The sequence below is a fragment of the Aquila chrysaetos genome, chromosome 9, assembly GCF_900496995.4.
Source record: "Aquila chrysaetos chrysaetos chromosome 9, bAquChr1.4, whole genome shotgun sequence".
Lineage (NCBI taxonomy): Eukaryota > Metazoa > Chordata > Aves > Accipitriformes > Accipitridae > Aquila > Aquila chrysaetos.
This window is the reverse complement of record NC_044012.1, coordinates 4,105,330-4,244,076: the sequence shown is the minus strand read 5'-3', so window position 1 is coordinate 4,244,076 and position 138,747 is coordinate 4,105,330. Positions and strand designations below refer to the sequence as shown.

Sequence of the window (138,747 nt, the reverse complement as noted above, 5' to 3'; positions counted from 1 at the left end):
GCTGAGCACTCTCTTTTCCAGATCTGCAGTGCTCTTCCAACAGCCAGGAACTTTTTCCATTCTTCTTTACAAATGATGGGAAATCAAACATACTCCTTTTCTCACTTGTCTCATACATGGCTGTGGTGGGGGTGAGCTTGCTGTAATGCTTGTGGATTCTGTACTGCCAGCAGGTCTTGGACTGCCTCAGTCTAAAATTGGGATGACATGGATTTGACCCCTATTCTGCTTGCTTGGCCTCAGTCAGAGGGTTCAAGAAACCTACGATCAGATCCTATTGACAAGTACCCTCTGTGGTACTCCCAAATGCAGCAAGAAATGCCTTAGCTTATGTTCATACCCAGTGTGGCTGAAAGCACTGAACCTGAATCCTATTACTAGAGAGGTATGTGAATCTGTAGGATTTACATGTCCCACTGTGAGTACGAAGGTCACGTGGAGAAGCGTTTATGAGCTTGGATCACAGAGCTGCTTTTCTGCCATTTGCGCGTGGGTACAAGGTGCAGGTGGTACCCTTTGCTTGCACTGTGCTACGTACCCATGTAAGGGTCCCTCGTGGGACTTGTGCACCGCTGAGCTGACGCACCTCGGAAGCTGATGCTGCAGCTGTTTATCAGTGGTGAGCAATGCTATGACACAGCCTAGGATGGGAAGCTTTGCTAATTGGACTTTTTGGCACATCTCTCTTGGCCCACGTGGTGCCCAGAAGATTAACTTCTTATCAGACTTCACCACTGGGGTTTTCACTCAAGTTCTAATTATGCCATGCACAGAGAAAGACCAGACAGATGCCTGAAGGCAACCGAGTTCTGGGAGCATAGCTCAAAATCACTTAAATCCTACCACCTTTGTGCAAGATGCAGTTTGCTCTGCCTATCAGTCTTTCTTATGGATTATTTTTGCAAAGAAAAAGCAAACCTGTTCTAATTAACTTTGGATGGATTGTTTCACAAAAGGATAAAACCAATTAGCATTTCCTACTTACCTTGTGAAGCCCTTGTGTGGTGTTGCTAAAGGTTATATTTCTGAAACCAGCTGGCAGGAAGATGAGTAAATCCAAAACAATGAGTAAATATTGTACATAATTAAGTACTTTGAGTGTTACACTTATTTATCAAGAAATACATATATTTTAACATTTAAGACTTCACCTCCAGTACGAGGCACCCTAGTATTTGCTTTTTGGGGATCTGTAGCAGTGTCTGTAGCTAGATCAGGACCTCGTTGCCAGCTAGAACCTTACAAGTATCTGTCAGTCAGTCCTTAAGAGTCATCTGTCTTCATAAATGAAACAGAGTAAGGATAGAAATATTTTTATCTCCATTTTATTAACAGGATATGAAGGTACAGAAAAGAGAACTACTTTATTTGGTGTCTGAGAAAGCCAGGCCCTGAAGCCAGCTCTGCAGATCTTAAATGTGTAACTTACCCCCAAAGCTGTCCTTCCACTTTGGCCAGGCTCTGCCTTCTGTTCTTCTGGACCCTACTACCATGTCTGTATGAGATCCTCCTTAGTAGTGGAGTATCTAGAACTATTAATGCTGACACCACAAATTGAAATCTCTCCCCAGGTGGGAAAGGCATGTTTCCTGGCTCAAGTCGAACCTCTGCTGACATGGTTTTTTTCACTTTTTTTTTTGTTTTTCATAACTACTGCTCTAGTCTTCCTGTTAAATTCCCTTTGGATTTGCCCTATTCAGTAGGAAGTTCATAATCTTTATTCTCTTTTCTTGTTCTCTATTTCCCTTACAGTTCCTGGTATTGCACTCTCCTTGCTCCTTAGCCATCTGGTCACATCGACTTCTTTTACATGCCCTTTATGCCTTAAATGCAGTTTCCATATGCTTCGTTTATTTATTGACATGAATGACATTCCTGTCTCCTCCCTATTGTTTCCTCCCTTTTGTTGTTTTGCCATTCTACTGTAATTTGTTTTAGACTTGCCTCTCACATCCCCTTTGTACAAGGGCAACGTGCTACTGCTGAGAAGAAAGCTGAGCAGAAGAGGTAGTTCTCACTCAGATGGCTCCAGGGACAAAGCAATTACACACTGTGGTACAGCGCTCTCAGCCGGACTAAGCCTAGCCGTATGTAAACTAAGGTTAAAGCCTCAATCATCTAGGCTGTATGGTAATTGATGGTGTAACTCTTACTGAACTCAAACTCAAATGCACACAGCGGAGATCTACTAGGCTGGCTTGAAACCTTGTGGGTATGATGGTGCAGTTATCATGTACCTGTGACGTGCAGAGGAGAATCTGGTAAGAGACATCCATTACAGTGAGCAGATTTTTCTTAGACAGTTCAATAATGAAATCATTTGCAGGGCTAGTATTAAGGTATTGATAATAGTTAAATGCTGTAGAAAATGGGAAAGCCAGTGAATGTCACTGGCTTTAATAGCTTGCTTACCTGTGATTTCATCTGTATTTTGTTCTCTGCAACTATGCCAGAATCCTGTATCAAGCAGCAGATATATACAGAACATAGATATACAGAAGCAGCAAGCACTTTTTTCACCAAGCACATAATAAAACTGCAGAACTTATTGGCACATGATGTTGTGGTGGCCAAAAGTGTAAGGTATTTGGAAAAGGAGTGAGCAAATTTATGCAAGGAAGGTCCACCAGGCAGATCCAACGTCTGGCACAGAAATTCAGTAACCCACTTATTGCTGGGCAGCAGGGAGATATTTTCGTGGAAATACCACAACGTATATGCTTGCCCTGTTCTGGTTTTTCCTAGATTTTTGATAGATGATGTACATGGGGGCTGCACAGACCCTGACCCTATGGAGATGTTCTTATGCTGAGAAGCCCAAGGAGGGTGGCTTGGGCTCTACTAGGTTGGTCCTGCATTTCTGGGTTGATCATGCACTACTTACCTGGCAGTATTTCTCTGTCAGAACAGCAAAAAAAAGCTGAAGACAAAACTCTGATTATATATGTATGTGTATGTATATACATTCAAGACTAATGATGTCTGTATATAATGGGCAATCTCACAAAGGGGTAGACTGTACACTCAAATTGTATGTGCTTGCAAGTCTTCCAATCATTCTGCAGGGAGCAGGCATGTAATTTAATAAAGGCACCGTTGTCAATCTTCCTTCCTTCCCAACTGGGCTTTTTGTAATGCTTAAATATAATACAAAGGTAATTACTTTGCCTGGCATCTGTAACAGAAGACGCATTTCAGGCTTTTAAAGTCAGAGAGAAAACAAAAGTGTAAATCAAAATAATTATTTAAGGAAATATGAATGCACTGAAAAAGAGGAGAAAAATAAGAATGAAAAATTAATTTTAAAAACCTGTACTGTCTTCATTCATTGGCTTAGAAATTAGCCCAGTGCTGAATCTTCAGTTGGTGCAATTTCATCACAAAATTATTGGATGCTGTTTCTTTATCAATTTAATATACAGCCTTTGTCTGTGAGGGCTAATTCTTTTCTAAGCCTCAGCCAATGTATAGTCCTGGCGTCTCCCACGTTCTTTATGTTTGTGCCATGTGAACTCTTACGATAAATAATTTTTCATTTGTTTGCAAAATAATTAACATGGGATTGAAAAGAGCATTTTAACACTCAAAAATTAGTTTAAATGCTTCCATTGTGTTCACAGGTGGTTAACACTTCTGGAGGTAATTGGATTTAGATAGTCTTGTTACATGGAAACTCCACATCTTTTCAGATCCTTATATTACTCATTGGGCATAAAGAATAGCTTAGCCTTCTTTTCTTAGTTTAATTATGACGTTATATATTGCAAGGTAAACTTTCAGGATTTATGCCAACATTTTATTCAGTCCAACAACATTAGCTTCATGTTCCTGTTTATTTCCTCATAATTTGTCTTTATGGAGCAATAGAAATACCCTTTCTTGCCAAATGCCTAGTTTGTATGGATAATTAAATTGACAGTAAAGGCCTAGATTCACCTCTTCATTATTCAAGTCTTACCGAGTTGCAGCATTATTGATTCCAGTAGAATAAAGCTGCAATTGCCCAGGAATATGTGGTAAATCAGGCAATAGGTACCCTTGATTTGTTAAGCACTTTTATAATACATTGCTAGTTCATCCCAGCCCTTAGAAACCCCAGTTATGATCCATGCTCCCGATGTGCCACAAACTGTCTTAGAAGACTGAGTCACATATTGTTGGCAGTGTTTTATTCCTTATTTCCATTCCTGTCTTTGTAAAAGTTGTTTCTTTTTTCTCTGTTGAGTTTGATGAAAGCCAAACAGGGCCACTTCTCAGTAGGCAAAATGCCACTAAAGCAAATGGACTATTCAGAGCATTTCTTTGCTATGTAAATGTAAAATAAGGTTCATGATATGTAACGCACAAATTTCTGTGTCCTTTCACTCTTCTCCATGCAGGAAGACTGAATCTAGGAATTAACTTCAGATAAGTTTCCCCAATTTTTCTGTTCTCATTTCCTCTGGACTTTCTAGAAGATTATACCTGTTAATGGACAGTACCCAAGGAAACTAATTTCAAATGGATAAACATTTTTATATCAATCCAAATGAATTTTGCATAAGGGCTGAATCACTTAGGTTTCAAAGGGTTTAGGGGATTAAAATGTTGTGTGTCATGGGCAGAGGAAACAGAGAGCTTGAATGCCACGGCTTAGAGCTGAGTGCTATTATCTCTCCACAGAGCAAGAGACTGATTAAATGAGATATGCCCAGGTAATGTGAGAGTCATGCTTTAGTGGAAGACAATCTCAAGTCTTTCATAACCTGATCTGTAGAATAATTTTCTCCTGATTGCAGTTCTGGTGATCAGTCTCACTCTGAGCACCACACACAACTTAAGCATTTCAGGAAGAAGTCTTTCTACCAGCTCTGAGCACTGGTCCATTGGGAGGTGCCAAAACTTTTTAGGGGAAACACATGCAACCTTCCTTTCCTGGAGTCCAAACCAAAGGGGACATCTGTCTAACTGCATGCACATCAGAAAAAAATTTGGTCTGCATTTTTGACCTCACTGAGAGCCTAGCAACTGAGGGAATTAAAACAGAGTCCCTGGTGATAATCAGCATGACGCTGTTGCTGGTAAATAGAAGTTTCCTTCAAGAGTGCAAACTTCCATTTTCTCTTCTACTCTGCAGGCAGAGTTGGACTGTGCATTTTGATGTTTCTATCAAAGTTGAAACCATCTCGACAATGTAAAACCTTTGGTGAGATAAAAATTGGAAACGATACAAATATTTTTCTTACCAAGTGCTTTTCATTTCAAAAGTCCAAAGCATTTATGAATCACACCATTTTCATGACTGATATTAAAAGAGTCATTTCAGTGATCCACCTCAGAATCACTGAAATACCACAAATACCCAATATATAGCATTGGGTACATCTATACAGATATAACTTCTACTATTTCCGAAGACCCTCTAAAACCTGATATTTGACTGCCATTTGAGTGCCAAGGTTGGGGTTTTTTTACCATTTTCATGCATTTCTACAGTTGGTAACAAGAGACACGATGAAGAAAGAGAAAGCTTTGCTTCAAAGAGAAGCTATCTGAAGGGTATCTGCACAGTGATAGGTAACAGGGAAATTGTATCTGTGCCACCATGCGTTAGGGAAAAACAACACCCATTGCAGAATTTGAAGAGGGAAATGGGCAGAAGAAGGTGTTGCGAATTTGCTAGGAAGAAAAACTGAAGAAACACTTAACCAGATGTTTCAAGTAGCATGAAAACTGTTGTTGCGTGCTGAGGAGAATGCGTACTTGGGGTATACATATGTCTGTAAGTACCATTGATTATGGAGATCACAGGGTAGTGAGTATCTCTCTGTATACATAGAGACACACCTGACTTACTGTGCACGCTAAAATGTCTGCCACCAGGTGAAGCAAAACTGAAAGAGAAAAGGTAACATTGTGGTTACAATCCGGAAGTTCTTTGTTTATCTCTCACCGTTGTAAAAATCTTTGTCATCCCAGGCATATCACTTAATATCTCTGTGCCTTGGTTTCCTAGTCATAAATCAAATAACTATAACTACCGTGGTCTTGTAAGGAGAATGCTGCTTATACTAAGCTATGACAGCAAGCTCCCATTTGGGGAGAAGGACAGGAGGTATTAAAAAGTTGATCTTCAACTAACTATGCTGGAGAAGACTGTTTTAATAGGTGGATAAGTTACTAGTAAGACTGATTATCTAAAGTTACATAGCTCAAGAATAAAATACAGCAATGCTTTCAGTTTTCAAATAGAAACAGTGTTAAAATTACATTAGCTACTGTGACGAACTGCCAGATTAAAATGTGAATTGCTAAGCAGGTGAGGTGGGTTTGAATACTGAATGTTGTTGATTTTTTTCCCTCTCCTGTTAGGAATTATTTCTCGAATCGTTTAAAACTAGTGAAGGAAGGTCTGAGAATTTTTCTATAGTTGTTACTGCTGAGATTGATTACTTCACCTTGTTTTTTCTAATACCATATAGTTCAAACAAATTACCATACAAATCCAGTTCTCCATTTGTGATGCATTAAATATCAAAATAAAAGAATCATTCCAATTATAATTCTTCCCAAGTCTTGAGACCTTGTGTTAAAAAGCAATATACATAAAAGACGTTGTTGTGCATATAGTCCCACCCAGTTGTTAAAAAGTACCTTTAACTCTTCTTAATAACTTAGCTAGTTCCTCATTGAGATTTGTATCTATTTTAATCAATGAAATGTTAGCCTCATTCAGGCTAAAACACAAAGGTACTATGATTTGATCATACTAGTATGAAACTAGTAGACTATCTGCTTGCATCACAGTCTCTGCAAACCCGTGGGAAGATCCACATCCACTGGGCTCAGAATAGCTGTTTCACTTTTCCCTTTGAGAGGAAAGGAGAGAATTTTTCCGCCTCGTGCTTGTTCTGGGAGTTCCACATCCGCTTTGGGGACAACTTTATTAGGCAGACACTGAACACTTTTTAAAAGCTCACCATCAGGTGAGAAACCAAGCTCTTCCCTCAAACTCCCTCATCAGACCCATCTTTCAGTCCATCTGACAACACTTACTCTTCAGGTTCATATTTCAAAAATTAATTCAGAGCTGCAGAGCCGTTTTCAAAAGTAAGCCCTTGGTTTGCACTTTCCTCCCTACAAACTTTTCCCCCGTTTGTTTGGAAATTCACATTAGCAGCCCAGGGAGAGACCCCTTTCAGCATACAGGGCTGCAAGGCTTCAGCAGTGAAAAGCTTCAGTACTGCAAAACCTATAGGATTGCTCAAGTTCCTGTCCTGCTGTCAATAGGTAAGTATTTTCCACTTTTCTCTGATCTCTGGCTGCTTCATCAGCCCTTCATGTAGAGGAACTTTGGGATTGCTTTAAGGTACACTAGAGAGCTGGCTTGGCATGCAATGGCCAAGGATTAGGAAGGCGTAAGTGCCCCTCGTGAGCTTCCCGGCCTGAAGCTGACATTCTGGGCCGTTACCTTTTGCAAACTGAATCACTCTGTTCTCAATCTGTATTCCCTACCTCCTCCTATCCTACAAAGTCAGGAGGACTTATCTGCTGTGAGTGCTGAAAGACTGGAGGGGAAAAATAATCAGAAAGTGTTTCATTCACTATAATTTTAAAATTATCAGCATACTGATTCGGAAAAGGTATGACTCTCGGTGGCTGGGCAACAAATGGATGTGTGAATCACATTTATAACCCAGCTTTTGTTGTAAACACTACAAAGATGCATTAATTAATGATAAAATCAAGGGAAATGTCTGGCAGGATAGATAGACAGAGACGGAGCTAGAGAGATTAGAGAAAATGGTAGGCATTAATAAAATTAGGCTGAACCTGAGGAAAAACAGACTAATATGTCCACTACGGGGGACTAATCGAAAGCAAAACAGCCTTGAAGTAGGAAGAGAGTTGAATGCAATGAAAAGCAAGTGTCTGGAAAGCAGAAATGCTGTTTAGTTTTATAATATGATTGGGTAGCAAAAAGCAAAACATATAATTACTCCATTCATGTATTCCATCCACCAAACTAATCAAAAGATGCTTGTAGAGATATTTAAAAAGATGATGCTATGGATCATGGATTAAATGGAAGTAGTGTTAAGTTTTCAGTTCCTGTGGCTTTGGATTTCATTGTTTGAAGAAGATTTGCAGATTTGAAAGGAGTGGGGTTGGCAAAGTCATTTAAAGACAAGAAAGTTTTGTCTTATGAAAGAAAGGGAAAAAAAAAAGAACTTAAAATACTATCAGTGACATGACAACCATCCACAGTTGTTGAATGGGTGTTAACATGAAGCGAAAGGAAATACTGCTTTGAATGATTTAGGTTAAGACACAAAATTTCAGTCTGAATGCTTGGGCTAGACAATAGAAAATGTCTTAAATAAAAAGGTCACTTAGGCTCCTGAAGGAAGGGGAGCTTTTCCAGCGAAGCTGCTTGTCTGCCCAGAAGTTTTGTCCTGCCAGGTGTTAGCAGCCAGCAGCTGGTCTGGATGTGTGCAAGCCCTTGATGTAAGCAGGAGAGAATGTTGTTTGAGAGAATGATTTTTACCCTTGGGTCAAGTAAGGGCAAGATGCACTGCTGTAAGCTGTAAAAGTAATGGTCCTGAAGGGCCGGTCAGACAGAGAGGAGGTGTTGGAAAATACCAGTATCCCCCAGTCCTTCACTGAGATGCCTCCTGAAGCTGTGATGAGAGGAGGTAGCCGTGTAGAAGCCGGCTGCACATGTTGGGTACTGTTGGGGATTCCCCCAGTATTGGACCTCCCCGTGCTGTGGAGAGGTAAGTTGTGTGGGAACTCAAACACCCCCTACTCTCTATTAAGCAGTACAAATACCAGTCGAAGCATTTTCACATTCACTGCTCTCATTTGTGCTTTAAAACCTCTTACATGGAGCTTAAATGACAGATACTCCTGTTTCTGCAGTGCTTTCTTCCTAGTCCCTTTCAATAATTCATATTCAAGTACACCTCATTCCTGTGCTCCTTTTCATTGCTCCTTTGATAATTAAACAGGACATGGAAGGTATGTGAGATGCTGAGATATTACTGTGGCTCAAAATACACCTGACGTTTGAGTGAGGTAACTTAATTACCACTTGGTCTCTTACTGCTTGCTTGGGAAATAACCAGGCAGTTGTGTTACACGTAAATGTATGGCAGCAAGCGAGACAGAAAAGAGAATTGAAGGCTCGTTGTGGCTGTAATATTTCTTCATGTATTGAAGTCAGAATTCCTGTAGTTCATTTTAGCCATTTCATGTGAAAAAACACAACAAACATGTCTCCTTGCACCCTTCTTCTTGTGGTAAGCAGAAATTGTCATCATATTTAGTTGAAGTGGTTTACCCTCAGTAAAAATTCCTTGGATTAGACGTGGGCTGCAGAAACTTTAAGTCCCTGGTAATTTTACATTAGTGCATACATTTTCTTCACAAACTGTGCCCAGGATGAATTCTGTCTCCAAGATGTCGCTGTTCAGAACTTCCCTTTTTAACAGCGTTGTAGAAGGACTTAAGTAAGCGGCAGCACTTGGCATAGATCCATCTCACTTACAAAGGAGACTAATTTGAAATGTATTCATTCCAGACTATTTATTTGGATAGCAGAAAACAAGAAACTTAGAGGGTCATAGAGATCTCAGAAAGGCTGACTCTCTCCTGTTGCTTGTCCTTCTCTATTGGGTACATAGCTGGCCGAAACGGACTGTCTTTCAACTGTAATGACCTCAAATAGATAACTAAACTCAATGGATGAGTCCAGGCTTTGTGCGTGGGTGATGATTTTCCTTCTAGCAATATTTAATCTGCTGAAGGGATTAGAAATAGGAAAAGATTTTGATTAGAATGAAACAACCCAAATTGTCATAAGCTCATAAAGTAATAGAGTCAGCAGAAGTATCAGTAAGCTTTCCCTCATATCATTCTTGAGAGGCTCCTTCAACTCCCTGGTTCCTAATCATATACCTAATGAGTTTTCATAACCTTCCACACTCTGATTGCTGCTGGGGTTTGTTCATGCTGCCATTTTGTACTACTACTGCAGTAATTGTCCTTTTCAGAGGAACTTTCACCAGCCTGTTTTCCTCTCAGGAGTCATCTCAGTGTATCAGTCCATGTTGATGGATCCAGGCAGTATAGCGCATCTTTATTCATCAGGTGACAGTGTAGTGTATTATTGCTTGTATTCTCCTCTGAGCCCTGCTGATCACATGCTACTGCAAAAGATTGTAAAATCAATGCAGATGCTTACTTCTTTCATCTGTAAACGCATCAGCAGATAAGGACAGGGAGAGTACTTGAGGTGATGTGACCTAAACACAAGTTTAGCGGAGGGCATCAGTTGAAAGCACAGTCTACTCTGTACAATGACTAAGGAAAAAATTGTGCTGCTTTACTCAGCACCTCCGATTCCCTACTTGAACTCAGAGGCAGAACTGCTGCTGGTACTGACGATGCTGCTCTTCTCCAGCTTTGGGGAAGCAACCCTGCTAGCAGAAAAGCAGCTAAATCATCTCCCTTTTTGTGCATTGCCAACAGAATTGGTCACTAAGTTCAGGCAGAGTTTGGTGATGAATGAGAGCTAAAAGGGACCCAAGGGCACGGAGGTCATAGCTGGGACTGCAAGTTCTTCGTTACCAGTGATATGAGAAGGAAAAAACTAAAGCTGACTGGAAAAAACAAAAGTGGTATAATGTTCTCCTGGTTTTAGGATGACATCTTAATTTTAAGAAACAGCTTTGTGAAGCTTCGTATTCCAACATATTTTGGCTGGCTGCAGGGCTTTGGAAGGACTAGTAGATTCCAGATTCACATTCTGGTAGGGTTGATAATTATTTTACTGGTACAGAAGTGTTGTTATTTTCACATAAACTGATATTATCTCATAATATATATTCCAACTCAAAGCAAGAATTGTTTCAGGGTATTGGAATACAATGATCTCTGCAACGCGTCCACCTTGCCATGTACTTTCTCTGATGTTTTTGCTATATTATGGCTCTGATTTCCAGCAAACCCCAATGTTTTGTTACATGGATATTTTCTGGAAATCAATGCTGGCTCTCTGGTATCTGAGACAAGATTGTTTCTGCTATTACTTGGTCATTAGTGGTGTTGCAGCAGAGCTTAAGAATCCAAGAAAAAGACTTGAACACCCTCTTGTTTGGTAAAAACACAGGACAAACAGATGGTTGTTGTCTCAGAAAGCTCACCCTTGAAATAGATGCAACAGACTAAGCCAGGCACTGCGGGTTTGTTTGGACTTCGGTATCATATGAAAACATTTACCATTTTCAAGGGAAAATTAGGTCTCTGGTTTCACTGACTCTTGAGTGAATTCCCATAATTGTCATTAACTGGCCAGTTGCCTGATACATATAATTTAAGGGCCAAATCCTGTTCGCCTCTGTCCCAGGATTATTCTGTTCATTTCAGTCATACTGGGTGTTGTCCTGTTAATTGTGAGTAGAGAATGTTCATATGGACGTGACAAGAAAAATCTGTCAGCGCTTGTTTGAGAAAAAGATGGACCATATGTTTTCAGGCCAAGGCCAACACTGAATATTTTAGACTACAAAAAGTAATGCTGAGCTGTAGATCATATGCGGAAAAGTCTGTAGAGAAGAAGTGTTAGTATCATTCATATCTTTATTTTAAATTCACTTGAGACAGTAGAAGAGTCTTTGGCTGATATTAGCAGATGTTAAGCTAATGAGTCCTTTGAATTGTAGTCCCTTCCAGAATCTATTTACAATGGACTTAATTGGCTAATGGTTATATGTTTGAACGTCATCTTTTAATAATAAATTGCACTGATAATTCTTTGCTTTTCTGAAGTTTTTCCCTGTTAGATTCACACCATGTATCTCTCCTAGGGTGTCTTTGTAGTAAGAGCAGATTGCAGTTATGTAGTCAGAAGCTACACACCTTCATAAAAGATTGAGTAGTCTTCAAAATACCTTGCTTTAAAAAGATTTTAATTTTATTACATTTACAACTCTAATACAAAATTATGTGCAACACTTAGTGTTTGTTCGATAAATGTTTTGATTTTATGTTCCCAGTGTATGGAAGCTGGAGTGAAGTTGTTATAAGGGGCAAACTCTTCTGGTTGGAGGAGCAATACGCAGATAAAAGCATTCCCATTTCCTTGTATTCCCATTAAATTCAAGTTTTTGAAATCAGTTTTTAATTAGTGATCCAAGCATGCCCAGAATACAGAATGCTGGTTTACTAATGGCCTGTTTAGTGTTGTTAGCATAGCAAAGTGCTTGTGACCATCTCACCCAGCCCCACTGCCCTGCATGTTCCTGAATTCAAGACTGTCTTTATCATGCCCTTGATAGGACGAGGCTCTGGGGGACATGTCACAATATCAGCAAATGTTTTCCTTCTTTTCTCTAGATGTACTTGGCTACAGTTAAGTTTATTTAGGCTGACTTAAAGATGAAAATAAAACCTATCCATCCTTTTGATTTTACTAAGAGTTATATCATCTTTTAGTATGAATATAGGCTCTTCAAAAATACAGTCTCACGACTAACTCATTTTCATTCATGAGAAAGCCCCCAAAAGCGCCAGTTGGCTTATTATTAATATTTTCATGACATTACTCAAAAAAATTTCCAAAGCAAGTTTTTTTTTTATTACATTCGATCATTTTTATGCAGAAAACGTAACCTCCTCAGTTAGTTGCCTTGCAGTTCAATACATAATTGACAGGAAGGTGATTTTATTGCTGTTCCTTGTAGCATTTGTTTCAAATAAAGACAAGAGGAAAAAAAGCTGGATTCATTTGTGGGTAGATTAGCTTTGAGAGTACATGAAGCTATTGCCCTAGTTTCATCTTCTTAAAGCAGTTACCTGCTATGCTGTTTATTTGTCCTATTGGGTGGGTTCAGGGAAACCTAATTTTAATCCTTCAGTGCTTAATCTATGCCATATCTTTCCTTTGTTACCTGCGGATATCAAATAACATGTTTGGGCTTAACCTCATTTTTGCTTCCTGAGGCTGCTGCTCCCCCAGGCGTGCACTTACATGAAGATCGGACCCTTTGTGCTTTGGTAGACTGATGATGTTTCTTCTCTCCGTAGAGCTAAAGCCTTTGGGAGATATCTATCTCTCAGTATGTGTCTGCACAAGACCTAGTACATAAGGGGCTACTTCTACTAGGAAACTCTAGGAGCTCCTCAACAAAGAATTAATAAGAAAATAAGTTTTGGAGGAAACTCTGTAATATTTATGAGAAGAGGGAGACTCAGTACCTCTGAACTTGTCCAAGACAGCAGTACAATAAACCAATTAATGCAATATACAGGGAGTTTGATCCAAACAACCTAAAGCAATCAGGTATTAGGGAAGTTTGCTTTTGATATATATAGAAAAATGCATGATAAAATTTGGTGCAGCAGCACTCATCCTGCAGTCCAACATTATGTTATTGTGTAAGTTGCACTTTGCTTCTCCCACTTCAAACTCTCTCCATAGTGGAGCAGGAGATACTGGGTTTACGCTTGTGACACCAGTATTTGTTTTTTACACTAGTGTTCACTGCTGAATTTTTCCCTTCTTTATGCTGGTAGGTAGTGTGCTCATTTTAAGGAATTCATGCTGCATGAATAAATGAACTGCAGTCTGATCAGAGATTGAACTCTCATGCAAACTAGCTACAGAATGATACATTCTTCATTTAAGAAAGCCAGTTTCACAGATCTTGTAAAAGGCAAGATCTTGTAAAACTTCTATTTCATATTGTTCTGCCAGATCAATGTTTGTGTTGTAATCATGCTGGGTATGGAAATGGTGGGGATTAAAAATATTTTATTTTTTCTCAGCCTGCTTCAGTGAATAAACTTGCAGTGCCTTTAATACCCTGGCATTTAGAATTTAGTTTTTTAAGGGACATCAATGCTTTACTACCTGTATGAATAAGGAATAAGTCCAGTCGTGTATTTGAAATTGCAGAGTCTGGCCCATGCTGTAAGTAAAAAGAAGGCACATATTGAAGAATAGTGAACCATGACTTTTTGCTTGGATATTTCTGGATTTTGAATATTAATTTCTTGGTCACTTCTATCTGGGAGTATTTCAGATGGTGTTGTCTATAGCTGATTAACATGACCTTTAATTTTTCCATATTCATTTGTCTTCTTACCTAGACAGAAATGTAGACACATGATTTTTGCCAGTTTCTGACTTTGTCTGACACCTTGCACAGGGGAGCAAGTTATGTTGTGACTTTTTGGAATAATTTCCAGTTGTAACTTCATTTCTGCATCTGATTTTATCCCCTCAAGAACAAAGCTATTGTATTCCATGGGATTACACTAGCTAAGAGAGATATAAGAGAGTAGAAAATCAGGCCAGGGATGTTGAAATGTATTTATTGTATTGACACATTTTGATTAAATTGTATATTTAATGTTCTTTTAAAAATTGTTAACTTGTGCAAAATAATGTTATTGCAAAACAAATGGAATCATCACATTTGTGACTGAACCTTTATTGTCTGTGTCTCTGCCTTTAATGCTGTCATTGATAGCATCTAAAGAGGATGCTACTGTCAATCTTTTTCATTGCTTCATCCTTTTGCAGTTTGGTTCCACTGTTGCTAATCTTACTGTTTTAAGGAAAAGCTGTTTCTTACTTACCTGTTATTAAAGTTATTCTGGGTCATCTGACCCATAACAGACACCCTACTCTTTCAGCGGGGGAAAGTTGGGCTCCTCAAATAACCTAATCCAGTGATTTACCCAGCAGGAACCAAGTGGGAATATTTCCAAAGCGTTTGGGAGGCAATCAGCCACTGAGCCGCAGCAGCTATCCACACTTGGGTTATGCCAGCTGTGGGTAGGTACCTTCTCTGGCAAGAGTTAGCTCTTGTCTCTGGCAGACAACAAGAGGAGAGAAGGCCAGAAATTTGGGGTCACCTCAGACACCTGTTAAAACGTTCTATGCTGTAAATTTGTCATTTTTGTTTGGAATCAGTAGAGTTTTGTGACAGAAGATTAGCTTTCTTCATTGGCAAGTCTTGGTTTTGCTCGGTTTCTGGAACTGTTCTCTGACATTTTGTGAAGGAAAATACCTCTCTTCCCAAAGGCTGTTTATCCTCCTTTTAATATACAGTCCTGCTGCTCTCAAATATCTTATTAATGGTTTAATCAAACAGCAGTGGTTTGATTAAGGTCTTCTCTTGGGTCATGAGCAGTGAGAGATCATCATTCAAAGTGGTGACTCAGTCATGGAAAGAATCATTCCAGGAGAGGAGGTTTAGAAGTCTGTCGTCAAAGAGCCCATCTCTTCAGTGGTATCATGTTTGTTTTGAAATCGGCCTGTTTGGTGTTGTTTGCCTAGCAGATGATCTTGCTCTTCTGCCTTGCCCTTGCATCCCTCCTGCCTGCCTTTGTGCCCCCCAACAGCGCTGCAACCTGAGGCTGGCTCTTCCTTCACCCCCTGTCAGTGCAACAGCACCGCGAGGTGTCGGGTCACGGCCGCTTGGTTTGCAGGAGAGTAGCACTGGGTTTTGGTAGCAGTCACAAAATATATCCAAAGAAAACGTATAAGGAAGCATATTGTTAGGAATGAAAGTATTTTTCCTGCATTGGCAACGATCAGTTATTTACTGAGAGAGGAATATGACAAATAGTCATATTTATGTCATTTCAAAAGCATTTTATTTTCACGCAGTGTATATGCAGAAGATGATGTATAAAGAACATTTCCTCACAGCCATTTTTGTATGGATCACTTTCATGCATGTTTTATAAGAATTGTTGTTTACTTCTACTGTGTAATGCTGCATACTTTATTTTCTTAATTCTTATTACTTGTGTTGAACATATTTATGTGTGTAAATAAATATATATATGCATACCCACTGTAGGATATAGACATGTCACAAATTATGAATGACAAATCATACCTGATTTTGAGAAATGTAGGAGGCAAAATCATTTCTCTGGCTCCTTTAAGAAATCTTTGGGCTCTCACTAGACAGGAATGGGGAGTTTTTTCTTTAACATTTCTGCAGGACTGATTTGCAAAACACAGAAATCATTTTCTGCATAACATTTCAGTGTTATAATTTCCTGTAAAGAGATTTAACATACTCCACAACACTTTCTATTTCAATACAATTATTTTGAGAGAATTAATGCTCTTTTATTAGCTGGAGAAATCAGGGGGAAGTTATTTAAATGGCTGATGGATTATTCACACCAGCTTCTCTGGTGCTAACAATCAAAAGGGCTGTACTGACTGTGGACTCGGAGCTCACAAGCAGCAGATTTCAGGCTCAGTGCTAATTTTGTCCTTTCAACTTCCATGTTCAATGAAGAGTTCAAAAATTATGTCTGAACTTGACTAGTTTAGATGCGCTAGCAAAACACCAGCCACTGCAATTGGTGAGGCTATGGCTTATGGCTAATATTAATGTCTCATTCAGTAATTATCTTATGAAACAGGCAGATTAAGCAATCATATGGCCACACAGATGCAGAGCACTGTCATGTGGGTGACATTGGCAGATTGTACTCATATTAAGCATTTTGTCTAATGAAAGGTGAGGAAAGAGAGTTGTGTAACATGGCTCCTCACCCCTTGCGTTTTCCTGTGTTAAGTATCTCTGGGGCAGAGCGTGGAGAGGTTTTGAAAATTGCGGAGAAAGTCCTAGTGAACAAACTGACTGTAAAAGCTAAAGCTTGTCTTTGATAGAAAAGGAAGTAAAGAGAGATTGCTGTCTAGAAATGAAATTCTTCCAGTCTAAGTATGGGTCTGTTATCACAGGATCTGAGTATCTCGCCAGCTTTAATGCAAGTACCTTTGCAATCTCAGGAGGAGTAAGGAACTCTTATTCCCATTTTTTCCGTAGAGGATAGAGGTGCAGTGATTGCACCTTTCCTTGCCTACTGGAGTGATCTATGGTGCACTCCAGGATCCTCATCCCCTCACTGTCCAGACCACAAACCCTGTGTAGAACATGTTGTACCTCCTGCCCATGCAGGTTTCCTTCCTCAGGAGCCATGGCACGAGGAGCAGTCCCCCACATTGCAATATCTTGCTGCAGTGTGGGATCACAGTGCAGCCACAGGGAATACCTGGATCAAGGAATGTGGAAGTGCTCCTGCAGTCTGTGCAATAGGCAGAGCCAGAGTAAGAAAGGATGATACTGATACTGAAAATGAGACTGGGGCGGGTGGATGGTAGATAATGGAATTACAATCCTAAAAATCCACAGTCAGTTTCCATTCCCGTTTGGAGGTAGCTGCCCTCTGTAGCTACTTAAGTTCTTAAGTCTCCTGAGGAGCCCAGTGCTTTGCTTCTGCTTCTTCACCCCGTGCCCAAGTCCAATGGGGGACCCAGAAATGAGATGCGCCTTTCACATGCCTCTCTGCAGAGCATTTCTGGCTTCAAAACATGCACATGACCCATCCAGTCCAAACCCATCACAAAGTGTAAGGGTGGGAATCACTTTTTTTTAATGCAAAGGGTGAGAATCACTTCTTCCCCCTCTGTTTTTTTTTTGTGTTGTTGTTTATGCTAATTAGCTGTGTTGAGAAACAAAGCCACGTCCAGTGGTTCAGGTTCCTGCCATCATGTTTCAGTAGGGTCAGAGCTGAACGTGCGGCCGCTTGCCACAATCAGAGTTGCTTTTCAGGATACTACTTATCCCATCAGCTTTTTCAAAGATCAGTCTGTTGTTTGGCAAAAGCTGATTTCCTGCCTACGCCGTACTGGTCAGAGCAAAATCAATTCCAGCAGACCTAATTAAGCAAAAGAACAAAAAGCTTCATGTAGGCATGAATAGTGTTCACTCTGGTACAAAGGTCAGTGTTCCCTCCTTGCCACAGCTCTTTGCTCACACTGAGAGCATGGGTGCTCTGATGCAATATGGGTGCAAATGTGAAGCACATGGCACCACAGGGCTGTGCAGAAGAAAAAAAATCACCATATTCAAAGTTACTGTGTCAATATGCATATTTTATACATTTTATAATGTTGTATAAATTTTGTACTCTAAACATTTCATAAAATACATGAGTTTTAAAATTGCTGAATATTTAGATTTAAAAGCTTGTAATAAAAATACCAAGAACCATATAAAATCTTAAAAATGAAATGATCTCTGAAATTTCATAACTCGGGGCAATGTGATCCCAGTGAGTTCAAATTCTAAGAACTATATTTCTAAACCATTCTGGAAAATGGTTTACTCTTGATTAATTCTTCCCTATGAGCTCTGAATTCTTGTTGCTGATGGCAGCATAATGAGTAATAGTACAAATTTTTGGTATGGCAATAAAATGACCTGGTGCTGTGGTTGCAGCTGTATCAAGGTGAATAAAACCTTGAAGATCTAAAGCATTAAAGTACCTCATATACCCCAGGATTATAGAAAAGAGAATGGGAGAAAGAAATAAGGAATAAAAAATTGTATTCAAAAGCCTAATGTTGGAGCAAAGACTTTCAAATGCGACCTATATATTAATTCAGCATCAGCCACGTGACTGGAAATGAAAGAAATGCTCCATTTGTTTTGACTGCTTTGGGTTTGCATTTGAAAGTAAAATTGCCAAGGTTAAACTAGCCTTCTCTTTGCTTGGCTTTTTTGTGTCTTTGTGTTTTCAGAGCTGGATAAACTTTACTACTTTAGTTTTAATAACATATCTGGAAGATGTTTGCTCATGTGTTTTCTATATTCAGCATACCGACATCAACATCTTTTCATGGATTTGTCGATAATTCTGGCTCACGTGTTTCTGGAAAACATAAAGGTTGACCAGTAAAAACCAAGTGTGAGAGGCAATCTGGATGTCTCAGTTAATAAGTATCTAAAGAGAAGAGGTGATTTTGGACTCAAACTGGTGGTTCTTAAAACATATCTCATAAAGTAAGTGTTCCCTGTTAAAACGTCACCCATCAAGACTTGAGAATATCCTTCTTGGTTGAGAGAGGGCCAGTTCCCTTCATAAGCAAGTAATCCCCGGTCTGAAACCCTGCGAGTTATCTGAAGCCTGGTTTGAAGCCTGCTCCTGGGACACGGCAGTCACCAGTGTCTGGCTTGGAAATTCCCATCAAGGAGGGCTTTCTATATCTGGGTTCTCCAGTAGTATCTGTTTTTAATGCTTTGTCTCACATCTCTCTTTCCCCTCTACTTTGTGTGAATAAGTTGTTAAAAAAAAAGGGAAACTATCTCACCTTAGGATCTGTAGCTTTATATTTTCAATAGGTCTGCCCTCTAGTCAAACCCAAATGTGACTGGCCCGTTGCCTGTTTGTGAGTTTAACTAATGCCTTCCGTCCCCACATTTGGATATTCCAAGAAAGAAAAGTATGTGTTGTTAATAAAATACAGCAAGCCTCTGGCATGTGACTATATGACGCTGAAGTTTGAAGAGCTCTAGAATCAAATCTGGGTCTAAATTTTAAATCTAACCCTTAAGGTCTGTAAAATGACCTGACCCTGACCCTTGGTTCTCTGTGTGCCACTGAACAGTGAGAAAGGTAATTTCTTCTTGTCATGCCTTTGCAATATATTCATCTCTATTTCACAGGGAATGCTTTATCACCATTCGACTAAGCCGTTATTTCTCAAATACTCGCCTCTGTTTGCTGAACACACATTTTTTTCTGTTTAGCTTTTTATATATGTTTTTTGTATATGTTAGAACTCTCTTTTTGTTCTCTCTTTTTTTGGTGAATGTAGAAGTATCCAGGCCAGCAGGGTGGAAGAATTTAAATATTTAGTATCATGAATATTTTAATATCTTCAGGATTATATTTGAGTCTGAAAAGAATGAAAAGGAACATGTACTTCTGCCCATCTCAGACTGTCACGAGCCTGGGTCCAGCAGCTACAGACTTGCTTAGCAAAATAATCACAACATTTTAGAGATTATACTACTAGGTGATGTTTGTTTAACTGTAAGGAGTTTTAGTCATGCAAGCCTTAGTGTGTAAGATTATGTGACAATGTACATGTCATGTATGTGAATGCGTTACAAATATGTGTATTTTTTAAAGCATAAGTCCAGTAAAGCCAACAGAAAACTTTTATTGACTTCAGGACCACTGAGAAACTGGAGGTGACTTTGTGGTGCTTCTTGGATGGGTTTTCTTGACCAGAGCATGGTCTCACTTTGTACTTGTGTTCCTGCCATTTCCCACCCTGCTGCCCACAATGTATGGAAGAAGATGTTTCACCTTCCAGACCTCCTTCCCACCACAGTTAGCAGTAGCCTAGGGCTTCACTAGTTTGAAGAGACACTTTTTGGTGTGCTCCTCTTGCCCCATCCCTACCAGGGACCTCTGTGGAGATGCTCTGAGCATGTTGTGATCACTGCAGGTGTGAGCCAGCACCTCCAGGACCTGGCGCTGTGCCCACGTTATCCAGCACTGTTCAAAACAAAAAACATTTTCAGGAATTTTAGAACATTTCCAGTGGTTTTTATTGTGTAGCTTTTGTAGCTGTCTGTCTTTAAGACTCAGGACAAATTGGTCAGAGGTTTTAAATTTTAAAACAAATTCAATAACTTCTTTAATAAAAAAAGTGTCATCTGGTATATTATCATTTTGAGGGCTAGAAGCAAGTTAATTGCTGTGTGGTCCACTAGAAAATTTTATAATCTCTGCTCATCTAAAGCTGTTGTTCAATCCAAGAAGGACTGCAATAATAAGATACTTCAGAGAGAGGTTGTTATTCCAAGTGTGGCTATTAGTCAAGCTGCCATCCTCTTAAGTGGGGTTTTCTAAGTGTTCGGAGAAGTAAACTTTACTGGTGCTTTTATTATGATTTCTATTGCTCAGAGATTTCTAATGATGCTAGTAGTCTCAGGAACAGCAGAATAGTGAGCAAGGCAGAAGTTAATTAATTAAATTACTCTGTTTGACAAGTTCATCAAACTGCTACAACTGTCATATCTCTTTTACAGTAAGTGAAATAATGAAACCTAGTTTCTGGTCTGAATTCAGAGTTCTGAGCAGCACTGCAGTCCATTTACATGGTAGCTTTAATACTCAGCCTTTCCAATAACTTAAGAATATGTTTTATTTCTTAGTGCTAATTTTTGTTTGAAATCAGGGGAAGGGTTTACATTTTTAACCCTTATTGTCCACTTAAGATAAGATCTGTAAAGGAAAAAAGAAAAGCAGATGTACAAGCAAACTCTAGCTGTGTAAGCAGGGAACAAGACAACCTGTGACTGCACTGTTAAGTACTAAAACTGCTCAGTTACAGCCTGTCTTTACAGGGCAGTGAGCCATCTTCAGGTTACTTGTTAACTTCTGCTGACCCATATTGTCTGTGGAGCTGATCTCTAGATCGGTTTTCTGTATACCTGACACTGGCAACAGAGTGCTCATTAAGCAAAAAGAAACAAACCCTTACCTTTCTCTGTGTCTGACATGTTCTTCTGACAGTTCTCTGCCATAATTAAATATAAAAGCATTTGTTTCAATGACGAGGAATTATAAGGGTGCCCAGGCATTCATTTGCAGTTCAGTATATCCACAGGCAACACTTACTGTAGTTTTTGAATGAAGGATTCATGTGACTACAGCTTACTCTGAGGTGTATAATTACATCTGTTACCTGATTATGCCACCCTCTTACCTGTCAACAGGCTTCTGCAGAGCATGATTCAGCCAACACTTTCCCTCTCAAATACATGGTATTCTTGCAGCATACTAGAATGTAAGTACTTACAATACAGAGTAATTGACTGTGTCTCAGCATTAGTACTATTTCAAGCGTCCAAACTGCTCTGTGCTTAATAAGTCTATTCTGAAGGACCAGCTGAGAAACTTCAGCTTGCTCCATTAACAGAACTGTGAACTACCTGACTCTATACCTCTGTGTGTACATGAATACCAGGGAGAGTTTTATAACCAAAGGGGTCTGTAGCATCTACTCTGATCTGTGTAACAGGGTCACAAAACTGATTCCATTGGTCTTGTGTCAATCCCACTAGCCTGTGGCCACCTGAACCATTCATTCCTCTCGCTGCACGTTTGCTCAGTGGTTAGTTTTCTCACTGCTATAAATCTCCCATTGGATTTTGTTGTGTCTATTCATGCATTATATCAAGAGTAAATACTGAAATTGTAAAACAGAAGGGATGAAGCAGGTAGATCCAGAGTACATTGTCTGCTCCAGTGATGTGCTCCAAATAAAAAAAATAATTGTTTCTTTTTTTTTTCCTCTCCTTCTTTGGACATCTTTCTAAAATAAGTGACATAATAGAGCAAAACAAAATACCTGGATTATAATTTCAGCCTAACGTGAGTACCTCAGAGGGAGAGAACAAGAGGAATGTGATAAATTTTGAAACACCAGCAGTCTGGCAAGTATGCGGATCATAAACTACACACTGGCAAAAAATACACATGCTGGGGAAAAATGTGCAGGTACTGTAGTTGTTTTCATTAGGATGGAGGACAGTGTGACTGTGGAGGTTTATAAACATCAGGTTTATTTGTGGATTGGAATAAGTAGGAGGTAAGTCTTATGGTAAAGCATTTTCAGTTCAGACTGTCCCACAGACCTCTGAGTACCTAACAGTTTGCTTTTACCACAACCATTTTTGTTACGAAACCGAGGGAGGAGGTACTTAATGCTGCATTTTACATTAATTATTTCCTTGAGGAACACAGGAATAGTTAACATAACCTGTATGTCCACTGTTGCTGGGTGAGACTGTCCTTGGGAGAAATACTGTTGCCTTTGAGCAGTTGCAGAATCATCTATGCCTAGAGGGACTGCAGAAATCTTCCATCTATACTTAACACAGAGTAATAAAAAGTAGGGAGGGAAGGAATTTCTAGAGGCCACATAAGCCTGATCCTAAAGCAGGCTTAAACCATTTCTATCCCATTTCTAACAGATACTTGCCTAAGTTGATGCCCTGCTGTCCATTCCCCCTCTCTTGCCATAATGGCAAATTGAGAACATCCCGTGTTGATACATTCCTGTGCTGCCGGTGCTGAACTCTCTCTAACAGCAGACAGATAGTTGGGCTTTTTCTAGTTTTCAAACCCCCTTCTGCAATTCAAGCCCACTCTTTCTTGCCCATTGCCAGTGGATATGGAGAACTGCAAAAAGAGCAGTCAACAAAATCATCTTGGGCAGCTTAAGGCTACCGTCTCATGAGGTGGCTCAACTTTGCAAGGCAGGACTGTGTTTGTTGTTGATGCTCCTTATTGCTGTCTTTCACCTTGAGATGTTATAACTTCTTCTAGTGTCTGGACTAAACATTCCCAGTTCCACTCTTTTCTCCTAAGTGATGTTTTCCAGCTCTCCCATCAGCTTTATTGCTCTCCCCTTTATTTCAGGAGACATGCTATAATATTCTTTACACCCCTGGGCTACAGATACCAAAACAGTTCAGATTGTAAAGATGGGAACTTGTGGTGTTGTGCAGCAGCTTGCATAGCACGCTGACCGGGGGTCCACAACCACAAAACTAGAGCTTTATCCTGCACGTTCAGAAATAATGGAAATTTTGGTACCAACTTAGGAAAGGATCAAACCCTTGAGGGGTTTGCATAGTGTTTGCAATGCTTCAGGCAACCCAGTAATATGCTGAGTCTGCAAAGCAGGGATTGGCTTGCATAATATATTATTGCGGTTAGGAATAGATGTAGTAATTTTTGAACACAGAATAGCTGGCAGGAAAATGCCTGGACTGTAAATGGTCTTTATAAAATTAACTGACCCCGGTCCTATTGCGAATGTATGTTGTGACTGTATCTGGAAGCATTCTCAGGGGTACTCTTACTTCTCACTTTCCCAGCCTTGAAAACATTAACCTGCATATTGTTGCCAAGCATCGTATATGGAAGACAACATAAAGCATCATTCATTCATTTCATATATCAACACAACTTTAATGTGAGCACTGGGGCAAGATTTAGAGTCATCCTTTCTGGAAATAGAGCAGAGGAATTTAACTTCTAAAGCTTTTCATTTAAAGTGTACAATTTTTAGAGTGAATATGAGTTAAAACCAGCAGAAGACTTCAAAAATTAGAAACCAGAGTTTCATGCAAATAACTTGTGTAGATGTCACTCTGCCTCAAGATGACTTAACACATATTTTAGTCCCGTTATATTATTAAAGGAAATGGGACTAACATGCCAGATAGGAATGTTAATATGGAGTTACTGTTACTATGTCACTCTGCTGCAGTACTTTATATTATCAATGCAACATTTTTTGAGGAATAAGATAAATATCACAATACCTTTGTTATTTTCAGAAAAAAAATATTATTCTTTCCACATATAAACATTGCACTGCCTCCAGCAGTACATGGTATGACCAGTTCACATGTAGAATATGACATGGTTTCCCAGAGAAAGCAAATACTTCAGTGAGCTGAAGATATAAGTTAAATGCAAGGTGAAAGGCAGCAATAAGGAGGATCAATAACAAACACAGACCTGCCTTGCAAAGTTGAGCCACCTCATGAGATGGGCGCTTTTACTTATCTAGCTCAGCATCTTTGCAAAGATCCCAAGTGAGCCCTGCTATGTGGACAGAAAGATACAAATATCATGGCAGTAACTTTTTATCTGATTCTTGTTAAGTTTAGGATATGAAAATTATCCAAATGTGTGTGCTTCTAGTAATACATCAGAGAATAGGTTATTCTTGTAATATAACTAAGTTGGAAATAGAGACATATTTACTGAATCATGGAATAAACCAGTGCAGCCACAATTTTAGGTTTTCTTTCTGCAGAGATGTTGAAAGGTTTTGTGAATCACCTGTTACTGATCAGAGATGCTAAATCACAAAGCCAAGGCAGGGCTGAATTTATTTTCCTGTCATTTTCATTTCAATAATATGAAAGTTAGGAGAAAATTTGGCTCTAGGCCTGTATTTAATGAGAGGTACCAAGGCACTAAAACCTTGACAAATGATTGCCTGTCTAGATACTATTTCTTTATATGTATACCTATCTACAGCTTTTCATCTAGACATTTAGATGGAAGAAGCCCATAATATCTCTTTATATATTTACTATCATTTGTTGCTACTTGTATAATACCACTTCTTTGTATAGAGCCAATTGGTTATTTTGTCATGGAGCAGAATGTGTCCACTCGTTGCCAATGCTGATAGAAATGTCCTTCAATATTAAATTAAAAATATGTGATTCTGTCGTAATCTGTCTAGATCAGTGACTTTCATCCTTCTGTTGTCTGCTGCATCATGACAGTTTTCACATCTTTCCACAATTTCATCTCCATTTTAGGTATGAGCAGCAGCACACATGGCAACCAGAAATAGCCTGACTGTCTTCCAGCAAAATGTCAGTCACCCGATAAAGCTAATAAAAAGCCCAATACCTCACTTTTCCTGCACTGCAGTTTCCATCTCAAACGTCAGGAGAATGTACGTCCAAGGCTGTAGGACTGGCCATCTGTTTTGCTTACACAGTGCTAGTACTTGGGAGTACTGAATTACTCAGATGCTCTAATTTTTATAGACATCTGGAACTGGTGGCCATCTATTAAAAAAAATGCAACAGCATAGAAAAAATTAAATTGTGCTGAGTGCCCTTCCCATGGGATCACGAGAAATTGCAGGACCAGCATTTCCTGGTATCATCTATCTGCCTGGTGATATAAACATGCAGCATAGTCACTGTGGTATTTTTTTATAACAAAGACAATTTTTGTCCCATAGTCTGCCTCAAGGCATCTTCTCAACATTTCAAAGAAATTAAACACTATATTTAATTCTAGGGAAATTAAATATAAAGCCAGAGGGGATGACATCAAAGTTAGTAGGTCTTACCAGTTTGTTTTCTTAATGACACCATAAAACACATGATGAAGTAGCAGAAAACAATCAAGATACTGATAAGTGCAGAAAGTTAGTAAAATAAAACTGAATGACCTGAGTTATATACAGACAAACGGGTCAGGTTGTTAAAGCCTTTATAATGAAAGTACTATAAATATATTTTAGCATTATAGTATTAATTGGTACAAAGGAACTCCAAAGATGTTCTGACACCTAAGACAGTTCTGTGTTTCATGTGGATTTATCAGTGAGCCAAGGGGACTTTGGCCCATCCCAGTAGTCAAAGGAAGATTTCATGTGTTGCATGACATGGTAATTCAGCTGCCAGCCTTCCTCTGCACAAGTCTGCTGGGATCAGCTGTCCCTGGGCTCGAACAGAAATGGATGTTTGCAAATATGGAAGTCTTTGCTCGCAGAAACTAGAAGCAGATCTTCTTTGGTGAGGAGTGAAGGAGCAGGCAACTGGTGTGGACTTGCCATGAAACACATTCCTCAACAGTCATCAAGTCAGTGCTTCATTTGGGAATACAGCAGAAAGAGGGCCCTCAGAATAAGGTGCTATTTAATGCAAGTGCAAAGTCAGGACGACAGAAGTGGGTACAGCAGCAAGATGACTAATAACTCTTCATTAATTGCACCTTCAGTAGACACAGTGTGTTGCGGGAGCACACATGGACACTCAGGCAATGAGCAATCAGCATGGTCCCTTGTCCCATCTCACTTGATATCACAGTTTCCTGGGGAATTGAGCATCTGCCATGGGCACTTACTGGACAAAATTGTTATCCCCTTGCATGTCTGTGCAATGTCATCTTTGCACTCTCACAAGGCAGTTCAGCTAGACCACACTCAATTTTAAAAGTAGAAGGAACACATTAACAATATAAAGAACATTTTTTCACTATTGGAACTATTGGAAGTTGTTTGCAATTCCCTCTTCAGTGCTTGAAACAATGATCAAAATCATCTACAATTGCTTTTCTTTCTAATACAGAATTTGTTTCAATTTGACTGTGTAGGCAAGCAGAGCAGGGAATTTTGTTGGAGAAGTTTGGAGATCAATTAACTTAAAATTCAGTCTTGTTGGGAAGTTTCCTGCCAGCAGCTCTTGTTTAGGAACATAGTTGTTCATGTACTTAAATTTAAGTGAGCAAGTCAAATGAGCCAACAGGATTTCATATGGATGGAGCAGGTGCTTAACAGTATTGCCAACACCTGCTGTTAAATCACAAATTAAGCTTCCTAAATTATACTGGTTTATAAAAAATAAAGATATTCTCTTTACTGGTTTATAAAAAATAAAGATCTTCTCTTACTTGTACCTCCTGTTTGGTTCTGAAAGGCATATGTAGGCTACATTTTTAATCTTTTCATTACAACCATGAAGTCTCAGTGTTTTTTGGGGTTTTTTTTCATTTTTTATTTAATATGGGCTAAAACTCTCAGAACTACCAACTTGCTGGGCCTGAAACTTAAAGAAAGAGGGGAAAGCACGAAAGAGTGGAAAATAAAATTGAAAATACGGCTACATGGCTTAATCTTGTGTATTGCTGCTGTGAGACCTTAAAGCATATATTCTATACAATGATGCTGCAATAAAAATGTTACTTGCAGCTTGGGCAGGTAGTTTACACCTGTGGAGCTGGCGATTTCTGGGTTTTTCCTTTATTTAGCAGCAATGACTTTAGCTGAAACATTTTCACACAAAGTTACCTCCCATGGAGAGAACTTGAACACCTGGGTAGTAACCTGTGGGATTTTAGGTTTCAGAACTGACATTTCTTCAACTACATTGCTGTGCAGTGCAAATGTTTACACGGGAGTTTGTGAACCACAGAAACATGAAATTACCCTTTACGAGAAACATCGCTTGTGTGGTCTGCTAAGATACTCATATTAAAAGTTCATGTCCAATCTTTTCCCTGAATTACCATAATTTTATTGCTTCAGGTTTAAATATTAACTATTGTAAAGTAATACAGGCTATCTGTATCTACTGCAGGATATTATTTCTAATAGTGCAAATTTGAAGTGACTCATCGCTTGCTTTACTTAAGGAGGTGGTTGTTCACATATACATTAAATGTTCATATATATTAAACGTTCAGTTGAATTATCTGGCTTTATTGTAGCAAAGTAGTTAGTACAGACTTAATGTTCATTATGTGCGTCGTTTCTTGGTCTTCGTTGCTACTACATGTGTCTAAAACTAACCACTCACTCACATGCTTTGCTGGATCCGGGCTAAGGCGCTCGGTGCCTTTGAAGACTGAACCCTCAGTGAGCAAGCCACAGATGGCAATTTGTGCCAGAATACATGAGTTTATTATTTAACATCTCAGATGGCTATTTAATTTGTTACCACTTTTGGCTGGAAAACTAGCTGTTAATGTAATCAAACGCCTGCTTTCTGTCAGGCCCGAGGCATTTATTTTCATTACTGCAGTCGCCTCAAACAAACTAGAGGAGGGGTATTGGAATTAATATCTTTGGAGATCTCTGTGTCCATCTGGTGTGTCAGTTTGGAATAAGTCATTTCTTCATTGTGGAAACAGGCCCTGATGCGTCCTTCAGGAGGTGTGTGAGCAGGATACTTAATAACAGTCAGCGGGAAAGTTGCCTGTCTGAGGACCACAAGATTTAACTCAATTTGAAGGGATCTTAAAGGAGTGAGGAGTCCAGAAGGCACTGAAATTAAATGGAAGTTTTCACCCTCAGCCCCCTCAGTTTCTCTGGTTATAATTTTTAGCTACATTTTCAAATTATGTTCACACTGTGTTCATTTCTCAAGGCTGTTGTCCGTCACAGTCCTCGGTCAGATTGCCCACCTCTGGCTCCTGGCTTCTCTCTTGCTTCCCAGCACATGACTGCAGGACTCTCATCCCTCCTGCTTTTTTCCTGGCTGCAGCTGCAGGGATTTGAAAAACAAAAGCAGCTGGAAGGACTGGGGGTATTACAGGGCACCTGTAGCTCAAGACAAAGGAGAAAGGTAAAGAAGACAGAAAATCAAAGGGAACAAAGTAAAATGAGAAAAAGAGGAGGAAAAAAAATCACATGGGTTGGAGAAAAATGAGGGCAAAAAAAAAAAAGAACATTGAAAGTGTCTGAGGAATGCAGTAACCTTTCTGCAACATCCTTTCCATAAGGCACTGAGCAAGGCAGTGCTGATCAGGGAATGAAAAACAAGCCAAGGGAGACAAAATCTGTTAAAATATTTGTTATTTCGTAGCTGAAAAGGTAGTTCTGTGACATTATGCTAAATAACCCAGTTAAAAAGTATTAAAAAATTAGTTTGGGTAGAAACAAGGGCGAGATCTACTAATGTTTGCCTAAGGCTGCAAAAGCTTACAGCCATCCAGGCTCAACACAGCAACATTGCAAAATAAAAGCCAAAAAGCAGACAGGACATGGGGAGGAAGGTAGATGTTAACACAAAGTCAGGGGTGGCCAGAAGAAAACATTTTCAGTTTGTTTCTTTAGGGAACAGTGTCTATCAGGTGCCAAGTATCTGCTGCACAGCCACTGACTTCCCTCTCATCTCCCGGAGGACAGCTGCAGCCCGTGATTTGTCACAAGACATTAAGGATCACACCTGTATCAGCATGTCCCAAACCCTTGGACCAAAGATTGGTTGCCTTTTTTTTTTTTCTTTTTTTGACCCCTTTCCATCCATCCATCCAAACACGCTGGAGTCTTTGGACTAGATGAACGTGCTTTTCTCACTTAGAGCAGTGACTGTAAGGCAGGGGCGGACAACATGACGAATGCCAGTTTGTTTGTAAATGTGAACAGCAGAAGTATCTGCTCATCTGTTATTTCACACGCTTATCTAGAAGAGGAGGAAAGTTACCTAGGTAAGTCCAGTCTGTTAGCTGTAATGGCTAAATGTTTTATTCGTGGGAAACTGTCTCTTGTTTACAAGTATCATGGACAAGGGTTATAGCCCTAGACTTGGAAAACAGTGAACTGGGATGAGAATTGGCTTCATTAAGCTCTTGAGAGCTTTGTTACCTATTTCAGCAAAGTCGAGACTTCAGGGTCTTGGGCTGAAATGTTCATCACGGATCGGTCTGCTAAGATCAGCTTCAATTCTGTTCTTGTATGTATGATCGGGAAGAGAGGCAGCTTCTCTGGGGGTGGCCCCCTGGGGAGAAGGAGGTTGAATTGCACAACATTACCATTCCTGTATTTAATCTTCTACACAAGACAGATGTCTTCCACAGCGTTTGGGGAGCCTGTGCTAACTAACACAGGAAGGATTTCTGTAAGGTGACATTTGAAACATATAAACATTGTGGTCTGGGTTTCACTGTAATTAAGAGAAAGTATATAGCAGGGAGCAGAGTCCCATCTCCGTGACTTCCTCAATGGGAAGGGAGAGGGAGTTTGGTATCAAGATGCTGCAGCAGCCTTTCCCGGCACGGAGCTGCTGGCCTTGCCTGTGCTATGGATGTGCTAACTTGTGTGCCACAGGTCAGAGAGCTGGAACTTATGTAAACAGATCTTATTTTAGAAACAATCAGCCTCTGAAAAACTAGAAGGAAAAATGTCTTCCTTCCACGACTGATCCCACTTAACTACCAAAGAAATATACAATGAGACATGAAATAGAGATGAAACACATGTCTGTTCCCCCCCAAAATCTTTCTGCAACTCTTGTGCCAAATTTGCATTTTCTTTTTCTCTGACCACAAAGATGAAAGATTAGACCCGAGCTGGACAAGCCACACACTGTGTTAGAACAGGGATCAAGCTGTTCTGTGCCATAGTTCACTACATTATTGCTATTTGTTGACATGTTCTGTGTAATTCAAGAAACCGACTGGTTTATCGGCAGTAAAGTCATATGGGTGTCTGGGATTTTCTGTCCTGTACTTGATTATTTCTTCTGTCTACACAGTAAGAGTCCAATCTGTCACTGGATTACATAAATTTACTTAGCAGAGAGATTTTAAGACTGAAACAACTGTGTGAGAGCTGTCTGCTGAAATCCTAAGGCCCTTAGGTCCGTGAAAGTGAAATGTTGGGGGGGTTCAATAATATATTCTGCGCAACACAGCCAATACACAAGAAGCCAAACAGTGAAGGTGACTCATTCCTTTCTCTCTTTTTTATATCATGCATGTGTTTTATTTTTAATTCAGTGTATAGGTAACGGGGTTTTTTAGAAGACAATTTGCTGAGGAGTTTCTCTGGGTTGTTTTTCTTTTTACAATGTAACGCCCCTGATTACTTTTTGAGGTCTATCGTTGGCAAAAGTTGCTGGAAAATGAAAACACTGGGATCCAGAATGAATGTTTGAGGCTGAACTAAAATGCTGGGGAAAATCTGTGGCCAGTCAGAGCAAAGGGTCTTCCATAACACCGAAAGGGGTCTATATTGCTACTTGCTGCTCTCACCCATGAGTTTCACTGGAGTTGGAGCCTGACTGGGAAGGTCAGGAAATACTATGCATTCTCCAGATCCATGATATTTATAACAGCATAGCTGGAAGCAGCCAGAAAAAGCTGCTGATGGATCTCTTAAAGTTTATGTTCTTTCACAGAAGAAAAATAAGCAAGAAGATTATATGAGCATACCAATATATACAGCAACTGGGGTTGCTTTTATTCCGATTTCATAGTATGGATTCACAGTCAGTCTTCTCTCATCCCCCTCTTAGCTCAGGAAAGTCAATTAGCTTCCTCCAAATATGACCCACATTGCCATGATCCTTCGGAGGAGGAAGTGTAGCAAATAGCACAGATGTTTGTGGGATGACTCCACAGCCAGAGCTTCTCCAAGTACACTCATGGATTTATGCGGGAGTATGTGGGTAGCTGTGAGTGACTGCATGGATGTTTTGACCTACCATGCAATGTGACATCTTCCACTGAGCTCTGGTCTCGGTCCTGCTCTACTTCCGAGTCATTCTATGGGTTTTCTTGTTCTTAGAGGTTGTTAATAGAGGCACAGAAGATGGAAAGGGCAAGACCTCAGCAACAGATGGTGGCTTCTTCATTGCGATACACCCAGTTTAGTAAAGCCAAACTGGACGGTGATGCAGCAGATGTTTATGGCTATTTCTCATTTTAAATCAGATTACAGTGATGTAGTGATTCAGTCCACTGGGGATTGTCCTAAAGTAACAAAGGATATTGTATGTGATAGCTCGTTCAGACAGCACTGTAACAACAAGAGTCGTGGCGTCTGCTTCCAGCTCTTCCCAAGCCAGACTTGCTAAGCAGGCACTGATTGCACACCCATAATCTCTTCCTGCATCTCATAATTGTTTGTTCAGCCTTTGTTCAAATGACATTAAATGCAAAGCATGGGAAAACGTTTTACTTGACCTTTCAAAATTAACCAAATATTTTTTAAAATGCACGAGTTGAGTTAAAAAAATCTCCAGCTCTGTAATATAGAGACAATCAAGGACAAAGCACAGAGAGCAATCTCATTGCATTTAGGTGGACGACTGATTTGTGGTAGCTGGTACGTACATGCCATAGGTTTGAAATCCCTTGCAGTCCTTGCATTGAAACATGATAATGACAAAGCCTGACCCTTCAAACAGAACCACAGAATTTATGAAAAAAAAAAAATCTTAAATTAATCATCTAAAGAAAGGTTGAAGCACTGGTCTAGAAGGTCAGGAGATCAAAGGTCAGTCTCCAGTGCTGCCAGCAACCTTTGTCGTATCTTTGCCCAAGTCCTATGAACGATCCGTGACGTAGTTTTAAAAATGTGGATAAAAGTAAAATGAGGCGGGGGTTCTACCTAAAGAGTCAAAATTAAAAAAAAAAACAAACCTCATTGAAACCAAATTAAATCTAGAGGAAGTAGTTAAATCACTGAATGAACTGTTTTCATCAAGCAATATTGCATTTTCAGGATTTTCTCGTTTCCTAGGAAACACATTTTTGCGATCACCCATTCTGTCTGTGTCCCCCGGCTGGCTGGCTGAACCCACCGATTGAGTTAGGAAGCTTTCACAGCGACTCTGGATGGGCAGGGCATGTGTCAAACTTCCGCAGGCTCTTTTCTGTGCCTGGCATCAGCGATGTGCGGGTCACGGCAGAAGTACTTGGCAGGACAGAATGGGAAGGAATGTGTGAAGGAAAGACAGAGTATAGGTGTAGTCGAGTAATCACCGAAATGCTTTCTGTTTTCAATTACAAAAGTCAAACCCAGAAACATATATTTCATTAATGCTTTTGTTTGTGAGATCCCTTGGTTCTTACACTTCTGACTATCTATTGAGTGGGTGTTTTAAAAAAATAGTTTCTTTTAGAAAGGTTGTAAAGAAAAGATCCCACCTTTTTAGATTGAGATTTTAGAGAGTAACAGGAAAAGCCAAAAATATTACAGTCAAAAAGGGGACAGCTTTTGTCTCTGTAAACTTCCAGTTTCCATAAAATAAAATCATCTAGCAGTAGTTTCCTTAATTAAACCATGAGGAATATTTCATTTTTGTAAGATTCCTGGGTAGAAACATATGTCTACTTCATTAAAGAGATAACACAGCCAGCTGTCGTCCACTGTTCCCTGTTTTCCACTGGACTTTACACTGGTAATACAATGCATATACAATACAAGGTATAGCAGTTCTCTCTGCCTCTTACCCAAGTTGACTATCTTAATTCGGACACTATCATACAGGTAACTGAGTCCACAGTCTGAGAAGTTCTTACCTGGAAATTAATAGAATTTTTCCTTTGGTATGGTAAATGACAAATTTTTAAAGGAATTTCTTGGCTTAATTTTTAATGATTTTTAAAATAATTTTCAAAATAAGGAAACTGGTGTTTTTCTAGAAGGCATTAATTTTTCATTTCAATATTTTAGGTAATATCTCAAGCTCAAAAATGTAAATGCTTTAAATAGGAACAAAATGTTTTCAAATTACAGGAATGAAACTTTTCGACTGCACAGAACCGATGACAGGAAATCTGATTTCTGTTCCTTGAAGATTTTCAAAGTGTTGATAGATTGTCCTGATGCACAACATGAAACATTTCCAAAATCTTACAGTTCTTCAGGGAACAGGAAAAATCTTCCCACTCAGTTCTTGTTGCAACGGAGGTATTTCATATTGAACTTTAAAAACATTGACAGATTTCTTCCTTCAGTCAAAGGAAGGCAGTGTGAGTTTATATGTTTCAAAGAAAATTGATATTCTGGCAGACAACATTAATGTCTATGTGTGTATCTTTCAAAATGCAGTTGTCATCCGATGCAATTGTACTATGAATCATATCCTGAAGAGTTACATAAGGTTTGGGCTATGATTAAAATTTGGGGTTTTTTCCAGGGAAAATTTGAATCTAGTGAAAGGTTAAATATATTATTATTTGAGATTTAAGTGCGACAATTACTGAAAAGCTGAAAGCCCTAAAATTAAGAGCCTAGTTATCCGAGTTCGGTATATTGTATTTATAAATGGATAAATACCAGTGTACAGTGGGTGAGTTTAGAGAACAGCTTTTCTGGCCTGAATTTAGAAAACACTTGATTCTGACGATAAATAAGAAAGGTCCCCTTGGTTATGTAAGAAGAAGAGGGGAAGCATCTCACTGAATAATCCCGACGGATTATACGGTCCCAGTGAAAGTCCAGTATTAGCCACCAGCCAATAGCTTCACATCTGGAACCAGGAGCCGAAAGTCAGATAGTGGGTGGCACTCATTAAAAATAGATCTGCTGAACAGTTAAGACGATTATTGGTCCTGATTTGCAGGATTAGACACAGGGAGCAGTCTGTCAGGCTATTTCTTCACCTGGGTACACAAAAAGCTTCTCCAGGCCTCGGACAAAAATCGATTATATGGCCAGGGAGGGGAGAGGGCAGTGTTTGGGAGGAGGAGAGGAAAGACACCTTTCCTCTGCTCGTCTGACTTGATGCTCCCTTGCATAGCAATGTTTGAAGGCAGAGCTGAGCACATAATCAGTCCTGCAGAGATTTATAAGGCTTAAACACTGTAGATGTAAATTATTAACATGATCTCCCTGCCTGATGCTGTGAAATCTTTGCAGCTGGATTTATATTGAGTTTATTGAAATTGCAGGGTAACAGGAAATTTGCAGGTTCATTTCTTTGACAATGAGGATGACTGAGGGGAAGAACGATCTGGATACATGAGATAGACTGAGAGTAGTGGATGCAATTCACAGTTTGAAATGAAACATGTCAGCAGGACTACCCAGCGTAGTGGCTAGCTGAACAGAAATAAAAGTATGCAATAATCTGACTGGGAAACCCTTGTTTTGCTTGTTACTCTTTCTTCTTTATGCTTTCTTGCAAAACTGCTCTGGTTTACAAGAAAACAGCAAATATTGCAGGGGAAGAATAGATTTCTATTCAGGAACAGAAGAATATGCACTTTTTGTGACTAAACATACAGATTGAATAACCACAGGTACTTATTTCCTAACAATCCATTTCCCTTCATTTGCTGAGACAATGATAGAACAAACAATTTAAAATAATAAGCACATTCAGAGAAATTACAACGTGTGGTCTCTGCCAAGGAGGAAAAGTTTCATTCATCAGATAAATTATTACAGGTAGTTTGCCCAGGTCTTGGTAATTCCAATAGGTACAAGGAATTTCTCATCTAACTCCTGTTGTATGTGTTTACTGATGGCAAATGAATATTCTGTTGAATCATTTGAGCACTGAGCTTTCAACTGGCCGTTAATTTAACTGCCGAACAAACAGACCTGTACCTCAGAAATGCAGATTCAGGAGGTTTATTTGGTAATTGTTTCATCAACAGTTCCTGCTGAATTGCTACATTAATTTTGTTTTGCTTTCCCTGTAAATAATAATAAGATACAATGGATCTGTGGGAATTAAGTTCTTAGGAGGTGGTGATGTCATCTCCGCAGATTCAGGGCACTATTCACTTGCTTTTGGGAAACATTTTATAGTTATATAATATTCCTCAATCCATGTTCTGGATCAGCTTTGTTCCATCAGGCTTTTCCCATTACTCTAATAACTCCTATACCCAGCTTCACAAGTTTATTTGAAATATGCAAATGGATTTTTAAAAAAAAGAAAAAAAAAGCCAGGGAAGCCGGCATCTTCTAAACCATGATCGTTGCTCACATGGATTGGATATAAATAATAGGGGCTGTTTAACTCAGGGCAGCTTATTTCTTATCTGCAGAAATATTAATGCCCTCGCTGTTATCTAATTCAGCATAATGTAAGGGGATTTAGTGGAGATTAAGAGAGAAAGTGGGAGAAGGATTTATATTCTTTTGGGCCGTGCTTGTGCTCCCAGGAGTTTTGGCATTACTTCCATTAGAAGAGGTGATTGCTCTCTCCGAGGAGTTAAAAAGAATTGGAAAGAGAGGCATGCTCTTACACTGGAGTGAAAAAGGCCTGTAGAAAAAAGAAGCAATTGTTCAAGTTTCAGACCCGCTGCCCTGCGGCTGGAGGGAAACATCTTTGTTCTCAGACCTGGATCCTGAAAAAAGGCTGGTACACCGACAGCACTTAATTTTTAACAGCTCTGTTCCTCTGCTTGGAACAGAAATAGGCTCCGCAGAGATTCACTACCTCTGGATCACACAGCCTGGCCAGACAGTGACAGAATACATTTCTATAATATAATATTATCAAATCAGTAAAATTATATATACAGCTCCTTGGGGTGTTCCAGGTTCTGGGAAAGAGAAAGGCTGTAATACATACAGGCTATATATTCAACATTACCCGAGTGAATGGTTTAAGGTTTATGAATATGTATCAGTTTTATACAGGAAGAAACTTTATATATATATATATATATATATATATATGGGGGAGCTTTCTCAGAAGTATGTTTCTATTTGTCCTGAACAGTTTGATGTGATTTGTGGTGTATCTAAGGATCAAGTCCCCAGATTTACCACTGCAGTCAAGAATTCAAGGAAGTCTGCGTACCAGAGTGCCTCTTTCTAGTAACAACATGAAATATTAGAATAACATTTGCTTAGCTGCTCATCAGTCTCAAAGCATAAAGTATCACTTTGATTTCTGAAGGTTGCATATTTCCAGAAGTATTTTGGAGAATTGAGATGAGTCTTTTTCGTTGCAAACTTACTCTTGATAAGTACTTCCTAAGCAGAAAAAGGCTTATGCAAGGTCAACCACTATTCTGTGGTTTTAGTGAGATTTCAGCTGATGCCAATAACAGACTGATGTACATTGTTTGGAAGCCTGATTGTGGTAAATAGCCTACACAGTGACAGAAATTTTCTTTAGCATCACTGACAGCATCTCAGATTGTGTGTAAAATGCAAAGTCGACTTTTTTCCCCGTGGATGTGACATTGGTGGATATGCACAATTATACCTTGGTGAGGATGAAAACGTGATACCTTCAGGGCAGGATTAAGGCACCGGGCTATTTATGACATTTGATCTTATGGTTATGCTGAATGTCATTGCTCATTTTGGTTTTAACTGAGCAAAAGCAGGTTAGAAACTCAATACTTCTTGTTCTAGGCTGTATAGTGAAACAAATACCACCTTTCCACACCCCCACAGATATAGCAAAGGATGTTTGAAGGGCAGAAACAACCTTAATGTGAATTTTCGCTGAGGAAGACTACCTATACAGTCGTCCTTCTGCATCCTGTCAGTATGGAAGTCCGTGGGTGTCTGTCCTTCCCAGGACGGCAGCAGACTTCTGGCCATGGTTTGTTATCGCTGTCATTTGTGACCAGGGATCATGAACATTAGCTGTTTTGAAGCAGGTTGGGGGTAAATCCATCCATATAGCTGGGGTTTACAGCCTACTCATTTTTACTGCTTATTATTCTAAGCAAAAGTAGTAATCCTGTGAGAAGTGAAAGAAAAAATAGTCCTGGATAAAATAATATAGCTGTAACTATATGTAATGAGCTGTTCACTCGTTTGCATTCACAAATGGAAACTATTGTATTTTGTGAAAGTGAAGGTTGTAGCCATTCTCTGGTCAGCTTAATCCAGACAGTGATCCCATAATCCATGTTACATTTACTGGCTTCCCCTTCTAATCGGTTTGGAGTTGGCATGATTTCTTCCAAGTGTTAATGAAAACCAGGGAGCACTTACTCAGGAAAGCAAATGGAAATAAAATCCACATTTCCAGACATTATTACAGCTAGTGTCTGACTTTGTTTTTATGTCCCAGTATTATGTCGAGCTCAGCTTCCAGTTTTTGTTCTTCTCTGACCTGGAATATTAGAGGAGTTTGACGTGACCAAGAAAATTCTTGCTTAGGAAATCAAAGAAACAGCTTCCTATGGAATCCTCAAATATAAACAAACTTGTTTTGTTTGTATTTTCTTTCCAAGAAACATGAAAATTACGTGCCAGATTTCTGAACTTCCTCTGTTTATCACCCTTTTCCCTCTTCTTTGAATGCGTGCAACCTTCTTGTTGGGTTTATCCCATGAGCATCTTTCGTACTAGCCATGCCACCCCACTCTACTGTTATTTATTCCTTCCCCAGTGCATGGACATCCCTGCATGGACCTGCGAAGCCACTAGGTGGGTTCTCACCAGAATCCCTTTTCTGGAACAACCACTGCTGTAATTCCAATGCAAATTCTACTTGTGGGTGTGTGTTTTTACATTTTTATTGCAGCTCGGTGTCAGAAAATAAGTGAGATGCTGTCCTTTATTCGGTTTCTAATACCTGGAGGTCTTCAGAGGAGAGGTCTGGCAGACTCAGTAAATCAAATGGGAATTCAATGTTGTGATAAATGAATATAGGGCTGAACTAGCCTCGCTGTTAGGGCTAAGCCAGTCCGTGATTTGGACTGAGCAGGCAGTGGCGTGCCACGGCATTGCAGAGTGTGTGTCACCACTTTGGCTTCTGTGGGTCCTGTCTTGAGACCAGAGACACGTTTCTGGTGTACTCACAGCTGAGATTTTCTGAGGGGTGCTCATTTCCCAGGAGTACAACCTCATTTGTTTCAGCTGAGGACACTGTTGGCAAGAAAAATGGTCTGTGTTGGTTAACCTGATGGAAGAAAAGAGGTGTTTACATTTTGACTAATTTCCTCTTGATTTATTTTCCATCTGAAGGCATGTTCTTGGATGAGTTGTGGTTAATTTGTAATCTTCTGTAAAGTACCATATGTGAAGTAATCTGACTTTCATCAAATCTGAAATGGGAACCCTAAATCAGGCCTCCATTTCAATAGTCCGCAGCAGGTTTCTTCAACACCACCTTGCTTTAGTCATTCCTGACTGAATTATGTGTGGAGATGCTGAGTTTAATTGTGTTATTCCTGGCAAAGAAGGGTAAAAAAAGCAGAGGAAAACTAGTTCTAACAATCCAATTTGTGAATTATAACTGTACACTCTAATCTAATCATGCTTCTCTTTCCCCAGATGTGGAGAATTTTAAGAGTGCCTCATTACCGACCACTAATTAAATCTAATGTTAAAGAAATGTTGGATGAAATCCTGCCAGTGTTGAAGTCTCTGGCAAAGCTCCCGTTGACTTCAGTGGAACTCAAATTTTGCTTTTTGGGTTTTGGACTCTTCTGAAGATGATAATTATAATTATTTCTTATCTGGTAGGATCTGAGATCTCCAGTTAAAGCTCAGGCCTCATGGCACTGGGCAGGTAAAGTGGCTATTTGTCTTTTAGATCATTACACTCAATGTGACAAGCAGAAGAAGCCGTTGAATGAAACAGCTAGGCAAGGTGAAAAGAGGTGGGGAGAGGGAGCTGACCTTGAGACTAACGAAGTTTGTCATAACAGTGAATAGTTTACTAGAAAACATAGCATAGTGCTTTCACCATGGGTAAAATGTTCAGAAGTGCCTGCTTATAACCAAATGATTTATTCCTGGGGCCAGCCAGCCCTCTTTGAAGACAGAGTCTTTTAAGAATGTGTGTTCAGGTCTAATGAGAAGAATTATCAGTCCCAAATGAGAAGGGCTCAGTGGTTCATGTAAAAGCCAGACATCCTGGGCAATCCTGGCTGGAGTTACATGTGTAGGTGTTATCCACACATACAGATGTTATGACAGGACTGGGGGCTCACGCAAGAGGGATCTGTAATGACATCTGTAACGTATGAGAAAGGAGTAAAGAACGTGGGGTCTGGCTCGAGGAGGGTGAGCTGCACAGGCATCTGTAGGAGCTGTTGCAAGCAATATATGTGAAAATCCATTATATTGTTGTACTCAGATCTGTGATATTTATAACTGCGTCCTGGCTTGATTGCAACTTTCCTAATTCCTTCCTAAAACTCATTTAAATTCCTTACTGGTTTGTTTTTCTCTTCCCTGTAGCACTCCTTGATCTATGTAATTCAATTAAAAGGCAGCATGAGGGCAGTATCTACAAGAAGTTGTTTATTTCTGCACTTTGTTGCGAACAGAAGTTCTCTAAATGCTCAGCTTCTAAAGCAACATATTTTCCACTTCCTTCTTTTTATGTCTCTGTCCCCTAAGCTGCTAAAACTTTGCTTTAAAACTGCAGTGTGGGCTAACAAATGTGTGGCCAAATGCCTGCCTATTGGTATAAACTGAATTTTCCATTAGTGACAGCTCACATGATGTGTCAGGCTAGTAGGGCAGATACAGAGAATATCAAATTTGGTTTCTTGATTTTCCACTTTGCTCATGGTAGTACTGCAAAGAAGGATATTTTTCTAGCTGTGTTTTACCTTCCTCTTTCATCAGCACTTTTGGACTAGATACCTTCTTGTTTCATCTGTAAGGTTAATTGCAGATGAAAAAGGATATAATTAGTTCTCTTTCATGGCAGCACAGCACGTTTGCCACCTTTGTTGGTTTTTTGCATGCAGGTTTCAATGTGTCCCTACCAGCTGCTTCCATGTTGTACTCAGAGATGAAGTTCTCAGGCAGAGTTTCCTTGCTGGCTACATAGGGCGATGAGGGAACCTGGGAGAAGCAGAGGAGCATTAGTTTGAAGAGCAGATAAGTTAGGCTAGGACTAACTTTAAGAATATTCTTGGTAAGTCCCCACCAGCTCCAAGAAGCTTGTAAGAGGGTATTTCCTTGGTGATGCTGGAAGTCAGACATCTCCCACAAGTAGGTTTCTTCAAGAGTTAGTAAATATTTTGTTTCTTACAAGCTCTTTCTGAAGTGCTTTTCCTGTACGCAGCGTACATCATGATTTTTTTCAGATTATGCTTTAAATATAATTGAGTGCTTGTTTACATCATCAGTTGAAGGAATATGTGTGCCCTTAACCTGTTGTGCTTAGTCTGGCTAATTACAAACCTGTTCAGTAATTCCCCTTCATTTGTGCCAACCGTTTATATGTCTGAAGAAAGATTGCTTAACATGACCATGTCCGCAACACTCAGCTGTGGAACATCACTGCGTGATCATCGGAAGAACAGTCCTTTCATTTCAGCTGTAGTGTGACTGCTTCATGAGGAGGGGTAAAGGCTGTTGTAGAAATTTATCCTAAGTAATTTTTTATGATATTGTGTTAATGCAGCAGCTTTAACTGCTGTGTGTGTACTGCTTCTGTCTATCATTGAAATGTTGATAGATTTTTTCTTTTAATGTAGGGGAGGCCATGTGAGCTTCTGGGAGAAGTCCTTTGTTTTAAGCAGTTCAGATATCCAGCTGATGTTAAGAGGTCTCGTAATGTCTGTGTAGTGTCTTCTATTCTCAGATGGATATTCAGTATTAAAAATGGCAGTACATCAATATCAGGTTATGCATTTAGAAGAATCAGTATGTGACAAAAATAAAAAATCCCATTGCCTTTCATCTGTCCCATTTTCTTCTGTAGAACATGCACTTTATGTCTGTGGAAACAAATCTGAATCAGAGGTTGTCAATGGGATGTGAAAGTCAGTGCAAAGCTTTTAGCTGACATTAATCAATGCTGTAAAAGGCAGAAAAATAGATGGTGTCCCAGGTACCTCATAGTGTCTACGCGAGCAAGTAGGGCAGCAAAACAGGAACCGATCTGGAGAGCTGAGTTGTGGCTAAGGACCCAGATGTTGCTGAGGACCTAGTCTCACACCATGGGGCTTTATGTATCAATTGCCATTTGGAAGCAGGGGTTTTCAGATAGCTCCTTAATCTCAGCTTGCATATCAAGATGTTTTCACAAGTCATTACGTGGGCAACTGTATTCAAGCAGCAAAGACTGTACATCTTCCTCCTGTTACGAAAGCATCATACGCATGAACATTGCAATATCTTCGTTTAGAAAACCTCTTTATTTTGATTGGGACAGTTGCATTCTTAAAAATTGACTAAGACACTCTTAAATATCTCGGCAAAGACATCTCTCAGTCTAATTCGAAAGGGGGTCTGACCCCCCAGGCCAGTCCCAGTTTGCAGTGCCATGCCATGCTTTCAGAAGGTGGAGGGTCTTTGTATTTTGGAGCAAGGCTGTTTCTATTGTGACATTTTCTGCACTATAAAAACACTCATCCTTTCAAGTTAAATCAACAGTTGTAGCGAAATGGCTAACAGAATTGCAGTCAGATCCTCAATTGCTTTTAAGAGAAAATGCTATGACATTTGAGGATGACACTAACAGCATCACTAAAATAAATTAAATGAATGTTATCTATTTTTCTGAGTGGCTTTTAGAGTCTTTAGAATGCTTTTTGGATTGTTACTGCTGAGTAGTATTAACAAAGTACCAAACATCTATTTCTACATCATTCATCTTTTGCAATATTTGATAGTCCTGAAGTAATGGAAGACTCAATTGTAACTGGAAGTGGAAGAAATGAAGCATCAGAAAAGATAGGATGCTATCAAATAAGAAAGCAAACAAGTTTCTGAAATTAGAAAATGTGAGTTTGCAGCTTCCAGTCCCTTACTCAAACAGGTGTGATTGATAGTGCTGTGTGGGGTTACAAGAGATTTAACCATAGCTGTTAAGCTGCAAAGAGCTTGTGTAAATAGTTTTAATTTCCAGACAAAATCAGACCTCACTCAAAATGAACACTTCCCTCTACATTCATCCCCAAATGCCAAATTTCTCAAGGAAGTTTGAGCCCTGACTTCTAGGCCCTCACTGCAGAAGCTTACAGTTTATACTTGCAAAAAAGCAAGTCTGGTTTGGAGTTTAAAGCTAGAATCTGAGAGCAGGTGGATTTCAGGAATTTAAGGATTTATTCTGAACTTTGTCTAACAATCTAGGGTACTCTGGAAAAAAAGAGAAAAATATGTGTTTTGACTTATGAAAAAGATTAAAAGCTAGAGATGACATAAATCGTGGGTAATTGCTTTGAGGAAGAGTTTGATTCTCCAGATGTGCTGTTCTCAATCTGCAGTAGCAGAGAGTTAAAGAATTTCAGTGATCACCTTTGACTAAAAAGATACACAAGCCCTTGTGCTTGTTCATTTGTCAGACCATGACACCATGGAGGTACTACAGCATCCACCATCCCTGGGATGGTGTAGGCCACATTTGTGTCTGTCTGGATGTACCTTTTGTGTGTCCAGCAGCAATACGATCGGGAGGTCAAGCAAACAGAGTCCGATGCTAAGATCCTGTCTCAGCTCACTAATCCAAACTGCAATGGTAGTTCTTGCCCCATTTTATATAAGATGGGGCAAGTATAATGCAACACTTTTCAGCTTTTGATGAGGTCTCAGAAGTCCCTGAACAGTGTCGCAGTGAAGGACCAATTCCAGCCCTTACAATCAAGGCACAAGAGTCCCCGAAAACAGCCTGTTTGTGGAATTGCTACGTTACAATTAGCTCAGCACAATCCTTCCATGAGAAATTATAGGACCTTATTTGCAACAGCTGTCGAAATAATTGCACCTCAGTGATTTTTATCCCTCTATTCCTTGTTTTAAGTATATTCATTAATTGAATGGATCAGCTTATTTCAACATGGCCCTGAACTGAACTGAGCAGTACATCATACTCATTATCCTCTGAGCAAATTGCTTTGAACTCGCACAAATTAAAAGGCTTTCTCTCTGCTCATCCTCTTTCTTCATGCCTTTTCTATTCTTTGCATGCTCTTGTTATGGAGACGATACTGTAAGTTGAAAGGCTGAATGTTACCTGTTGGGTTGTAGGTGACAGGAAAGCACCAGCACTCCAGAGGGCCAGAACTGCAGGGGTGTGGGCACGCAAGGTGTCCAGAGGATTGGCGTTTTGGAAATAGGTGCGATTTTCCCTCTGGAGGCAGAGGAATGGTACAGACTGGGGCAAGTTGGGGAACTACCTAGGACTGGGGAACTGAGATACTGAATGGAGGTCTCAGGCTAGGAGGCAAGAAGGGATGGAGGGAGCATGGAGTGACAGTCCTTGTTGGAAGGGGTGATATGGGGAGGACCAGGACGGGAAGGGCTCCCAGTCCAGGGAGATGTGGGCACGCACGGCAGGACAGCCCGACCTGCAAACGGCAATTCTCTGGTGCAGGAGTTCACCCTGTGCTGCTCCTCAAACATCTCTGCTGAAACCACTCAACAGGAAACAGCAGATGAACCAAATTGAAATCATCTGCAAAGAAGCAGTAATTGAGGGATATTTTAATGCGGTAGTTTTAATGGCTTCCCATTTCCTCCTAGGGAAATGTGTAACTAATTAAGTCTATGACATTCGTTTAACTCAAACAATAAAAAGTGCTTCATGTCATCAGAGGTATTTACTAAACATACATTTTCCTGATGGGGGGAGGGAAGAGTTTGTAAATGAAACATGAAAATACCTGTTTATCATCTTTCTCAATTCCAGGTAAAGCTGTTGTTGACACTGATAAGGACTAGTGGCATTGATTAGTATTAGTGTCTGCAGTAGCAGGACTTCTTTGAGACTAGGAAATAATACTTATTTTAAGGTGAAGACTCATGTTTAAAACTGGTCAGAGGAATAAGTCTTGTACCTCCAATACCAGTTGTTGGATAAGTGTGTGCTTACTTGCTCTGTTGCTCACTTGCGCCATGAGAAGAGACGTCAAGGTACAGGTCTGCAGGACTGAGTGGGAGGATAGCTGGGATTGCCCAGTGCTAAAAGGCAAGTAATCCGTTACTTATTCCTACAGTGACATTTCACATGAGGGCTGAATACAACATTACAGAAAAAAAAACCCCAACCTGTAGCATGAAGTCCTGGAAGTCTCAGAATAGGCAGTCTCAACTGGTAATCTGAAAATTACAGCAGAGTCTAGGATTAAGCAGGGATTGTCCCATTAAACACTCGGAACAAAAAGGTGCTGCACAGCTCTGTAAACCAGCCTCAATTTTGGATGCTTCATCCCTCCCTACATGCAGTAAGCACTGCTTTGAAGCCCCTGTGCAGCCAGAATAACTCACAGTATCATTTCTGAGCAGAGGAGCTATGGACTCTCAGATCTTGTTTTGCTTTGAACAAGCAGGTGCTTCTGTGCCCCGTCTTGCTCTAGTACTGATAATGCGAGTCTCTCACCAATGCAAGGAAATTGTTGTGACTTTGCAGAAGGAGGCAGCTCTTTTCCACGGAGCCAGCAGAAAGCTGGGCGCTGCTGGTGTTTGCCCTTAAGTCAGTCCCTGCCTTTGTACAAAGCTGAGGTATTTGCTTAGTGTCTCCTCGCATTGCGAGGCAAGTGTGCCAAGAATTTGACACCTACACTTCACTGCTGGCCCACATCACATACCTCCCAGCAAATCTCATCATGTCTAGTCATGCAGAGTGGCAGGGGACCCTTGAGCATATGTTTTGCTTAGTCTGCCCATTTAGCTTCAGTGCTCAGCACTACCTGATTTATGTCTGGTTTCCCAGCAGAATCTGTTGTGTCTAATTGGAGATTATTCCAAGTGTCACAATAGAGACCAAATCTGACAGTTCAGCTGAGCACTGAAGTAATGAGTTAAATAATGCACCTTGGAAAAGTTAATCCTTAAAAATCCGTTAGACATATCTTGTTTTCCAGGTCAAAGCAGAACTGTATTTAACCTTTTAGAGGAATCCAAGAATTTGGGGATAGGGGACAAACAGAGGACAGAGCAGTTATTCTGCAGACTGTACAAACTCATCTCATGGTGCAAAACAGACTTGCTCCTACTGTGGAAGGCTCAACAAAAATTGGATTTTGTTTCACTTCTCTCAGATCTTGTCCCAGCAGATGACAGCCAGACACAGAAATAAAATGAAATACCATATCGAAGGGATATTAAATCCTGCTGCCAACAATTGGCTTCATTTTTCTAGTTATTGATTGCTATCAAGGTCCTGTCTGGGGAAGGATAGAGAATCTTGGTTTATGACAGCTCACAGAAACACCGCATCTTCACATTCTTGCTCTGAGCACTTTTCTATTTTGCCACTTAAGTTCTCCCACAAACACTGTTACTTTATTCCCTAGATTAAGTGGTCCAGGTAGGCACAAAGTTACACCCTATCTCCTCTGGGACAAGAAGAGAGGGTGATGGAAACATCCCGCTGGTCGGGCCATGTCATCTGAAGTTATGCTACTGAGAGCGTGTGTCTGTGACTCCTTTATGCAAGGAGCAATGCAGCATGTCATATGCCTACAGCAGAGACGCTCCAAATGGATGAGAGGCTTTAAAGCCAGCTTTTTTATTTACTCTTTGATTTCAACAGCAACCTCAGAGAGCCACACAACTTGTCACCTAATTCCCTAAGCCCTTTGGATTGTCCTATGCCATATATGCCATGCAGATGTTGTGAATACAAAAGCCATCCTATCCTCTCCCATCTGGAATCACTTCTGCCTAACTATTTCTCCCAGGAGGCTAAACGAACCCATTTTCTCAAAGGAGGTGAAAGAAGTTGGCAGCAAACTACTCAGGCTGGTAGTTGTAGCAGTTTGGGGGGGGTTGTCTGAAGCAGTCACAGGACAGCAACAAAACTCCTGCATTCCCCAGTCCTCACAACTAGCCAACAGGCAGAGTCTCTTTACCAAATGTAGAGCATCTTTCATAGATTGAAACCCCATTCATTGTTTTCTTACATTTGTTCCATTTTTCTCCCTTTATTTCCCACGTGGAGACACATGCTAGCCCAGTGCACAACTCTTTCTTTGATCTGTGCACCAGAAAATCTGTATCAAATCAGCTGCACATTTCTAAGGAGATGAAATTTGCCCTTGTGGTTCATCTGAAGCCTGGCAGATCTCCTTTGTGTGCTTTGTGGTCCAAGATCCCAAACCAGCAAAACCCAACCACCCATCTGTAAATTTAAGCATACGAGACCTCCTTCTATGGGACTTACTCATTTAAGGTTAAGCATATGCTTAAAGCCTTGTGCAAACAAAATGGTCTGCTTTGATACACTTACAAGTGACCTTCACCTGAAGATTACTGAAATGCTCTGGGCTTGTAATTTGTTTTTTTGCAGGGAGAGTGCTTTAGAAAAGAGAAAAAAGCCTACAGTCTTCACATGAAGAGGTGGAGGCCCTTTGGCGTTTAGTGTGTGATGGAGACATAAGGACCTAAGGTAGGACATTAGTTCAAAAGGCAAGACAAGGACATAGCTAAGAGGTTTTGAGAACGTTGTAAGAAATTGTGTGTGGCAGAGTATCTCCTCTTTGGCTCCATGAGATTACAGGTTCATTTTCTCTTTCCATGGCTCAGCCTAAGTTCAAAGGAAGATATATAGCCAAGAGAGGGACCTGAGGTGCAGGAAAGCGCAAGGACTTGATGGAGGATGTTACCAAGAGCTGAAGTGACCCAGGACTTGTGGTTGCAAGCAAAACAGACTGCTTTTCCCAACAGTAATTGGGGAAGGTCCGTTTTGGGGATCTAACATCTACCCCCAGGTTCCAGGAAGCAGCTTTACCACAAAAACAACTTTTGACAGAGGTAAAGGCTCTGAACCAACTCTAGGTCTACTAGGCTCAGCTCCCTCCCATAATTAGCAACAGAAATGCAGTGTTCTCTTCCAGATCTGAGCTATTTGCCCACATGGCAAGGACAAGAACTAGAGAGACCATGTAATGTTACCATCCAGTGGTCAACATCATAAGAATGTGTTTGTCAGCTAATTTGTCCAGACTTTTTCTTGATTGCAAAACAAAGCTGAAAGGCTGTCATGCCTGGTGAAATGGATGTCTTGGTACATTTTCATAAAAATGCCTTTTTTGTTTTGGGTTGCTATATTTAGCCAAGCATATCCTGCCAGCTATATCCGAGTGTCATTCACAGTGGAAAATAGTCTTCTGAGGTCAGTAGCCAAACACAGAAAGGAACCACCCTCAAAGGTATTTTTCTGGACTGTGCACATCCTCTCTCATCAATGGGAATATTCCAATTTTGGTGCAAATCATTTATCTGGTAAATGATAAATGTCAAGGTAAAATATTATGAAAGGAGTGGGAGCAAGAGGAAACTGTGCCTAGTTTTCCTCTCCTTTTGCACTGTTTTGTAGCCTTTTTGAAAGCTGAAAGTTTTTCCAAAATGTGTTTCCTCTGAATAAACTGCATGTGTATTTATGGTTTCTGATGAGAATCTAAGCCACTGATAGCTTTGATTTGCATATTTATTTGTTTTTTTTGCAAGAAAAATAGAGAACGGTTGTTTTTGTGAATCTGAAATCTATTACAAGCACCCCAATTCTTGACTAGGGGTTGTTCAGTGAAATACTTTATCTGAAAAATGAATTGCTCCGTTTAATCTTTTCAACCCGCCAGGAAAAAAAAAAACAAGAAGAAGAAAAAAAAGCAAAATTAAATGAAAAACAACAACCCCCTTTTTGATTCAAATGGGACTGAGGGAAATCTAAACTGATGGGGGAAAAATCCTGGCTGGTGTTATTTGTGGGATCTGCAACCTGGGAAAGCTGAGGGAGATAATCTTAAGGGGATGTCTTTGATTTAGGTCCTAGGGCTGAGGGGATAAAGGGATCTCTCTGCTAACATAAAGTTAGGAGTGAGCAGGGATTTTATATCATTTTGATCATACTGATAAAGCCATTTTGACTTCTTGTGCCAGTGACTTTAATTGCTGGAGCGAGACAGCCCAGAGGGCTATGCTAACGCAGTGCCTTCAACATCGATCCAACCCTGATGCTTCAAAACCCAGGTCTAAACTCATCATCTCTTCTGTCTGCACTGCCATATTAATTCACTGCACAGAAGTAAATGACACTGTAGCTCTGAGGAATCAGGAGATTTGTGCTTGCTGCCATCAAGACTATATTTGGTATTTAATCTTCAGCCCATAAAAGTTGCAACCCATACTTCTGAAATACACTCACAGAAGCTGAACTGATTGAGCCATTGCTGCTGCACACAGCTAGAAAGGAAGAGAGGCAAGTTGCCATGTTTCTTCAATCCTTCCTCATAAATAGCCTTTGCTTTGATGTTTCAGATGGCCTTAACATCGATCAACAGTTACAGCCCTCAATAGCTTATTCAGTTAGCTGATGTTTGTAAATAAAGTGGAGATTTTAATCCACCGTAGCAAAAGGTCAGTTTGAAAGGAGGAATGATTTACACATGGATCCCATCTCTGCTTTCACAGAAGGTCTGGGCAGCCCCTCAGGCTCTAAAAGTCACAAACATTTTTGGTTTGTTTTTTTTTTTTTTTTTTTTTCACAAAATCAGAAAAAATTGAATTTAATTAGATTGTGACATATTGCTATGATATCAAGGAAGCAATGGTGGGGAGGAATTTCTGGAAATTTGAGTTCTCTTTTTAGTCAAGCATCTTTTGTAAACCACTCCCACAGTCTTTATTCACAAACCCTTCAAATTCTGGGACCCCTCCTCATCCCCAAACATCTCTGCTGTTGCTCTCATTGACCTCCACGTGGGAGCTAGCTCGTGCACTGAAATACCATTCTTCCTCAATGATTCCCTGCCAGAGGTGGAGGTCATGGCAGGGGCCCCGCAGGGAGAGGTGCTCCCAGCAGCTGCCTTTTCTTTCCCTGAGCCACAAGCTCTTTGCTGACAGTTTTCTAGCTTTTGTGATCTCTGGAATTCATCACTTTCAGCAAAAAAACAGCATCTGTGCAGGAAACACGTCCTTGGTAGCTCAGCATCGAAGGGCTGCGTACACATAAACCACGGATAACTGCAGTAAGCAACCCAGAGCTTTCCTCCTCATCTAGCACTGATGACGGGAAAGGGAAATCTCTCATAAATTACAGTTGTGCTTTTAAAAGTTTGTAAGCAAACAGCCATGAAGCTCCTTTGTTCTTCACAAGGGCCTGCTTGTGCAGTGTGCCGGATAGCTGCTGTGTGGGGAGAGCAGCCCTTGAGCAAGGGAGGATGCCCGCATTCAAGGTCTTCCATGGGTGTCACAGCTATGGGTCAAACAGGCGTCTCCTCAAAAATAAATATTGTGAGGAAAAGGGAAACGGCAAACTTGCTTAAACCAGATCGTTTAAGAAAGAAGCCTGGAGTTTGCAAGAAGCTGGTTTGCGAGGATGAGCGGTGAGGCTGGGGTTTTGCTGGCAAATGCAGAAAGATTTGCATTGGTTTGTAAAGCAGCACGGGCCAGCTGAAGGAGCACAGGGCTCCCTGCATGCCAGTGGCATCTGCCGGTACATCTGGCCTCACTACCAAATGTTTTATTCTGGTTATGTGTCCTCCAACACTGAACGGCCATAAAGTCCTCAAAGCCCATGCAACTGCTGATGCAATGGGTACCCAACACAGCCCTGTTGTTTCTTTCTTCTTGTACGTATGTCATCAACCGTTTCACTGCTAGTTGTGAACAGCACGGAGCTGTCTTACTCCCACAGACCCCTGCAAACATGATTTAGCCACCTCTGAAGCATGGGAACTGAAGGGACAGATCCATACCACACTGCCCGCATGGATGTTACAACACATGCCGGTAGCTCTCTTCACGGTCAAAGAGGAAAATGCTCTAGCGCTGGCTGCCAAGCCCATTTAAAAAAAAAAATCATTATTTTAAGCAGTGGTTATTTCATTACTGTGGTAAAAGAGATTGTGGCCATTTAAAGGACCATGATAGAGTCTGTAATATAATTAGATGATCCTGAGAAAGCAATACTGGAATTCAATCACTCTGAGCAATCCACATGCGCTTCCTGAAGGTAATCAATCCGTGTGTCAAAGGAAGCCTATTGTTCTCTGTCCCCCAGGGTCTCCTTCTCCTACAACGTACAAAGGGCTTTTTTGTCAAGACCAACAAATCTACTGCCCCAGCTTAGCTAAAGATAAGAAAACAATGTCTGGACTATCCAAACAATTTGTCTTTCTTTAGGCACTTTGCTTTTCTCTTTCTAGGTTTCACTGTTTCCCTGTTTTGGAGATTGCTGATGTACAAGTGATAATATTTTCCCTGGGGTAAGGCTCTGCTGATCTTTACACCAGTGTAAAACTGAAAATCAGTGAAAATCATTCTGTGTTTGGAACAGGGTACTGAAGGACAATATTCACATCCCTAACTCCATGGATTATATAGAATTGGTAAAAAGTTATTAAAAATATAAGCCAGCTTCCAAGCTCCTTCTTTGGTGGCCCTAATTTGCAATTAGGCTTTTTATTGTCCTTTCCCACCTGTGTACTGTGAGATTTGATTTGTAAACACTGGCCCAGGACTCGGCATTCATTCATTAATTCTACCAAGAATGTTCTGGTTTGTAACCAGAAAATTGAATTACTCTTCTACTTAATTGTAGTACTTTCCACCTTTTAGCTAGGAAATGGAATTATCCTGGTTGGTTTTCTTTTTCCACTGTGTAATAATACACAACTCTTCTGTGTTAAAATATATATGATGTCCTTCCAACAGGTAAAATTCCACCTAATTCTTACCTGTCTGAGCTTGTTGAGGCTAATAGGAGTTACGCTAGTGCAACTGAAGCCAGAATTGAGTCAGTATCTACCTTCTGTGGAAGGCCTCCAGGGCTCAGACAACCTGGGAGAAGTAAAATGAAGTGTCTGACTCAATGAAGCTACCATTAGCTAATAGTTCTCGATTGCAATTGATGCAATTTTTCTAAAGGGAAAACTTTCCTTAAGAATCACATCTCCCCGGCAGCAGTGAGAACCCCAGTAGGCACCCTCCATAAACATGCACTGCCGCAGCAGTCAGAAGAGATTAACGGCATTTCCCCAAGGCTTCCCAGTGGAATCAATGCTTGCTAATCTTTAGAAAATTACACTAACAAGCTCCAGGCATGAACTGCAGGAGTTCGGTGCACCAGTCTCTGAAATCACGCACAGGCCATTAATGTATCAAAGTTTTAATGAACCAGAAAATCTCTACTAAGCAGAGGCCAGAAGGATGCTTTAAGGTTCCCACCTCTCCTAAGCTGGTCTTATGACAGACAGTCAACTCTGAAAGCAAAAATGCTACTTTTGGGACTCATCCAGTCTGGGGAGCAGCCCAGCTCCTTAGGGTACTCCTTAGGGTACAGCTACTTAGGGTTTGAAGTCCATGCAAGTGATGATCAGCAGCTCTTGAAAAATCCTGAAGTCCAAAATCCTTGAATGGAAAGTTCAGGAAAGACTGCTGCTTGTTGTGCTATAGATGCTGCGTCTGGTTTCAGGAAAAAACCTTTTTTCTCCTCTTTCAAACCACCAGGCAGAACTAGAAGGTGTAGCTGGCCAAAATACAATTGCTAGAGAGGCTGGCAACTTGAAAATGAATGAAATATATAGCCTGCTATAGCCTGCATTAAAAAAATAAAGCTTTTTTTTCTACCAGTCATAAAATCTACTTATTTCCTGAGCAATGTTCTAATTTGCTTGATGCTTGTGAGATATATTGCCTGTTTTCTACTGTTTCCTATTGGGCAGCCTGCAAGGTTGCCTAATCTCTAAAAGAAATAAGCATCTGTTTCCTTCATGGTCTATGTCTGATTTAAGGTAATTATATTCTTATTATACTCCTACGCAACATATCCTAGAGAAAATAAGAACAGCCTATGTTTTTTTTTCTCAAAAGATATTTTAACTTGCAATCCAAAAGGAATACACATTGGATCATTCTTTACAAGAAACAGCCTGCAAACTTTTGTCCCCTATCTGGGTAAGAGTTTGGTGCACCAGCTCCATATCACTGCCATGAAGCAGATGCTGATGTCTTTGCAGAATCAGCACCCAAGAGGCTCCTGCCTTTAAAGTTCTCACGAGTGGCACATCCTCGTCCGTCCTGATGCACCAGCAATTCGAGCAGCCCAGGGCTGTGAAGGTAGAAATAAGAAAACTGGTTTTTCAAGGGAAGGGAAGAAAGACTAACAAAAAAGCAGAAGGAAAAAGCAAAATGTTGGGAAGAGGACAGAGTGCAGGAGGCAAAGTCTTGGAGCTAATCCCATCACCCTATGGATGCACACAAGGTATTTTCTCTCACTCCTCCGTGTTGTGAAACACTTTGACTACAGTTCCCTGCATGTGTTGGCACTGACAATGAATGGCCCATTGGAGGTGTTTGCAGAGCATCAGTAGGCAGACGACCATGTCTCCTCATCAAGAAAGCCAGGTGAATCTGCATCTTTATGAGTGGTCCTTCTATTTGAAGTAATTAAAAAAAATAACATAGCATTTTTATGGTTGTTCTTTGGGGTCAAGTATTTGACTTTCGAATCCCTAGGGGTCAGTTCCTCCAAAACAAAAGGCAGTCGGTATCTCTGCTGCCCTGAGGTGGAGTCTCAGTTCCATTTTTGTTCTCAGATGTGGGGCTTTTCTTCATCTCTATCAGCAGCCATTGTTTCCATTCTGCAAACCCTGCCACTTAAAAGGCTCAAACAAAGCAACTTTCCCATTCAGACAAAAACAACCAGACATGCATCTTAAGGATTTCTGATTTCCAGAGCTCCTTAACCCTGTGACCTCACTTCTCAGATTTTAATAAGAAATCTTTTGTCATTTTTTTTCCATATAGCTGATTCTGACATGGGGAAAGGCTAAGTATTAACTTAAATTTGGCTCCAAATTAAAAATGTTGCAGAACCAGCATTTTTTTTAACGCAGCCTTTGAACAATTGGAATGTTTCCTTGCATAAAATCCTCAATGAAAACTGCATCTGAAGCCAATATTTGCCCCCCTGCAGAGTGTGAAACCCACAGATTTCAGCACAGATGCTGGAATCCCTGTGCTATGAGAATCAATACCAATTTCACTTGCAATGGGAACAGGATTTTGTCCTAAAATACAATGGTCCCAGAGCAGTTTACCCCAGCTGAGTATCTGCTACTAAGTGGGAAATTTAAAGCAGGAGGGACATAACTTGAAACCTCGCCACTTGAAAAAATGAATTAGAAGTAGTTTCAGGTTCTCTCCCTGTTGTCAGTTTTCTGACTTTACACTCCCCACATTCCTACTTTATAGGGTCGGGGTTTTTTCTTTTCTCTGTTGTTTTCTGCAACATACACCCAAACAGCAGGGACAGTCAGTCATAAGTAAGAATCAATCCCAAAATATTCCCCATGTACGAAGAGGGAGGCCGAGCATAGACGGATGAATGTAGAGCCCTCTGATGAAGTTTGGTTTCTATAAACTAGAATTTCACTCATACTCTGCTGTAAACCCTTACTCCCTATCCCGGATGGGATGGGGTGGGATTGTATTACATTTCAGAGTGCCCTGACCCAGAAAAGCCCTCAGAGCCTGTAAACACAACCCCTGCTCATCCCTGCCTCTTGGAAACACTCATCTGCTGTCAACACTGGTCTGCTGTCAACCATCACTGCTCTTCTAGCCTTTCACTGTTCCCTTTCTACTGGTCCATGACCCCAGCAAGAGTCAAAACTTGCAGACTGGGGAACACAGGATAATTGTAATTCCAAGTGTTAATTGTGCTTTGGGGTGGGGACCATCACTGTGTTCGTTTTGGACAGTAGCTGGAACAACAAACCCTTGCTCTGCAATGAGACCTCCCCAGTATTACACTCATACTTGCAATGTCAGGAGATAAAACATTTTCACAGGAACATATTTTGGGGTGTACCTTGGCACTGCCATGCATTAATTCTCAAAGTCGAGGCTGACTGAAACGTAAAGACCATCTGCTTTGATTTGAACTGTTCACATCAGTGTTTTTCCTTGCCTCATTCCAGACCTAGTCGTAAAACCCTCTCTCAGTTTTTCTCCTTTCCTTAAATAGGATTTTCGTCCCCTCTGAGGAATAGCTGCAGATTCCAGGATTTGCCCTTGTCTCCCGATCTTTGCCTCCCACTGCCTCCCGGCGCGGTGGGAAGGAGGCAGCGTGCGCTGTACAAGGACAAACAGCGGCAGCAATGGGGCCGATCCCCCCCCCACTTTGTTCGATGGAAAGGCTCCAGCTGGCTCCAGTGGGAGCTGGATCAGTCCCATACCAGGAATGGTAACGATCTAGCCATCTAGCCTGGCATTTGTTAGAGCAGAGCAGCAGCAGAAGTGCAGACATTACTCATGTACCAAGATATGCAAGGCTAAGGCCAAGATTTCTTGTGGATCTGCAGGCTCAGTGGGGCTCCTTGGGGCCCTTTCCATGTCTCAGTGGTTTTGCCAGTAACCCCTCGCCTTCTGGGCAGCGCATCAGGGCACTCGCTAATCTCTGATCAGCAAGCCCCTCTTTTCGTGATGGCCCCAAACCTCTGATTTGGGAGGAGCAAGTTTACAAAGCCCTCAACCAAAAATATGCTGCTCATGTTTCAGAGAAACCAGAAATTATTCTCTACATCTGTTCTCCACTGAGAATGGAAATCTAAACCACTTTGAGCTAGTATATAATAAGGAGAAGGTGAAACGGGCTGAAATGTCTCTTGATGAAACTGGTCATTACACACTCAGCCTTTCTGTTTGAAATTCCCATTCCAGGCAAATAGAGTTGAAGTCCATACAATTTTTTTTCTGAAAATTTGGAGCCTGATGAAATTTGAGGTTGTGGTATACCTGGCAAAAAGATTTTTATTAAGAGTGACTATTACTACCTAAAGTACACATTTAGGTGGTCACTTTATAAGTAGTGACAACTTACAATAATTACTCCCCTTTTGAGGGGAAAAGCCATTAGTTTTTCCTGTGTTGAACATGTTTTTTCCATGTTTCCAGAAGCTTTTTTGTTTAATGAATCACTGCTCCAGTGGATGTATTGTGTCTAATGCATTTGCTTATGCATTCCTGAGACTTTGCATTTGTCTCAGCAGCCGCTTGGGAATTGCTGATTGCGACTCTCACTAACGGACTGATCTTGCAAATATCCACTTGAAGGAAGTTGCTTATATTCTCAGTTATTATCTGTTCTAATCTCTTAGCAAACTATTACTTGCAAAGCAGTCAGGATGATACCGTGTTACATGTAATTATAAATATAAATTGGTGTAGAGGAGGGAGAGCAGCATGTTTTCTTCCTAAGAGAGAGAGGAAGACTGTAGGAGCTTGGCTGCTGTGCCAGGTCATGTGTGACCTGTGAGTAAATTATGGAATTTCTGACCCTAATTCCAATGTTTTCTCATGGATATAATGGTGCCTTTCAATAGCATAGACTGCAGGAGTGGTTTATTAGTCTTCATTCTCCCTTAATTTGAGTAACTGCCTTCTATTGATTCAGACACTGTTTAAATCTGTTTTCCTTGATAGTTCTTTGAGGATGAGGAATTGCTTTGTAATAATTGACATTTATTGTATATAAGGTGATTAATGAGATGTTTAAATATGCCAGTTTAGGTTAATAACAGCAGTGTGAAAAACTGCCTGTATGGCAATTCAAGACCACAGCTCCAAACAAGACCTCTCCCCGAGGCGACTCAGCAATGTATCCTAAGCTATTAGTTGGGAAGAACCTACTTCAGCCAAGTTTTGCAGCTTGCTTTGTCAACACTGACACAGAGCTTACTATGGAGAACGAATAGTCCTCTGCTCAAGGAATTGTTGGGAAGATGTTTGAAGGAGGTAGGGAGCTGCCTTGAAGTTTCTAGAAGCAGGACTATCCAGCTATCCAGCTGATAATCATCCAAAAAATAGCTACGCAGAGGGTGCTAATTGTTACTCACCCTTTAGAGGCTTATGTTCAAATTAAATGATAGCTTGATTTGCAAAGGCTGCCTTGGACTTAGTGCTGGCAACAAGCTCCCAAAAGAAGGAGCTAGAGGAGTGGGAACGTAGATGGAGCTAGATAGGTTTTCTACAAAGCTAGTGTGGGAGAAGTGTTATTTCACCCCTTGAGACAAAGACAGGGGGCCTCACATCTGAGGGACATGCATCCAGAGATGAAGAGACACAGCTAACACTTCCGCTATTACATTTCAGTTAAGAGTCTGGCAAAACTCAACTGTAAATGCCATAACTTTTCAGTCACAGTCTGAAACAGCTGTTTAAGTCTGCACAGAAAAGTAAATCTGCCGTGCTGCAAACAGCATGTCCCGGGTTTCTTTGGCAGAAGTGTTGAGTTAATTGAGACAGAAAATTTGTAATAACTGCAGGTTCTGCTGAAATGAAGCCCCAGATGAAAGGGGTTTTACAGCATTTGTCTCCATTACCTTGTCATGAGAAGGGTTTTCCCTCTATATATGCATACATGCTCAGCAAAATATGAATTTGCGGCTTGCAAACCTCAGTGCCCCCAAAACCTCAAGCAGATGCATTGCTCCAACACTGACTTTTGACATTGCAATGCATCCTTCTTACAAGGACCCTGCCCGTGTCTACAGCTGCTCTAAGGAGTCGTGGGAGGTGTCCTTCAGCCGTCAGCTGAATTAGCCTTGCTGGTTTGTGTCTGAAGGACTTGATGGAATAAAAAATGCTTTGAATCCTCTGCTCCAGCTACTGAGTCTCCACTTACTCCCAACTCGTGGACTTTAGTCTGCATCACTCCTTTGACATAAAGTCTGAAGGGAAAAAATGTACAGTGGAAGAGGCTTTCATTCTGGGTCGAAGAGATGAAGTTCAGAGCACCCAAATGCATGTGGACAATAAAAGAGTTGGTATTTAACCACACAAGAGGCTATGATTAAATTAATCCACCATTCTCCTTTTTGCAGCTCTTTGGGGGAATTAGATCAAGAAAGTAACAAAGGAATGCCACAGTCTGCCAATAATGTAATTAAGGAGTCAAGCCTCATCTGAGCTTTCTCTTGCCAAAGAGCATGCTGGATGTAAGTTGGAAAAAAAATCAAATTCAAGACTTTAAAGAGAAGATGGAGAGATATTGTGAAAAAGTATTTGAATATTCAGCTATTCACTTCCTCCAGATCCCTTAACACTCTCAGAATGCAGAAAACATGAATGATGAAATAATGCAGCTACTTTGGGAAGCCTAGGCAGAAAAAAGAGATTTGTTAGGGCTGGTTACACTCAAGAATACGTTAATGGCTTTGAAAAACAGGTAGACTTGGAAAAGGATCTGGAACTCATGCCAAATCAACTGCAAATGTTTGTCCTATACTATGAAAATGTGCTAAAAGAATGGTCCAAACAACCCAGATGTTCTAGTTTGGCCTGGACACTTCTGGAGCGTCCTAATAATAATTTGGAGGGTCTTGGTTTTTCCCTCTGTTTTGCCTAGGATACAGCATTTTCCCTTACTCCCCATTTTGAGGCACAACAGTGGGAACTTCAGCAAACAAGGAGGAAGGAGAGACTTTGGCCTGTTTGATGCCTGAATGAACAGTGGGGTTTGAGTGTTACTCATCATATGACTCCTGTGTAGACATGTCTCATAGCCTGATGCAGGGGGCCTGCCCCTCACCTCGATGCTTGCGTCAGTCCCTTTCCTTGTAGACCTGAAAAACATTTATGATTCCACTGAAAAAAACCAGCACAATGTCCACCAAACCCTAATTGGCCCATGGGACTAGTGTGTTCAGTGGTCTCTACGATACTTTGAGAATGTTCTCTTGCTCCTACTAATTAGATATCTATTCACAGAGGACTTAGGTTGCCACGTTTCAGGCTGGACAAAATATATAACTGCTTGCTCTGTAGAAAAGATTTGCATTGGAACATGTCCAGAATTGCTGGGCACTGGAAATCTCAGATAAATGAACCCTGAAGTAGCCAAAAAGTTGCCAAGTGGGGCAAAACTTAAGTGTAAATCTGAACTCAAACTCTGGCAAGCCCTGTACCCACTCTGCAGGTATTAAGCAGCCTGTATTAGGAAGAGCTATAAAGTACCAAGCAGAGAGGTTTGATGATGTTGCTCCATTACTTTTGGGGGGGCATCAGCAAACAAGAAACGTGCTGGAGATTGAAGCTTAAGTATATGTAAACTTAATAATTATATAGAAATATATATAGAATTTATCTTTATATAATACATGTAGTTATATAATATATAATATTTAACTAGAAAATTGAATCAAAACTGAAATAAACATTTTCTGGCATATAAAATTCACATGGTGAATGGCAAAAGCAGCTGTGTCATGCAGAGCTGGGAGTGTACTCTCATGAGAATTAGAGATGTGACCATCTTCCGTAGCCACATTCAGCGCTAAGTAATGACAGAAGCCAGGTCTGTAATACAGTCTGTTTTTTAGCACTGCTTTTAATCTCTGCCTGGTGCTAACAGGGTGTTTAGAGAGTTTTTGCTTTGTGCTTAGCTAACAACGTCCAGATTGTTTTGCTGCAGAAGTAGGGACACCCGTTGCTGAAGTCTCCGTGCAATATTCAAAACATTGACTTTGTAATAGAGATGTCACCATTTCTCACGCTGTTGTTCTCCCATAACGTAAACATCCTTCTCTGTTCTCCTTTCTCTGCCTTGCCCAAATGGTTTACTGCAGCTGCACGAGAGCGGAGCGTGGAAGCAAACTGAACGTGGCAGTGAATGCAAAGCGTCAATTGACTGCGGCTGAGGCACCGTGCGTCCAAAGTACCTTCATGTTTCCCCTTTATGTCAGGAATGGGAAACGTTGTAATAGGCAACATCTGTGGCAAAATGCAAGTTACTGTCATCCTAAAAATGAGTGGCTCACTGGAGGACAATAACTTTCCCATTAAAGAGACTCTATTCAGATGGAAAGTTTTGTGCTGAGATAAAAGGTGGAAACTCTCTGTGTGTCTCTCCCAGCCTGCTGAACGATTCAGAAGGAATTCAGCTGGAATACTAAACCTTGCTGTTCAGGACCTCACACGGAGACACAAGGGGAGGAAACCCCTTCTATTATACTTCTTTCAGCACCTTCAAAAAATTAAGCTATGTCTGGCTGCTAAAAGAAGTCCCTTGCTGAGCTGAGGAATGAAATTGGCCAAGCTATAAGCTATGAGATGCATCCTTTTAATTAGGGATACATACATCAAAAAAGGACACTACCTGAGGTCTCTTGTGTTTTCCTGCCACAGCGAAGCTTGCGAAAGCTGTCTGTCTGCCCAGAGGCCTCTTGGAGAGGGCTTATCCTCGGGTGTTCAAGGGCACGTGTGAATGTCAGCAAGCAGTTTTCGGAACTTCCTTGCAGGAATTTTTTGCTTTGCAATGCCGGTTTTGCATCGCTTGATTTCTGATTTTGAAAGGACATCTAATTATATTTAATGCCCAAGCCAAGAGAGTATTCAAAACAATGCCTAGGGAGAGTGCAAGGATAGAAGCCAGAATCTGAGCTCGACCTGGGCACCAGGAGTCAGTGGTGAATGAGATCCAGCCCACTTAGTAGAGCTTTTGCATAGGAGAGAGCCTGCATGTCCCTTTCAGACCAGGTAGATGATGGAAACATATGTACTGACTTCCAGACACTCTGCTGAAGGACATAAAAGGGAACACTCCTAGATAATCTCAGTCTGCAACAGCTCAAAATACTGCTGTCTATCTTCAACCAGCTTTAGATAAGACTTTTATCAAGAGGTCAAAGGCAAGTGGAATTTTCTATAGCTTGTTTAACCATGCTCCTCGGATAAGAGAAGACAAGAAAAACTATCTGCCTTCTCGTAGCAAACTCCTTAAGAGCAATGGGATGATACAGCAAATGTGGCTCTCAGGCTCCAAAATCCTTGGATCTCTTCTAAGAAATTCTGAAGCAACATTACCAACTGCAAGTCTTAATATCCTTGCCTTGTGGTTGGACCTGGGAAATCACTTAGTGTCCTTGCCAGAGTATTCATTGCCTCAGAGGAGCAGCAGCAGAGAGTGAAGGAGTTCTCTTGTAATAGTATGTGGGACGCGGAGGTTAAAGGTTTCATAAAGGAAATCATATGCAAGCACAATGCTGATATATATCTGGCCTTTCATCTGCTTCTTGTTCAGTGTTTGCAGGTGCCACTGACAGGCACTTTATTAAATTGCTATTTCTGGATGTAGGCAAGACACTTTTGTTATGGGAAACCATCTGTCTCTGGGGCTACAGGCAGGCAGATTTCAAACTCAGAGAGATGCAGCACCAAAACCAAACTGCTTGGCCCTCGTCCAGTCTTTGTGGGTCAGTGCAGGGAATCAGCCCCCAAATAACCCGTTTCAATGTCATGTGTAAAATTGTGAATTTGCTAATGGCATGTGCCTTTTAAATGGTTTTATTAGTGTCCATGCTGACATGACTGCCTGGTCGCTGGCTCTGACCTGTGCCTTACTATGGTCCAAGCAAGGTATCATGTGCCCCACGCTTCTTTGGAGCCCCCAGAGCACAGCTCTGCTTTTTTAGGGCCAGCGGTCCCTGAGTGCAGTCTTGCTACCCCCAGGGAATTCAAGCTCGTTGCTGTGCAGAGCATGGTAAAGGGCTGCAGATTTGCTGTAAAATCTATGCGAATGCACACAGACTAACTCCCCATGTCTTTCATTTTAGGGTGAAATCTGTCCTCCAGGGAGATTTCTCTGAGGTTTCCAGTCCATGACTCGGCTTCTCTCGGCAGTCGCAGTGTGAGAGCTTCACGGTATGTCCCCCCCAGTCCAAAACATGCAGCAATCCCACTGGCCTGAGAGGGAAAGGGTCCCCGCTCCCCTCCAGCCCCTCCAGCCTCCTCTCCTGCCTCCCTGCAGGGACATTAACTGCTCACAGAGGCCTCTTTGGAGACAAAAGACTTTGGGACAACAATGCCCCAGAGGGAACTGGCCCAAGGGAGCGTGTGGGCAAAAACCGCAGCTCTGGCAGTCCCACCCAGAGAAATTGTTCGGGATTCACTGTGGTCTCCCCAGGGCACACGGCATCGCAGCGGAGGCACAGCCACATGCTGCACCGTAAAGGCAAGCCTCTCCCTTGGACTAAGTACCTTTCTGCCTCATAATTAATATGATGTTTTGATCATATATTTGAAGACTTCCTGCTAATTTTGTTAGTGGGATGCAGCACTCATGAGAGTGCTTCTCTAATAACATTCATCTGCTTAATTTATATCTCATATGCAATAAAGCTAGTTAAACGTAGAGACACTTTATATTCTTCTTTATAGGCCTTTCCAAATGGTCAGGGGCCACTTAACATTGACCTCTGCCAGGCTTTGCGAGGTCTTGAGGCCAGATGCTTAAAGAGAATCACCTGTCTGTGTTTTGAATTGCTTTTGATCTTTTATTTCATCCTATAAATTCCCAGTGCATTTCACTGGTAGCAAACATGTGGCACAGACACAATAGCCAGCTTTTCCTGCTCAGAGAAGGAATGAGTCCATACTGAAAACCCAGATTTGGTGTCTTCCAGTAGAGCTGGCTGTAAAATAAGCCCCTGGGTGATGGGGTGTATCATCTCCATTCAGTGTCACCCCTCAAGAGATGCTGCAGTTTCTTTTATTTGTTGATTATCACATGCACCCACCTGCGTGGGCACACATAAGGGACTCCTTTTCCTGCTAGTCCATGCAGTGAGCAATCCCAATCACTGTCTGGGCTCTTAGGCGAGATAAAAAAGTGACAATTATAATATTGCTGCTTTAGGGTATCTTACACAAAGCATAGGTTGAAGGGGTGACCATACAGATAAAAGTGCTGCCATCTCTCATTGTTGGGGAGCCCAGCACTTCCTATAGGTTTCCCTGAATTTCACGCAGCAGGTTTAGCTGAGGCAAGCTGAATTAGGGCTATGGTTTTTCTGTGCTCATATTCAAAACAAAAACACTCTGGATTTACTTGGTTTTGCTGATTTCCTAAAACTGAGTGGAAGTCTGAGTGGTAAGCCCCTAGTGCTGAGCCTTCACAAGGCAGCTGGGAGTAGCAGGGGGGAGCGTTAGCTTGGTTTTTTGTCACTGTGATCAGTGGAGTTGTTCTCCTGATGTACCTGACCCATAAGAAGCCCTGGGAAGTGCTCTATCACCCTTTGCTGATCCCAGCACGCACCTGCAGGTCTCCCTCAGGCCACATAAACCCTGTTCCCAAGTGGTACAGCAGGCAGGACCCCCCAGGGCTGGCCACCAGCAGCTGGGTGTGCAGGAGATGGGGGAGACAGAGCAGCTGTAACCTTGCCTTCCCACCAGATCAGGTACTATCAACAATCTCTAACCTGCTTAACCCCCAGAAAACCACTGCCCTTTGCTTTTGGCAACAGAACCTACGCAGAGCTGGTGAGGAAACAGCAGGCCTGGAAGCGCCACAGATAAAGAATTGCAGCAACCCCTGGCATGAAGGTACTGTGATTATATCACGCTAAAATGAGTCACCTCATGCTGCTGGAGTTGTGTTCTCTGAGGAAGCTCTCCCTTTGACATAATCTTTCCTTAAAAGTCAAATCTTTCCTCTGGGAAAGGGGAAGTCTTGGCTTAGGCTAACCTACCTCACTTGTTTTTGGCTGGAGAAAGAAATTTTTCCTTGGCTGCACAAACACCCTGTGACTTTCACTCAGAACCTCCCTGAGAACATTTTTTAAAACCATTATTTAATTCATTTTAATCAGGCAGCACGAATCCTGGTTCCAAAAGTGATTTTGTTCTCCTAGCCTGATAAAATGCCCTCCTTTTATTCAGATACATCTTCCTCACTGTAACAAATGATGCTGAAGGTTTCACAGGTCCTGGGGAGATGCTCAAGTCTCAGCCACATTCTCCCACTATCATCTGACAGCAATTTATGTTACTGCAGAATTTGCCTTATTGAAACCATTTGTGGAATGGAAATTCGCACAGATTCATGCACAGAAGATGACTCCTTGCTTAGTGATGATGTATGAAGCGATCTCATTTAACACCCTTAAAGGCAGTGGGAATTTTGTGTGAGGAACTGCACCACAAATCTTGATGCAGAGAAACCTTGACTTAGTGATGTACTACGTATTCCCTGGACAAGCCTATAGAAAAAAATCATTTTATTATGAATGACGCAACTGAGCGCACTGTAAACTTTCACTAGTAGAAAATTTGCTTGCTGGTTCCTTCACACACGTCTTGCGCATGGCCAGACGTACTGGTTAGGTATGTGGCTTTTCACTTTTAATGCGTTCCCTGGGCTAATTGCACAGTGTTGATACAGTTATATACGTTACTATAGTTGTTGCTTTTCTCCAGCTGTCAGTGTAACTGCCTGCCTGCTGAATGCTCAAGATTTCAGACAAGCAGGAGCCAAATCTAGCCAAGACATTATAATAACACAAGGATGTCTTATACCAGCATCACTTATTCCACTTTGCATAGAATAGCCATACAGCAACTTTATATGGATGTAACCATCACCAGAGGGAGTTAATCCACTTAGAGTAAATGACTGTGGCCCAACCGTTGTGTGTAGATAAGATGTAGTTTAAGAGAAAATGGCAATTAATTTTCTCTCTTTCTTGAAATAATAGTTTTAAAAACATAATACGTCATCAAATACCTAGCATTTAAAGTAACACAACTCAGAAATATGCTTAGCAGTAAATTTTAAATTTCTAATTATTACCAGTGGCTGTGTTTGCTAAGGATTTGTGCCTGATTCCTATAATTACTTCACAAGCTGTTAAGAATGCTTTATACTAATAATTGGAGCCATAAACCTGCCGAGAACTGCTTTGTTAAACAAGAAATTCTTCAGAAAGTCAAAGCTGCTACTCTTTTTTTTTTTTCCTTTTTTTTTTCTGAATGGGCCATTCAAAAGTGAACTTGATAAGACATGAACTGCTCTGTAGCAGGAGCAAGGAGCCTCCGTAACTGAGTGGGCTAAAGTCTCTCTTGGTTTAGGTTTGCACTGGGCTCCAAATGGGAGGGCAGTGTGAATATGAAATGGGCTAAAGCTGTCCTGCAGTTGTCCTGTGATGAGACAGCCCTGCCAGGGACTACCAAGAAGAAGAAGAATATCCAGAAAAGGTGAGAAATATATTCTTTCCAACGTTGCCAGCTAAAGAAGTTTTTCTTAATCCTATAAAAAATGTAAAATCCCTTGGCTAGTTTCCAAGACAGACTGGAGGTAGAAGCATGTGAGGAATGGAAATGGGTGGCATGAAGAATTCCCTGTTGAATGTGAGTACAGAGCCTTGAAGCAACAGAGCCCTGGCCTAGGCTGAGCTCTTATAACTCTAGCAGTTTGGTCATGCAGATGGAAGAAGGTCTAATTTCAGCAAATCACTTACCCTGTGCCTCAGTTTCCCCATCTGATATTAGGGATAATCTAGTCCAGGCATTGCATGCAGTACTTTGGGAAGTTAAGGTGAAGTGGTTGTGTGCAGGAGGCCTAAGTGTTATAACGTCAGCGTTCATTTTTATGTGAAGACCATGACCAGCTGTTGAAGTTTGGTCCTGCAGGAGAATTCTCACTTCTCTGGTATACAATCCATGAACTGTAATGCACAGACCCTAGTTTCTCCTCGGTAAATGTCAAAGCTGTATATCTGCCAAAAGAAAGGCCAGTAAATGGTGTCTGAAGTAGCTATTAATCTTTAGAATTAGTTGCTCTGAGTCCAGATTGCAAGTATATGAAACAAACAACAAAAATGAAATTAAATTAGGGAGATTTATCAGGAACAGTTGTTGTTTCATGCTGGTTTGGGTTTCAGCAAGAGCACAGACATGTGAAATATCAGCACAAAGGCATAAATTAAGTAGGAATACTCTAAGAAAAAATCTTGTTTATTCTGTGCAACCAGCCATGTCATTTGACACCTTACAACACAGGAGTCAGGACACTGGTGGGAGCTCCTGGCTGTGCCTGAAAGGTGCTTTATCAAGGTGCAGATAGATATTAATATTGCAACAAGCAGGGGAGATTTGTTTTTGAAGGGAATTGGAGGCATCCTGTTGTGTCGGACAAAGTTCTCTGAGCAATAAAAAATAAAGCCACAAGTTGAAGTCTTGTGGTAGTGATGTATTCCTCTCTGAATGTACTGACGATGTCTTAGTGTGCCTTTCACTAACTCCAGCACAACTGCTGATTTCAGATGACATTTGGATGAGATTTCGGTGGAGATGACAGTGACCTGTAGGTGGTGAGCTCTGCCTTCATCTGAAGTTAACACTTCAGTCATTAGGGAGTCACTTTGTGTAGCTGTAGACTGACCCGTGGACATGAGTTTTCCACAGTTGTCCTAATTAAATGCAGAAGAGAAGACAGCCTGAGGGAAATGACCTGTTTAAATGAAAATGGTGAGAAATACTGTTTTAAGTGAGTGACTACATTTAAAGAGAGAGGAGAACCGGCAGGATGGTGCAAAGCAGGTGTCAGGGACCTGGAGCCATGCTTTCTGCTGAGACAGTCTTCTCAGCAGCCTGCTGGAGAGTGATGAAGCCTCTGTGCCATGAAAAGCTCTCCAGGCCAAATGCACACTCCCTGAAACAACTGTGCCATGGGGTCCCCCAAAATCCTGTCAGCCCCCCAGAACCCTGCTCATGCCTTGGGGAGCGACATGTCATGTTATTGCAGGAGCAACCTATGGATCAAGCAGCGATGAAGATTATACAAACACAGAGCAATATACAGGCATTGCATCCCCAGAGAGATCCCTTCCAAGACACTTGCCACTGGAGCTCCTTTGGGAGTCCATAGACTCCACGCAGAGGCAAGGCAGCTTGCTCTGCCAGTCCCAGGAGGACCTCCTTATATTGCTGCATCTGTGAGGGAGATGACCCTTCCCAGTTTAACTCTTCATTCTTTTTCCCCCACCCTTCTTTCTCTACTTTCTGCCCATAACAGTGGTCCCTGCTTGGCTTTTCTTACCAACTAAATTCCCTGGCATGAACTGAACAGGTTTTGGTGCTAAGAAGCTTTCTACAGCGGTAGAGATGCAGACAAGACTGCCCCAAAGCACAGTTACTGCTAGAAACCCTGTAAACCCCTTATCTCTAAATAAATCAAATATATTCAGTTAAATACAGAGCTTTTAAAACCCACACCTCACTCACTCTTCAGATTTCCATCACCGTGTTCTGGCAAGCTTGGAGATTAAATCCTTTGGCTGCCACCTACATGCAGCTATTGACCCTTAGGCATGGATCAAAGTGACTTGCCACAGCTTTCTGATATAAGGAAGAATCGGAAGATTGTTTTTGTATTTGTCCACAAGGTCTAACACTCCTGTGCAGACCCATCTTACAGCAGATACACAATAAATCCAATGCATCCAGCAAGCCTCCACTCTGTTCTGCCTAGGCTATAGAGCAGGGCTGCAGTGAGGGTAAATTGAAGGCAAGCAGGGCTTGGTGCTTGTATCTCAATTAACTTTGTGGTTCTGTTTCTTCCTTCATTCCAGGTGGAGGATGGACAAGCTGCTGGAGGAGAAATTCATGGAGGATTATAAAATAAACAGCCCCCACATTTGGCTCAGGAAGCCCCGAACACCGTTACTGAAGGCTATGAAAGTATATACATGGATACATATGCATCAGTTGCCCTGTTCTCATACTTTTTCTTTGGCACCTGCCTCTGTCCCCATCCAGGCAGGATGCTGGGATGCTTTCAGCCTGATTTCATAAGTCCATTCTTGTCCTTCAGGCACTTGGGTGCCTGAATGTCCATGTAGGTGTCTAATACCCCAGATGCAGTCTCTCCCTCTCTCCCATTGTCAGGCACAGGCTGACTCACGTCCCCTTCCTCACTTTCCATTTGGTCATGTCATTTCTAAGCTGCCTGCCTTTCCTATTCCCCACCCATGCACATGGATTTATTTTTCCCCAATGGCCATGCCTTCCCCTTCTTTGAAATCATTTGCAGAAAGCTAACGTCAACTTGGTTTAATTAAAGCCCCTGCATGTTTATCACGTCTTTAAATCATTTTCTTCAAGCAAACTTCATATGAAGTTATCACTTTGTCAAAACATGATCCAAAACCACAGCTCAGGGCACAGTGGGAAGCACACAAAGGGAGAGCCGAGTAGCTCGGGAAGTTTGGGTGAGCTGTTTGCTAGAAGCTGCCGAGCCCACCCCTCCAAGACCTTTATTTCCCCCTGCGGCAGCTGTCATCTGATCCCACGCTTTGGCTTTGAATAGGGCTGTCTGAGGATGCCAGATGTTGGGAACAAAGGTCTAAAAATAATCTTTCCAAATAATCGTCCCATCTATCATTCAAGGAGAGCGTGTGCTTTGTGTGAACATGTGAGCCGAGAACCTCATCTAACTTTGAGTAAAGAAGTTCAACAGCAGCTCCTGGCTTCTGCTTGTGGGATCCTTTTTTTTTTTTTCCCCCTTTCCCTTCCCAGAAGCTGCGCAGCGAAAAGCGGCTCTCACCAGCGATCAGCCCTCGCTCTCCCTCCCTCCCCGTCTCCCTCCCTCCTTGCCAAGACTCTGAATCGTCTCGATCCTGAAAGCCAGGCTCCTTATTTGATCTCTCCTGGGGAAAATGGATTCCAGGGTACTATCAGAGATGCATTTCTGTAAAAAGATCTTCACTGCAGCCTTCTGTGTCTTAGTTTTGCTGCCAGATTCGGGCTGCGCAAGGAATCTCTGGAAGCGTGCTCTACATCTGAAAATGACGGAGAAATACGATGTGAGTAAACTGCAGTGGGGTGATTTGGGGGGAGCTGGGTATGCTCACCGTGACAGGGGAGTTTTCTTTACGTGAGTGTATCATTTTAGAATAAGAAGTATTTGAATCTGCAGGCTGTCTCTTTATAAAAGGGTTGCATTAAGTTTCCCAGGCTGTACTAAACTTTTGCCACCTAGCTGCTGCAGTGGGAAACTTGTAAAGCACACTTGGAGCAGTGAGAAGACATTGATTGGTAAGGCAGCCGTCACTGCTTTTCCTAGAAACTTCATAGGGCAGCAAAGGAAGCATGAATGAAGGGGAATGCAAAACCTACATGTCTGGGGATAGATTTAGTGAAAAGAAGATAAAGTGATTTATTGCTTAGAGCAGGGAGGAGGGTTCCCTGCCCTGTTCCTCCACTGCCTTTTGGGGTAACTTTGGGTAAATGTCTCCAGCTCCTAGTGATAATGTGCGCTAGAGGGATGATGGCATTGCCTAGCGTTTTGTGAATCACTGGAGCACAGAGACCTCCAGATCCACAGTGTCAGAGTAACGTGCCGATCACCTTAATGGGTGTAAGGAGCCGATCAGAAAAATCCATTCTCATGGCTGTACCATGCCTGGCATGTTCAGTGGGAGCAGAGCTCCCCTTTGCTGCCCACACCCTGGCAGCTTCTCAGTGGCACTGTCTGTCCCTGCCTGCTTTTGACAGATTTGCATGGGGTACTGAGTGCAAGCACCATTTCCAAATCTGCAGTGGTACTTACAGCAGTAGTGCTGGAATTGAAACTGAAGCAGCAACAAATTACTGTGAGTGAAGAAAATGATGGTGCTGGGTCTTGTTCTGGTATGTCTGGGCCAAAAGACTGTTAGAAATGGCCATGGAGGAAATGGGAGGGAAAAAAAAGGAAAATAATTTGATAGTTTGACTTTCAGGACCTGCTGTTTAGAAAGGAAAAAAATTTGAAATTTTTACTTACTCCATTAAAGTCCCCTTAGAAGCCGGCACTGACCCAGGGCTTCTGGCCCTTGAATCACTTAGATGGAAGCCCCAGCCGGTCTTTTTTCTCATGCTTGGGTTTGATTGCATCTTCCAGCCATTGCATGTGCATAAACAGCTCTTTGGTGTCACATGGGGATTCCTCCACCTGTTTTCTGCAGCCACATATAAAAGCCTTTAACTTAAAAAGGATGCTTTTTTGACTATGACATCTAGAGTGATGTTTGGAGACAGCTACATTTGGGTTGTGCAATTGCTGACTCAGAAGTGTGACACAGATCTTTCGCCTGTGCTGAATGAACTGAAATACGGTGCCCTTGTCTCCTTGAAATTTTGCAGAAAACATTGTGCTGATATTTGAAAGGCACCCCAGTATTTTACAACATGAAATTTTCTTCATTGTAGCTTCCCTTAGGACAGGGTATCATCTGGGTTGCACTTTAACTGGAAAATGGTGACATGAAGAGCTGTGTTTCCTGCAAAATCACTCACTGGAAAGTGTATTTATTAGTATGTTCTTGTGTCATATTTCAATGCAAAGCTCAAATTCAATAGGAGTTGTGAAGTAAATGACCCAGAGAGATAGGATAGGAGTAGAACAGGAATTTACATGTTGATCTTCAGATAATGTGCTCTGTAGAGGCACAGAGACTGCTCCCCTGGGGATATATCCTCTTCTTTCAATCTGCAGTTCTTCAAAGGACTGTTTTTTCTGGCAGCCATGAATCCAGGTGCTACTGATCTGGCAAGCTCAGCTAGAATTGCTCATATTGACAGAAACATCTTATCTAGGGAAAACAGAAAATGCTTTTCTTTCTCCTTCTTCTCAAAGCCTTGTAAGGAGGAAGGCGTCCGCTCTCCGTCCTCTTATCCATCAAGAGTCTGTCTTGGCAGCCCCTCCTGTTCCTCAGGGAGAGGCTTTCTTTTCTACCAAATGCTGTATGTTCCCTACAGTTCGAAAATCAGAGGCTGTGAGTGGAACAGCTGATTTGTGAGTCACTTGGATAGAGGGATAAGAGATGGAGATGCTTACGACAACACGCAGCCATACAGGAGATGGGCCATAGACATCCCTGTGGGACCTCCAGAAGGACACGGGCAAGGTCTGTAGAGGGAGGAGGCAGCGAGGGGTAGGGAGTTGACTGAGAGTTATGTTGTCTGAGTCCATAAAATCTGAGTCTACAGCAGGAAGAATGCATCCACCAAACTGCTGGCTGCAGAATGACGAGCAGGTGTTACAACGAGGAGCTGGCTTGAGGTGTAGCCAGGAGTTTTTTATTAAGGTGCCTGAGGAAGGGTGTTGGTTGGCAAGGAGGGGTCAAGTGGGAATTGAGAAGGGAGAAAGAGAAGAGGGAATACAGTGAGAAGAAAAAAATGGCAGTTACAGTGCAATGGAGGAGCTGGGCTTCCAGCTTTATAGGAAATCCATGTATTTTACAGCCAGAGGGACACTTGTCAAGTTTAGTGATTTGCAGCTGGTATTCTGCAGCCCCCGCACAGTCTGTGGACTGTTCCCAAAGAGCAGAGGGAGGGAGCTACCTGGGAGTGGGCTTTAATTCATTATCAAGACACCCATATGTCTATTGGGAAAACCTGGGGCAGTCTTGATTTTATTCCAGTTTCAACTGCATCAAGCATTTTAGAAAAAAATCCAGCCTTCTTTTACAGATTTCCAGAAATGAAGAATCCCTTGCAGCTGCTGTAATGTTCTTCCAACAATGTATTTACTCTCCAGCTAGCTGTCATAAATCAACGCTGAGATACCCTCTTGTCGTGGTTTAACCCCAGCCAGCAACTAAGCACCATGCAGCTGCTCACTCCTTCCCCCCCACCCCAGTGGGATGAGGAGGACAATTGAAAACAAGTAAAACTCGTGGGTTGAGATAAGAACAGTTTAATAATTGAAATTAAAAGAAATTATTATAATAATAGTAATAATTGTAGTGAAAAGGAAGATAACAAAAAGGGAGTGAATTATAACCCAAGTGATACACAATGCCATTGCTCACCAACCACTGACCGATGCTCAGTCAGTCCCCGAGCAATGATCTGCCAACTCCCCCCAGTTCATATACTGGGCATGATGTCACATGGTCTGGAATACCCCTTTGGCCAGTTTGGGTCAGCTGCCCTGGCTGTGTCCTGAGCCAACTCCTTGTGCCCCTCCAGCCTTCTTGCTGGCTGGGCATGAGAAGCTGAAAAATCCTTGACTTGGTATAAACACTACTTAGCAACAACTGAAAACATCAGTCTGTTGTCAACATTGTTCTCATACTAAATCCAAGACACAACATTATACCAGCTACTAGGTAGAAAATTAACTTTATCCCAGCTGAAACCAGGACACCTCTTCATCTACCAGATTAGCACACCTCCCACGAGATTTCAATCCCGCATATGCCTCAGAGTAACATATGAGCAGAGCAGCCCTCAGCCTCTCCTTTGAAACCTGCCCGCACACATACAAGCCTTGCACTGTATTGCCTGCTTTCCAGTCCTCTAACTGCTATTGTGCATCTTCTTTGAGCCCACCCTAATTTTGCAACAATCTTCCAGTACTGCAGACACCTGAACCAAAACTACTAATCCAGAGTCAATAGCAGGAGAATATTATTCCTATTGTTTTGGTCTTGTCCTTCAGTCTGATATTTGCAACTTTGATCACTGATGATCTGTGTTTTTCCAGGTTTTTGATAGAAATATTGGAGGGCTCTAAATTCCTCCTGACTGTGTATTGTTTCAGAGAAAAGGTGGTTTATGGGCAGTGTTTGGAAATACCTGCCAGGGGCAGAACTCGCTGACCAGAGGCTGGGAATAAACCTCATGTGTGATCTCAGGGGTGGCCATGCAGAATATAAATTAGCAGAGAATTGTGCTTTGACACAAGCCCAGGGTCCAGTTTCAGGCACAAATGATAGACCAGATCTGGGATTTTTTGGAAGCAGACTGCATCACACGGTTAGTATTGAAAATATGGCTTGAGACTGAGTGATTACATTCAGGTTTGGTTTTTCCTAGTCATCTTTACTGACCTCCAGGGTTCCTCAGCTGAACTCTGAACTTTTCCCCTTACTTTGTTGCTGGATATCTCTAAGGCAGATATTGTTATTAAAATGATTTAATAAGTCTCCATGGGAAACAGCAATTTGCCTCCTTCATTGAAATATATTCTTAAAGGAAGAAATTTTGACTGTTGTCGCAATCTATATAAATAATAAATCTGAGCTATGCTCAGACCCGAACTGTGAATCCTGGGAGAGCTTTTAAAAAGACCTTGTAGTCCATACCTGAAGACATCCTTAACCAGGCTATTTTGGGAATGAGGGAATCCCACATTCCCACTGGGATGGTTTATGTATACATAAACCAGTGGCAATGGTTTTGTTAGATCAAAGGCGCAAAAAATATTTTTTTGACTATGAGGTTTTGAAAGAAAAGGGTTGAGAGCAATAGGTGAAGAGAGAAAATGGGCAGGGAAATCATGAGGTACAAAGTTACTTGGCTAAAAATGTTGTATTGTTCCCAAACGGAAATCTCATTCATTGAGCCAACTGTTCATTGCAATTTTGGCTTCTTGGTTTCTGAATCATCTGTGAAGCAACTGCAGTAATTGTTTGGGGTTGTTTTTTTTTTTTTTTTCATGTATCCATTATTTGCCAGTATTATTTTCGTCACATTTCAGTCTGCAGCTGACATTTCAAATAACAGAATAGTAAACTGTGACCTTCCAGGATGAATGCTCCCTCCAACAAGGAGATCCGTTAAATGTTTGGAACTGCACAGACTTACTGTTAAATGCTGTCTTATATCCCAAAATTATACTTGGTCCAAGCATTTTCTCTATTTAAAATCGAACAACAGCAAAATAAGTTGAACTTGCAATATCTTCAATTCAAAAGCACGTTATTTCAAAGCTGGAGTGTTTTCAGCTTTTGAGGAATGGGATGATGTGATAGCTTACACCTTGGTTTACACTTTAACACTGAAAACATCATCAAAATTAGGAAGTATTTTTTTTTCAAACCTACTTTGTGGCTCAAACAGCCTATCAGTTCATGGGAAAACAGCCTCATGGAAGGGGTTTTGAGCAGTTTCTTGTTCACTGAATGGAAACAACTAAGGAAAAAGCAGAAGAAAATTGTTTATTGATATTGGGAACAGGGCAGGCTGATATGGGGAACAGGGCAGGAGGCTGTCGTTTGTGGAAATATTAGGAACTCTCTGTCTCTCACACACGGACACACCCACACACCCACATTATTTAACCAGTTACAGATATAACGAGGATATGGATTTTCTTTAACGTAAACCTTGTAACAGAAATTGAAACTTTTAATCATCCTGACTTTTCTCTATACTTCTACATTGGCTGACACTCAATCCCTGTGCAACCAGGCAGAGGAGAAACTTCGCTGCTCTCCATTTCCCCCTAGCTATGGCTCAAAGAACAGAGGTCAGCTTTGGTGTAAAAAACACCACCTTATCAATACGATTCTACACTATGTACAATGTGGAAGTAAAATTTCTCACATCAGTACCACAATGTACATCATTATTTCTTTTGGTGTCCCTTGGGATTGCCTTCATTCTCTACATTACGAATTATGCCAAGGGAGTGTAGATGATATTCTTTTCACCGTTAGGGATAATTGATTGCAGCTTGGTCACACGTAGTGTGAGCCAGCAGTCAGTCCCCAGGGCAATGGACCTCCTGGGGCCTCTCCTAGGACATTTTTTTGGACAGGGACATGTGTGGACACGCTGTTTTGCAAAGGCACACATGGTCCACAGAAGCCTTTGGGAGATTTCAACAATGAGGATGTAGTAGCATGTAGATAAAGAGGGATACTAGTCTCACCTCAAATTTCTCCATAGCTTGATGGTGAAATTTCCTAGAGACCCCCTCAGGGACAGTTGCACCATGTTGTTTCTTGGAATAACAACCCCAGTTGTTCGTCACTGATTTCGTAACACAACAGTGATCAGGCCAACTATATATAGCTCTTAAACTCAACAGCCTGCTAGCAAGTGCATGGCAGCACTCAATTCATACGTCTGGCTAGATGCTGATCTCTTTAAAAGTGCAAACCCAGAATCCATCTTTTGATTTGATTAGAGCTTATTAATGTTTGTTAATAAATCTGAGAACTGATTGCCGTGCGTACTTTATGCTGCTCTGGGGAGCTGAGCTCAAGCCCAGAGATGAGTAGTTTAGCCATAGGTGAGAAAAGAGTGGGCTTGGGTGATTCACCTCTCCGTCAGAGGGAGTTGGCTTCTTGCTAAAATGCCACCAGCGTGAATAATATCTCAATGCTGCCTCTTATAAATGTTTCTGGTAAAATCCTGTGCCTGTTAATCCACTTTAAATCTCCCTTGTCCTCTCGGTGTGCAGTGAGCAGCCGGGCTCCTTTCTGCTCTAGTCAAACACAGCCTCATTTTCTTTGGGATTAATCTGACATCACCCAGACAGATCTCACCCAGATCAACTCATGCTTTAGAAATGGTCTCTAATTTAACAATCCAGGACCCCACAGTGGATAAGCTTGAAAGACTCCCCTATAAGTTCTGGTCCAGAAGAAGGTGATGAAGGTAGAAGGAGCCTATTGAGGAGACAGGTGGTACCTGGGACATTAGTTCCAGGTCCCATTTGGGGATGTAACCTCAAAACAATACAGCTTCATCATTTCCACTGCTTTACTATCAAAGCGTTTTGGTGTGCTCATCATGAGGATGCCTGGAGTCTTTCTCTCTGTTTCTTAGACAAGTATAAAAGACTTCGAAGGATTTTTTTTTGCCTCCTCATTGTCATTAGAATAACCTTAATTATAAAATGAGTTCCACACAATAATTTGGTGGTTTGGTGTTTCCAAAGCAGTGTGCTAAGGTGATCATATAGCTCTCTCTTCAGTGTGCTGAAGACAGGGCTGGAGGAGCTGACCGGTTAATTCTCCTCTCTAATGAACACTTGAAAACCACTTTGAAAATCCCTCTTCTGTTTCAGCTGATGAGATGTTTGGTATTCACCTTATGCCAAACCTTTGTTTCCTTTCTTTTCTTTGCAAGGATTATGAGTACCCTCTTCATTCTCACAGTTCCCACTACCAGAAGAACGACCGCTGCCCCCCACCGCCCCAGACTTTGCCTGACCGAGCCTGCGAGGTGCCCAGCTGCCGCTCGGATTCGGAGTGTGAAAGGCACAAGCGCTGCTGCTACAATGGGTGCATCTACGCCTGCCTGGAGTCCGTACAGCCACCGCCAGGTAGAGTGGACCCAGCGATCAAACTGGTAGAGGAGCATGCAGAAACGATGGTATTCATCCCCACGTGCATTGGGTCTCGCGTAGGAGGCATGGTTTAAGTTGTGAGTTGAGGATAAAGCTTCGGTTCCACACTTCTGATTTCTGGGATGATTGCTGAATCGAAAAATTATCTAAGGCCAGCTGGTGTTGCAAAATTTCCACCAGCACAAATGGTAGAAGTCACTTGAGGCCAGTTCTTGTCCTGGAATTATATATTCAGGAAAAGAAAGAATCCCAATCTGAATTAGTGCTCACAGAAGCGAGGCAGCCATCTCATCTGATCCGTGCCATGGGAATGGAGGACGGGAAACAACAGCCACTTTGGCCTTTATGACACCAGGTTCTTGTGGCCCTGGATAACATGCATGGCTCTCTTGCCACTGGAACAACAAAAGCATAAATATAAGTATCTTGCTGAAAACTCAGCTCCATCCTTCAGGAGCCTGGCAGCCTCATCACTGGCTGTTAGAGGAAATCTGTTACTTTTCCATAACTGTGTGCCCTACAGCTACTCCACCTTGACTCTGGTTTCTTGTTTCTGTCTTTTACAGTTTTAGACTGGTTGGTTCAGCCCAAACCCCGCTGGCTGGGAGGAAATGGGTGGCTTTTGGATGGCCCAGAGGAAGTCTTACAAGGTACAGTACGTTTCACTGTCTTTTCTGCGGTATCAGTAGTTATACAAAGGCACTAAATAATATATTCATCATACCCAGGGCCTGCCAGGGATATTGGGATGCTGGGGCTGCTGGTGTTTGTCTGGAGTTTCCGTAGGAATAACACTGTGTGGTGCTGGGGGCTAGTTTCTGGTGCAATAAATCAGTTGCTTTTTATGGATATGGCTTATCCAGCAGAGCACTAGGAATGCTCCAGGGAACTGGATTTGTATCCATTCTTGAAATAAGTAGAAATATATCTTTTTTTTAGAAAAAGGCTTTGTCAGCATACATGTATTTTCTGCCATGATAGACTGGATGATAGACTGTGGGCGGACTTGGATTAGGACATCTTTTAATCCAGAGTGGCCTCATCGCACAGATGCCTTGGGCTGGGGCTGGGGCTTTTGGATCTGAAGGCTGCTTTGAACAAGAGCCCTGGCAAACTGCTGCAGAGTTGTGTCAAGCTGACATGGAGCTGAGAGCATCTAAGCTTGGGGACTGCTAATGAGATTGGGCTTCTCAGGTTAATTCCATAGGGAAAAGTCTTTTAATTAATTTTTTCCAATACCTCAAAGTGAAACAAGGAGGGAGTAGGGAGGTGGGAAGAGAAGTTTTCTTCTGCGAGACACTCCCAGATGTATGTATGCCTGAGGTTCTTAATTTCTTCGTGGAAAGGCTATTCCAGCTTTTGATCAGCTTTAGTCAGACACAGGTAGTGCCAATAAATTACCCCCTTTGGTCTTACACAGATGGTGTGAGACCTGCCAACCCTTGACTCTAATCTATTACGGAAACTCCTAGTTCTTCAAGAGAAAATTCTGCCTCCAGCTCATTGGAGTTGCACTGCTAGAAATAAGATAAAATAGGTTCCTCTTCATCCATCCTTGTCATGCTTATATTATTTGTCCTTATCTTAACACCTTCATCTCAGCTTGGCGGAGTAATTAGTGAAATAAAAACCATCAGTCACGGCATGAGAATTACAGCAGAGGTCCTTGAAATTAAAATCCTGGCAAATGAAAGGGTGGAGTGTCCCTGCATAGTCTGTACATTTAATGGACACAAACACTGCCTGTAAGTCCTGATTTACTTTCTTATTCTGCTCTGCACTTGCTGGATATCCAGGATCAAGGCGGCTAAAACCTCCGTTTGTAACAGAGGATGGTACTGCCTTACTCCATAGTGAGTCACATCTGAGGTTTAAATACATCAGTAAGTTAATGGGTGTGGAGCAAAGAACAAAGCAGCAAACTTCCAGCTTCCTGGTCACGTTTCCCTGATTCCTCAGCCAGCTGAAAACACTGGCTAGAACAGACTTATGGCTGCTTGGAGGGAATAGCCATGAGGAGGGACCAACCATCAGTGCGAGCATGGTAGGCAGTGGTGGTCTGTCTTCATCACGCTCCAGCCCTTTCACAGATCCAGCGCAACAGGCTGTGGGGAGGGTGTCATTACAGGTAATCGGGCTGACCTGCACTCCCCATATCGGGCTAGATACATCAGTTTTTGTTTAAGGTGTGAACTGGATCACCTGCTCTGCCAGGCTTCTTTGGAGATGTTAACTCCTTGGTGGCCTTGCATGGGAAGTAGTCTGAGATCCTGTCTGGAAGGAGATGCAGAAGAAGGTAGCCTTGTTGTCATGTTTTAGTTACCTGTGGGTGTTAATCATAGAATCATGGAATGGTTTGGGTTGGAAGTGACCTTAAAGATCACCTAGTTCCAACTCCCCTGCCATGGGCAGGGACACCTTCCGCTAGACCAGGTTGCTCAAAGCCCCATCCAACCTGGCCTTGAACACCCCCAGGGATGGGGCATCCACAGCCTCTCTGGGCAACCTGTGCCAGTGCCTCACCACCCTCACAGTGAAAAACTTCTTCTTTATATCTAATCTAAATATACCCTCTTTCAGTTTAAAGCCATTACCCCTTGTCCTATCACTACATGCCCTTGTAAAAAGTCCCTCTCCAGCTTTCTTGTAGGTCCCCTGTAGGTACTGAAAGGCTGCAATGAGGTGTCCCCGGAGCCTTCTCTGCTCCAGGCCGAACAACCCCAACTCTCTCTCAGCCTGTCTTTGTAGGAGGGATGCTCCAGCCCTCTGATCATCTTCATGGCCCTCCTCTGGACTCACTCCAACAGGTCCATGTCCTTCTTATGTTGGGGGCCCCAGAGCTGGATGCAGTCCTGCAGGTGGGGTCTCACAAGAGTGGAGTAGAGGGGGAGAATCCCCTTCCTTGACCTTCTTTTGATGCAGCCCAGGATACGGTTGGCTTTCTTGGCTGCGAGCGCACATTGCCAGCTCACATCCAGCTTTTCATCCACCAGTACCCCCAAGTCCTTCTCCTCAGGGCTGCTCTCAATCCACTCATCGCCCAGCCTGTATTTGTGCTTGGGATTGCCCTGACCCATGTGCAGAACCTTGCACGTGGCCTTGTTGAACTTCATGAAGTTTGCATGGGTCCACTCCTCAAGCCTGTCAAGGTCCCTCTGGATGGCATCCCTTCCCTCCAGCGTGTCGACCACACGACACAGCTTGGTGTCATCTGCAAACTTGCTGAGGGTGCACTCAATCCCACTGTCCATGTCGCCATGGACATTAAAGCCATGATTTATGACCTGCAGGCTTCTTTTGCAGCTGAGGCCTGCAGTACCACTGAGGATGGAGATGAGCCTCTGCATTGCCCCACAGGCTATGAATGCCATATCATCAACCCGGGTAACACGGCTGAAGGAATCCCTAACAGGGGCCAGTGCATCAAGCTCCGTGGAAATCCAGGTCAGTGGACGGGAAATCTCTCTTCCTTTCTTGTTCTGTCATGCAATCACCAGTAAGGGACGGTGCCCTCTCACTGGCTTTAAAGGAGATCTGGTGGTACATCTGCTCTCATGGGTTTTCTGGGCAGCCCAAGGCCGCAAGGCGGAGTGTGACAACTGGGCTGGGAGGCAGTCCCCGCTCTGCAGCAATCTCAAGTCTCTAATGCCCTTGATGTTGGCTGAGCCATGTGAAATACCCAAAGAAGGGGACACGCTTATTGTTTGTTCTGTATGTCAGTGTTCTCTGGGATTGTGTAAGCAGAGCAGGTAGTAACCTGCATGTGCCATTATTACGCAGCACAAAAAATAGAAATATTTATATATTACTACACACTTAACTAAGCAATATGAGTTTCAAATTCCGGTTTTGACTTCTGACTTTGCTTTCTGCATCCAAAACATTGTTCTCTTTATTCTGCTGACACAGTGCTCAATAAAGGAACTTATATAAGCCAAGCTATTTTCCAGGAAAGCTCATAATATGTCTAGGTATGTGTAACTTAATTGAATAGTAGGATATATAGATGTCTGCACTGGGCCACAAATCGTCTCAGCATAGGGACATGAGACATCAGTTTTGCCATTTGGTCACTGTAAAAGCCAGGGAAAGCATCAAACCAGATCTCTGAACTGCTTCCATAAAAGACTAAGATTTTTTCCAGGGCTTTTTGATCATCTCTTTTATTCTTTTATAACTTTTTCTTTAATAACATCCATAGTAAGTAATGTAATGTATAGCTGTATGGCTCTTAAACACAAGGTATTTCTAAGAGCTTAAATAATTATGTAAATGGTAAACAGAAAAACCTAGCTGGAACTTGAATTATGTAAAACACTAATAGATGGTCTGAAATTTTACCCAAATTTTCTTTCATTTGAGAAAGTCTGTGATTCCTTGACTCGTAGCTACTGAAAAGAACATAACATGCTAGTGGCCAGCAGTTAACCACTCTCAGGGAAAGTGAGTTTTGTCCACATAGTTCAATAATATTAGCAGTTTTATAAGAGGTTTATAGCAGCCTACACTACTTCAGCTGCAGAGATCTTTTATTTTCCTGTTTGTGAGGTTATTATTTCCATATCTATAATTTCTCTGTGCTGTACACAGAAGGCCAGAGTTTAATACAAAGAATGAAGGCTGACTGGACATGTTCTCATTACGTACCTTCTTTTTCAGATGGACGCAATCTGAGGCATAAGTATTACAAGGAATATTTTGGTAAGCCACTGGCATGAAGTGTTTGCTATTATTAAGCTTTATAGTTATTGCATTGCTTACAAGGAATTTGCTGTTTATGAAATGAAGGTTTGTACATAGTAAAAAGAGATTCTTTAGCCTCAGCTCTCTACGCCTTGGTCAAAAGATCTTATTTTAAGATCTGCAGTGCCCTGACTGTGGACTCTTGAGAATCACTATCTCCAGCTGTGACACAATGTGTTAAATGGTGCAGCCTTCTGCCAGGGGTTCCCACCCAAGGAGTGAGAAACACCCAATCCAATAACCTTTTGTTATTTTTATTTTTGGAGCTTTGCTCATGGCCCAGGACTACTTACAGATGAACACAGAACTCTGTCAAAATCAGGGTCTTTTGCCAAGAGCTTGTATTGTTGTATGTGATAAGAGAGGACTGGAGCCCTCTGAATCAGTCCCTTATTGTTATCTGCAACCACAAGAGGTGTCAGATCCCTTGCACAAATTGACAGATACATGTCTCAGAGAAGGCAGAAGGATCTTCCAGCAGATCTCTTTTCTCAGGGCTTCAAAGCTCCTGGTTTCTGCTAACTCTTGGATCTGGAGAGGGACAGCCAGATCAGATTGCAATTGATATTCAGATATAATGAGACAACATCTTTGATATGATAAGATTTATGAACAGCCAAGTTTGGCCAGTTTAACTGGTAAAACTGTGAAAGGATTTCCTTTCCTCTTTCCAGCGGGCTATCACAGCTCTCCCAGAGAACTGCTAAATAATGAGACCAGTAACACTGTAGTGCTTAGAGAATCTTGAGAAAACATTTCATAGAATCATAGAATAATAGAATGGTTTGGGTTGGAAGGGACCTTAAAGATCACCTAGTTCCAACCCCCCCTGCCATGGGCAGGGACACCTTCCACTAGACCGGGTTGCTCAAAGCCCCATCCAACCTGGACTTGACCAATTCCAGTGAAGGGGCATCCACAACCTCTCTGGGCAACCTGTGCCAGTGCCTCACCACCCTCACAGTGAAAAACTTCTTCCTTATATCTAATCTAAATCTACCCTCTTTCAGTTTAAAACCATTACCCGTCATCCTATCACTACAGTCCCTGTGAAAGAGTCCCTCTCCAGCTTTCCCGTAGGCCCCCTTTAGGTACTGGAAGGTTGCTCTAAGGTCTCCCTGGAGCCTTCTCTTCTCCAGGCTGAACAACCCCAACTTTCTTTCAGCCTGTTGCCATAGGAGAGGTGCTCCAGCCCTCTGATCATCTTTGTGGCCCTCCTCTGGACTCGCTCCAACAGGTCCATGTCCTTCTTATGTTGAGGGCCCCAGACCTGGATGCAGTACTCCAGGTGGGGTCTCTCCAGAGCGGAGTAGAGGGCAAGGATCACCTCCCTCGACCTGCTGGTCACGCTTCTTTTAATGCAGCCCAGGATACGGTTGGCTTTCTGGGCTGCAAACACACATGGCCTTGTTGAACTTCATGAGGTTCGCACGGGCCCACCTCTCAAGCCTGTCAAAGTCCCTCTGGATGGCACCCCTTCCCTCCAGCGTGTCGACTACATGACACAGCTTGGTATCATCAGCAAACTTGCTGAGGGTGCGTTCAATCCCACTGTCCATGTCGCTGACAAAGATGTTAAACGGTGCCGGTCCCAATACCAATCCCTGAGGAACGCCACTTGTCACTGCTGTCCGCTTGGACATTGAGCCGTTGACCGCAACTCTTTGAGTGCGACCATCCAGCCAATTCCTTATCCACCAAGTGGTCCATCTGTCAAATCCATGTCTCTCCAATTTAGAGATGAAGATGTCATGCAGGACAGCGTCAAATGCTTTGCACAAGTCCAGGTAGATGTCGTCAGTTGCTCTTCCCTTATCCACCGATGCTGTAACCCCATTGCAGAAGGCTGCCAAATTTGTCAGGCATGATTTGGCCTTAGTGAAGCCATGTTGGCTGTCACCAATCGCCTCCTTATTTTCCACGTGCCTTAGCATAGTTTCCAGTAGGACCTGCTCCATGATCTTGCCGGGCACAGAGGTGAGACTGACTGGCCTGTAGTTCCCTGGGTCTTCTTTTTTTTTCTTTTCAAAAATGGGGGTTATGTTTCCCCTTTTCCAGTCAGTGGGAATTTCTCCAGACTGCCACAACTTCTTAAATATGATGGGTAGCGGCTTAGCCACTTCACCCGCCAGTTCCCTCAGGACCCACGGATGCATCTCATCAGGTTTCACAGACTTGTACACATTCAGGTTCCTTAGATAGATACTCTCGAACTGATCTTTTCCTACACTAAGTTAGCCACAGACTAACTTAAAATCTAACTTCGCTGATATTTGTTTTACAGGGAGCAATTCCAACAATGTGGTCGGCTATGTGAAAAACCAGCAGAAGCATTTAGGCTAATCAAAGGTGTGCCTGGGTAAGTGTCCTGTGAATAAAGGGAAAGCTGGGTGAAAATAGTTGGTGCTTAGTATGCAATTATTGAAAGAAAGGGTCATTTGAGGGTGAAATTACCTCTCATCAAAAAGCCAGCGTAAAGACAGCACCTTAAAACTATGTGCAGGTACATACCTCAGGCTCCATGAAACACCTATGTGGACAAACAGATGGTGCTGTAAAAGTATCTCAAGAACCTGTGGCATTGGAGATTAGGCTCTTCAAACTGTCCATGGAGAAGTTAATGTCTTTCCCACTTTTTATTCTAATTTCACAAGATGCACCTGATTTCTTTGAAGAACCTTTGCCTTGTGGGTGTTTAGAGGATGGAGTGACCTTCAGGATGAAAAATAAACGCTGCAAAACTTTGTGCGCCTTAAGACTTTAAACTTTCAGTTTAGGGGCTTCTTCTAATGCAGGTATAACTGCTCTTGCAAGACAAATTAAAAAGTTCTTTATTCTGGACTGACTGCAGCAAGAGTCACCCTTGCAAATACTTAGGCACATGAGTGATTTTTGTGGGATAACTTTATGTGTGTGCACAGTTGCATTGAATAATGTGACCCAGTCATGTGAGCAAATGTACATATATCTGGCCAGAGCAAAGCCAACTGAAAAATCTCCAATCATTTAATCAGGCTTTGAATTAGGCAAGAATGAAAATATTTATTATACCAAAGGTTCTGTGCCAAGATGGTTTTGTCAACACTTTCAGCTTCACTTTAAAACTAACTTGAGCTTAACTGGCAGTTATGAAAACAAAGCAGTTCAGTATGTCTTTTATGTACCTACGTCAGGCTGACTGTTAAGATTACACAGCTACATAAGGACAAGATCTGTGCAAACATCCCAGGAAGGATAAATATTTTAATTCCTCTTTTTTGTTTGATTTTCACCCAGCTGGACCACTCTGTTAAGCAGCTGTCAAGGAACGCTTTACCCAACAGTTTTCTGTTTTGGAAGAACTCTGGTCCCAAATCTCCATGAGCACGTCTCCAGCATTACCCTGATCCCTGCCCATCAGTGATAAAAAGACATTGCTATTCAAGGAACAGGATGAGTCTAGATTTTAAGTCTATCGGAAAGGTGAGAAATGCGATCCCCTGAAAGAAACCACACCATTTATGAGCTGCCCTTTTACCATGAAATGCAAATACCTCCACGCGGATCCCAATAAGCCACAAGCACCATTATCAGGCTGCTGGAACAGAGCCTGCCCTTTATGTGCGTGTTATGTGACCGATTCAGATTTCATGACCACAAAAATAACTCAGTATTCTAAAAATGATGTCAGAATTGTACCTAAATATCATATCTAAGTTGCATTAAAATAGGCAAGGCTGTAAGACTAAAGGGGCTCTCTGGATCAAGTCCAATGCCCGCCTGTCTCGAACAGCTACTTTAAATAAGCCTTTTCATAAGCTTAAAGTTCAAAGAAACCTGCAGGTTTCTTCTTTTCCTATTTATACCTAGGGTTCACCAGGTTTGGCACCCAGTCTACAAGCCTAAACCTGAAGTCTTAAGAATTTGAGGAACTCTGAGCTAGGAGCAGAACAGGTTTTATAAATGTTTTTTTTTTTAAGTTACTTTCCTTTAGTTTCTCAGTCTGGTGAGCTGCAGATTGAAAGCTAATGATAGAACAGATTTCTTTCTACAATATCTAAGCAGACACACATGTATGCCCGTCTTTTTAAAGTTGTTGTTTTTAGCAGCACAGTTAACACTCACAAAATGTACATCTGCATTTTTGTACCTGCAAAACCTCAGCAAGGTCTGGATTATTTATTGCACATATTAGAAAAGCAAAAGCAGGATAAATTTGTGTGATTAAAAAGATTGTCTGGCAGATGGGCAACTGCTCTTTAGAAGTCCTGTACCTTTATGTTGACTTCCATAAATCCTTAAGGTCAAGTTATTTGTATTTGGGTCTTACAGCTTCTTTTAGCTGTTTAGCATTATAAAATGGAAAACACATTTTCTCTGAATGTTTTCCTTTTCTGTGGCAGTCCTAAAGGGACAGTTGCATTTCATTTTGACAAATCTGCCAGAATTGCTAGGCAAAAGAAGCCACGTTTGCTGCCTTGTTTAGTACATGTCCCCATCTGCATGCATAAAATTAGCATTTTAATACGCAGAGTAGTAGCGATGTATATAAATACCCAATTCACAAATACAAGTGCCTGCTTCCACCCACAAACTATGGGGGGGGGGGGGGGGGGGGGGCGGTTTCCACTCACCAAATGGTTTAAGCCAAAGCTAAGACACCTAAAAAACACTTGATACTTTGCATATGACATTTGCAGCTGGAGAGATGAAAGATGCCAAACTGCTCTTCTGTTTCCTATCATAAACAGGCACATGCCTCAATGCTTTACAGAGCAAAGGAACAGATGAAGGGCTCCACATTTTCCTAAATATCTTCATTTGTTGAGCTCCATTCACTTCTTTGTGCCTTTGTGCCAAGTTCTAGGCATTAAATGCAACACCATATTCCGACAGATCTATTTCTAGAATTTTATCATATACAACTTCATAAAATGATATCTTAACTCCTCCTGAGAGACAGGAGTCCATCCGTATTTTATAGTTCCAATCTCACTTTAGGCTGGAAACTTGCCACTTTGCCACTGACATTACTTGACAACTTAAAGCAGTGCAGCTCATAATGGAAGTCTTAATGCAGCCTTGCTCCTAGGTGCTGCTTAGTGAAGTGAGTTGTCTTTTTTCAGCATTACTTTTTGCAGAAAAATCAAATTCTAATTAAATGAGCAAAGCCCTTCAGTGGTTACTGCTAAGCCCCAAAGAGTAAATGCCAAATTGTTCTATTTTAAAATAAAAAATTCAGCACCTAAAAACCTGTGAGGATCTAGTTGAAAAACTTGTGTTGAACATTAACAAATTTGCAAGGTTAAAACTTCAGATCTCAACCTAATCTTCCAAAGCATCCAAAAATATTTCAGATCACTTGATTTGAGTGGACACGTTCACTTCAGTGGCTGCTTTTTTGTAGCTACAAAAGCACATACCTGACCACCTTGCTGGATGGGATGGTAAAGATATTTTCTACTTGCAAAAGGAATTTTTAAAAAAGAGAATTGACAAATTAATGATTTGTTGATGAATTTCTGTTTACTGGGTGTTATCAAAGACATCACCCTTCCTCATGGTGCTATAATGCTTGGGGTTTTTTTCAAGTTAATTCTTTTCAAGTTATTAAATGTCAAACTCAGAAACAAAAGCCCTGGAAGAGACTTGTCCAAATGCTGTTTTCAACACTGACATCCGTCACGTTGAAACAAAAGCACAGACCGAATGAGTTGTTCTCAGCTTGTCTTCTCTCCAAAGACAAATGGCTTAACAACAGTCTTGTGAACCACAGTAGGAAATCACTAATGTAGGTTGGTTTTAATGTTTCTATGTACACTTTAAAGCATGTTTGGTGCTATAATAAACTTTACGTGTATCACCGTGTGCTAGCAATGCTCATGGCCTTCCAGATCCTCGAGCGCTGCCGGTGGAGCTGCTCTGCCTTGCAGCAGCCGAGGATCTGCGGCAACCCCAGGCAGACCCTTCCCGGTTCCTACCCCTGGTGCTTAGGCGTGTACAGGTTCTGCCACTTGGGTGCTCAATAAAAAGTGACCAGTATATTTTTCAACTCTGCCTAGTTTCAGTTGTGTGTTCTTGATATATGCTCAGCTTCGAATTACGACAAAAAGGACAAATCTTTTAAATCTTAATTGTTGGGAGAGCTCAGAAAACGTAGGCATAGGGAGACAAAAGTCATTTTGTCCACTGGAAGGGAGGTGACAGACCCCCAAAACACATCTGCCACCGGTGTCCCCTTTGAGAGGGGCCGCCTTCGTGGGTCAGACGCTCACTCCTTTCTTGGCACCTTCATTTCTATTGCCCAAAGAGGAGCTGATGGGCAGTACTGTGAAGAGGATAGTGATGGTGACCCAAGCAGCAGGTGACCCTTTTATTTGAGCAGGCATTTTCCTTGTTGATTCAGAGCTGTTGTTCGCTGCCGGACGGGTTTCAGCTGCTAGCTCAGGTGTCTTGCGCTGCACAAGCAGCTGCTCAGACAGCTTTGCAGAAGGCCAAGGCTTGCTCGAAGGGTGGAAAAGTAAACCAGGTGAGAGGCCAGTGTTGGGCTGGTGCCTACTGCAGGATACCGGAGCTGAAAGAGGAGCCTTGTGCCGAGCGGTTGGGCTGCTGAGCGCTGCGTCTCCAGGAGCAAGCAAGACTTCACCGTCCCACCAGCTCCACCCACACTGGTCTTGCTCTACCTGCAGGAGCCCTTCTGCATTGCTTCCCTTCTGCCCTGAAACTGTAACAGAGGAGTCCCAGAGGGAGAAACTGCCTGTAATTTAGCCAAGGAGGGAATAGCAGTGGGTTTCATTGCTTTGGAAATGTTTTCTGTGTGTTTTGAGAAGACGCCAGGTAGCACGAGGTGTCAAGGTAGCTCTTCAGTCTGGCAGTGAAGTTATCCTTGGGATCACTTGAACTTCTCACGGCAACGGCCATACGGCCTGTTTGGATGGGGAGATTACGGGATGTGTGTACGTAACTCATGCCTCCTGCTGTGAAGTGCGAGGTGGACTAAGTACCTTGGCTTCCAAGAGAAGGATCTATTTGGTGAACGCCAGAAAATTTTGGTTTGATTTCAACTTGTCTCCATGTTAATGTAAGCAAATACAGTTTCTGTTGATGTAGCTGGCTGACGGTCTTTGTGGAAAAAACATGGTGTGACCTAAGGCGTCATCTGCAGATGGCACTGAAGTGCTATCGGTGCATCCGTGAACCTGAGAGCTGGAATCAACAGAAGGACAAACATTGTAATAGATCTTCAAGAAGTCAGGCGTCTGCATTAAAACCACAGCATGCATCTCTAGGTCAGCAGTCTGCAGAAGTTGTAAATATGAGAATAATAAAAAAAACCTGCTGTAATTTTGACATGCCTAGTTCAGAGCTCCATTAAGCTTTGTGGTGCAGAAGCTTTTTGGTTACCTTCAGGAAGCCGTTCCATAGTTTCATGAGCACTGAAGAAGCCTACGAGGTTGAGACAATCCATAGAAGAGTCTTTGGACACTGACAGTTCCTCTTTGCCCGCTACATAGCAGGGATTTTTTCATACAGGGGGTTGTTTACTTCTCCCACCTCACACTGTCTATGCAGGCTAGATTCTTCTCTGGAGGTTGTGTCAGGTGGGCATCGATTGTCTGTCTGTGGCAAGAGGATTTACAGCATCATTTAGTGTCCTTTAAAGATAAATAAAAAAGACACCTTTTGCTGGTGAGTCTACAGAGGTAAGTCCTATTTCTTCCCATTATTTTCTCCTTCTTGTTACCTCTCTATGTAGACAAAGCAGCAAAGACCACGGGAGAAGCCGTGCAAAGCAAAAAAGACCTTTTGACAGTTTCCAAGACAGAGATGTGGATGATGGGGCTCATTCCACCCCACCTGAGCCGCCCCACCAGACGAATCTCCCAGTTTAAGCAGTGGAGGTTGTGCAAACCAACCAAGAGATTTAATTAAATTCCCCATTCCTTTCTGGTGACACACCTAGGGACAGACCTAAGGATTTTACGTAGCCTTTATCAGCAGCATTGACAAGATGGAAAGGAACCGTGGCCAAAGCTTTGTTCTTTGCTTTTATAACCAGGAGCAGCAGATGTTCTGCCCAGGGACCTGGGAAAAACCCGACCTGAAAGCAGAGTATTTGGATTTTTGGGTAGCAGCAAACTCAGTAAATTCTACCCATGCACCAGAGTCTTTTTCCCTCAAGGTGGCACAAGAGGAACAAAAGTGTGACAAGCCCTGGTTATGGCGAGGGAAGCAGGTGAAGGAGCTGTGAGTTTTGAACTGAAAGCAGCACCCGGCCCTCACAGCGGCAACCTTTTGGGTTTGCATAATCTCACTTTACAGCTGCTTTGCTGTATGCTGTATCTGTCTCCGTAACAGATATTTTCTATTTTTAAAAAAAACAACAACAGTTTCCCAAATAACCTGCTTAGAATTGGAGTCTGACCCTGAGCTTTATTATCCAATTAAATAGGAAATACTATAAAGGTACTGTAATTGGGCTGTGTGTTGTTTTTATGGTGTGAAGATTATGTCTTATACAAGAATGAAGAAACGCAACTTGTATTAGTGTTGTTTTCTTTACTTTATAGTCTCGATTCAGTTTATTCCCAGCATTTTCTAAGCCATGAAATAGCAAAATACATGAGTTTTCCATTAAATTTCCTAACAGGCAGAAATCAAAAGCAGCAAGAAAATGAAACTTCAGTCCATTCAGCAATTTTGCAGGATGCATGGCAAATAGTCAGCAACAACTGCGTTTTCTTTCTGCATTTATTCAATTTCCTTGGTGCTAAAATGTAATTTCACGTTACAGGACTGAATGAACTTAAAAATGACAGACAGGGCCGTGGTCCTGAGCCCAGACAATACTGTTTCTCCTGAGCTGCAGGTCTGCTGGATAACAAGCCACAACGCACCAATTATTATGGTGCATTATTACGCTCATCAACTCGTATTTCTCCTTTTCTGTGTCCTGTTTGTCTCGGTATTTTTGCCATACCCCTCAGTGGATCCTTTTCTCTCCCTCACCGAGGCTCCCTCCCTCCACGCCAGCCCGGGATGGGGCATCTTGGCCCGTGTCCACATGGCATAGATTCTGGATTTTATTCTTCTCCGGATTGTGTACACAGCGCTGAGCTACATGTGTTTCCACAAGCAGCAGCTTTTTGCCAAGAGAAGGAAGTTAAATAAGGAAACCGTCAGCGAGAGCCTGTTGCTCAATTAGCCGTATTGTCAGCAGCGCTTGGCTAATGAGAGCCGCACCTGGCTAACGAAAGCCGCGCTTGGCTAACGAGAGCCGTGCTCGCGACCGCACATTCCACACCGCAGAGCCCCGAAGGACGCCCGGGCTGCCCGCAGGCGGCAGCTCCCCTTGCCGTATGCCGGCTTCGGGGATGATGGGTGAGATTTGGGGATGAGAAAAGCAAGAACAAAACCAAGGAAATTTTTTTCCTACCTGCCTAGAGAGGGGGAAGATGGTTTTTGCTACTTTTCTACCAGAGACACGAGGAACGATTCGGTGTGATCCCAAGGCTATGACTACTACAAACACACTCAGGTGAACAGAAGAATGTATTTCCTTGCCAGGCAGTGCCTGCTTTGCCTTATCAGGACCACGGCAGAGCCAGCTGGCTGTGCTCCAGATCCTTACAAAAGCTACAGAAGGAGGGGACCAGTTCAAAAGCATACGTGAGCTCAGAGATGTTCTGCCACCTAATTCCCATACATTTCGATAAGGTCTAAATCTCTGTATACCTCTGGGAGCCTGGGCTGCCTTTGAGCCCTGGCTAAGCACCTTACCTAAACCCTGGGCAGGGCCTGGATGTGAGCTGCCTGAAAATCAGTGCCCAGCATTATCCCTGGATACTTTCCCATGGGAAGGAGGACTGTTGCAGCAACGCAGGAACTTCCTTCATCTGCCTGACGCATCCAGTTCAGGTCATTAAGAAAGCATTTCTCAATCGGGAGCCGAGGGAGTTAGGAAGGCCCAGCCGTGTTTTATGAGAGCCCGGCTATTTGCAGGGTGTTTCCCAATGGCTTTGTTTTCTCCTCGGTCTGAAAAGAAGCCCTTCCTCCGCACCGCTTCGGTGGGACACGGTGTGTTTTCTGTAGCTGCTAGCTACATCGTGCTGGTGGGGTGTCCCGTGGGGCTCATCAGCTTTTGCTAGAGCTGGTGGGACCTGGGAGATGCAAAGAGGCAACACTGAAACGCTCCATGGGAAAACACCGGTTTGATGGAAGTCGGCCAGGGTTTGGGTACCGTGGGCTGTCACGCAGGTGAGAGTCTGGGGTCCTGGCCCCATCGTGGTCCAAGTGTCACCACGTCCACTGCTCCAGCGCTGTGAAGCTGGCACCTGGATGTCCTAGGAGAAAACTATTCTCCTGCAGAAAATTGCACATATGTTTTTCTCTGACAGGGAATGACTTTTATTCCCTCAATGCAGTTTTTACTGTCAAAGGAGGATCTTAATCTCATGGTTTACACCTTAGAGACAATTTAAGCCTAAGTGAATCCTGTGGTCATGATGCCTGGGGGAGGATATAGGTGTCCTGGTGCAAACCAGAGCACGATGCTCCCTGACAGGCGGCTATAAATCTTCAGCAAGGATGTAGCTGGTTAACTTTAGCCACATGTTGAGATCCACCAGGAAAGCGCTCCCCTCTAGCAAATGAAAGGCTGTGGTTTTTTAATAAATGAGCATCACAAATTCACACATCATGCATTTATGCCCTCTCCCTGATGTAAATACTTATAAATACCGGCATTATGCTGACTGAAGTGTTTCTCAAGGAGGATTTCCCCAGCCTGGAAGTTTACAAACAGGCTCGGCAGTGTGTGTAACCTGTCTTGCCTCCGCACACAGCGGCCTCAGCAAAACAACTTCCCTATCTGCCTGCCCGAGATGCGACACCCGCCGACGCTCCTCCCGCAGCGATTTTTCAGAGGGCGGAGGAAAACATCGAGCCGCAAGACCTCAACCTGCTCTTCGAGCGCCGGCCGCGCACGCACGTAGGGCCACCTCAGTCCTCTACCAGCCGCGGTCCTAAACACAGACAGGCTTCTCCTGGCAGGGTTTTGTGGGTGAAACACCCTGCGTGGCTGCTGGAAGGGTGCGCAGCCTCCCTCCGGCACCTGCGGCCGAAGGCGTGACTTGGCGGCAGGGAAAGGTTGCCTCTCCCTGCTTGTAACCATAGCCCCGCGCTTGCAGGGGAATTGGAGCCGGCGGTGCCGGCGGCAGCGGGTGACACCGTCCCGGTGGCCCCCGGGGAGCTCCCCACCGCTGCGCAGCGAAGATGGGAGAAGGAGGTTTCGCCAAACTCTTCCAGAAAAGGTCGTTTTTCCGCTTCGCGCAGAAATATCAGCCCCTTGGAAGCGGCGAGCCGGAAGAGGAGGTGAGGATTGCCTGTGCCTCTTGCCTGGACCTGCTGAAATAGTTTGTGTAATTGGGGTTAATTTTGTCTACTTTGCCTGCTTTGTCCCACCGGTAACTTGATATCGCGGTCTCTCTGCTCTCCTTTCTCTGCCCCCGAGTTGTTCTGTGTACAACAGGGGATGAGATTAATGATGTTTACCAGGCAGCCGGCTGAGATGGGGATACTTGTTTCTATGCGATGCTCCCAGAACGTATAGCTCAGGCCAAAGTCCTGGCCAGGAACATTGTTCTCTGCACTTGAGGAGGTTCAAGATTAACGAAACGCGTAGGAGAGCGACTGCCGTGGGGCCGTGGGCACCGTGGGAGGATTTCTGGAGCACTTGCACGAAATGCAAACGCTGTCTCAGCAGAAGGGTAGATGAAGAGAGAGGCTAACCCTGGCCCCAGCGGTACCCCTGCCACCGGTGCCGGTCGCTGGTGGATGGGCTGTGACCCCTCGGGCTGTCCTCTGTGCTGTTGTTGCAGTCATTACTGGTAATGAATGGTTGAGAAGAGCTTTAGCTCAGACCTGCAGAGACCACTTCGAAATAATGCTTTCTTTTCTTGAAAAATGCTGGTGTATGAACATTGGTTTCCCCCTTCCTGCTTTCACTACCTCTCCTTGGTGCAGGTGGACCAAAGAGTGGGGGTTTAGGTGACACATTTGCTGTTCTTGGTTTTTTGCCACAAAACCTTCAGGTCTGGGATTATTTTATTATCACGTTTGCTCAGCACAGGGATTTCCATTACTTAAGCCCCTTTTTTTTCTCCCGCATGACAGATAGGTTGGGCACCCTCCCACATAAACCCAATTTGTCTAATTCCTTCAGCATGTGGGGTGAGCCCTTAGTCCCATCCCAACAAGCACCATCCACACACTTTGAGATATTCATGTTCTTTTCTGTGACTAAGTTCTTTTCTCAGGTGTCATTTCAGCTAATCCTCTGCTCTCTTCTGAGTCTCGTCTTTCCAGTATGGGGGTTGGTTAGTGCTACAGGGAGAAGAAAATAAGACATTGAACTCTTACCCTATGCACCCTGCAGTGCGTTGTGTGATGCTGCTCTACGCTACTCGAGCGTAGCTCAAAATCCCAGGAAAGGAAGATCTCGATGATGTTACAGAAAGTATCTGTAATCTTGCCTTGATGGCAAGCTGAGATTTCTGATTGTACATAGGCAGGAGGCCACCAGCAATTAGTCTGACTTGTTCTTTGGCGGCACCATTTCTGCTGCGCCAAAATAAATAATGATACATATTTACTTCCAAATATAAACCCTTCTTGAATTTTAGCTCTAGTCCGTGCAGTGTGATACATTTATAACAGGACAGGAGACAACCAGCATTTTGGCCCAGGCGTAGGAAATAGGCAGCAATGCAAAATGACAACAGGAATTTGAAAAATCAAGAAACGTATTCTCGGGTTATGATTTAGGCTGGTAAATGACTCACATTTCCTCTAAGGCTGGTATTTTGCTTCTTTACTTGAAAATAGTTGCAGAGTACTTTCAATCTTATAGACCTGAAGTATTTTGGTCAAAGGGTTGTCCTGAGCCTCAAAGATATGAGTCCAGGTGATCTGATGGGACTCAAGCCGGGATAAATACACAAGTCGTGGGTTGTGAAGGAAAAGCCCCAACGCTGGTAACTGCGATGTGATGGCCAGCTCACAGGCTCTGGCGATGGTGTTATCCGGAGATGGCAGAACAGTTAACTTCCACATCAAAGCACAAGCACAGCCTGTGTCTAGACTCTGCTGTATACGGCTAAAACCCCTTTTTTCTCCGGTGGCCTGTTCAGAATCACAGGGAATTTTTGTGGTGCCGACTTACAGTTTATGAGAACCCTGTGTTTCCCGCAGAAATCTGAAGACTGTCCAAAGATTTTACTTCTGAGCATCCAAGCGTGTGTGTGTGTGCACATGTGTGTGTGCACGCATGCACAAGCACACGTACCTGTGTGTGTGTCCATGTGTTTGAAAGGGAGAGAAAAACCCGTGCACTGCATGGGTCACATCGCCTTTTCCCTTTGACCGTGTACCAGGGTCACCCCCGTAGCGCCCAGTGAACCCAGTGGATACAGCCAAGGGCAGATTTCCCGAGGGGCTGCAGCCCTCCGCTCCCAAGGGTTTTTAACCCGATGGGATGGGTGGCTTTTGTAATACCGTCCAGGGCAATCTGTCCATCTTTACGGCGTGGGGTGGCCTCCATTGCCACACACAGTGCCGCTGGGAGAAGAGTTCATCGTGGAGATCTACTGCCAACTCACCGGGGTCCTGCCGTGATTTAGGGGCTTTTTCTCTTGTTAGCTTTAGAAAGAGCTGGCTCCTACCCCAGGCGCATCCAGGTAGTAGATTTTAGTGCATTAAGATCTTCTTCAGAGTTTCTTCGGAGCTGCTAGGACTTTTCCTCTGCAATTGTTCCATTTCTCCTCACCAAAACCCCTTTTGATCCTTTCTCCCACAACACCTGATCCATTCGAGATTCAGTAGCCATGAGATCGAGTACGGGTATTTCCCAGCCCTGCCCGATATTCAGAGCTAAATCACTATTCCAGTTTGGTTCGAGGCTTTTTTCCATTTCAGGTTTCACACCAATGAACATTTATGTCCTGGAGGGTTTCACAGGCTCCATATCCTCCTGGATATGCAGAGCGTTCTTATCAGAACAGTTTTATTACCGTGCAGGTACCTATTTTTTTTATATGCCCTCAAAATAAAACTAAATAGTGTAGCTTTCCTTTTATGGGAAAAAAAAGGAGACCATGGGATTGCCTCTGCACAGCAGTGACACAGACTTCACTTGCACACACGTGTGTTTTCAGTCCCTTAGAGGTGTCAAGCCCAATTTCTCGCATCTGAAAAGCTTCCAGCAGGCAAGGAGTTAACTCCCTCCCTCCAGCTCCCCCAAGTTTTTGGGCTGAGGGCTGCAGCACCTCCATCCCAGGAGACCTTACATACCAAGTTGCCTTAAACTCTTGGGGTTTGGGGGTTTTTTGGGGCATGGGTGGGACTGGTTTGGGTGGGCGAGGAGACTTCTCAACCGGGGTCACTGTTGGCTGTGGAGCTGCAGTGACTGGGCTTTCCTGCAGGGATGGCAACGCCAGCTTTCCCCTCAAGGGGCTTTGTTTTAGATTAAAGGGAGCTGGAAGATTTTTTTTTTTCTTTTTTTAATTAAAAAAAAAAAAAAAGCCAGGTTTGAGCAGGAGCAAAAGAGCAGTGGGGGTGAGGGGAGTGGGATGTGCAGCTGGGGGCAATGAGGCAGCGCTCATATACCCCTGGGGGCAACTTAAAATCCAGGGAATACTTTTAAAGCGGCTTTTCTGGAAAACCCTTGGCTTTTTGAACAATCAAAGAGTTGATTTTGAGGCTTATATGTGCAAGCAGGGAGACCAGAGGCTTTATTTCACCTAGAAAGTCTGCAATTCCGCGATAGACGTGCGATGGGGGAGCGAGAAATTGTGTGCGAGAGGAGCTGAAACCACGGCGGGGGGGTGGGAAACGGCTGGGGGCTCCGATAAGGAAGCCCGGCGAGGCAGCTCCTGGTTTGCAGGGCTGTGGTTTGCTCTGGGTTGGTTTCTCCACGCTGCCTGCACCCCTGAAACACGGGTCCTTCGCCTGCCACGTGCACCGAAAAAAGCAATGCAAAGGGCTTTTGTGGGAATGGTTTGATTTAGTTACTATATGTTTTTTTAGTAAGGATGAAGAATGTATGAGAAGAGGGTTTCTGTTTGATGTTTTAAAGGGCTTCTTGTTAGACTAAATAACACAGCTCACTTTTGACTGGATTACAATATACTAGCTGGTCCAAAGTAATCTAAGATGGGGGAAAAGAATATGCAAAACCTCAGTAAAGGCAGATGCGGCGGTGGGGGAAATCCTGAGAACTGATCTTTTGGGCTGTTTGCCAGAGTATACAGAAAGGGCTACGTACTCTCCAGAAAGCCCCACGCTTTCTTCCTTCCCGCACGGGCTGCTCGGCGCAACAATTGATGGATTGTTTTAGGGCGAGGGATGCGGAGGCAACGGCGCAGGTACTGGCAGCGCCGAGCACGCTCCGAGCTGCGTGGCTCCCAGCCACCAGCAGCTCCTCTTTACAGCCTCCAATATCTCCTGATCTCGCAAAGCAATAGATAAACTAAAAATTTAATTTTTTTTTTTTCCACTTCTTCCTGCCCCGCCATATGGAGTTGTGCGCTCTCGTGCTTGAGTTACACCTAAAAGATAAAGGTTAAGAATGTAAATGGATAATGTTGATAGCCCACATCTGTTTTACAATGTAAATGGAAAAGAAAGTAATGCACAACAAGGGGTTAGTTTATAAAGGGGTTTGCTCAGGGCACTGCCTGGTACCTAGCAGATATGGGGTGGATGCTTTTAGGGGCAAAGGGGCTCTGCACCAGCAGCACTTTGGTGACAAAGAGGAAGACAAGGCTCCACTGATGCATTTCCAACTTGTGCATTGCTGGAGCTGTTTATCTGGTAGGAAAAGCTGTGTCGATTGGTCCAGGGGAAATCACTCACAGGTGTAAGGTAATCAATGCAAATTGACTCATCCCAATAAAGCTGTTCATTTCACAACAGCCCCTGGTTGTAAGGAGCATAGAACTGCTAGTGTTTCTGTTGCTCTGCAGCCAGTTCTGGCTGCGTATGACTTGGGCGCATCTATATGCTGTGTGTTTTTGCCATTCATTTCCTCCACACCTTTTTGAAGGTAAATATTAATGACAGAGCTGGGCCCTGGCTTCCCCCGCTGCCTCTGGAGACTGTAGGTATGTTACCCTCGTGCCTGGGTCTCTTCCCATCCTCTAGTTCCTTTAATTATAATTTAAACTCCTTTGAGGCAAGGTTGTACCTTGATGCCTGCATGTGCCCTCGGCAGCACAGAGGAGCCTGTAGAAACTGCATTAATCAAGTCAGCACAGTAATGAATGTAAGGTATGTTTCTATATATGACAGCCTTGTATTTTCTTCCCAGTAAGTCCTTCCATCTCCTTAGATGCATGAGTGGCTTTCAGTCTTACAGGGTCTTGGAGTCAGCAAAGTTACAGGGAATGGATGAATTTGCACAGCGAGGATGCACAAGTAGGACTAAATCATCAGTTTTAAACGTGGGAGGACTTTTTTTTGTCCTTTCTAGGGATGGCTGTTAAGGAAATGTTAAAATAAGGGTGATGTCTGGTGCTAGTATGCCTCAAAACAGTGGAGAAATACTGCAGCTTCTTTGGGCAAAACATGGTCACGTGTGCGAGGGAAACATGGAAGCAGGAAAATCCTTGGAAATCTTGGGCAAATTGCAAGGGTTTTGGAAAAGCAGGTTGTTCCTGGGGCAAAATGGCTTTTAAATGAGCGCTGCACAAACCAAGGGATCACAGCAAAGTCTTCGGTGTTTCTGCAGGGAGCAGGTCAGTGCCAGGATCTCTCGCGTTAGCAGCTGTACTGTGAGTCAGTAAACAGCGACAAAAAGGGGGCTGCAACGTAGGGAAGTGGCAAAAGCCTTTTTAAGGAGCAGGGCTTAGAGATGCTCCTATCTCACCTGCTATGAGCTCTCCAGAAGCCACAAGACAAAAACAGATTCCGCGTACCAGCGTGAGCTAACAGCCAAAGAGATTTTTCTGCATTTATCTCAGGCTTTAGATTGCAAAACACTGGATGTTTCTAGAAACCTCCTGAATATTCATAGAAGGGCTGATTCTCCAAATACCACTTCGGGTACTTCTGAAGTCCTCCAAACCTGTACTCGGGTGCTGCTATGAGCTGGACCTGAATGTTTCCCCCAGCAAACACCCCAGGGCACTGGTAGCGGGGAGCCGGTGCCAAATTCTTCCCACCCCACTGAGTGCGAGCTGGCCGTAGGGCTGAGCAATGCCAGGGGCCAAGCACCACGTTCTCTCGGGATCCCTCTCCTAATGAACACGGGCTCTTGTGCTTTATGAATGAAAGTAAATAGAAATGGATTTTCCTGTCCCTCGGGAAGGATGAGATTTCTCCCTCTCCGTACTTGCCCCGCAATAGCGGTTGCATCGCCCCCGTCATGTGCCTGGCTGAGATTTCAGGGGACGCTGCTGCTCTGGAAAGAGCGTTTTGGAAAAAGAGATGAGGGATCTTGAAAGGGAACAGAGGTCAGGGTGCTGAGCCCCCGGGCGCTGGGAGTTCGGTGCAGCCCTCGGGCTGCCTGGATGGGGCAGGAAGGGTTCGTCCTGCTCGGAGGCGTTTGCAGAGCTGTGGTGGAGGAAAACAGCCGTGGAGACGGGAGAGGAGACTTTTGCTTTCTCCTGTTGGCTCAGAGATTTTTCTCTCGTGTGTTTGCTGTTTGTTTATTAGTTTTCAATGAGGGAAAATAGTTTTTTTCCTTGCTGTGAGCATTGAGTGTGCAGTGGGCTTTGAGACACTGATGCGGAAAAATGCTCAGCTCGGGCAGGGTACCTGCAAACAGCAGAGCCCGGCACGCTTTTCTGACTAAGGCAGTGGTGTGGGTTTGTCTTTTTGGTAATCCAGTTCCTAATAGCCTTTCTTCCACTACAAGGATGTGCACCTGGCTTTGAGGCTGTAATGAGGATTAATTAGTGAATGGTATAAAGTGCTGTGATTTAGGAAGTGTTTTGGCTAACTATGAGGTCACGCAGCTGGCAAGGTGAGTGAAGGGAATGGGATTAAGGGAAGAAGCAGAGAGATGCTGAAATGCTTTTATTAACTGTGCTCTCCCCTAACGATTGCTTTATCTCGTTTACTCAGACCCATGAGGAGTGCGAGCTGAAAATAATTGAGCAAGAGAAGGAGGTGACAGTTCTGCCCCCGAAAGATGCATGTAAATGCCATAAAGAAGACTTGGCAAAAACTTTAAACGTAAGGGTTTTTACACGTTTGCCCACGTGGAGTGGGGAGACCAGCCCTGGCAGGGATGTTTGCGGTGGCAGAAGCGGCTGCTCTGCCCCGGCCCCGCTCGAGCTTCCCCGCGGCCACAGCACGGACGGAGCTGGAGGGATGGAGGGACACTGGGGCTCGGGAAGGAAAATCCAGTTACTCGGTCTGCATTGGGGTTTGGCCTTGGAAAAGAAACAATCTGATGTTATAACTCACGTTTAACCACATGTGTGAAAGATAGATGGAAGTTTAGAAAGGCTGAGTCCCCATGACCAGGGAAAGCTATGATGCTTAGCAGTATTTTGGTGTCTAACCTTGCTTTTTTTTTTCTTTTTTTTTTTTTTTTAAATCCAGGCAAAATAGATCTTATTCCTGCTCCATTTGTTCTCTTTGAATCTTGTTAGAGTATTTTTATTTTTATTTTTTTCTTTAAATGTAGAGTGAAACCAGAAATAAATTCTTTCCTTTACTCTTTTAGATTTCTAATTCATCATCTATTATATGGTTTCTCACTTGTGGAAATATTTTTAATTAACTTGTGCTTGCTTTATGGATTTCTGTGATGGTTCATGGTAAAGTTTTATAGTTTAACAAAAATAAACACCTAAACAGAAAAACAGAGGATAGATTTATTTTTTTGTGGGGGACTGAAGCATGAACATCTTGCTCAGCCTGCTTACAGGTTTTTAACATAACTTTGCCTTAAGAACTTTCCTATAACTATTCTACAATATTTAATGTTTGGTTTGTTGTTTTTTTTAAATTTTCCTCTAGGTTGATTTACAAACTGGACTGCCTGAGTTTTCTGTGCTACAGCGCAGGTTAAAACATGGCTGGAATGAATTTTCAGTAGAGAATACAGAGCCGATATGGAAGAAATATCTAGACCAGGTAAGGATTTTCTGCACAGATTCTGCACAAAAACCCCTGGCTGGGTTGGCCTGAGCGTGTCTCTACATTGAAATATTCAGGGTTTCTACTTCCACAGATTCAGCCATGGAACAGGCTGTGCCCCAGATACAGAAAGTGTCTGTTCCCCTGGGAAAGCCATTGTGAGATTCAGATGCGGGGTCATTTAATGTGAAGATAACATCTTAAAATAAAAATAAACCTTTTTATCTCCACGCAGCCCACAAATCAAAAACCATAGATCAGTGACCTGATTTCTGGAGCATATTTATTCCCTTTAAAGCAAGTGATAAAATCATGAAGGTTTGAGGAAAACCAGTAGTAGCTGAAAGCTACTCTGATTTCAGTTACCCCAGTGAAGGAAAGCCCTAAACCTCCAGCAAAAGCAGAGGCAGTCGCAGAGCTCAGGTGAGCGTTAGTGTCTCTATTAGCAATACATCAGTAACAGATACATTCATACACGGTACCAGCCACTGTGAAGATCCATGATTTCAAACCAGCTGCCCCAAAAAGCCAGGCAGAAGGTGGTATTTGCCATCTTGTTTTTCCCCAGCTGAGTTATCCTTGAGTTTTTCTTTTATTAACTGGTTCTTATCCATATTTAATGCACCTTTCACCTCTTCTTTAGAGCTTTTAACCAAACAAGAAGGGTCTTTTTTTTGTGTGTGTTTATTTTCAGCCAGCAATTTGACTGGTTTTGTTCTTGCTTAGCTGGATCATAAAGATTTTAGTTGCTTTGAAAGACTGTATTTTTATTTCATGGGTTACCCCTTTTTTCCTGTGGGACCAATATTCTTTAAGCACTTTGTAATCATCACTAAAGCTCTTCAAGGATTCTTTTATTCTTAATAAAAAGTGAGATGATTTTTTTTTCTGCTCATCCTTAACGAGTTGCTTCTCCTATGGGGACACCAAATTAACTCTTTAGTGCATCTCTGATCCTTCCACAACCTGTTGGTCTCTCTGGAAGAGCTGCTTGCAGTCCCACACCATTTGCACCTTTGCACTTGAGCATCGTCCCTCAGCAGACACTTGACGTGGCTTTTTGCAGCTGCAATTTTTGTAAAGCAGCCCCTTTGGCCCAGTCTTTCTAAAGAGGAACGAAGGGGACTTTCAACTTTGGCTTCAGCAGGGAATAAATTTAAACCTTGGCTTTCCTGCCATGCATCACCACTTTCCTGTTACCCAAAGCAGGTAGTCTTGTCTTTGCCTGACTTAACTCCCTTACCTCAATTCCCACATTAGCTAAACAGAGCTGTAACTTTCTCAGGTAGGAGAAAAGTCCTTAAAATCTGTGCTTAAAAGCAGAAAAATAGTAGGATCTGACTCCTGCAGTGCTGGGTACAGTGCAGAGTTTAGCAGATTAATTAAAGAAAAAAAAAGAAAAAAAAAAAAGAAAAAAAAAAAAGAAAGAGGATTTCTGGTTTCAAATTCTAAAAAGACAATAAAGTTTTTGTTCGTACCTATCGTGCCTCCAAGGAGCTTTTAGGGTCAGCCCTGTGCTGTATGTCTGCAAAGGCGAGCCTTGCTTGTGCAAGCAGGGGAAAAGAGAGGAAACTCGCGTCTTTTGGTGCGAGCCTTGTCCTGCTGGTCCCTGATGCCGTCCATCTCCTGTACAGGTGCAGGATCCGGCACCAGTCTGACCACAGGCGCTGCTCCCCCTCTGCCCGGGCAGGGCGATGCCGCCGTCACGGGCAAGGAGGGTCCCCGCAGCAAAACCGCGTGTTTAATCCTTTCTGATGAGACGCGAGGCCAGCTCACCTTCAGCGTCTCCACGTTTAATTTTATATTGCAATTTTATTTTTTTTCAGTTTAAAAACCCCCTCATCCTTTTGTTGCTGGCTTCCGCTTTAGTAAGCGTCATCACGAAAGAATACGAAGACGCCGTGAGCATCGCCATGGTAGGTGGTACCTCTCCTGCAACCCAACCCTTCGCTCTCTGAAGCTGGTGTGCCCACGCCTGTAATGCCTCTTTGTTCACAGGCCGTGCTCATCGTCGTCACCGTGGCCTTCATCCAGGTACGTCAGTCAGAGCCTGGCTCTGCAGCCGGGGCCGTCGTGAGCGAGCCCTCTCGCGTAACTTGGCTTTCTTCTCCTTTCTCATTTAAAAGGAGTATCGCTCGGAAAAATCTCTGGAAGAACTTAACAAGCTGGTGCCCCCCGAGTGCAACTGGTGAGGCATGCCTGCTTCGGTGGGTTTTAGCAGGGTTTGGGTTATGAGGGAAGAACTGACCGGTGAAGAAAATTGCTTCGGGGTGTCGTGCACGTAACAAGAACCTGATCTCTGGAGGGATAGCGCCGTGTGTGGGTGCAGCTAAAAGGGGATCAAATAATTCTGATTTTTAAAGTAGGCACCCGCTGGAATTTAATAAATACCGAGAGCCAGCAGGGTCCCAAAAGTGTCCCACTCCACACCCCGCACGAGGATCCCTGCAGCCTCTTGCGTGTCGCTGACTCCCTGTGGAGGAAAAACCTCCCCTCCGTATTTTGTTTGGCTTTAGGGTAGTTTTTGCCCAAGAGGTCGGCACAAAACGGCTTATAAGCGGAGGTTTCCTCGCCCACGCCTGCCCTTTGCTGTATGCATGGGCACACCGGGCGTTTCGGTGCAGGTCGGGCACAGGTGAGCGTGGCCGCGGCATTGCCCACGGAGCAGTTGTAGGGTGTACCAGAGACCCCTTCCCTGACTGCTTTGATGTCCCATATCAGCGCTTTAGAGTGCAGAAAACACTTCTCCTCTTTATGTCTTTTCAAATGGGTTTTGTCACGGCCAACGTAAATAAGCTGTGAGGCTCAGAGAAACCTTGCACTGCAAAAGCAGCATGGGGTTTTCTTCTAGTCCAAAGTTCACCCAGGTCTGGATCTTATAAATGCCGCTGTTTGTTCCTTATTTATGATATGATACCATAAGCATCTAACCACTTGAAAGGCTGTACTTTTAATACAACATTGAAATGCCAGTGGTAATTCTAGGTTTAAAAAGCTGCTTTTTAGGTTAAAGAATCTGCATTTCATTATTTAAAGCATGAGCCATAGGAAAGCACATCTTGTCACTATCTCCCTTATAAGTACTGTTTAAGTCACTTATTGCTGAAATGCAAGTCTTCCATAACCTGCCCACCAGTTTATGAATTAAAACTGGGCCCAAACTGAACATAATCATCTCTCCTCATCGTTATGAAGATTTTATGTTCTTATATACATTGGAAGCATTTTGGGGCAGGGCTCTTGCTTTCTTGCCAGTCACATTCCCAAGCCTGCAGAAGGAATAAAAACCTCACAGCCTGGTTTCCTTTCTTCTTTTTCCATTTGTCTCGTGTAGCCTAAGGGAAGGAAAACTGCAGCATCTTCTAGCGCGAGAGCTCGTGCCTGGAGATATCGTCTATCTGTCTGTTGGCGACAGGGTTCCTGCAGACCTCAGGCTGATAGAGGTAAATACAGCTACACGTATGAGAGCCTGTTTTGGAAATTTCTTGTCTTAACAGCACCAGAAATGTGCCTTTTTAATTAGGTTACAGATCTGCTAGTGGATGAATCCAGTTTTACTGGAGAAGCTGAGCCTTGCAACAAGACTGACGGTGTCTTACTGGAAGCCGGGGACATAACCACACTGAGCAATATTGTTTTCATGGGGACCCTGGTGCGATACGGGAAGGGAAAAGTGAGTCCTGTCATCTTCGATCTCTTCCTTGGCATTAGTTACAGAATCGCTAGATTTTGTTTTTATCTGTCTCCCTTTTTTCCTTTTTTTTCAGGGAGTAGTTATTGGGACAGGTGAAAATTCACAGTTTGGAGAGGTGTTCAAAATGATGCAAGCTGAAGAGGTAAAGAAATCTATGTCTGTGGAAATGGTGGATGTCCTGGATGAAAGTCTGTGAACAGGAGTGGTCCCAAGAGTTAATGCACTGCGTTCATTTTGGTTTCTGCTACAAAATGCCTGGGTGACTGAGGGACAGCAAAGTGTTGTATCCAAAAAAGGTTATAAGCAGGATTTAGGCTTCTAAATCCAGACTTGAGATATTTAGCTTGTATCTAACCTTGTAGTCACCTAAACCTCACAGTTTCTTCTCCTTTTTTTTTTTTTTCACACACACGCTTTCCAGACTTGAGATATTTAGCTTGTATCTAACCTTGTAGCTACCTAAACCTCACAGTTTCTTCTCTTTTTTTTTTTTTTTTTTATTTCACACACACAGTTTCCACTAGGTGTATAGATTTTTTTGCTTCCACACAAGCCAAAATTTCATGGGTCAGATCTCTGAACTAACACAGATGAGGGTCTAGAAACCAGTTAACTCTTGATCCATTGACGCAAGAAATCACAGGAAAGCAGAAGCAGCCACTGTGCGAGATGCTGTGATGCGTCTGCAGTGCTGATGCAGATCTGTGATGCTCTGCAGTGCTTAAAAGTGCTGCTGCAGGAGCTTGGATCTGGTACCCTCCTTGGCCTGAAACTCGGACCTCCCAAACCCTACCACCTCCCAGGGTCCCTCCTACACGTCAGCTTGAGCTGGCTCGGTGGAGGAGAAGGGTCTGCTCAGCTCTGCCAGGTCACAAACAGACTGACCCTGGTCTGGAGAGGAGAGCCCAGACCATCAGGATGGGGCTCCAGGCTTTTATCCTTTTCCCAGAGGCTTTGCACACACATTATCCACATCTGGACTCTCGATCACTAAGGTCCTTTCCAGATTTAGCCCTTAGTCTGCCTCCCGAGCTGTAAACAAATATCATTCATCTCTTCTCCCACTTTTTTGCCCGTCTCGAGTGCATTGAGGCAGAAAGTCTCTCCCTGCGGGATGCTCTGTGCCCAGCAGACCCCGTTTGGGGTGGGAAAGCTCTAAGGTGTATCAGGCAGCTGTGGGGACCACGGTGATGATACCAAGGACTGTGGGGGTCAGTCGTTCTGGGCTGACCATCATCTTATTTCACATACCAAGCAAAGAAAACCAGCTGTTCTCTAATATTTCCAGACTCCCAAAACACCTCTCCAGAAAAACATGGACAGATTGGGGAAGCAACTCACTCTTTTCTCCTTTGGCATAATCGGTGAGTCGGACGCGATGCTCGTACTTGCATGGTCAGGTGTGAAAGCCCTCTGTGCTCCAGGGCCACTTTCTCCAAAAGTACTTGTTGATGTGGGTTACCTGGACTTTGGGGGTTCAAGCAGAGACACCTCTGAAGGGAGAGATTTGGGGGCCTCGTTGCATACTCAGTTCTCCAACAACAGCTAAAGCAGGTTAGAGATTTATGAATTTCTTGACATTTTTTAATCGGATGGTTTTCCCCCCCACCAGGTTTAATAATGCTCATTGGCTGGTTACAAGGGAAGCACCTCCTCAGCATGTTCACAATTGGAGTTAGGTGAGGACTGGAGAGCACCTTTCTCTTTGATTTCTAATGAAACATGTCCCAGGGAATTCCCTGTTCAAAACAATGGACACTTCACAAAAGGGAACTTGAGTAAGACCCTTCATAAATACATATTGATCTTGCACTGGTGAAATTAATGTGAACTTTACAACAGTTTAAGAGAAAAAAAAAAAACCACCAAGTTTGAGAGTTTATTTAATTTTGGAAATTGGTATTTTGAAAATCTTTACTGGCATTTCCACTTCATCCAGCTGTGGATGTCCTTTCCTATCCGTTCTATGAATTTAATGGGAGTGTAGCAACAGCAAATATTACTCTTTGCTGTTCTTACTGGATTTACGTCTAAAGATAGGAATGCACATTTTATGTGGCATAAAAAGCAGGCACAACCTCTTAATCAAACATAATAAACCATGTGTTTTTAGTAGTACCCGTAAAACCTGTTGTTTGGTGTTGTCATGTCTCTAAAATCAATTCTTTTTTTTAAAAAAAAAAAAAAGAAAAGAAAGAATTTTTTTTTATATGGAAATAAGAACAAAACCACAGCTGAGGAGATAACAGAGAAGCCAAGCTGGCTTGGTGCCCACCTTCCTGTCTCCTGGGTGAATGTAGTGGCAAAGAAAAGTGGTTAAGCCTGAGTTTTGGAGACCAGCCTATGGTTTCAAAAGTCCTCTTTGATTACTCTTTGCACGTACCTAGAAGTGTTCAGAGTTACCCAAGGAATAAATAAGGGACAGATGCAGACTGTGTCTGGATTTTTCTAGCATGTCAGGTGTCGCAGGTTTTGATGTTGCACCGATTCAGTGTGTGCAGCACGGGGACGTCTGGGGAACTCATCCTGTCCCACCACAGCTCGTACCCACGTGTAAGAGGTGTTGAGGGGCTGCGTGTGGCCAGGAGCCAGTAGCTAATGTGTGAGCCGGGGTGCCAAGGAATATTCAACTTCCATCCTCGGAAAGTTAAACAAATGAAATGAAATCCAACCCCTAAATCCCTACTTAGCCAGAAACTAATGCTCTTTGGCAATGTAAAGAAGAAAAGTAATTGTTCTGTCAAAATCTTCCAGAAAAACGTTGAGGAGTTGGATAAATGTCCCGCTTTTGTATTTACAGTGTGCCAGGAGTCCCAGTGGTTAGCCCTGCATGTTCCCATTCAGATACGCACATATAAGCAGGAAAACTCACCCCATGGAAATGTTCCTTTGGCACATTTTGGTCGGTACTCGTAGTTTGACCCCTGTGTTGAAGCTGTTGTGTCTCTGCTGTCCCCAGCCTGGCGGTGGCTGCCATTCCAGAGGGTCTTCCCATCGTGGTCACTGTTACGCTGGTGCTGGGCGTTCTCCGGATGGCCAAGAAAAGGGTGATTGTGAAGAAGTTGCCCATAGTAGAAACCTTAGGTAAGGCTGCAAAGAGGCCACACAGCTTGGTCGTCTGCTAGGCTTCAAAATCTGAACTGAATAGCAATGGGCTGGCCAAGTAAGCCTTGGTTTGATTAAAAAAAAAAAAAAAAAAAAAAAAAAAAAAAAAGGAATATGCATACTGGGCCAGAGCAACCCCACTCAGGTGTAAGTACATTTTTCTACCCTGTGTTTCTCACCCTTTTCCCTTATTTTTAGTGCTATTAACACAGGCAGGTGCTAGGAATGGTTCAACCCAACCCAGGGCATTGGCCCATGGGGAGCAGAGCTCCTCTGCAGATGTGCATGCCCTGCTCAGGTTGAATGGCTTGGTTTCTTCTTCTTCCCCATTCTGTGGGATCATCCTGCAGATCCATCCTGTCCACTTCTTCAGCATCTAGCTAAAAAACCTTGCAGCTCCTCGGGTCGAGCCTGGTGGTATAAATAAAACTATTTATCCTTCCGCAGCCTGTGTGGCCATCTCCCTGATATCTAAAGAGTCATGGAAAACAGGGACAGAGAGAACCTTGAGAAGGAGTCCAGCCCATCCTCACAACTGCAGGGCAGAATGAACCATAATGAAATTATTCTTCCACCTCCCCTTATCTTCAAATTGGCCCTTACTCCCAGGTCACTGTATTCTAGGCTTTGGTGCTCTGATCTTGGTCAGTATGGCAGTTATATGAAGGAGAAGATACGTTGTGTATTTAGTAGCACTCATTAAAAAGTATGCTAAATGCCAAGCCTGGCCCGTGCAGTCACAGATATCTGCTGCACAGCCGGATCCTTCAGCTAAAATCTGTCTTCCTTGGAAATGCTGCTGTTGTTTGAACTGCCCTTGTTTGTTCTGCAGTTAAGGAATCTTATCACCCTTATTTTATTGTATTTGCCCTGACCCAGGACATCTGAAATGGCCTTATCTCATGAAGAATTTCATTCTGGTAGGGCTGCGCCCAAATAGGTGTAACTGCCAGATGGCCGGGTACCCTGCAACACAGTCTAAAGCACGGCAAAAACTGTACTCTCCCGCACGTTAATTGTGCTGTGTCTGTTAAACTTCTGAAAAGGAGAAAAATAATCCTTCTTCTTTATCCAATTCTTTAATTGTCAATAACTAAAAATGACATATTGAAGGTGGTTGCTTTGCTCTGTGCTAATCCTTCTAAATTGCAATTAATTTAATTGCAGCCCAATCTGCTTTATTCTCTCCAGGTTTTTACCTGGTGGTCATCATGCTCATGAGCCTGATTCTTTTTTGCATTAAAGTAATTTTTCCCCTTCTTGAGAGTGGAAACTAGCCTGAGTGTGGTGACTCTGCTAATCCACTCCTTTGCTGTATTGTGGTATAAACGGGCCCTGGAAGAAATGTGCTTTACTGAAGCAGGATTGTCACAGAGCAGAGCACAAGTGGGGCAGCTCCTGCTCTTAGCTGTGGATTTTTAAGTATTTTTTGTAACGGTCTTTAACACACGTACCCTCGCAATCCCGTGGTTGGGCAGGGAAGGGCTGTTATTCCTGATTTAGAGAAGCAAGGGTTAAATGGCCCATCTGAGGAAGCATGTGGCAGAGAGGGAATTTGATATGTCTTTTCAGAATATAACAGCTGTTCTGTTGTGTGATATTGCAGCTCAGAAACGTTGATCGATTCCCTGGAGATCAGTGCCTTCTCCGACTGCCCACCATATGATGCTCAAGACAATGTGTCCCTCTTCAGATGTCTCCTACCATATCTCACATCCAAATTATGTGCGCGATACCCTGACGTGCACTCAAATCCTTTCCTTACAACACCCTGTTAGGAAACTCATCCATTTCTTGGTATTTTCTCCCTTTTCTCACCGGCGCAGTTTGAGTAACGTTAGGGAAACCTGTTCTCCCTCTTCTGGGGCCCTGAATCTCGTGGTTCAGATGCATTATTTATTAGGTCTGATTAAAAACTTTCCTGCATCAGGTTGCTGCAATGTCATCTGCTCAGATAAGACAGGGACTCTGACAGCCAACGAGATGACGGTGACTCGGCTCGTGACCTCGGATGGGTTCCAGGCAGAGGTATGGCCAAGGCGGTAATACAGACCGCCCTGTTCAAGCTCGGCGGGGCCAATTTGCTTTTAGTTCAATTAGGCCCAAACGAGGGATGTTGAGTCAGTCCCAAACCAAGCAGTTCCTTGCACATCACCGGTTCCGTTAAAGAGAAGAGACTTTTGCAGTGCTGGAGATGGGTAGAGGTGGGGCTGAGCATACAAAAGCTGCTCAGATGCCGTAAAAAAAAGATGTTTGTTGACAACATTTGCTGTTCTTCGCAATTATTGTAAATACCGAAACCTGCCACTGACCCTTGCGGACCCATCTTCTGTGGGAATATTTATTACACGAGTGACCTGATCCTTCCACTTGGTTCATTTCATGTGTGCAAAGTGGGTGAAAAATCCAGGCATGCAAAATGTAAGGCAGTGGAGACACAGACCAGTCATCAGTAGGGTAAAACCAGTGAACCCACTGCTACCAAAGGGCTGGATCTCTCGACTGAGCTACAAGAGACTTCTGAACTCACGGTGAGCAAGTTCCGTATAAGACAAGCTGATTCTTTTTGTTCCTGTACAGCTATTTTAATATTATACTTTCATTATCTGCAGCCTTTCCTATAAGCATTGATTTGAGCTAGAAAGAATAATCCCAGCACACCTTCAAAATCAGAAATTTGCTCGAGTGCACCCCATTGTATATAGATGTAGTATAGTCCTGCCTGGCACTGGGAAATTTGCTTTTTCTGTCTCTCTCTTCCTCAGGTCAGTGGGGTGGGCTACAGTGGAGAAGGAGACGTTTATCTTCTGCCATCAAAGGAGATTCTTAAACAATTTTCCAATGTCTCAGTTGGAAAACTAGTAGAGGTAAGTATAAATTATCAACCAGCTTGTCCTATTTATATTCAATTTTCATTTGTGCAGATCCCTTTGGGTAATTAGTGTGAAAAAAGCTACTTTTGTCACTCTAAAATGAATCGTCTTGCTAGAGCATTCTCAAGGAAAGGCTCTGAGTAATTGTGATATAATACCTGAAGCTTATAGGTGAAAGGTAGTGAAGGTAGAATAAGATACATAGGGAGAGACTAGAGTCATCAGCTTAAAGTGTCAATGGCATTTTGGATAAAAATACAATTCTTGCAGAGGAGAGACTGATTAATTTTACCACGTTCAGGTTTTTAATGTGGACAGATTCTAGACTTTAGCTAGCTACATACTCAATTTATAAATGTATTGTGATGGTCTCTGGCTTTCGTGTTAGCATTAAGTAAAATCTTGCACATTCAATTGTAGGCTAAAGCGGAGTATTTGGGTAGTGAAATGATCTGAGCTAGAATCTCAAATGGAGATTAGGTCTTATTTTATCCATACTGCAAGTTAGAAGCAATAGTAGGAGAGACTAAGTTCTCATTTTCATGATTTATCAAGCTCGTTAGATATATATCATGTTTTGCTTGATGTTAATTTATCCAAAACATAATATTTTACCAAATATTGGTGTATCCTATGGATTAAGCAGTTTTAGAAAGCATAAGAACTGATCTCAAGAGATGCTGCTATGGGGAATAGCACATCTTTTGGGATGTGGCTGCCTTCATTCTCCAATCTTTCATTATTTCATTTAAAGAGATGAAAAAGCTATGAATTTAGTTATGAAAAAAATAAACCATGTAAAAATGTCCCTTTCTCTAGGCTGGCTGTGTAGTCAATAATGCTATTATCAGGAAAAATAGTGTGATCGGACAGCCCACAGAAGGAGCTCTCATTGCCCTTGCAATGAAGGTAAGATTGTTAAGATTTAAAATTTTCCAGAAATTTAAAAAAAAAAAAAAAAAAAAAAAAAAAAGCTGGAATCGTTAGGTCTGACAGGAGTGATCAGAATTCTTTACAGTCCCCAGACTGGTTTTAGTCTTTCCTTGTCTCTTCTCCCCAAGGTCATAGATGTACACCTCTCCCATGTAAACCTCTTGTCATGGATGAACACTTTCCTTGAGCTTCTGTGCTAACAGCAAGAATTGTTTTGCTTGGTTAATCTCTGCAATTACACTCTATAATGGTTTTCTTTCGGGCTCAGGATGGACTACCTTTTTTTATAGTTTCTGCACATGCCAATTAAGAGTTTGGGAGGAAGACAAGCGAGTGAAAAATGAGCAAGAACAGGCCATACTAGAAAGCATGGCAGAGGCTTATCCTCGATTTGGGTCATCTGCTAGCTTTTGCTTTTTTTTCTAGTCGTGATTATGTAAAACAAGATTTTTTTAATGAATATTGCATTCATGCTCACAGGCAGAGGGCTGTAAAATGCCTCAAGGTATCATCTAATCAGTGTTACACAGCCTGTGGTCCACAGACCTCGGGTGGGCTGTAAAGCACAGAAGGTGCCTGATGAAATGATGCACCTGCAAACATCTGTTCCTACCTCCTATTTTTCAAACTTGTAACTCTGATAAGGAAACAATGATTTGTCATTTGCAAAACAGACCTTTTATTTCCTTAAACCCTAAATTAAAATATTCCTTCTGCTCTGCCATTCAGTAGCCAAGCAATAGCAGAATATGAGAGAGGTTGTCTCTTCTGGGTTTTTTAAATTTTTTAGTTTAGTGGGAGCTGGGGGAGAGAGAGATTGGAAGCTACTTCTGACAGCTACCACTTCACCTAGAGCACCCACGCGTGCTGCTAAAGCAGGCATGTATTGATTTGGACTGTTGTACTTCATAGCTGAAGGGTCTTTTGAGTTTAATTCATCAGGAAATAATTTGAAGCCATATCCATGCTTGACCATTCAATTATTTGAAATTTTCCTTTTTCTTCCAAGTAGGGTGGCTGGGAAATAACCGAAGTGGGGGAGCCTGAGCTTGGGCTGGAAGAAATCTGCTCTGCCCATTATTTTGCCATAGATGTAGGGAAAGGACTTGAGCCTCCTCTGACCCAAAGCCCCACCGAGACAGCAGTGCAGCTCCCTAGTTCTTGCAAAAGTCAACAGGGATCAAGCTTCAAACTCCAGTTTAATTAATCCTATATCAGGCACCAAAAGGAGAAGATGGGTTTGAAATATGAGTTTTACTCTCCCCACGCATTCTCTTGAGCTCTGTGGTATATGAGTGCCTGGAAGTACATGGTCAACGGTCAATGCCTGTAATATGGAAAATATACACAAGCTTTGGCATTATTCAGCATTACAGTGCTCTTTTTGTTTTACCTTACTTTAGATGGAATTAGCTGACATAAAAGATATTTATGTAAGAAAGAAGGAAATTCCGTTTAGCTCTGAACAAAAGTGGATGGCTGTGAAATGCACACTGAAAAATCAGGTAAAGCAAACAGTGGTGTTGGCTGGTTTCGTGTTTCTAATTGTGCACCTCAACAATGGGCATGAAATGGTATCTCTTTAGCAAATGTTTTCAGAAGTTAACTATGTCAGGAGAAAACTGAACAAACCTCAAAATTCCCAACTTGGGTGTAATTTTAGCTTGTAAAGCTGTGTTTGAATGGGAGAAGACAATACTTTTCATATAGTGGTTTGAGCAGGAAAACAAAAGCTTTTCAGAGATAACTGACAGGGGAATAAAGATACAATGTCTGGCAGAAAATGTTGGCCATTTTTCCCTTACTGGGTTAAGGAGCTCATTTTGGCTGATACTGTACTTTGGTTTAAAAACTTACCAATCTTTTCATTACCATTCTGTCTGTGATGGCTGAACGTGAAAAACGTCTAGAGCAAAAATATCATGTGCAAAATACATGCACCTGGGCATTTTACAAAACAGGTAAAAGAGCAGACAAAAGACCTTTTTTACCTAGGATGTAAAGCCTTATGCACTACCAGTATTTTTAAAATGTGTTCTTTTTCTTTTTTCTTTTTTCTTTTTTTTTTTTTGATAAAGTATATTATCTCCTTACTTTAAAGGATCAGGAAGATATTTACTTTATGAAAGGAGCGTTTGAAGAAGTTATTCAATATTGCACTCTGTATAACAGCAGCGGCATCTCGTTATCACTCACACCCCAGCAGAAAGCCTTCTACCAGCAGGAAGAAAAACGAATGGGCTCCTCTGGTCTACGGGGTCAGTCGTTACTGTCTATGTCCCTTACGCTTACAGGTTATCATGCCCTAATGCTTTCCTGCTCTGTTTTGGTTAAGATGAACAGAAGGCTCAGTCCTTAGCATCACTTGCATGATGTCTTCATAATACTTGTCAGAGTTTGCCGAGGGCCATGTCTTAGGTCTGCTGGCTGCTTGCTTTCCGCTAATCTTTTCTTGTTGGGTTTAAATTAGCGAGAGTGAAAGGAGCTGAAAATAAGCGCTGGAAATGGTGAATGTTTTTCTTCCATGGAGCGTTGTGATTGCCTGGGATACGGTCTGAACGCTGCATTGAAAAGCTTTGTGCTGAACCCGACCTAAGCGCTGCTCTGCCAAGTTTTGCTTTTGGAGAAGCTGTTTCAAGAGCAACAAAAAGCAACTTTGAAAGGGGTTCCAAACACGGATTTGGGCACCGAGATTTTTATTTGAAGTTCGGTTCAATTCTTTATTAGGACCAAATCTAACGATCTCCTTTTGATCCTGACTGCGTGTCAGTGCGCAGCCCACAAGTTTTTATATGCGTGTCGTTCCCTTCATCGCTAGAAACATCCTTTCAGAAATGTCTCAGTCTTTCACGCAAGAACAAAGACACCATCTCCTGTGCACGTTCCCAGGTTGTAAGGAGACGAGAACAAGTCTTGGCAGCCGGGTTTGGAAGGTGGTGTAGTTAATGTACATGTTCTCCAGCCCTGTGTCTTGTGGTTAGTAACTCATGTAAGGAGCTTGCTTTACAATATCTGAATCATCTGCCGTTGTGAATGGCAAATTACCGCTCTGAAGAAAAGCGATTAGCTCAGGCAGGTGCTGCGAGCTTGTGATTCAATCATCAAAGCAACACTGACATGAACCCCTGGCAAAATATCCTTGGGTGATTTAAGAACGATTGAATGATATGGTTAGGCACCAAGAACAGAAACAAAATGTTCAGAGCCTTGATGTTTATATGATGGAAGATTCACTGGTTTAACTGAATTTACAGTTCACATTTTTAGATTAAAAAAAAAGTTTAAGTTTTTACAGGAGCGCTGTTGTTTAACATAGTAGTTTAATAGTGTCTGGTCTAACATTGCACTGTCCCAATTTAATCCATCTGCATTTAGGGAAGACTTGGTAGACAGCTTTAAATTAGAAAGAAATAAATCCTAAGAGAGAAACACATGAAACAGAAATGCTCTGATTCAGATAAACTGGTATTATTTGAGTGGACCAAATTTTTGTGTCTATACAAGATCTGACTATAATGAATAAAGACCTGGTTTAAATGACTTTTTCTGCTGGAAAACCGGCAGTTTAGTATCTCCTCTAAATGTTCATTTTAATGTCTGGAAACACATTATTAATAAATGTAGTCTTGTCGTCTTTTTTTCCCCTCTGTTTCTAGTACTCGCTTTGGCTTCAGGTCCAGAACTTGGCAAACTGACATTTTTAGGTCTGGTTGGAATAATTGATCCCCCAAGGCCTGGAGTGAGAGAAGCTGTTCAAGTCCTTTCGGAGTCTGGTGTATCAGTAAAAATGATAACTGGAGATGCCCTGGAAACTGCTGTGGCTATAGGTAGCAAACTTAGCTTCTTTCCTGTGGGTCTATATTATGTCTGTCAGATCAGTCAAATGTTCTGTCACTTCATAATCAACTTTATCATTCTTTTTGAGTGTGCAATAGAGGTTTTAAATGCCACTGAGTTCTTGCTTTTCCATTGAAACAAGTCATATTAAATGCAGTAATAGAGCAGCTATGAACTATGGGCCACTTCTGGGTATTGTATTGCTTCCATAACTCCAGTTGAGTAAGGACAGGGTGACCGGCCCAGCTGGGAGCCGGAGAGCTGTGTGCCCTGTCAGATGCCCTAGGTTCAGATGTATTTCCCAGTAAATTCCTTAATTGCTGCCTCTATTTGTTGAGTCTGGAAATAGTTGGCTTTTTCCAGAGCTGATGGGCAGATCTCATTTGGGGCTTTTTTTTTTTGCAGGACAGAATATTGGACTTTGCAATGGGAAGCTGAAGGCCATGTCTGGGGAAGAGCTGGACCAGTTGGCAGAGGCAGAGCTATCATCCACTGTCAAAAATGTAATGGTTTTAATTACAAAAACAAGGCCTACTTTCAATAGCATCTATGTAATACAAGACTGCATTTTTTTTTTGTTTTTCAGGTTTCCATTTTCTTCAGAACAAGTCCAAAGCACAAACTAAAAATCATAAAGGTACAAAGAGCCTCTCAAATCCGTTGCATGCCTCACAAAAACAAGTTGTTGCGGGGGGGGGCCTCAGTTCTCTAGACCATCTGGTCTTCCAAGGCGGGATCAGCTCAAACTAAAGGACCATAAAACCCAAGCTAGAGCATTGGCACTACTTACACTGAAGGTCTTAGCATTTCTCTTGCAGATCTGGCCTGGGTCATCTGAAAGACACTAGTGAGATATTAGCAAGCATATCATATCTCATCTCTCCACTCTCACAGGCTTTGCAGAGGGCTGGTGCTGTTGTGTCGATGACAGGAGATGGTGTTAATGATGCCGTGGCCCTTAAATCTGCCGATATCGGGATCGCAATGGGACAAGCTGGTACAGACGTCAGCAAAGAGGCTGCCAACATGATTCTCGTGGATGACGACTTCTCAACAGTAATGTAGGTTTTAGTGACTTTCTTACTATCAGACACTTTCTTACTTCAGATACTTTCCAGCTATCCATTGCAACAAGTCTCTTGTGTCATCTCCAGGGCTAGTCACACAAGAGGCAGGACATGTAAGTCAACAGGTAGTAAGTGGAGAAACCTGCCGTGGGTCTGGCTCGTTTTCAGTTGCATACACGGCAATGACTTTTTTGTTTCAAGCGGTGGTGACAAAGCTACCTTTCATCTGAAAGTGCTGGTTTCTCATCGCTGTAGCTAACCGGGGATTTGAAAGCGCCTAGAAGTCTGGGTAGATAGTAACTTGTGCTCTCTGCCTCATCCAGAAAGCTCAGAGGAAAGACATAATTTGCAATGCTCTGTTCATTCGTAACAACAGAGAGAGTAGGCAGAGTAGAGTAAGGATATAAATAGGTCACATGCCTGCTTTATGAACCAAGACTTGGCCTTATGAACCAGGGTTTTCAGATCTACTGGTCCTGATAAAGTCATTTTAACTGCGACACTGCATTGATGTCCTTCTCCCAAGCTGGGGTCTGAATTTCATGTGAAAGAAGTGCTAGAGAAGACAACTTGTATTTTGAGTGTCACAGGGAGCTCAGTGTAAAATAGCGTGAGTACTAGTTATTTAATAAACTCTCCTCTCCCTTCCAGGAATGCAATAGAAGAGGGAAAAGGAATATTTTACAACATAAAAAATTTTGTCCGGTTCCAGCTGAGCACGTAAGTTCCTGTTTGCTTTGATTCCAGTGAAGCCACCTTTTAGGTGAAGCCATGCGGAATAATGTTCTTCTGTGCTTTGCAGGAGCATTTCAGCTTTGAGCCTAATTACTCTGTCAACAGTGCTCAACCTACCAAATCCACTCAATGCGATGCAGATCTTATGGATCAACATCATCATGGATGGGCCGCCAGCCCAGAGGTATGGAAGAGTCAAATGAGCAAAATATTCTTGGTTTCAATATGTCTGGATTTGGCTTAGGAACACAAGCTGTTATGATTTCTTATCAATGCACCAATCATTTGGTGGCTAGATAAGACAAGTTGTAGTTTTGTTCCCTCCTGATCCCTCCAAAAGCACTTACTTCAGATTTACTTGAGGTTTTATACAATCCTGTTTTGTGGTGGAATCACTTAACTATTCCACTTTACTGCGAATGGTCTGTTGTGAGTGTGATGAGCGCATCACCTGCTAGTAGCCCTGCAGATTTGACTGGTGAGGAAATACTGCATACATATGGGGGTATATGCCCCAAAATCACAAGACTTAGGAACCTCATCCACCTGCTAATTACAACTACTACTAATTACAATTACTACTTCCACAATGTGGAAGAGATGTTGGCCACAATCTCACAGCTAGCTTTCCCTCTGGGATCGATACTGATATAATGCACTATGGTAGCCTAAGATATCATTTTAGCAGCTCATTATGCAAAAAAGACCTTTGTCATAGGTGTCTCAGACAAACCTGGGGCCTTACGGTAACCCTGTCAGAATACTGATAACTCTCATGCTGTGCTTCAAAGAAGTTCATCCTCCAGATCCATGCTGTTTTATCAGTTTTGGGATCAGTTTATGGTCTCGGGACGATCCACATGAACTAAACTCTTTTCTTCTCTTTGCTTCTCTTTGAGGCAGCTTGGGAGTTGAACCTGTTGACAGGGATACTATCAAACAGCCACCCCGATGTATCACGGATACTATACTCAGCAAATCATTGATCCTGAAAATCTTCATGTCAGCTATAATTATCATCAGTGGAACCCTCTTTGTCTTCTGGAAGGAGGTAAGGAAAACCTGTAACCGTATCTTGTTTTCATCAGGAGAACAAAGCGAAGGGCAATTTCTGAAGTACATGTGAAGGACTTTCTGAAATACATCCAGTGGGGAAGGATCAGTACGGGCAGAGGGTTAAGGAACCAGGGTCAGGTCCTAGCTCTGCTCCTGCCTTTCTGTGTTGCCTCTAATTTGGAGCTTCCTATCTAGAATGGGAAAACTATTACTTTATATGATATCGATGCTTTAAGGCACTTTTCACCTCTAGCTTTCCATGTAAGTAGAAAATGCCAAGTACATAAGTACTCTGGATTGCTATTTGTAAATAGTGACTGTTAACTATAACAGTTTAAGTAATTTAGAATATTCTTTACTCAAATTCCACATCAGTTTAAGAATTTAAAACATGGTTGATAAGATCATAAACTCAACAATTAGCAGAGAGAAATTAATGCTACCTAAAGTAGCTAGAACTAGATTTATTCCTTTGTTTTACTACCCTTTGATTTGACTGGGATTGTTAAAGGGTATATTTAATTCATCTATTGAACTGACGTATTTTTGTAAGGCTTAACTAACCCCTGAATTTTCACATGTGCTTTCAGAATCCAAAAAGTGGCATAACACCTCGAACCACAACAATGACTTTTACCTGTTTTGTGTTTTTTGACCTCTTCAATGCCCTGACATGCCGCTCTCAGGTGAGATTGCTGTGTCAGCAATAATTTGTCTCAAAACACTAACACAAACATTAGAATACTGGTATTTTGCATAGGAAGGGTTTTTTTAATGTCACTTAAAGCAGCATGATTTTTATCATCTTTATAAATAAAGTTATCCATCGTAGTTCAACTGCAACTACACTTTCAACTACACAGCTCTCCCTAAATTAACATTCATATAACTTCAAAAAGTAATGGAGTTTACATGCAAAGAAACAGTGTGACATTCAAGTCCCAACAGAGAATTGGGAAATGTTACATTTCTTTTTTTTCCCCCTTCTCTAGACAAAGCTGATCCTTGAAATAGGCTTTTTTCGAAACCGCATGTTCTTGTATTCTGTGCTTGGGTCATTTTTGGGACAGCTGGCTGTTATATACATCCCTCCATTACAGAAGGTCTTCCAGACAGAGAATTTAGGAGTGCTAGGTAAGTTGCAAAATAATGTGGTTTTTTTCATTAAAGCTACTTTAAAAAGCAGATGTGATTGCCAAATTGTTACACGATAGCTCCCAACAGATTGCTGGTAGGAGAAATCAATCAACAGCTCCTATACCTATATACATACACATAGCTATACGCCAATAGTAGTAGTATTTAATGACATTATCCCAGCCTAGGTTTTGAATCTTGATTTACTGCACATAAATGCATGTAAATGGAGACATGCCAAGATTTTCCACGAGCTCTGTATGACGATACTTCTCTACATAAATCTACCTAGGATCATTATGCAGTTACTCCATTTTGAAAAGGCAGGGTGACTCTTTCCTAGCTGAAATGCAATGCATATTTTACCATTTGAATCAGTCTAAGCAAACTCTACCATAATACGTTGTATCGCATCTACATTAGGCACGGTGTTAGAAGCAGAGTTCAGTGATCCCAGATGAATATTGTAGAGGCTTCTAACCATCAAGTGGACTATGCCAACTATGGCTATTCCTTGCCTACCGCAGTCATTTCTCTAATGCCTAGCTATGCTGTTGCTAGCTGTGGACATAACGTATGGAGTTACACCAGCACAAAGAGCTACTGCAGGAAGGCCCTTAGCTGGGGATTCCTGCCCAGCACAACATCCAGCTGTCCGCTGTGCTCATCTCTGCTCTGTTTCCTCTTGGCAGACCTGCTGTTTCTCACCGGACTGGCTTCCTCGGTTTTCGTTGTGTCCGAGTTCATCAAACTCTGTGAAAAACGCTGCTGCCGACCAAAGCTTACAAAGGGATGTCATAACTGATGCAAACTTCCTCTAAAGATATACTTGGAATGGAGCTGTGATGCTGGATAATTCAAATGCACCGTTTTCTGACGCCACACGTCCTTTCTGAAGATACTCAAGTGAATCTGTACCGACAGTCCTTCTTACGCCAGAGTCTGTTCCTTCTACACGCTCTACCTAAGCTGTTTGAACTGTCTACAGAAACCTCTGGAGCGGCTCCAGTTTTAAACCAAGATCAGGTATATTTTTATAACATTTATCTATATGTCAAGAATGCTGTGACAGTCCCAGACAAAACAACAGGGTTTCACACCTGTACAGAAAAATCTATTGTGCATAAACTGAAATTTTATTTATTTAAATCAAAATGATTTTTATATAATAAAATCTACATTTTAAAATGTTACTGACAAGTATCTGAATGAGACTCTTGATTTAGACCTGTCCTTTTACATTAAATTAGAAGAATGGAAAAGACCTGCCTTCAGAAGCACTTCTTTTCTTGTAGTCAATCTATAGTGTTTCTGGATTCCCAGCTTTCTAGCCTTGATTCAGCAAGACTCTCAAGGAATGTGGGGAGATGGCAAACAAAGAGTAGAAAGCTGAAGTGCCAACCCTCTGCTGTCAGCTGTTGCTGAACACTGCCATGATTTTTTTTTTTTTTTTGTACCTATGTGACTAATAGGAACAAAGCAGAAGGCTGATTTGATCTGATGCACAGTAGTGGTTGGATTTAATGGGGAAGGGACTCACTTTCACAAGCACATGAGAATAAAGATGACTCACGTACATAGCAGGGGTGTTAAGCTTTGCAGTTAGATCAACAGCTGCATAAAAGTGATTGAGAGATGTTTAGATCATAGCTAAGCCCACTGCTGACAAATGCTTTCTGGACATTTTTAGATGCATGAACTCAAAGCACAGATTGCTTAATCATTAGGTTCAGGAAAAAAAATTTTTTGAGTCTCTTCCAAGCCAATCTTTTACATTTAAAGAACAATTTTGAATAATCCCATCTGCTGGTTGAATCAGCAGTGTCCAAGTAAATAACGCTTCACTGATACATTTGCTAGAAGTGCACCATAGTGTCAGTTTTCTTCTTGCCCCAGGTTAACACCTTCACTTCAAAGTGAAGATGAAGAGTCTCAGATACAAACTTGTCAAAAATCACAATTTCAGAGGTCAAAATGCTATGCTGATCTTCACAAGATGATGTTTAAACAGGATTACATTTTGGATTCATAGCCTAGAAAGAACCAGCTATACTGATACTTAAACTCACAGAAAACCTGGCCACTGAAATATTTTTGGTGAAAAGTAGCTTTGTGCAATTCACCCTCCCCAGATAGTGTCTGCTCACTATTTTTTTTTTTTTTAAAGCCTCACAAATCATTTCAGTTCTCAAAGAAAAGTCTCTGCGTTGTAACAGAAGGAAAAGTAAGTCTAGTTGTTTCTTTTATGTGTAACTGCAGAAATTCAACTATCTCATTCCTGTATGCCATCCACTTCAAGTATTTAGTGCCTAAGCATACTAAGTGAAGAATACCTTGGAGACATATGGTGGGTGTTTGAGAATGTTAAAACAAAAGCCAGCATCACCACACTTACAGAAAGCACCATGTACTTACTTGCCACCTATGCAGCGCTCCCTACTTTGTACTATTTAAAATTCTCATTAAAATATACAGAGAAGAAAACTTATACAACACTATCAGTGTAATTGTTTTAATGCTTACATTTTTTTTCTGTGTGTTACAAACTTGGGAGACTATCGTCTGGTTTATTTAAGCAAATACAAGATAAAAGGACATTAACTCAGGCCTTTCACAGCATACTTTGTACTGGAACAGGTAGCATATATGCCCAATCATTAGTTCAGGTAGCATACAAAATGCACAGCTGAGTTCTAGGATGTCTGGCTGCAGCGATTTCTTCATGCTCTCCTTTCAAGGCTGAATTCATATTGTTTAATGAAATTTTTAAAAATGGGATCTACATTAAGGCACAAGTACAGATTATTCAGAATATTCAAATCTGGCTCCCTGTGAAAAACAACAGGTGAAAAAACAAACACATACAAGAAGATACAAAGGGAAATAATTTGAGGGAAGGTCACATGATCAGGAATCGCAGTAATTTTATAGACTCTTACAGCACATCTTTTGCTCTAAGTTGCACAGAAGATGAACTCCTGCTAGGGGATTTGATACAGTCCTTTGCCTTAGGAAATAATAACTAAATGTAATCTGCTGAGTTAAAAATAACAGTCCCTGGTAGAAATTAGAGTTATTTTTGACAAGTTAATTACACATAGAATTAGCAAGGTCAAACTAATAGTTACTGATGGATGTGAATGGATTCAAGTAGAAAAAGCCCTGAGTGTGAGAGACCTGACAAAACTGGCATTGACTGATGAACAGCCAACAAAACAGAGCAAAAACCCCAACCCACTTGTTCCATTTCACATTGCATTTTTTTCCATAATACAGTAATGATTAATTATGTGGAAATAAAGTGTACAGCAGTCATCTTTAAACATGTTACAGACATAACCCTGATTTTTTTAATATATATTTTTTTTTTTATATATTATTTTTTTTTTACAATGTATCTGCAGATACTATTCCCAATTAACTGTGGGAGCTTCTTAACCCTTTTTACAGCCTGATCTTTTACTCCAGCCTCAAGTGAGGCTACTAAAGAAGGTATTTTCCCTAGAGCATTTCTGCTGGAGGTAGGGCCCGTTCTCAGGATAAATATGGCTGAATGAATCCCAATGACTGTTCTACTAAGTTTAAAAAGCAATAGGCAAATTAACACAGAAAGATCTTAAGTGAAATGCACTAAGGTGCAGTATTATAAAACTGGATACCGTGTACTTTGCATTCTGTACATCTTACAGCCCATATAGAGTCACTTGCTGGAAATCTGACTTACAAAACATGGAATTTAATGCTTTAACTGGAGCAATGCAAATTAATAGCATCCTTCATATGAAATCATGTAGACTATGTTTACCAATGTAAGACATCATTACAATTTGCAAGCTTTGCTGACTAATTTCATTGCATGCAAATAAAGAGGTACAGTTGAGGTATAAGAGCCTTAATGTCTTGAACAGTCTTAATATAAATACATATCAACTCTCCAAGACACTAAGCAGTACTGTCAGAAACTACTTCTTTTGTTTTTAATTCTGTATGCAGACAGGATCTATCAGCAATGCTAGCAAATTCATATTGAGCTAGAACTTGGAGATGTCTAATGATTAAGTACCTAGTTAATTTTTCTGTTCTCCCAAACAAAACCCTTCAGGCAGTATATTGTATTGGATCTAAATATTGCATAAGTACGAGGCTTAAGCTTCACCACAGATAATTAGGTAAATGTAAGGAAAAAAAAAAAAAAATGAGGAAAAAATATCCTGTCTAAGGAACATTAACATTCAGGAGCAAAAAAGGTTTTTCATGTTACTGTGTTGTTTTAATCATCATCCTCCTCCTCCTCTTCAACGGGTTCTCGTAGACCTTCGCTCTGACGACTTTTTCCAGCCATTTCCAAAAAGGCTTGAGCCTCAGGATCTACATCCAGGATACTCTTCTTACCTTTTGTCTTCAAAACACAATAAAACATAATCAATTTAAAATGTCGTTATGAATGAATCACTATCAGGCTACAAGAAAAAGACATACTCAAAAGTCCAGAAGTAATCTGGTTTGCAAGCTTGTCACAATGAAGCATACATATTTTCCAAGCGAGGCATTTAAGATTCACTGGGATACATCAAGTTATTTTTATTGCTGCAGTTACACAAAATAGTCATAAACTTTTCCTAAGATGACAGTACGCTATTTCAAGTTTGTTCAGGTCACAAGCCAGCCAGAACATCCTGGTTAACCCGACCTCAGTCTGAAGTGCAGATGTGAACTCTTTTTTTAAAGAGATTCAAGTACAATTCAACATTTTTTGTAAATAATTTGTTCTGTTTCTATTTATGTGTCCAGTGAACAGACAGGGCACATGAATTTAGAATGAAAGAAATTAAATTTAAGGAAAACACCACCAAATTGTTCAGACAGTTTAATAAGAGACTAAATTACAGGGACAGAGGAGACTGGAAAGAGGTCTCCTACTCATTCCCAGAAATAAATCAGGTGCAGAAAGACTAGCATAAATCTATTCACGTAAATTTATTTAAATTTACTATTGTTTTACAAGTTATGGATAAAGAAATCTTTTGCGTTCTCTTCCTGAACTATAGATTAGGCTTTACTTGTGAGCTTCTAGTGCTTACTTTCTGGTTTACAAACACTGGGTTTTAATGAACCCCTCCAAGGAGGTTCCTCCTGGAAACCATTCCTCAGTATCAGAAAGGCCTTTTGAAATTCAGAATAAAGTACAGCTCTTCCGACTCTACCATTTCATGGCTCCTGACGTTATTTCTTGTTGGCACCTTCAATAATTCCACTACTGTTTTGCCATTTACGTGCTACAAAATAAATGGCATCACAGGGCCAGTTAAAGAAAACATTATTCGTTACAATGGAGAGACAGCGTTTAATCAGAAAACTGCAACTGCCAAGTTTTGCATTTGCATCTCCTGTTCCAATCAGGACACAATTTCACAGGTTTCAATTTTGTTCACCTACCCCTGCACTTTCAGGGAGGTCTCCCACTGCCCAGACTTCCACAGCATCCAGTGTAAAATCCTCTTTTGCTGACAGCTGGGGACTGTTGTAGGTGGTACATCGAGGTTTTGCTTTACTGTGTCCCTTCCCATAGTCACTGTCTATCCAGAGTCCAAAGTACCCATGTTGTCCACCCATACCCTGTGAACCAAAGCAGCACACTAAGCACTTGCTACACATGTAAAACAGACTGGGCAAGTTATGAAACCTAAAGTATAAATTGCAATTTTCAGTATTTATGCCACACTTCTATGGATAGGTGAAAAAGAGTATTCCGAGTGAACCTGGGCTTCTGTACCAAAATCCAGTCTTCCTGAAGACAAACAAGAATTTACCTGAGTCATACTGCCCTCCCTCTACACTTTACAGAATACCAGTATCTGCAAGCATGTCAGCTACATCTTGTGCCAGAAATTTAGCTCATTGGCTTTTGTTTATTGACTAACAGTTCCATTTCAAACACAGTGAAAGTGCTTGGTTTTGCTCTTTTCCATTTAGAAAAGTATCTACAGAAACAAATAATGTAATTTGATGTTGTTTGCTTTCTTTAGAGCAAATTTACTCCAGACTGCTGCAATTCCCAAAGTTATGGGCACATAATGCCACAAAACTGTGAAGTGCTTTTCAAAATAGGCAATGTTTGTAGCTCTGTAGAAACTCTTCTGCATCTGAAGAGCTCATTCGTGGACTTGAGTAAAAGGAGCTTCTGCCACTGTAATTACACAACAGCAGCAGCCTACTTGCAAATCTTGTACTCTAATTCTGTTGGGCTTTCTCAGCCTCCCATTATTTAAAAAGCAGTTAGTGTGGCAGTGAGAACAGCCTGTGGAAAGATCCTCAATTACACAGATCAGCTAGCTTGTGCTGCTTCAGTGATGCAGATACATGCAGTCAATTCTTCCAGACAACAGGGAGGACTGCCAGAAGGACTTCTGTGGTAACCAAACTTGGCAAAAAGAATTCTTCCCAGAACCTCCATAAATCTAGCCTGCATCAAGACCACCTACTTGGGTCAGACGCAAATAAATTCCATCTTAGTTGATTCAGTATTTCAATGTACATATCAACTGAAAAGTATAGCCTCTATGCAGTTCTCCATAGTTCACACTTTACACTGATGCTTGAACACAAAAAAAGAAAAAAAAATCCTCCTACTAAAAGTATGGCACAAATAGCACAGAAAATGGATGAAAACTTCCTCAGAGAATAACAAGTGAAATACATCTGCTCACAGTAACAGAAGCAAAAAACACAAAACACTTCTAAACACCAGCCACGAATCCAATTTCCAAATTGTCATTTCTTAATACTTACAAGTCCATTTGGCATTGTTTGTTGGCCATGGTTCAAATACATGTAGTGGTCATTATACCCTGTGTATGTGTATACAGCAAGAGAGGGGAAAACAGAAAACAGAAAGCATCTGTTGTCACCTGTAAACAGAAAAGCATCTGAGGTCAGACAACTGGCCAAGTAGTAACTTGCCTACAAATAGGATAGGAAAAAAATATTGAAGAAGTGCAGCTGAATAAATCAAAGACAGCAGCTACAATCTCAGAAAGCCAATACCTATCTCTCATCAAGATCTAGACCTATTGTTTATTCTCAGTTAACTCTGTGCAGGGTCACAGAAATCAATGTGATTATATGGCTGTGACCAAGGGCAGAGTCAGAGGCATGACTAGTGCATTACATTACTATGTAAGGGTACACCTATCACAGGCTTGTATCGTAACATCTAAAACTGGCAAACTGCTAGACCCTTATCCTTAAGGGTGCAGACACCCTTAGTTCCGACTATATTGATATATAGATTATTTAGGGTCAATGACTTAGAGTACAGTGTTCAATATGCCCAGTTTGGTATTCGGAGGGACCTGTGGTGTGATTGTCTAGTATGCTACATGTGTTATTCCATCAGGAAAAACACAAGGAGAGTGTTGTGTAATCAGTGTAACATAACATTATATTAACTGACTGAAGTGGTAATTATCAAATACTAATTAAGTATAGGAATTCAGTTTTTAATGTAGCAAAAGTGAGGATTCCCAGCAAGACGGATTATTCAGAGTCCCTAATTTTTTTTCAGAAAGCCATCACGAGAGTTCTTTCCAAAGAGTTAACAAAAGTCCCTCTATTCTCCCCAGAGGTTTCAAGGAAACAAAAAGTTTAGCTTGCCCAAAGGACCCTTTTGCTGCTGGATTTTAAAAGGGAAACAAAGACAGACAGTGCACAAATGGCAACAAGAGGCATAACCTGGTGTTGGGCTCAGCTGTTCTGAGATGGAAGATTGCCATCTGCTGGACATCTTATTTAAACTCTAATTCATCGTCTATGCTGCATTTCCTTCATTTTCATTTCATTTTCAACCCATGCAGCTACAGGGGTTGATAGACTTCGCTGAAAAGAAAACTTGTTCCATGATCAGTAAGTCCCGCAATCTTAAAAGTCTTATCAAATAACAGACAAGCTGTAAAAATTAATCAGTAATATGCCTGACGGGGTACAAAGCAGCAATAACTTAGCATGTATTTTATATTTTGCAAAAATTAGTGTTATTTTTGCCACAGGAAAATACACTTGGAAGTATAAGAAATACTGCATGTCATGAAAGTAAAATGACAGCATCCATTAAGTGGACAGCATTCTTGTACCTGTACAGAATAGGCAATGTTTACCAGAGCCATGAGATACTAGAAAAAGAAAAGTGAGTTTTACCTTGAAACTGTGGCTTCACCTCCCAGGAGTGAGATGCAAACCCACCAAAGATATAACCATCTAAGTCCTTTAAGATCACTACACAAGGACCTTTGTTCACTATATGCCCACATAACTGTGAAAAGCTTTCTCCATGAAGCCTAGAAGAAAATAAAAGCTGCCACTTGTGCTGTAGCTCTGCAGGCAGAAGGGAGTTGATGTATATGATAGATGGGATGTCAAAGAGACTGACAAGTCCTCTTCCTTTGATGCCTTTGCAGCCTGGAACCAGGTTGAGTATGTCTTTGGTTTGGTCTGGGAGAGAATGCAGAACATGGAGGCCTTGCCTGATAACAACACTGAGGAAAATTGAGATCTGTGGAACTCTGTACACCCAATCCTCAATGACACTTTGATCAAAATTTGTCTCCATCAGCTGAGGACCCACAGGTTTTGTCCCATCTAAATAAGACAACACACAGAAACAGTAGTAAGTCTCCCGGTCTGGAAAATAATCAGTTGATTTTTAAGTGTAAACACAATATTCCATTATTTTAATGGAAATGAGACCACATATGAAAGGAGACAGTGACAGTAAAGTGTCAACTACGTTAAGCAGATGCATCCACAGAACTGAGAAACATTTGCCTGTGACATCCATTGGTTGGGCTGTCATGATTAAGGAACATGGACTCCTAATTACAACCTACCAGATGTTCTTTGCAAGACAGCAAAATCTATTATTACAACAGTGCAAAAGGACATACAGTCATAAATATATGCACATGCATCTAAAAGCCCGTCACCTGCAAGTCAGGTATTTGTAAAATAGGCGTGTTCCATGACAAATAGTTTTGTACGTCCACTTAAACCGGGACTTCAAACTAAAGCTCTCCTGAATTGAAGTTAGAAAGATGGTAGGGTAAAATAAATAAAATTCCCAAGTCATTTGCAAAACACTAGGTTTGAAATATTGGTCTCGCCATTTAAACTCAAAGATGTGACCTGAAGAGAAAAATTCTTGAGAGATCAGCGACTACATGAGCTCTGGGCCATTGTGGGATATACCACATCAGTGCTGCTTACCTGCAAGCTTCAATTCTGATAGGAGCTGAGAAGCCAGAGCCTTTACTCCACTTGCAGAATCCCTAGTATTCTCCGAATTCCAACCTTTCAGTTCCTTCCTGTAACTCAGTACATGGACTACAGACATGATCAGATCCTCTGTGAACTTAAAAGGTTAAAACATCACCATTTTGGCATTTCTTAAATGAAATTGCCAAGAGCTTCGAAGGACTTTCTGAAAATAAAGTCAAGTAGTACTGATGCTGTAATCCCAATGGCAGAAACATCCCATGACGAGTCAGAAATAACAGAAATGCTGTTTCAGAGTCATAGGTCTTGAAAAGTATCCTTTTTCAAGACTTTTTGTAAATGTTACTTCACAAAGCATCTCCATAACATAGGGCATGAAAGAGGGAGGGGAGGTCCAAACTTTGCAGTGGTAGGAGCTGCTAGTGAATTACTGTTTTGGGAGATCCCACACTTCTACCTTGCAAGCTATGTATTTGATTCACATATCTATCCTGCAACTAAAGCTCTAGAAAGCATTTTGCTCAGTTCCCAGAAGCACCAGCCACACCACAACCCTTGCTGGCTCTTAAATATAGCCAGTCTCTGCACCCTTCATAGTGATCCTGTGAACCATGAGACTAAACAGTCGGTGCTTTTCGCAAAATCCAGACCCTGGTTCTCAAAGTAGGCAAGTCAGCATGGAAAAGCCCACAGCTGAAATGGTCAGCCCATATAACCCGGTTTGCCTACACTGTTTGTCCCAGATCAGCAAGTCAGTGGTAAAGAGATAAAAAAACATACAAAAAGTCAGGAATCCCTGTTCTGAATTTTGTGCTCTAAAGATTACCTTCAAATTACCTTTCTGTCTCTGTTCTCTTACTGTCCCCCCAACACACATTTAAACTGCCTGTTTACCTCTTGGATTTGTTTGCCCTTCACAGGCCCTTCTGTCTTGGAGATCATTCTCATTATTATGGTAATCTTCTCATCTGCATTCCCTTTTAAGAGGTTTGACATAAAAATTACAAACTGCTCCTTAGCAATCTGTTCACTCAGCCCAGATGATTTCCCAGTCAGGTCAATACTTTTCATTCCGTTGTATAACCTAACAGTCATTTGCTCTGGTAATGGCTCCCGCATATACGCCTACAACGAGAAAAACAGCAAAGAACATATTTTAAAAATGAAGGATAACTAATATATTCCAGCTAATCTGTGCTGATATATATTGCTCTGAATGAAGGATTTCAATACCAAGTATCTACTATCAGCAACAAACTTTTGTCAAAGAACTGGTTTTCCAATAGAAAAAACCCTCTATTTTTACAGTATCTCCTTTCCAATACAATTTAGTGATTTAAGTTGATCTTGTTTTTTCCACAAATGCCATGGATTTTAAAAAACCCAACACTGAAAAGCGTTTACAGGATATTAGCAAAGGATTTCTGTATATTAACTCTCTTGTAAAGGTTTACAACTCTGCCGGTCCTTAACCCTGTTTTTGATAGGGGAGCTCACAGATACCTAAAAACAAAGAGAAAGTAAAGTTTCTCCCGTATATCAGTTTTGGCCTCAAGACAATGCAGGCAATGTGTTTAACCCTACATGCACATGTAGAAAAAATTCTGAGAAGTTTCCCTCTGCATAGCAACATCTAATTCAAGCACGGAACAAAACTGAGATCACCTGATTTTTATAAGGCATCCCTGATCTTAGGACAGTCGAAATCAAAACTTACTTATCTAAATTGCATGACTGGCCCTTTGAATTGAAATCTAACTGGTATACATCATCATACATCACAACACCATGGGAAAGATCTGACTCCGAATTCAAGAAACTTTCAGTATTCAAGATAATTACACTGTTTAAAAATAAATAATCTAAAATACATCCATACACTAGGACATGATTACACAGTGTCTTCACTGCACAAAGCACTGTGCATAACATGCTGAACACCTGACTTGACTCATATAGAGGGGTGCAGCCCAGTGGGGACTACGCTGAAATCAATGGAGCTCCACCTGCATAAAAGCACTCCGGCTGTATTCAGTGGAGCTGCTATTACCAATCTATTGCTGGCTCAATACCACTCCTATTGAAGCCACCAGGGCTGCTCCTAGTTTATGTTAATGGCTGTTGCTGTGCATATAGGGCAAGATCCAGTATGCCAAGCTCTACTCTGCTTTTGTTGACGTCAGTGGTAAAACTCCCATTGATTTCAGCAGAAGCAGAATTAGCAGCCAGTCCTGCACATTAGAGTGCTTCATATTGAGGGAGGGACTGTCACAGGGGGGACAGCTGTCTTTAAGAGGCTTTCTAAAAGTGCTACATGAGCCTGAAGCAAGACAAGCAGCAGGGAACATAATTAAAAACACTATACTGAAGGGCTTTTTACTTCACACTGCGGTATCACCTACCTACCCCCTACCCTCTCCCACCCACTACTAACTTTGTTGCACAGTTTTGTTATGCTTATAGCTTTTCCAATGAGTAGAACTGGGGTGCAAAAAAGGACTGTAAAAAGGGAAACTTTAACAAACATCTAACAAACTCACACCTCTGACAGTTTAGAATCCTTGTCTTAAATGGCTTCAAGAAAGTATTGAGAGATACCTGCTCTACCTGCTTTCCAAGCTATGCAACACAGCCTGCTCTGATCCAGAAGCCACGTAGTTTCCTTCTAGTAAAGCACTGAGCCTAAGCAGAGTACACGAGGTTATGTTTGGGGCCTCGTCAATGTTACCAGACTGTTGCTAGATCAAATCTGCCACGTATCAATCTAGCTCAGGCATGAGCATAGACACCTACGAGGCAAGCATGCCACTGCAACAGTCCCTGCACTAAGGAATTAGGCACCTACAGACAGTCTTTCAAAAGATTTTAATTTAAGTTGGCAAACAAAAAGGCAGGAAGGAAAAAGAAAAAACGTTCATCAGAAGTCACATTGATCTAGGGGCAAAGCTAGAAAGAGAAGTTCTTCCAGGTCCCAATCAAATAACAGACACCAAGGACCAGGTTCTTGGACCTATTAGGGCTGAAAAGCTGGGCAGCAGCAACACGGTTTCCAAACTGGTGGTAGCTCATAAACAGCCAGGCTGGAGGAAGGCTAAAGCTGGTCTGTATGCAGATGCATTGCTAAATACCTTAAAATAACCTGCTGCTTTCCCTGAGTTTTAATTTGGTTCCATTAACTGTGTAACATATATAAAAATACACTTTTAATACTGCATTCATCTGGCCACTTGGTTCCTACCTAACTGAAGTTACCAAGTATTGCAACAAATCATTTTCCTCTTCTTTCTTGATTAGAAAATGAATGCAAAGTTAATCAGAAAGCATAATGTATGTTAATTAGCTAAAACAGGGAGCCACAGCTTAATCAAGTAAAATTGAATTCTCTCCTTCTAATGCAAGTGAAAAGATTAGAGACAGGGATGCAATTGAGGGAGAAAGATAGAACCAAATACAAATTGAATTTGTGACAGCTTCTCAAGAAAATCTGTAAATAATCACACACTCCAGGGGGAAGAATATTCTTCTCATTTTTCAAGTTTCTTTAAAAATATTTTCATATGTCCCAACTTACTTCAGAATCAGGAAAGCTGCACATTGACCTAACAGTACAATTTAAGAGAAAAATACAAACCTGAAAGTCACTACTCACGTTAAACTGTAAGAAAAAGTTAATGTTTTGGGGCAGGATAGATATTTAAGTATTACATTGAGACGAGCAATCCTTAAAGAGTAACTATTGCCACATCCTTTGTTTCTTTCTGGAATTATGTTCAATGCACTACATCACAGATATATCAGGAATAATAGATTGTCTTACCTGTAGTGCTGCCAGAGTCACAGTTTTCTTTATACCTTTGCCATTTTTTGCTCCAGCTGAGCCACTCAATCCTGATAAGGTATCAAATACTCCATCAATGACAGATTGCTCCTCAGGAAGAAATCTGGAAAGGTGATTCTGATAGGCATTGCTTTCTGCATTTCCCATCTTTTCAACCTGAAGCAAAGGAAAAGGAATAAAAAAAAAAACAAAACAGTAAACACAGAAAGGTATCACAATGACCATGAAAGAGATATCAAACAGATTAACATACCAGTGCAAGTTTTACAAAAGCAAATTAACAGCCTTCCAGGAAACTATTAAAATTACTGTTTAGTCTCTATTCACTGAGACTTAACGAACTTGAAGAACATCCATGAACAGTAACTGTACTTTAAAAAATGACAATCTGCCAGCTCTTTGCTAAAACCATCCTGTCTACCAATTCAACCCTCATTCAAGTCTTATCAAATGGAAAAACCAATATGATCTAATGATTAAAATAGTTTGCACAAAGGGACCACGGGTCTGTCAGCTGGAATACATCAGTGACATGAAGGAAATAGCCTGATTATGGATTATTTATGACAGATTATGCTGCATCTTTTTGAAGCATTAATGGACTGAAGCTAAGTCTGCCAATAACACGTGGCACTAAAACACCATCACTGTAAAGTCTCTGAAGATGACATGAGAATGTTTTTTCTAAAGACGCAACACAAAAATCATTCAAAAAGCTGCCAAGAAACACAGTAACAAAAACATTTAGGAAGACGACTCAAGATCCATCAGAAACACACAGCTTCATATGAAGTCAATAAATTGTTGAGAGCTGGTAACCACAGAATTAAAGTTGGGGCGGGGGAGGCGGGGGTTGGTTTGGGTTTTCCACGTTTAATGGTACAACTATGATTTCTCTGTCCCAGGATTCACCTGCATTACAGAGACTAATGTTATAGTGTTGTCTGGGCCACATGCTCTGGCTTTCTCCCTGGACCAGCACAGCACAGACCTAACAGTGCCATAGTAAGGCCTGAAATCCCACCATGACCGCAATGACAGTCACCACTGTAAACAGCCTTCCCATCTATCTGGGGTAGACACACTCCTGGGGTGACAACATAAAAAAAAGATGAGAAGAGGAATAAAACATCCTTTCATAGTTTTCTTTCCTCAAATTCCACATCCCTTCTGGCACCTCACTTTTGGTGCAGGATTCCCAGTTCCACAGAGATCTCTTTTTCCAGACAAGCCCTTCACGCAGCCCTTCAGCAGCCTCAGAAGGACTCTTTGTTTAGCCTAACCCAATCCTTCTGTCGTTAACTGATGCTGACTTTGATAAACAACTGTACCTAAGCAGCTGGGTTGGGCTTCTTTACCTTCACTGACCAGTACAGGCCCCAAAGCCTCGCTTGCCTGTGAGGAAGATGTCGATCGCGGGGTAAACCCTAAAGGGTCAGTGGAAACGACTGTAACCTGGAAGAAAAACCGCGAAGACACTATTAATTTAAGCAGCAAACCGCTGGAGGACGGGGGTCCTCGACCCCTCTCCCTCAGCCCGTGACCGGGCCGAGGCGGCCCTGGGCCGCAGCCCGGCAGCGGGGCCGAGGCCCGGCGCTGACACACCGCCCTCCCCGCACCGGCGCGAAGGCTGGACCGGTACAGGGCCGGGCAAAAGGCTTCGCGGTTTGCCATTTTACCGGTTTATTTCCCGGTGTGCTTAGTCCATCCCTCCCCAATCCCCATCCCAGCGATGGGTGTGAGGCGAGAGGACCCCCCCCCCCCCCGCTCCGCTCCGCTCCGAGGCGGGACGGGACGGCGCGGCGAGCCCACCTCTCTGCTTACCGGCAGGGCACCCTCGGCCCCTTTCAGCCCCCCCCCCTGGATCGGCCCCTGGACTTTTAAACGCGCCCTGGCAGATGGAGCCGGCGCCGGCCGGCGCCTGTAGGCCGCCCGGCCGGGGCGGAGCGCGGTGAGGGCGGGAGCTGGGCCGCGGCGGGGGATGGCGCCGCCTCTGAGGCGGCGGCGGCGGGGAGGGACGGGCGCTGTTGGCCCCGGAGCCCGCTGGGGAAAGCTCCGGAGCCGAGCGAGGCCGTGGCGGCCCTTTCTCCCTGAGGGGGGCCCTTTCTCCCTGAAGCGGGCCTTTCTCCCTGAGGGGGCCCTTTCTCCCTGAGGGGGCCCTTTCTCCCTGAGGGGGGCCCTTTCTCCCTGAGGCGGGCCCTTTCTCCCTGAGGCGGCCCGGCTCCCCAGCCCTAAAATGTGGTTCAAATAGAAGGTGAAAATTCAGAGTTGTAGCTGGGGCAGAGCGACCAGCGCCGGCGGCCACTGTCAGAGCTAAAGTGCCTGGGTGCCCGGTGCTGAAGAGGTTTTAATAAGTACCGGGGCAGATCCCAGAAGGGTCTGTGGGAGAAGGCGTTGCCGGCCCTGATCTGTGCTGGGAATAGCTCTTGGCTTTTGGGAAGGAAAAAAGATGTGTATGCCTGTGTGTAATATACGTACAGACACATATATGTCATTTTCAATGTATACAGTCAGGCTCTGGTGAATTTCCATGGCGATAGGGAGTGGAGAGAAAACACAAAACTTCTCAATGAGTAGGTTAAGCTTCTATCTCGTGGCTGGCAAAATCACGCTGTACAAGGCTGTACAAAGGCTGAGGGACAAACGCAACATTGCAGGGACAGTGCTTAGGGATCCGCCATGCCTTCAGTCGGCGACATGAATACGTATGAGAAAAATTATAGCCTCGGTGGTTGCAAAACTGGCCCCAGAACTCACTTTTTTCAGATCAACAACTTTCCATCTCAGCTACGTTACTTCAGCAGCACTCCCCTTGTACTTTCAGGCGCAGGGTTTGGTTCCTGAAATCTATCTAAGCCTTTGCCTTCATAGCAGTGACGCCTCATCTGTCCGTGCTTCGTCTAATTCTGGTTGGTTTGTTTGCAGCCAGAGGTCAGTGTGAAGCCTCCTTCTAGCCAGGGGGAAGATGTGCAGATTCCCACAAAGCTGGCGTTGTTTGCGTTTCTGCAACCAGATACCATGGAACAGGTTAGCAGCTTTGTCATTTAACTTTCAATAATAGTCTGATCAGTGTGTTTTCAACAGAAAGCATCTATGTTCCTTTATACATACAAAAGAAAGAAAATAATCTGTACTAGCCATGGCAGAGCTCCCATTTTTTTTTTTGTTCTTTTGCATCAAGTAAAAATCCTGATAAAGTTAATTTCCAAAAATACGTCTGTTTTTTTTTTAAATCTTCATGGTATGCAAAACTTCATAAAAACCTGTAGAATATTCTTCTTGTTGCCAGCTCAGGATTAGGAACGTATTGACCAGAATTCCAAGATGGTCATGTTTGAATAAATGGGTACTGCTTCAGGTTTGTTATGGTCATCACAGAGCCAGGGAAGTTAACCAGCTTGTATCAGCAGGATCAGGACATAGCAAGAAAAACCTAAGGAAACGAATGGGATGTTCATGTAATGTGAGCACAAATTCAGCAAGGCTCAAGTGGAAACTGCTTGAGACTTATTTGTCCACACGGTGGCACCGTATGTTTAGAAAGTTAGCTGTGTAGCCTACACTGAGTGCTTCAACCCTGTTGAAAATGTGTTTGGATTCCCGCGTTTATAGACTGCATGTGTGTGGAAGTAAAAGCTCCTATAAGAAATTAGTTTCATCTCTTTCCCATTAACTCTGCAAACATAATATGGACCATGAGGACAAAACTCCATTCCTGGTAAAAGTCCCTCCCTGGCCTACATAAGCAGGTCCTGGGAAAATGTCTGCTGTGATGGTTTGGTTTGTATAAGTATTAATTAATTTCCAGTTGATGCCTAAGGAGAAAAAATGAAACATACAGAAGAAGAAAAACAAAACTTTTTATTCAAGTTAGGTTTTTCTTCTTTTCTTTATTTTATTTTTAAAGGCTAATGTTTCTGTGGACCTACTGTTTCACATGCAATTGGATGCTTTTTTTTTTTTTTTCTTTTTTTTAAGGGTTGAGTTTCATACTGTAGCTCTGTCTCTAGGATATGTTGACAGTCTGGAGATACAGGACTAGAGATCCTGGTCTAACTGACCCTGCACTAAGACTGACTGGCAGACTGGCTGACCAGTATCATCTTCACAAACATATGGTGATTTCATGACCTCTCTTCTCTAACTATTGAGCTCAGAACGACTCAAAAGCTACTGAAGGGTACCTGGCCTCCCTTAGCTCCAAGCAGCCACTTTTGCAAAGAAAACATGTGCTGCTTTGCCCTCTTCTGTTCAAGTCTTGCCCATTTGTAACGGAGGTGACTCTACGAACTGTGAGTTTATTTGCCCTGACTGTCAGTCTAAACTGAACTCCCTGCTGCTGCTGGATGGCGTTTTGTCGCTTGCCTGTAACACTAGGCTGTAATCTGCAGGGTAGATACTCTCTTAAAGCCCAAGATACTAACACTAAATCGCATAGATTATGCTCCTACTGGGGGGGGGGGGGGGGATTTCCAGGTCACAGGCTAACACCCTTTCATAGCGTTTTTGCACCAAGTGTATAACGTCAAGCTAGAAACCTGGTCCATAAGAGTAACAGTTTGCAATACTCTATAAATGACTAGTCACTTCCTCACATGTATTTGCAGATGCTCTAGCTGAGCTAGTTAGGTGTCTCAAGTCACTTTGTTTCTGCTAGTAAGAAAGAGAGAATACACTAAGAAGCCTTTTAAGGACATTCAAGAATATACTGGTATATAAAAAAGAGGAAGAAGACACAAGAGGGTTCTGGAAACAATTGTGGGTAATTTTGTGAACTAGTGATAGATGTGTATTTGTTTGCAGAGTGAAAAAACAAACCCACAAAACCCCAAACCACTTTATTTAAAACACTGTATAGTTTTGACTTGCATAAATGGAGTAGGTTTGGCTTTATTAGTTTGCCAAGACTATAGAAAATCTAAATGGCCTTAGTTCCATGTAATTCTAATAATACTTTCTTTCAGTTAAAGGAAATTATTGCAAGGTAACAACCTAGAATGTAAACGATGAACTGAGCAGCTGTGTGTTTATATCAAGCACATCTGTTTTTCCTAGATTATGCTTTTTTTAAATTATTTTTTTCCTATCTTGGGTTAGAACAGAGAGAAATTTTGCTGTTCATCAGTCTTGTATGCACATTTGTTAAGGTTGTTACCCTCTGGTGGCAGTGATGCAGAGAATCGTTCTGATTCACCTTTGATATGATACATACCTTCCACTGTGTTCTTATTAAAGGCCGGCTGAGAGCGGGACCCCGCTGTGCCAAAGACTATGCAGACAGAGAGATACAGATGATTTCTGTTCCAGAGCTTATAGTTAGCTGCATTCACACATGCATTGAGCATAAAACCAGCCCTCTCAGGCCACAGGCATCAGAGAATTCTGTGAACTCCAAAGAATGGTGATACCACATCAGTGGCACTTTTCAGCAGGTTATTTTTAGGGTGTATATTCCCCTTTTTGGGTATATTCCCCTTTTGGGAAGGGGAGATTGGGACTATACTTCCAAAGAAGCCATTGGGCTTCAAAACTCTCTTCCAGCCACTACACTAATAAGCAGCGTTTTAAGTTACATGGAGGAAACACATTTGATACTTTTAACTTCACAGTTATTACTCAGCATTTTAGTTACATTATATTGCAGAACTCTGGCCTTTGCAAAAGAGGTCAAACTTGACCTCTTGAAAACAGTGGAGTTAAATTATAAAAGCCCCTTGTTCCTGTTTTAGGGTCTACTGAACACAAAAGTCATTGTACCTCTTTTTAATGCCATTAGGCTCTGTGTTTCCTGTTTTGCTGTAGACTTGATTTTTTACAAGCCATCTACAGTCACAGTAAGTGAAATCCTGCAAAAATGTTGATATTTGATGAAACTAGTTGTAGGCTCAGCCCACTGATCATCTTGTAGTGTGACCTCAGCACAAAATTCCTTTGACTTTAAAAGGTATAGTCCAAACCTGCACACAGATGCCCTTTTATATACATATTATTCAGCTCTGCATTTAATTGGCTGCTGTGACAGCTATAACCTTGCAGTTACTTACCTGATTTGTCTTCTGATTTTTATGGGATTGCCATATATGGCTAAAAGAAAGAGTCTGACTGTAATCAGAACTACATCCTTAGGTAGTCACAAAGGAAGTTCTGGGTTTTGCAAGTCTTTGCAGTTCCCTTTACAAAAACCTCTGCCTGCTAGTAACCAACTCCCTTCTATAAAAGGAGGAAGAAAGGGTGCAGTGAAGAGGTGACTCTGACTATGAGTAAAGATGGTAATATGCAGTATCTCAGAAAATGTACTTACAGGTGTGATAAAAGCCTCCTGTCATAGCCTATTAACTGAGAGGAAACATGTCACCAAGATGCAGCCTCTATATCTACAGCAAAACTGCAATGCCTAACTAACTTTACTAAATTAAATTGCAGTATGTCTTGCATGTATACAGATCATAAAGATTACTCTGGGCTGTGGACTAGATCCTAGTGACTGGAAGGAATGCATGACCCATAGTGAGGGGAGAATATAAATATGAAGTTCTAGGCTGCCCTGGCCTTGTCTACAGTCTTGAAATACTGTAGCGTGTCTTTTGAGTGGGGGTTGGATCCAGAGATCCTTTCCATCCTGTATTATTCTATGATTCAGAGCTGTTTCATGGGAAGAGCTAGATGGAATTATTACATGCCTAGATCAAATAGTTGAAAGGTGGGATAATTTATGTATGAAAACATTCTAGGGCTTAGGTAGGGAGCACTAATGAAGATATGAGATGCTGAGCATGCTGAATTCTGGACTCCACAGAACCAAAAGAAATTAAAAACAAGCTCTCTGGAATGGGGAGAAGAGATACTTTTGTCGCTTCTACTTTGGGAGAATTTGGAGGAAGACATTACTCTTGTTATCCACATTTTCTTTATAAAAAACACTGCAAATTATCAGTTAGCCTAAATACATATATAGTTAAACAATCAAAAATGTCAAACTAGGACTCACTGTTGTTCTTAGGAGAGATTTACATAAAGAAAAAGCTGATTCCAATGTCTTTTACAAGCCAGCTTGCTTTCAGTTTATTGAATGTAGGAATTGCAAGGCAGCTGAAATATGAGAGAATATGGTTTGGGTCAGATGTTCACAAGATATACGCGTAAGCAGTATAGCTGTTTATATAGCTGCTCCTGCTGTGCATACAATTGTGATTGTTCATGCAGCTGAAAAATACAATTGTGCATTAAACTGGAAGAATATCCATCTACATCGGAGTGAAGGGAAATTCACTTGGCAGAGAGAATTTAGCCAGGATGCATGTCTGAAGTCCTCTCCACTTCTGCAGGCTGTATGGTGGAAACTATAAGGCCTTCACGTGCCCCAGGTGTCAGGCTTGTGCTGCTCTGAAGCTGTACCTGTTGAAACTGAGAAAGGGAGTTCCTGGTTCATCCAGTGATTAGACTAGCTGACAAGCTGTCCTGAGCTCTGGCGTTTCCCAGTTTTGTGATGCTTATGTTGGCCATTTTAACATGCTTTTAGTGTAGTTTGATATACAGCACTTATAACTTATTTCATAACAAGACCTATGGCCCAGGTTGGCGTATGAGATCTTTTACTTTAAGAAACCATCTGCTATAACCTTCATATAAACTAGAGTAAATTTAACAAGGCAAATAATCCTTAACAAGGGAACCTTCTCCATGAAATATGCAATCTGTGATGCTTAGAAACTGTACACAA

General features: G+C 42.1%; 3 protein-coding genes across 9 annotated transcripts; 2 read left to right on the top strand and 1 right to left on the bottom strand.

Moving 5' to 3' along the window:
* Positions 1-67,723: 67,723 nt before the first annotated feature.
* Positions 67,724-86,424, top strand: WFDC1 (WAP four-disulfide core domain 1). The gene is made up of 7 exons (XM_030025065.2): positions 67,724-68,355; positions 75,398-75,593; positions 76,184-76,267; positions 78,921-79,061; positions 80,277-80,318; positions 82,645-82,719; positions 83,637-86,424. Exons 1-6 carry the CDS (start codon positions 68,209-68,211, stop codon positions 82,701-82,703), a joined length of 669 nt encoding a protein of 222 aa, XP_029880925.1. The 5' UTR covers positions 67,724-68,208; the 3' UTR covers positions 82,704-82,719; positions 83,637-86,424.
* A 4,849-nt stretch (positions 86,425-91,273) lies between these two features.
* On the top strand, positions 91,274-119,115 carry ATP2C2 (ATPase secretory pathway Ca2+ transporting 2). 3 transcript variants are annotated; one of them, XM_030025057.2, is made up of 28 exons: positions 91,274-91,712; positions 98,463-98,573; positions 99,366-99,482; positions 101,312-101,401; positions 101,484-101,519; positions 101,612-101,673; positions 102,820-102,928; positions 103,009-103,158; positions 103,253-103,321; positions 104,468-104,543; positions 104,792-104,858; positions 106,139-106,263; positions 108,215-108,312; positions 109,050-109,151; positions 109,977-110,066; positions 111,494-111,595; positions 112,192-112,348; positions 113,747-113,917; positions 114,333-114,430; positions 114,514-114,564; positions 114,822-114,988; positions 115,646-115,714; positions 115,797-115,913; positions 116,633-116,780; positions 117,376-117,471; positions 117,778-117,919; positions 118,615-118,712; positions 118,821-119,115. In XM_030025057.2, the coding sequence occupies exons 1-28, from the start codon at positions 91,614-91,616 to the stop codon at positions 118,830-118,832; spliced, it is 2,829 nt and encodes a 942-aa protein (XP_029880917.1). In that variant the 5' UTR covers positions 91,274-91,613; the 3' UTR covers positions 118,833-119,115. The 3 variants fall into 3 exon arrangements, with proteins under 3 accessions (XP_029880917.1, XP_029880916.1, XP_029880918.1); XM_030025056.2 differs by having other exon boundaries at positions 91,275-91,712; positions 118,615-119,115; XM_030025058.2 differs by lacking the exon at positions 91,274-91,712 and adding an exon at positions 97,578-97,669 and having other exon boundaries at positions 118,615-119,115.
* Positions 119,116-120,420: 1,305 nt separating this feature from the next.
* Positions 120,421-132,977, bottom strand: MEAK7 (MTOR associated protein, eak-7 homolog). 5 transcript variants are annotated; one of them, XM_030025059.2, is made up of 9 exons: positions 132,852-132,968; positions 132,359-132,482; positions 131,007-131,183; positions 128,084-128,314; positions 127,181-127,325; positions 126,116-126,556; positions 124,712-124,830; positions 123,359-123,538; positions 120,421-122,321 (listed from the first exon to the last, which is right to left on the bottom strand). In XM_030025059.2, the coding sequence occupies exons 3-9, from the start codon at positions 131,172-131,174 to the stop codon at positions 122,193-122,195; spliced, it is 1,413 nt and encodes a 470-aa protein (XP_029880919.1). In that variant the 5' UTR covers positions 131,175-131,183; positions 132,359-132,482; positions 132,852-132,968; the 3' UTR covers positions 120,421-122,192. The 5 variants fall into 5 exon arrangements, with proteins under 5 accessions (XP_029880919.1, XP_029880920.1, XP_029880922.1 ...); XM_030025060.2 differs by having other exon boundaries at positions 132,386-132,482; XM_030025062.2 differs by lacking the exon at positions 132,359-132,482 and having other exon boundaries at positions 132,852-132,977.
* Positions 132,978-138,747: the final 5,770 nt, after the last annotated feature.

Coding starts and splice junctions, on each gene's coding strand:
- WFDC1 (XM_030025065.2), top strand. CDS start 68,209: ATGGATTCCAGGGTACTATCAGAGATGCATTTCTGTAAAAAGATCTTC. Junction 75,594..76,183: donor GTCCGTACAGCCACCGCCAG/GTAGAGTGGACC, acceptor TGTCTTTTACAG/TTTTAGACTGGTTGGTTCAG. Junction 76,268..78,920: donor CCCAGAGGAAGTCTTACAAG/GTACAGTACGTT, acceptor CTTCTTTTGCAG/CTGAGGCCTGCAGTACCACT.
- ATP2C2 (XM_030025056.2), top strand. CDS start 91,614: ATGGGAGAAGGAGGTTTCGCCAAACTCTTCCAGAAAAGGTCGTTTTTC. Junction 98,574..99,365: donor ACTTGGCAAAAACTTTAAAC/GTAAGGGTTTTT, acceptor ATTTTCCTCTAG/GTTGATTTACAAACTGGACT. Junction 114,565..114,821: donor ACAAACTAAAAATCATAAAG/GTACAAAGAGCC, acceptor CCACTCTCACAG/GCTTTGCAGAGGGCTGGTGC.
- MEAK7 (XM_030025062.2), bottom strand. CDS start 131,174: ATGGGAAATGCAGAAAGCAATGCCTATCAGAATCACCTTTCCAGATTT. Junction 128,315..131,006: donor TGACTCTGGCAGCACTACAG/GTAAGACAATCT, acceptor TTCTCGTTGTAG/GCGTATATGCGGGAGCCATT. Junction 122,322..123,358: donor ACCTCCCTGAAAGTGCAGGG/GTAGGTGAACAA, acceptor TGTGTTTTGAAG/ACAAAAGGTAAGAAGAGTAT.